The sequence below is a fragment of the Macrotis lagotis genome, chromosome 3 (genome assembly GCF_037893015.1).
Source record: "Macrotis lagotis isolate mMagLag1 chromosome 3, bilby.v1.9.chrom.fasta, whole genome shotgun sequence".
In the NCBI taxonomy this organism is placed as follows: Eukaryota; Metazoa; Chordata; class Mammalia; order Peramelemorphia; family Peramelidae; genus Macrotis; species Macrotis lagotis.
This window is the reverse complement of record NC_133660.1, coordinates 147641549-147785727: the sequence shown is the minus strand read 5'-3', so window position 1 is coordinate 147785727 and position 144179 is coordinate 147641549. Positions and strand designations below refer to the sequence as shown.

The 144179-nt window shown below is 33.8% G+C and overlaps 1 long non-coding RNA gene across 1 annotated transcript; it reads right to left on the bottom strand.

Moving 5' to 3' along the window:
• Positions 1-34778: 34778 nt before the first annotated feature.
• On the bottom strand, positions 34779-124113 carry LOC141516278 (uncharacterized). The gene is made up of 4 exons (XR_012476656.1): positions 123987-124113; positions 96424-96489; positions 35371-35556; positions 34779-35118 (listed from the first exon to the last, which is right to left on the bottom strand). It is a non-coding gene; the product is annotated as an uncharacterized LOC141516278 (long non-coding RNA).
• Between the last annotated feature and the right edge of the window lie 20066 nt (positions 124114-144179).

Genomic DNA, 144179 nt, shown 5'->3' with positions numbered 1-144179 from the left:
ACAACTCATTTACCCTGTTTGTCTTAGTTTCTTCTCTGCAAAATGAGCTAGAAAAATGGCAGTATCTAGCATATGAATATTTCTCCCAATGTAATAGACAGATATGAAAAATTTGTTCTAGAGTCTATGAGAATGGTTGAAGCAGATACAATGGATAATTCAGAGTTTGGTCAAACGTCAGAGATGCCAAAGTCATCCACTGAATCCTAAGCCTTCAACAGTCATCTTGATTTTTATCTTGCCAATGGAATTGGATGACTGGAAGAGAGAATGAAGCTAACTTTGCTCAACTCTGCCTCAATTAAATTCAATTCACATGTGAGTCAAGACATTACTTGTGAGTCAAGACATTACTTCATGATGTCTTTGCTCCTCTTTGAAAATGATGGATAAATAAAATAAAAAACAACATCAATAGCAAAAGCATACAATTACTCCTGAAAGAAGTTTGCAAATGGATTATCAGTTGATACTTATCCTAGTCACAGGGAAACATGCCTTAGTTACTTTTCAGTTTTTTTAACCCTATCCAACAGAATTAAAAATCTCCCTTCAGATGCTTAGTAGCTGTGGGAGCCTGGGGAAGTCACTTAATTCTCTTTGTTTCATTTTCCTTATCTATAAAATGATCTGGTAAAAAAATGAAAATCACTTCAATATCTGCCAAAAAAAATCCCTAAAGGGGTCATGAAGAGTCAGATATAACTGAAAAAAATAACAGAACAACTAAAAAAAGTTCCTCATCTACAAAATGGATATAATAGCACCTACCTCACAAAAATTTTTGAAAGATGTATCTATATTTTATCTATAGCTATAGTCATAGTCATATATGGATACATGCATGTATTTATGTTTGCAAGTACATTTATGTAGAATTCTAGTCACATACAACATATAAATATATATATGTTATGCATGTATATGAATATGTTAAGGTTATATACATATGTTTGTCTATGTAAATAGACATACACATTTATCATATAAATGTTATAATACATAGTTTTATATTATGTACATATATGGTTTTATGTTATAGACATCTAAATTGCACTTCTCTATCAGCTATATAACCAACTTGAGTATCTCCCCTGACTTTTAATCCCAAATCATAGACTGCCTATTGAATATTGTAATGGGAGAAGGGGTCTAATGAGAGCTTGTTCAACATGTCAGAAACAAAAGGTTCTTTTATTTTTGGGGGGGTTTTGTTTCTAAATCCTACTCATCTCTCAAACATTCATATTTCTAAGGGGAAAAACATTCTCCTATTCTTATAGGACTCTAAACTTGACTTTATCCTGAATTCCCTTTTCTCTCACTGCAAATATCCAATTAGTTGCCAAAGCTTACTTTTTCTTCATTCACATCTCTCATATTTTGCATATTCTTCCTATTCCTACTAGATTATTGCAAAAGCCTCCTAATGGACCCCCTGCCTCAAATCTCTCAACACTCTGGTTTATGCTCTGTTGTTCTGCCAAAATAAGTTTTCTCAAACACAGATTTGACCATGTAACTACCCTAATCAATCATTCCCAGGGCTTCCTGTTGCTTCTAAGATTAAAAATAAAGTTCCCTATTTAGCTTTCAAAACCATTCACAAACTTTCCCCAGCCAATCTTCCCAGCCTCTTTTTACATTATTTCCTCTCTCGGCCTCTGCATTTCAACTTTCTATATCACACATAGCACTGCTTCTCCCATTTTTGTGGTTTTGCATTGAGTATTCCCCATGCCTAGAATTCCTTTCCCCTTCCCCTTAGCTGCTGAAAATATTTCTTTCAAGGTATAATGAAAGTATCACCTTTTACATGAGACCATTCCTGTTACTTCCAATTACTAAAGTCTCCTTCCTAAACAATTTTGTATGTAACTCTTTTATATTCTTGGAGTCAGGAAGTCTTGAGTTTAAATCTAGCCTCAGACATCAACTGTGTAATCCTAGACAAGTCACTTAACCCTGTTTATCTCAGTTTCCTCATCTGTAAAATGAGCTGAATAAGAAAATAGCAAACCCCTCCAATATCTTTGTCAAACCCACAAATGAGGTCATGAAGAAATGTTCAAACTGAAACAGCTGAATAATAACTTTATTTTTCTTTTTTAATATTTATTTTCTTTATATTTCTATATACTAATATTTTCCATTAGAAAATGCTTCTTGAAGCTTGGAATTATTTCACTATTTCCATTTGAATCCATGTACAGGGTTTAGTACAAAATAGGTGCTTAATAAATGTATGTTGATGGATTGAAGGGTTAATTGAATCTGGTACTTGTGATAATTAGACCTTTTTTGTCCTTTTCTTCTAGTCCATTCCCAAACACAATAGTATTATCAGTATAAAACAACCCCTCCGAGAACATGTCTCCAATATCTTTTTTTCCCCTCTATGAACTGCTTTAAAATGGTAAAGGTTCCATAAATCCATTGGGGATATGCACTCAAATTCATAAAAATCCAACAGAGAAATGAAAGTCATATTTTCCTTATCTTCCTCTGCCATGCTATCTCATGGTGCCTGCTGTGTACGTCTAATAATGAAAGCTACTGGCTGCCCTGCAAATAGTACAGACCATTCTGAACTAGTGTCATGATGTGCTAATCTTCCTTATTTTTTTCAGCAACCACACTTTTAGATGCAAAAAGGAAGAAATAATCCATCCTACTAGACTTTTATGGGACAAAGATCATCCTAAAACCTGAGACATGGAATGAGATAAGCTCAAAAAAGAAAATTGTAGATCAATATCTCTAAGGAATAATAATGTAAAAATATCTAGTAAAATATTAACAAGGAGATTATAAAACATACTAACTACTTATAGATTATATAGTATGATAAGTTAGATTTATTTGGGAAATATAATATTGGCTTGATATCAATAAAAACAAAACCAAAAAATCACATGTTTACATAGATTTAGAAAAAAAACTTGTCAAAATGAATTACTTTTTAATGTTTAAACAAACTCTAAAGTCATAGGAATAAAGGGACTTTTCTTAATACAGTAAATATGACTATAAAGAAAAGCAAGTATCACCTATAATGGAAAACACCAGAAACAATTTTAATTAAATTTTATTTTATTTTTCATCACAAAACAGACTTCTCTCCCTTTGAGAAAGCGTGAAAAACAAAACCTTTTTTTATAAAGTCAGACAACACAAAATTTTTCATTGACATTTTAAAATGTGTGTGTCTGTGTTTAGCCTGTCATCTGAGTCCTGTCACTTCTCTAATAAGAGGTAGGCAACAAATTCATTATAAGTTCCCAGGAATTGGGATTGGGTTGGCCATTTTGTGGACAGAGTTCCAAAGTTTTCTTTTTTCTTTTTAATATTTTGATTTAATCATCCCAAGATCAGGCTTCTTACCCTTCCACTCTAAAAGCATCACCCAACTGAGACCACACACACACACACACACACACACACACACACACAAACACAGACACATATTCATGCATACATACACATACACACCCACACTCCTATTGAAACATTTATAGTCAACCAATACAAATTTCCACTTTGGACATATCCTAAAAGTTTGCTTCACTCTTCATCTCTCCATTAGGAAGTGGATAGTATTTTTCCTCACAAATTCAATGGAATTCTGATTTGTTATAACACGTAGGAGAGTTCAGTACAGTAGTATTCCATCTCGTTCATTATAAGGCAAATTCTACTGCAAGCACATGTGATCCCATTCACCATTTTCCAGTTTAAGGGTACTTGTTATGATTTCCACTGTTGGACACCTCAAAAAAAGAGATATGTGATATTTTTTAGAATTTATTTTACTTGGGACTAGTCCCTCCCTTAATTTATCTCCCTTCTAGTCCCCCCCCCATATTCTTGTTTTTACCAGTTCAGATGACAGCAGCTTCAAGATGGTGAATCTCTGATTTTTGCCAGATCAAACTTATCTCTACTTAGTTTTCATATGCCTTCTATAGGTGTGTGTCTTCTATAGGAAACCAGTAATATAACATATCTTACTATTTTTTCTCAGATATATGCTATTTAATCATATTTAATATCTATGAACAATATTAGTACCTATATATAACACCTATGAATAAGTTTAATTCCCTTAAAGGTACCCCAGTGGTTCAAATGGTATATCCTTAGGATTATACTTTCTCTGAAAAGAGAGCAATTTGTTCTGTTCCTAAGAAATAAACTTGACAATATTTTCTCAAGAGTTTGTTTCCTAGATTTAAAAAAAAATTTCAAATCATAACATCATACATTGGAATCTATAAGGCATCTTAGAGGTTCTTTAGTCTGGAGTCCTTATACAAAAAGAAACTGAAGAACAGAAAAAAAACAGTAGCTTACACAAAATTGCAGAGATAGGGTATGGCATATCTAGGTTTCAAGCCTCTATCTTTTGATTTCAAATCACACATACTTTAATTTATGCCCTGAAATTCTTCTTTTGTACTTTTTTTATTATCTATAATATTATCTTTATTTTATAAAATATATATTATTTGACAAAATAGTTTGAACAATGAATTAGAGCTAGGTGTTAGGCAAAGCATGAGAGGAGAGAAATAGAAGATATATATATATGTATATGTATATATATATATATATATATATATATATTGAAGATGATCTTCTCAAGGAGTATAGTAATAAAAGTGAAAAGAGATATAGTGAAATAGCTGGCTGAGAAAGAAAGATCAGATAGCAGGCATTTAGAGTTCATTTTGTTGCTGCTTTTGCTTTGGTATGTGTGTGTTTTCTTTTATAATTTCACAGACATGGGCAGGAATGTAGGCAATAGGGAAGTAGCTAGTAGACAGAGAGTGATTGAAGACTGGTGAGAGAGTAGGAATGATAGAAGAGGCAATTTCTGGATAGGATGGGTTGGAATGGTATCACTTGTGCACGCAGCTGAATTTGTCTGATAAGTGGAAGGGGACTCTTCCTTATGTGGAACAAGGACAATGGAGGAAATGTGGCAGAGGCAACTGAATGATATGAGATGAGAAACATGGAAGCAGAGGGACCTCTCAGATTATGGTTTTAATTTTTTCAGTAAAATATAAAGCAAGATTTTTGGCTGTAACAGTGAAAGTGAAGGAACCATGGGAGGTTTGAGGTAGTACAAAAATGTTTGGAAAAGCTCTTATGTTTAGTGGAATAACGGGTCACTTAGAGAAGTATAAAAGAATTGCCTTGTTGCAATGCAGGTAAAGTTGACTTCTAGTTGTTACTGTCTCTTTGAGTAGTACTGGTGAGGTGAAGGAGTAGATTATGGGAATGAGTGAGATGAGGTGATTGAGGGAGCATCAATAGAAATGTTGAAGACCCTTACTATGAGGGCTGGAATTAAGGAGGGGAGAAAGATTGTGAGCCATGCTCTGAACCCATTAAAGTAGGAAAAAGGATGTCCTATAAGAATGTAGACAACAGCTACCAGAATTTTGATTGACTTTTTGATATAGATTAAATGACCCTCAAATGAGATCCTGCTGAGTGATAGTAATAGAAGAAGAACCTGAAAGTAGCTATGGGAAGCAATAGGTATTCCAAATTCCCCAAGTTGGGTGATGATGGGGGAAGGTATAAGTGAATATGTGATAAGTACTGGAAATGGATTCCAGGAAAGTGTGTGTCATCAACTTGGGGGGTAATTCTTAGTAAGTACAAGAAGGTGGAGAGCTCAAGTAAGAATTTTTTTTTTTTTTTAGTTTTTGCAAGACAATGAGGTTAAGTGGCTTGCCCAAGGCCACACAGCTAGGTAATTATTAAGTATCTGAGACCGGATTTGAACTCAGGTACTCCTGACTCCAGGGCCAGTGCTCTATCCACTACACCACCTAGCTGCACCTCAAGTAAGAATATTTTTAAGATGAAATCCAGATTGTTGCCTATAAGAGCAAGTATTCTGGAGGACACAGTAAAAGTACTTGATAGGAGGAATTTGGAATGTAGGAATTTGGAAAGATTGGGGTAGATGGGAAATGTATGACAAGACTAAAACATTGCAAAGATTTGAGGAGCAGTTTGGTGGAGAATAGATTAGAGAGAAAAAAGAGATCAGAGTAAGGGAAGCCCTATAGAAATCTATTATAATAGTTCAGTAAATAGATGAGAAAATTTTGAGCTAGAATGATGGGTTGGAATGGAAAGGATGAGAGAGATAAAAGAGATATTTTGGAAGTAGAGGTGATAAAAGCCCTGATAGTTGATTGAATGTGAAGGATAAGAAATACATAAAAGACAAACAGAACTTCGTTTATAAACATGGGAGAATTATGACACCAACAGCAGAATCATGAATGTTAAAAGTCAGGTCAGATGTCAGAAGAAAAATTAAGAATCCAATTTAGGACTTGTGCAACCTGAAGTATAATAAAGTATCCAAATGGAGATGTTCAGTGAACATTGAAAATACCAAAATAGAGTTTGGGAAGAGATTGCGATAAGAGACACAATTTCAGGAGTCATCCTCTCAGAAGTGAAACTGAAGTTCTAGAATATAATTAGCAAGAGAAGACTGCAGAACTACAAAGAATAAGCTTATCTTTAAAGAAAAAAAATAAAAAACACATATCCCCTTATTCCTTTTCAGGGGTAAGGGAGTTCATTGGTGAGTAATATGCATATATTATCAGATTTTTTTTCAAAATTAATTGATCAGTTGATTTTTACCTTCTCCCTCCTTTTCTATTTTCTTTTTTTTTTTTTAATATTTTGTTACATGGGAGGGTTTCCTAGAAAGTGGGCAAGGAACAGGATACAGTGAGAATTTTAGGCAATGTAAAAACATGAGATAGCAATAAAATATATTATTGAAATCTATTATATTAGGATATAACATGTGATATATTTCTACCAAACTATAGTTTGACTCTTCTACTTTTCTTGCCTCCTTCTTCCTATTTCTTGTTTTATTATGGTTGAATTTCCCATATAGCCGCTCCACCCCATCTACCCTTTCAAGACCTCAAAATACATATTCAATCACAACTCCTCCCTCCAAATGAAAAGATAAATATTTTAGCACAAAAAGAGATAGGACTATGGAATATTACTCAAAACCAATTTAAAATGTACCAATACCACTGGGAAGAAAAAAAACCACATTCTCTCAGCAGAACTGGGCATAAGGACAAGTTTCTACTTCAGTAAAGAAGCTTTGTGGTGCCATACATACCCAAAGGGAATATCAGGTTTTATTTTGTGATTTTTTTTAAACCTTGCTTTTATTTCAAAACTCTCCTTTGTGTAGAAACCACATAATTTTGACCACAATTTAATGAACAACTAAAAAGAAACAAAATGCCCAAGGAACAGAAAAGTAAAATGCCAAGGGGTAGAAGTTGAATAAATTTATACTAATTTTGTTTTAATAATGGAGATGCCTGCACTGAGCAGAGCAAATAAATCCAGTCAAATGAGTGTCTATTCTGCCCTTTTGGATCAGAGACTCTCATAAGTCTGTAAAATGCTGACATCGTTTTTTAAATCACACAAACAAATCCTGAGCAAAAGTAATTAGAAGGGCAATGATAACACTCAAGTCAAGAGATATGATGAAGAGAAAGAAAGATAAAGATGAAGTGCTTTTAAAAAGGCATCATTAAAAAATATCAGAATGTACATTTACTATGTTTACATATTGAATCTAAAGTAATCATTAATGATATAAAACTCTTGATGTAATTATTATTCCGCATGTGGTTTATTTAAATTGTCATAATAGGATGATATAAATTTCCTCCCATATAATTATTTCATGAATATATTAACTTGACCTTGAAAATGAAAGATTCATTTTACTAATGATGACTTTTAGAACTAAATAAAATATACCAACAACACAGAATAAATGACAATTTGAATCCCCAAGAAACCCTTGTTGTAGTAGTAGTAAGTTTGAAAAACTAAAGGGCAGATTCCAGAAGATAGACACAAAAACTTTCATACAAATTAAAGCTTGAGAGGTCACTTGAAAAAAACATTGGGCAAATTATATCTATCCATAGGAATGAAACAAAGGTAGTGCACCAATGATTTAAAAGCTCATTTGTCCAGATTAAGTTTGAAAATATCATTATATTTTTTTTAAAGTACTTACAATATGAAAACACTGTCCTGGGTTATGGGGAAATGAAGAAAAATATTTTTGATGAGGACACATAGAAATTAATTTTAAAAGTCTTATTTTCCCCCTTGGTCTTTGGGAAGTATACTTAACTAGTCTGATTAGGTGAAAATTCCTTAAAGAGATTATGTCTTTTTAGATTACATTTTATTGTTGTTCAAATTTTTTTAGATACTTTAAACTCTTTGTGAAACCCTTGGAATTTTCTTGGCAGTACTGGATTCCAGTTCATTTTACAGATGAGGAAACCTAGGCAAACAGGATTAAGTAATTTACCCAGTATCATACAGTTACTAAATTTCTGGGGCCAGACTTGAAGAAAGGAAGATGAGAGTTCCTGACTTCGCACCAGGCACGCTACCTACTGTACCACCTAACTGCATATTTGTACTTTAAGAAGTTACTTTTAATCCTTAAAAGGAAAGATGTAGGTACTATGGGAATTTTAGTTACACTAGAAGAGATATTTAGCAGAAAAAATTTTTCCAAATAGCCTACAAGGCTACAAGTGTTATATAGAGATTATAGTACTGTGGCAAATTTTATAGAGTTGGAGTCAGATGATAATAGGAGGAGAATTCAACTCCTAAATTCAAATGTAGACTCTGTTCTAGTAGACATTTCATGTCTTGAGATTCTTCCTGAGAATATTAGACTAGATAGCTTATGAGACCCTTTTGAACTATAAATCAATGATCTTTAAATTTGTCCATATTTAGATTTTTTTCTATCAAACTTTTTTAAATAACCTATTTTTTTTTTCAATAATACTGTCTCTGAAATTAGACAATCTGGATCCAAATACTGTTTCTGACATTCCTACTTGTGTGACCCTAAGTAAATCATTTATTCTTTGTTTATCTCCTTTTCCTCATTAGGAATTTCAATTACCTGACCTCTGGGATCCTTTCTAGCCCTAGTTCTATGATCCTATGAATCTATAATTTCTGAATTTTTTATACTTAATATGGAATTTAAGGATTAGTTTCCTTCCTGATTAAGGAAGAGAGATGATTGAAAGGCATGTTTCATTAAGAGAAAGAAAGAAGAATATTTAAAATTGTTTTGACACTGATAGGAACTCTGATTCATAGAGTGAAAATTATTAGATTTCTAGAAATACCTAAGAATATTCAATAAATAATTGAAAAACTTTGTCTACTGTTTGTCTTATTCCTTAGCAGGATTTATATGTTACAAAGTAGGTTTTGTTCACAAATAGGTTAACCACTAGTATATCAGAAAAATTTATTAATGTTTGCATATCCCAATCACCAACCATATTAGACAAGTAAAGTGTTACCACAAACATACAAAAATGTATTCTTTCAAAGCCAAAGGTCAATACTTGCCTTTGTCTAACCATCTCTGTTGAATAACGTTAAGATTACATACCTAGGGATGGAAGAGACTTTATAAAATTTATTTTTTTAAAATGCTCACATAAAAAAAAAAACATCTTTTCTACCTCCTATTTTTTTCAGACAAGGGAAATAAAATTTAAGGGCAAGAATGGGAGTGGTGGAGTGGGTAAGGGTGGGACAAAGAAGGGCAAATATAATATATCTACCTAGATCTACTGTATTCAGAATCAGTATTCACTCTTTTCTATCATGCTGGCAATAGGAGAAATAACTAGCTTTCTGTTGAATTCAATTGTTTAATTTCACTGTATTTATTAAATTGAAATGTGTAACTGATATTGTTTGTCCTTCATTCTCAAAGAAGACCACAACATCAGCAAGATGATGACATGACAAGGACATGAATTGGATTTGAGTGAGGGGCTGCTGGGCTCAGTCACCAGTCTCACCTTCTCCTCTGGAACCATCTGGGTCCAGTAACCAGATATGAATCAGGAAGAACTGGAGATGGTCCTGCATGTGAGGCAATCAGGTTTAAGTGACTTGCCTAGATCATACAGCTAATAATTCAAACTCCAGTCCTCCTGCTTCCAAGGCCAGTGCTCTATCCACTGCACCATCATCTAGCTCCCTGATGTAAATAACCGCATTACCTAAATCAATCATGGTCTCTGTTATTAGAGTACCTCTTGACCTGGTAAGTTGTCTGGTATAGATCAAATAAGCCTGGATTTTGAGGAAAAATGGTTTGAATCTTGATTCAGAAACTTAACTGTTGTCTGACTTGAGTAAGTCATTTAATTTTGTTATACTTTTGCCCAAGATACATTTTTTTGTGGTAATGATTTACAAATGTTAGGTATCTTTATTCTAATTCAAAAAGTTATTTCAAATTCCCTATTATGTGTATTGTGTTAAGGAATAATGTTAAAAGGCCCTGCCCCCAACTCGTTTATATAGGCCTGCAAAGGAAGAAGTGGAAGATATAATATGCAAACAAGTGTATACATATAATTCAAATATGCACAATTTGTGATTTTGAATCTATAGTTTCTAAGTATTTTCTAGAATAGTTGAAACTATTTAAAATAGTACCAACCATATATGATGACCCAATTTTCCAATAACCCCTCTAACAGTTATCATTTTCTTTTTTGTTGTCATCTTTGACAATCTGACAGGTATGACATGAAAACTCAGAGCTGTTCTATTTTGATTTCCCTAACAATCAGAAATTCAAAGCATTTTTTCCTATATGGCTAATGATAATATGAATTTCTTATTTATGCAGGAAGATGCATATTGCTACACATCAACTGGGAAATTGCTTTTATTTTTATAGATTTGAATCAGTTTTATAAATATATCTTAGGAATTAGAGTAATAACAGCTTGTCATTTCTTTCATAATTTAATCAGCATTGATTTTATTTATACATTTTTGCATTTATAGGTTTCAAAATTATCCACTTCGTTTATTGTGAATAATATCTTATATAGAATTTCTTCCTTCTATTTCTACGTTCTTAAAGGCATCCTCCTTTATGTCTGTAAACTTATCTTGTCATGACATCAGGGATGTAATACCATGACATACAAGTAAATTTGATTTAAAGGAGGGGGGTTAGGGAGATCTGCAAAGTCACCTGTCTCACTTTCTTTCAGGAGCCACTGGGTTCAGAGGCCAGGTGTGGATCAGGATGATTGTCGATGGCTCTGGGAGACATTGGCCTAGGAACTTTAACAGGACTCAGTTGGAGACAATGCCCATTCAGTAATTAAGGTTAGGTAAGAAAGAAATGAAGCCGAGAGTTGTCTCTTTAACTTAGTCAAAAAAATAAATAACTAAATCTAGGAGGGGGTGTCACTGAGTATTTCAGGTCAAAAACAGAAGCAATTGCTATTTACATTCACTCTTACCCAGTCTGGACTGTTGAAAAGTGACAAGATATCTTATTGTTTATAAGGCTCAAATATTCTGGCTCTAAAGACTGAACAATAATAGGACCCAGGGCAAGCCCCATTTGGTCATTGTTTGGTTCCTGGTTGGCTAAGAATGAATTTAAATGAAATTGTTTCTGTTTTGTCCAGAAACCCTGAGAATCTTTCCCTCCCAGACTATTTTTTTTTTTGACTAGGTTAAAGAGGTCACTCTCTACTTCATTTCTTTCTTACTTAACCATAATCATTGAATGGGCATTGCTTCAGTCAAACTAAACCCTATTAAAGACCCTAACTTGAAAAGGCCAATATCTCCCACTGCATTCAGGGCCATCTCCAGTTGTCTTGATCCATATCTGTCCACTGGACCCAGATGGCTCCAGAAAAGAAAGTAGACTCACTGAAATCAATTCATTTACTTGTCATGGCTCTGCTTTCCTGATGTCATAGAACTCTTCAAGAAAAAGGACAAACAATAGAATGAGAAGCTGCCCTTTACTTAGTTTTTGTGAGACCACATTCTAGTTTTTCCAATAGTTTTTAAACAAATATCAAGATCTTGCTTTCGTAGGCCAGAGTCTTTGGATTTATCACATCCTAGACTGCTGTTTTGTTTTTTTTTGCATCTGTATGGCATGTAAATATTCTATTCCAAAGATTGATTTCTCTACATCTTAACCAGTTCCCAATTATTTTGTCATTATTGTAAATTTTGTGATCTGGTACCACTAGGTTTCCTTTCTCACTTTTTTAAATTATTTCCCTTTTAGATTCTTGATCTTTTATTCCACCAAAAGTATTTTGCTGTTACTTTTCTAACCCTGTAAAGTAGTCTTTTGGTACTTTGGTGTGTGGAACTAAATCAATTAATTAATTAATTAATTTAGATAGCATTTTAATTTCTGTTCTATTTGCTTAATTTTACCATGAACAATAAATAGTTCTCCAATTATTTAGGTCAACATTTCTGCAAAGAAAGAATAGTCCTCACCTGAGAGAATGCAAATGATACCACTCACATGTCAAGGAGAAAAATATGCCTTATTCTGCTAGAAAGACTATTTAACAGTAAAATTTCAAAGGAGATGTGAAGATAATGTACCCAAATGTTTCTATCATTTAGTAATTAATGGGAGGAACTTTTTCCCAGGTTCCTTTTTTTCTCCAATCTTTAATGACTTCCATGGAGAAGGTAAAGTTTTTAAAATTTTACATTGCTAAACATTTTAAATGAAATTTTTGACCATCACTTTTATACCACGATTAACAATGATAAGGTACAATGAGTAGGACACTGGTTCTGGAGTCAAAGGACTTGTCCAAAAATACTACCTTTGTCTCTCATTCCTTCTGTAACATTTAGTTAAATCCTGAGTTCTCTGGACCTTGCATTCTTCATCTGTAAAAAAGATCAGATTTGGACTGGAAGGCCTATAATGTCTCTTCTTTTTTCTATATAAAAGAATTTAAAAACTCTCTTTGACAAGCCCCAATATCCCACTAATCAGGAAAAAGATTCAAATGAAAATATGGTTTAAATTCCTCAGGGGGAATTAAGGGGGTGAGAGACATATTTGCACATCTAATTTCTTCCAGCAACTGGTTATTTATACAATCTTCAATGTAAAATAGAATATGAGTAATTTTCAAATTATGAAAAAATATTTTTTTTTATATTTTCTTAGATAAAGCAGTTTATTTTAAATTCTTGCCATATGTAATACCTCTGAAGCTTTGGGATCATGAGACCTCCAAAGATCATACTCTAGGTTCCTTGACATAAAATGTCAAACTATTTTTCTAGGGTTCATAAAATTCTGATTGGTGAGTATGTGAGCAAAAATTCTCAGATCTAGAGGTCATCTAGCTAGCCCTAGTCATTTTCCATATTCTATCCTAGTCTTGCCATCTATCATCTCCTTCACCTTCAGCCCTTTTCTATATCTTTCTTGGATAATTGTAATCAAATTGATGCTAGCATTATACTGGAAAAAGCTTGCAAATCAACTCCCTTATGATTTCACTCACTATTCTGTGATTTTTTTCATAAAAATTCCCTTCTTTGGCCTCTACTCCTAAATATGTGCTACTTTCTCCTTAGAATATAAACTCCTTGGCACAGCTAGGTGGTGCAGTGGATAGAGCTCTGGCCCTGGAATCAGGAGTACCTGAGTTCAAATCCAGCTTCAGACACTTAATTATTACCTAGCTATGTGGCCTTGGGCAAGCCACTTAACCCCATTTGCCTTGCAAAACCCTAAAAAAAAAAGAATATAAACTCCTTGAGGGCAGAGATAATGTCTTCTTTGTACTTTACCTTTAATACTTATCACATAGTAACAGCCTTAAAATGCTGATTATTCATCCATCCATTAATTCATTTAATAATTAGTTTGACAAAGTCATTAATCTTTTGTTCCCTATTTTCACATTCCCTATTGTTCATTTTTATTATTTTCATTAAGAGCAAAAGAAAATGTAAAATGATAAAAAAAATCAAGTCTCATATCTTATTTTGAGTGTATCTCGTCTGATATTGTCAATTGAGAATGATTTTTGCATTAAACATTTTTTTAAAATTTTGATTAACTATTTCTACAGGGAAATCTGTTCTCATAAACTATGCAGTAAGAAATAAGACTTGATATTGGTGTTAATTTCCAATTTACTTATATGTGCTAGGAATTTATCAATCTCAAACATATGAGAGAAAAGGCCTGCTGAAACAAGACTAGTATATTCTAAGGAAGAAATTGGATGAAACAGAATAAAACTATATTAAATGCAAAAGTTTATCCTTTTTTTTAATTTCCCTAATTATTCACCAATATGAAATTAACAGAAGGCCCTGTTTCCCCTATAAGAAGACAGAGTAAAGGGTAGATATTGTCATTATTAGTCCAGATCAGATAGAAGAGTTGAAGTTGAAATATAATTGAAAGTAAAATCTGGTCTTATTCATAAACAATACAGAGAATGAATCAGTTTTGCCTTGTGATTGTTGCACAGAATGTTGCACTTCATTTCTCAGAGATATCCATTCTAAAATCAACAGAAGTTTTCAGGCATGATCTATTTATGGAACATTTTGCATTTTAAACTGTATAAAAACTGGGTTAAAAACCCTAAGACTTAGCCATTCACAGTTTTCTTAATAGCACATACAAGTGTGTTGTATGATTTTTTAAAAGCTTAAATGACTTGATTTGATCTGATGTTTGAGTAGTTCGATGGATGATCTTTGATTTCTCCTTCTAACTTTAGCCAGAATAAACCCTGTTTTCAATGCCTTCTTGTCCATTAAGATGTCGCTGAGATAGTTGTTTAAGAAATAGTTTATGTTGCCCTCTAGTGATTCAAATGAACACAGGACAAGTCACATAGTTTTTCTCTGCTACTCAGCATTCTGTGTAAATCGTCCCTCATCATACACAATCTGGAAATATGATTTTCGTTTTCTATATTTATTCTATTTCCTTCTCTCATCTTCTCAGTCTTTTTATTTCTTTGTTTTTAATTACATGGTTTCATTTGAATTCTACTTGCTCACTTTTGTAAAGAAAAACACTCTTTTGTGGAAATCAACTTCCCCATTTTTATGTCCTTTTGCCACAATATTTATTAATCTCAATTCATTCTCTATTAGAAGATTATTTATTCTCTTCAATTTTTCTTACATTGATACAATGACAAGTAAAATGTAATATCTCATGGGAACTGCTGGGATTACAATAAAAGCACTTTTCATTTATTTCTGATTTATATCCCTGATTACAATTGTAAACCCTTTGTTGACAAGGGATTAGATCTTATATCCTTTAGTATCTATCATATTGCCTTCCATGGTACCTTACACATCATTTGCGCAAAATGAAATATTGATATTTGTCGTTTTCCTCTTTGATCATTCTGCAACATTTGACATTAATGATAGTACCTTCTCTCCTTCCCCTTATTTTTCCTGATACTATACTCCTATTTTTAATCTTCCTCTTTTTGTTCTCTCAGTCTGGGTGATTTTCAAAAACTCTATCTTTTTTCCATCCTCTTCATTCTCTCCCCCTGGGAATTTCATCGACATTCACGATTAGCTTCTGTGAACAGATGAGCCTCAGATCTCTCCGTCAATGCACAATTACTTCCCTGAACTCCACTCCTCCATTTACAATTGTCTCCCAAATCTCTCCACCTGTATGTACTCTACCTGCTGGCCCCTTAAGTTCAATATGGTCAAAATGAAACTATCATTTTTTTCACTTCAAAATTTATTATTTTCTCCTATCACACATGTATTTTATGATACCAAAATCCTTCCAGTCACCAGGGCTTAAAACTTTAGTATTAATTTCCTATTTCCCCCACTCTGATTCAATTAGTTGCCATGTATGATCTATTCTAAATTAACATTATTTCTTACATTAGTCGTCTGCCCTCTTCTCACTCTACCACCCTACAATAGAGAGACAATGGAGTGTATAGAAAGAAGTTCCAATTTTGTCACCCAGAGAAACTTCTGATTGAATCTCATTTGAAACTTATCTGGGTGACAATAGGCAAGCCACTTAATCTTTTGGAGCTTCAATTTCCTAATATGTATTGTAGAGTGACTTTGATCAGGAAAACTAATTTCCCTGAATTCAAATCTAACCTTAGACTCTTTCTAGATATGTAACCTTGGGCAAATCATTTAACCCTGTTTGCCTCAGTTTACTTATCTTTAAATGAGCAGGAGAAGGAAATAGTGAACTGCTCCTGTATCTTTGCCAAAAAAAAATGGTGTCAAGAAAAGTGAGACACAATTGAAAAAAGACTGAACATGCACACATGCACACACACACACACACACACACACACACACACACACAGACAAACACCTACACAGGCAACAGTATTTGATAGTTGTAATACTCCACAGTATACATTCTACATTTTCAGTCTTATTTTATGTACTTCCCATTATATATTCTGGGTAAACTATTCCCTAAGTTCCATATTTTCTTGCCACTAAACATTTCTATGAAAAACTATCAAATATGGAATGTACTCCTTCCCCTTCTCTTACATTTCCTCTTAGGAAAAATTCACTCATCTGCCCCAATGAAGTCTTTTGGATTCCTTAGTCAATGATACATTTCTCCTCACATTTTCTTACAGAATTTTGTATCCATAGACTTATAACTTTTTAACTTATGCTCTATCATAACTATATCTATATGTATAGTAGCCTTCTTTTCTATCTTTCCTCATTTTCTATCTTTTTCATATATGGTAGGTATATAATAAATATCTGTGAAAGCAATTGTAAAAACTTGATAAGTATCTTACCTTACAAAAATAATCTTTAATTAAATAAATGTGCACTCTTTTATTCTTACTATGCCACTGTATCTTTGCTTTTAGTCACAAATACTAAAAGTTTCTCAATAAATGAATTAATTTGTACAACAAAAAAGTGCCTACTAGGTGTCTGGGATTCTGTTAAGTTCTGGAAATACAAATATAAATATGAAACTGTTCTTTGCTTCAAGAAGCTGATATTCTACTAGGGAAAACTAACTTTTCTGTTATAATCTGTGCCAGGATTTCCTAAGCCACATTTCTTAAAATGAAGAGATCTAACAAGCCTCTCCAAGAGTTCCATGAAGGTAATTGTAATTACAAGAAATAAATTTAGTTTTCATTTGTTTCAGCTTCACAAATTGCCAGGCTATATATAAACTATTTCTTTGGGGTATTAAAAAATGCAGAAGGTTTATACCAACTCAAAATGTTTAAAGAGTAGCATTCTTCTCCAATCCCTAGTCATGACATTTCCACAAAAGATTTCACTCTTTAGAATATCTTTTCTTTGCCTATCAGAGTTTCCCATATAAAACCTGTAAGGATAAATACCATAGATCAGCAAATCTGATCTCCTTTTGAGATTTTTCCTGAGGAAAAAAAGCTGTAGCTTTTGGCCGCATCTTAAGACTGAATAAGTAAATGTCTTGGGTCTGAAAAAAAATCTTTCTTAGCACAACATGGGGAAAAGTGGATAGAATTCTTTACCTCACCAGAATATCTCAGTTGATTATCATCATTTCAATTTGGGTATAAGGAGATGGTAACAAACACATTTTAAATGTTTTTTTTATTGGTAAGGAAATCATCTTTGTATACATTTATTTAAGCTAAGACCTTTTCAACAAGAATAGTTGAGATAATGGCTTTCAAAACTTGAAGAGAAAAGTTGAAAATAATTTTAGCTTTACTTGCAAAAAGACCAGTTATTTGCAAAAAAACCCCTCAAAATATCTGTTTTTATTGACAAATAAGTTGGAAATTTATTATAAATATATACAAAGAATGGAGATCTTAACTGGAAAATATCTTAGAATTCAATGAAAGGTTTGTTTACCATTTGAATTACTTCAAACCTATAAAACTTTTGTGTAACTAAGTATATGTTTAAAAAACAAAACAATATTTAAGTAATTTCATATTCAAGAGTGTCTAAATTAAAAGTTAGGGGAAACTAACTAAACATTCTTTTGCTTTTTGTCAATACATTACCATTGACATTATTAAATTAGCTTTGATTTTTAAAGAAATGTCAAAGTCTGAGATAAAATGAGTATGTCTAATAAAAAGGATAAGGAAAATTTTTTAAGATTAGGTTCTGAAGCTATCTTGAAATGACTGAATATAGTAGAATTCTTTGAAACTCAAATAAGCAAAAGGAAAATAAATTTGATATTTCTCACTGAAGGTATATCAAAAATAATGACATAATAAAGGGTGAATATTATTCATTCGATAAAAATAACCAATTCATAGTGGGAGAAATTGGAATAATAAACCAATACAAAAGACTCTTCTTAAAAGTTTTAAGCCAATTAAATAGGAATCCTAGATATTATCCATTTAATACCAACAATGCTGTTGAGTAGGAGGGGAAAAGATCATTCATTATTTTGCTTCAGTTTCAATAAATCAAGAGACCAATCGGATAAATTCCTCCTTATCTTCCTTCCTCTATCCACTAATTATGGGCATATCCTCTTCAATCAAGTTTCTGATTCTATGATGAATTTCTTGCAAAGTTCGCATACATATACATATATAGAGACATACACACAATATAAATATATATTATATATATATATTTATATTGTATGTATATATGCTTATAAAATTTGTCCCTAGCATAGTTCTAATAGGCTGCCTTAGATTTTAGTTACCTCCAATGACAGAAGAGCAAATTTCCATTTTAGGTCCACATATAAGCCTGGGGAGGGAAGGGGGAAGATATCAAAAGCTTTTTACACTCTTATATATTAAACCATTTTGTTATCCAGAAAGAAAAGAAGGAAGCAGTGGCCAAAAAAGATTAATTTTGCAATGGATATTTATATTCCTATGTGTTTTAGGAAAGTTCTTTGTGATTTGTATATTTTGTTTGTGTGTGTGTGTGTTTGTGTGTGTGTGTATGTGTGTGTGTGTTTATTCATTTTGGAAAGGAGGAGAGCCATTAATGTACTCTAGGAAGTATTGTAAATGTTGATGATGTCATCTCTACTGTGAATAATGAAATAAGTACTCTGAGCAACTAAACTCCATTGATTTAGAGCATGCTCATTAATCCCCTCCAGAGCAGAGATATTTGGACTGTGGTTTATCTATCTATATGGTAGTTGCCCTCTTATCTTCTGGGCTATTTACTTCAAGATTCTTTCCATATGATTCAACAGCAAGCCAAGGCAAATTTCAGTCTAGAAAGCTTCCCTTCTTTCCCCCTGAAGATTCTAAGAGACATATTCAGAGCAGATAATGATGAGGATGAGGACGATGATGATGATAATAATAATAATAATAATAATAATAATAATAATAATAATAATAATAATAACAAAAATAAATTTATATAGTGCCTGAAGGTTTAGAAACTGGCTTTTTCCCACTGGAGGCCAATATGTAGGTGGGTCAGGCACTATTTCTGTTTCTCAGAGGAAGATATGATTCTCCCACTCACATATAAATTCTCCACAGGGTTTCAATTCCATGATCTTAATTCTCAGCAGAAATTCTGAAAACTACTAGAACTATTCCAAATTTTAGTTAAAACACTAGTTTCCTACAGAAAGAGAATAAAGGATATTTAGGATGGCATCAGGATATTAGTATAGCACATGCCAGAGTGAGTATCAAAATATATGGAATTAATTTTTTTCCTGACTAACTGGATTATAATATGAGACAAATGACTTAGAGGCTGGAAGGAACAGTTGAAGGATATTTAGTCCAGTCTTTCCATTTTATGAATATAGCCCAAAGACCAAGCACCAATGGAAGACAGGTTGAGGCTCCTCTTGCCTAGTTCAGTGGTTTTTCTATGGAACCAAATCATTTAACTTCTGACTAACAAATTCTTTTCTTAAAATAATAATAATTGTTATTTTGTTAATTATGTCTATGGAATATAAGAATATGAGCCAGTCAATAGCCATTCCTTTAGTTCCTACTATGTTTTCAAGGTTAAGTGTTACAAAAAGAGTCCCTGAACTCAAAAAATTCACAACTTTGTCTCATTTTTGTCTTCTTCCTTTGTCTTCCCTACTTCAGTTCATAATAATGATAATATTTAATATCTATAGAGATGTTACTTATAATATAGTATGCATTACCAAATAGGCACTGCACTGAACACTTTATGATTATTATCTCATTTGATCCTGACAACAATCCTGAGAGGTAGGTGCTAATTATAATAAATATAATTGTGTAACTCACACCTCCAATCATTTAGTTGGTTGGTATGGTCCTCTAAGACATCGAAGGATTATCAATAACAGTGGTAGTAGTAGTAGTAGTAGTAGTAGTAGTAGTAGTAGTAGTAGTATCCCCATTTTAGAGATGAGGAAATTGATGCAAACAGAAGTGACTTATTTAGAGTCACACAGGTGGTAAGTATCTGAAACTGAATTTGAACTCAAGTCATCCTGACTCCCAGTCTAGCACTATATCCATAATGCTCCATCAGTTTCATTAAATCGAATTCAAGGTAAAGAGTTATATTGTTGATTTGCCAATTAACTATTTAATAAGTATCTATTATGGGTACAATATTACTGGGGACACAGAGATAGACAAGACAAGAGTTCTAACTCTCCAGAAGCTTATATGCTAGAAGGAGAGGAGGACAAAAATGTATAAAAATGCCTATAATTCAAGTTGATATACAAAAAAAGAAAGATTAAAACAAAGTATTATTGGGTAATACTTTAATATATTAACAAACCCTGTGATTTTTTGTGTTGTTGCTACTGTTTTGTTTTTGCAAAGCTATGAGGTTAAGTGACTTGCACAAGGTCACACAGCTAGGTAACTATTATGTGTCTGAAGTCAGATCTGAACTCAGGTCCTCCTGATTGCAGGGCTATTCTTCTTTCCACTACACCACTGTTATTCCTCCTGTGATTATTTTTTGAAATAAATGCTCTAGAAATAAATTATATTAATCTGATTTATCATAATTTATAAAATGAATGCATTTTTATGAATATTCTTTTAAAAATGTATTGTTTATACTTTGTGACAATATATATATAAAACTTAAAACTCATTAAAATTAAAATACTTGTTAAAATTCAACTTGGATTTTAATAACATTTGCATTATATTCCTTAACCTCTAATTTAATCTTATGTTTCCTATCTATAGTAGCATGTTTTAAAATTATATTTTACAATTGTTTATTTTGAATGACTGCTATGAAGTAAAAAAAAATCTCCTTGGAAGAAATGATTTATTAAATATGCATTAAAAGCAAGATGCTGACACTTTCATTAAAAAAGAAAAAATCCATTGGAGGCTATGCATTTCTCAAACTTCACTTTAAACTTCACATGTATGAAGATAGTAAAGTACCAAAGAAAATGTTCAGGTTTTACAGTTGGAGAAGTTAGGTTTAAATCCTGGACTTCTAGGTGCCAGGTCAATGGGACAAAGGTGACAACTTAGTGATATGTTAGTTGGAATTTTGGTCTTAGAGCCAAGAAAACCTGATTTCAAACCCTGACCCAGAAAATGTTTAACTCTGTGACCCTGGGGAGGTTTCTTAATCAATTTCTACCTTAGTTTTCTTATCTGTAAAATGGTATAATTATAGAATTTACTTTGTTGTGGTATTTAAAGGGAAAAATCATGTAAAATGGTTTGTAAACATTAAAATGTTACATAAATTCTAGATAATTAATAATACTAATAATAAATACTGGACTCTGCTATTAATTTTTGTGGCTTATGAAGTTTTCATTTTTTCATGTCTATAAAATTTTAAAATGAGTAATTTTCCTAGCTGACCACCAGGACAATAAACATATTCATCTGGTAAAATAAAGTCCCAGGTAGCATATATCATGAAATGTTATTTGTAAGAATTACAAGAATTTTATTGTTCAAAATAGAAACCCCAATCTTGTCACTCATAACATTAATTACAAGGAAGAAAAGGAAGAGAGTATCCATATATTTGTTAGGTGAATTGACTATTATTCAAATCTTGCTTCCTTCTTAAAATAGGGAAAGATAGGGAAGAGACTGCAAATGGAGTCACCAAGATGCTACAAAACATTGTTTAAAAGGAGGAGAAATTTATTTGTCACATTCAGGACTAGTGATATCAATGATGGAAGAGAATATATATTTATGTGGTGCCAGTAGACATTAGACTAAGTGATATTTTATAAATATCTTATTTTATCCTCACAACAACTCTCAACATAGGTACTCTTATTGTCCCTATTTTACAGTTGTGAAAATTGAGATAGAGCAATTATGTGACTTGCCAAGTATCACACAACTAGTAAGTCACATTTGAATTCAGGTTTTCCTTGTTCTAGGTCCAGTTCTCTAACCACTCTCTCAATCCCTCCTTAGCCCTATGCTGTCTAACATTTTTATCAATGACTTGGATAAAGGCATAGATGAAATGCTTTTTAAATATATAGATGGCACTGATCTGGAAGAGAGACAGGTATCATGTTGGACATACAGTCTGAATTTTTAAATTATTAAGATCTCAAACTAAAGGAGTAGGTCATATGATATAAACTAAATCAATCAAAAATATTTTTAAATATCTACTATGTACTAAAAGCTAGGCACTAAAAATCAAAACCAGAAACAGTCCCTACTATGCATTGATTTTAGCTGAGAAGACAATGTAAATATAAAAAAATGCAATATATATATATAAAGTGATTTAAGGAGAAAGACATTGGTTGCTATGTGAAAAATCTGATTGACTGAATATGAGAAACAGTAAGATAAGCTGTTTGGTTAGATTATCTGCATGGAAGAGAATAATGTAAAACAAGAGAGGAGAGTAGAATGGATCCAGATTGTGAACGGCTTTAAATGGCAAGCAGAACTGGTATTTAAGCCTGGAAATAATAGGGAGCAACTGGAATTTACTGAGTAGGGGTCATTGCACTATTGGAAAATCAGTTTGGCAGCTGTGTGAAGGATTAGATTAGAGAGACTTGAGGCAGAAAAGCCAATTAGGAGAGCTGATGAGGGGCTGAAAATGAGTGGTGGTTATAGGAATAGCGAGAGGGGGATGAATAAAAGAGCCCTTGTGGAGGTAGAAATGACAAGGTTTGGCAATCAAGAGGATTTCTGGAGAGTGATAATGGTAAAGTCTTACTCTTGGGTACAATAAGTGAACTTCACAAGTACAAAATGGGAGAGGCATGGCTAGACAGCAATTTATGTCAAAATGATCTGTGGATTTTTGTGGCCTGGGAGATCAATATGAGTCAGCAATGTGATACAGCAGTCAAGAAAGTGAATTTGATCTTAGGATACATTAAGAGATATATTCTCCAGGAAAAAGGAGAGAGAAATACTCTATTCAGCCCTGATCAACCCATATTTGGGGGTTCTCATATTTTAGGAAAGATGTAGAAAAATTGATAATAACTATGATCTTGTATGGCAGAGTTACCAAAGATACTCCCCAGGGCCAGAATAGTCATGAACCATATTAAATAGTAATTGAGAAATATTTTATAAATTAAATAAAATGCATCAAAACAGGTAACACATTTTAAAACTAAGTCAGAATACTGCCCACAGGTTTTTTATATGTAGATTAATGGTTCCATCTCTATTTTTTGATATCACTGTTGGCAGGAGGATATGCACCCTAGGATCAGATGAAATAACTCACAGATGTGAAAGCAGAGTCTTTAAAGAGAATTGTTTAAGACATGATAGTGAAGCAACAAACCCTTTGGATTGTCAGACTTGGATGATATTCCTGTATGCAAGAACTCTTAAGTCTCCTAGTTAGGCTCTATAGAGCCAGGTATTTCTCAGGTGGAGCACAAACCATGTTCAGTCTTATGTGCTGGCATGTCCCATCTATATAAGATAACTAACTCTCTTTAACTCTTAAATAAATAACCTCTCCATAAGTTTATAGACTTAATCTCAGGTCCCTATTTGATAGTCACCTGAGACACACCTTTATGTTATTACATGTATGACAGAGATTTAGGTATATGTTGTTTTAGTTAGATGGTGCCCCAGAGAATATGCCTAACCACTCTAGGCTTTCTGAGCTAGGTGAAATATACTGTAAAGAAAACTGGGTTTTTCGTAAATAACTTGACTAAAGGCTACACAAGTGACAAAAGAGAGAGTGCAGATTAGAAAACTACATAATCTATACCAAAATAATAGAATCCAATTTTCAAGGTTGAAAGGGATCTCAATCCAACCTATACTTGAACAGGAATCCCCTGTACAATATTTCTGTTAAGTGGTCATCTACCATATGCCTGAAGACCTTCAAAGTAGGGGAGTTCACTGCCTCCAGAGTCATTTTATATCAGTGAGACAGTTAGGTGGTTCATTGAATAGAATATTGAATTTGGATTCAGCAATACCTGAATTCAAATGCTGCTTCAGATATGTACTAGTGATGAGACCCTGAGCAAATCATTTAAATTCTCTTAACTACCACATCTTCATCTGCGCAAAAGGAATAATAATATCTACTTCATAAATTTACTTTAAGGATAAAATAAGACTATTCACACACACATATACATAGATGTATACACACACACACACACACACACACACACATATATAGATATTTATATATACATATATTTATAAAATGCTTTGTAAATTTAAAGTGTTAGCTCCTCACTTATGTTATATATAAAATTGGTTGTTAACATCTTTTTTCATGCAAAAGATTAAATCTCATTTTTGCTTCTGCCATTGATTTTATGGGACTGTAGAGATTCCCCAACAAAGAACAGAGTTTTACATAATAGGCTGTAACATAATACCACCAAAGTTCACTCAATATACATATATATCAACACTCAAGCACCGTTCAAGTTATGAGAGGGAAATGGCTGTACCAGGTCCCTTGTTCACAGAAAATAGTGAAGTAAATTTATACTAGGTTTTTTAATCCCAAATCTGAGAAGATCCAAAGGCAAAAAACTGCCCCCATATACTCTAACAAAGAAGTCAGTAAAAGTGGAGTAGAATGATCTAAGAGCAAAGGTAGAACATACAAAGTCCAAAGCAAGGGATCAAAAAAAATTGACATTTGGAAAATTTAAAGTAAAGGTCTGAACTTGAGCAATGACCTTGCTTTGATATGTTAAGATTAAAAGCCCCAATTCTTTTAAACAAGATTATATTGTATAACTGATGTAACAAATACTTCATTACTATGGAAAACCACCTGTCACTTCTTTTCTCTAAAATAGAAGACAATAAGTTTGAGAATAGTGATAGACACTTTTCATGGAAAAGCCCAGTCAAGAATTCTGTACTTTTATGTTTTAAGGCAAATGATTCTCTCTAATTTATGAAAACAAGCTGATTACAATAAAATTATAAATGAAGACTTGAGAGAATATTCTGGAAAAAGGATGTGAACAAGAAAGGTTATTCTCTGTGTTGTTCAGTAACCAAGGCTGATAGATGTATCCTGAGAGGTGACAAAGACCTCCAAGTGCAAAAGAATATTTGCTACATATTATAGACATCACATAGACAAAGCAGCTCTAACCATCACTGTTTCATAACACAACTGATTTAATCAAAGTCAACCGTAAAATTGAGTCTCCACTTATTCCAGAAAAATCTTTTTACAAAAGAATACATATTGCCTGAAAACAATAATATATTAATTCATCAGTAGTCCTTATGACAGTAGCATGATTAGTTTATAGGATTGTAACTATGTCTGGAAATATAAGCATGAAAGTACTGAAACTAGAGGCTCTCTAAAAGGGAGGATATGGGAAGGATAGTAAATCTGAGGAGTCTACCATATTTTCCCTACCTTTCAATTTTATTTGAATCCTGGGACTGGAATTCTTTCAAAGTCAACTACCTTCAGGTGAATTATCTTCATTCTAAGTAAGAGATAATATTTTACTATTTGCAATATCAGAGAATTCAATCTTGCAACAGTCTGGAAAGTATATCATTTGCATCTTCTCAAGATCAAAATTGATAATCAAGTTCAGTATATTATTTTTTAAAATTTTATTTATTTAAGGCAATGGGGTTAAGGGACTTGCCCAAAGTCACACAGCTAGGTAGTTATTAAGTGTCTGAGGCTGGATTTAAACTCAGGTCCTCCTGACTCCAGGACTGATGTTCTATCCACTCCACCACCTAGCTGCCCCCAGTAAATTATTTTAAGTAAATGTTATGTAGAACATTTAAGCTTTTAATTATAACACATACTTAATAATTGGCTGAATAATAAATATTTCAATAAAAACAAATTTAGTTGTTATTATTAAAAGAATACAATTAACTAAGAACAAATACTATTCCCCTATGCTTTAGCCTTTCCCAGGGCAGCAAAATTTTGTCATAAAGATATCCCATAGGGCAGTGGGAATTCTGCCAAACCTCATAGTCAGAAACCCATAGTCTGAGCTTTTTGTGTCTCAAATGACAAGGAAACCATACCAATATAACAAGCCCAGTCCTCTGGATCAGCTGCATCTTTACAATTACCTTTCTTTTTTGTGAAATTTATTTATTCATTTCCTTCATGAAGATAACTGGGACAACTACAAAATACTATTTTAAAAAAACCCCTGCCATGCAATATAAAAGATGGTAGAGAAGTTGTTGTCATCATAATTCCTATGCCATAACAAACTGTAAACATGAAGAAATATAACAAATATGAAATTATGTTGTTCAAACACCAGAGAAGACAGAAACATTTTCAAGTAATATAAATACTTCTGCATAAACAGTGCAAATTAAGGTAACTAAAACTTCCATTCACCTTAATTTTCCCCAATACAACAGACATAGCCAATGTAAACAACATATTAGCTCTGTGTTCTGAGTTTTTGATTTGGTGGCCTCTACACAGGCCATTAGAAGCTATGGCTCAATACTAACCCTTCACTTCCCACAAGAGTTGAAAAATACTGGTCTTGAACATGCCAGAAATTGGATGCAACTGGAGCAGAAATGAGGCAGGGACAAAAAGTGACAATATAGAGCTCTTTAGAAAGGAAAAGTCTTCTATGCCTAGGGGGCAATTCACTTGTTCATGAACTCTTCTTTCTCTACTCTTTTGAGTAGAATTTATAGATAATAGAGATCTGATGTGGCCCACACATTTACATTTTTAATAAGACTTTAGAGTCTGTGCAAGAAAACAATAACAAAAACAACAAGTTTATGTCCCATGTTAGGAGAATGAGGAATAATAAGAGAGGAGAAAAATTATTGTAAATAGAAAAAAAAGATAAAAGATAAAATGACTAAGATTCTTATTATAAGACTAATTCCAAAACAGATAAAGTCAATAACAAGATTCAATATTCTTTTAAAATCCAAAATACAATGATTTTATTTGTTTATTCTGAAGAAAGCAAACAGAAAAAAACCCAAAGAAAATGAGTAGGAGAAAAATTATAAATTCCATGAAGATTTTGGAAAAACAGCAAGGTACTCCAGGAAAAAAAGACGAAAGGAACTTTTATTTTTCCCACTTAATAGTATTTTTTTTCAATTACATCAAAATATAGTTTTCAACATTCATTTTTATAAGATTTTATAAAAATATCTTTTAAGCTTTATTATTAAAATCCATCATAAAATTGTATATCCCTGCCATTCTATCAACCAGCTGAATATTTATTTATAACATATTTATAACATATATATGGATATATACCACTTAATAGTTTTTATTATTTTCAATTATATGTAAAAATAGTTTTCAACATTTTTTTTGAAAGTCTTTGCTATCCAAATTTTCTCTCTCCTTCCCCTCTCCAAAACATCAAGTAATTGGTAACACATATACCCTATTTATTTTATTATTTCCTTTAAATTCTTGCTTTTGCAAGTAAAAATTTAAAGTAATAATCTACAATAACAGTAAACACTCATATTGTGTTTATGATATCAGCAACAACCCAATATCAAAAAAGGGGAAATTTGAAAATCAAAAATGAACAATAAAAAAACACTGATCCACTTGTATTTATTAATATTATACATAATATAACTATAAATATATCTATACCACAAAAAACTATTCTCCATAGTTGAGAAAATATAACCCCATTTTCATATAAGCTTGGGATGATTTCTTAAAGTATATTCTATGGTGGAAAGTATTGAATATGAGAGGGTAGATGCTATTCCTGAGAATCTGTGAGAGGTAGAAAGACCTCTGAGCCTACAATGTTGTATACCTAAGACTTCTTTGGCTTTCCTAAGACATGCATAGAGTTTTAAAGATAATAAAGGACTTTTGAATAGCAGTTAGAAGATCCCTCTGAACCAATTGACATGTGAAAATCAACCACCTTGACTTCCAGCTGTTGCATCCTTAGACACAAATAGCAGTGACACTCTAAACCCCATGAGATAAAACTCTATCCTTATTTGATATAAGACCTTATATATTTATTTGTCTACTCTAATCTGTATAATTTCAATGCTTTCTCTTTATTGCATTTTTAAAGTGATTTGCAATTGTCCTTTATATTACCAGTACAGGATTGGTAATGATGAATTATTTTGTCTTTCTCTTTAAAGAGATGAGGGAAAAAGATATTTATTCCAGGTCCTTAAGGGACTCTATCTCTATGTTTTCAATATTTGATAGAAAGATATAATTCTAGTCCATTACCCCTCTTGAAAGGGTGAGACAACATTCATTACCCTCTTCATCCCTCACAAAAGGAAAGAAATATATAGTTTCCCTTGGAAGCAGTATCAATCAGATTCCAAATTAGATCTATGGAAAATATAAATATAACAGTTATCTGTCTTGTCTATCTCCATGCCACATGAGGATCAGCCATATAAATGAATATATGGATAATACATCTATTGTATTTGTATAGTTATACACACATCAATACAAAAGTGTCCATATATTATATATGCACAAAAGAACACTCTACCAAACTCCTTTCATGAGACATATGTATTCCTAATTGACATTGAAATAAAGGAAGGCTAAGAGAGAAAAAAATATCATTAATATTGATGTGAATTTAAAATAAAATTCTAGCAAATATATTATAAAAATATTTTCTGAAAGATGTCTTTTTATCTTATATAATGATATTTAATACCATATTGTTATATCCGTTGTGTATAAATTCACAAGTTTAAAACTATTATCCTTTATTACTCATAACAAAAAATTGCTCATAAAATAATTTAAATAAATCATATAAAGATTGGGAAAATATTCTAGTTTCAGTGAAAGTCTATTTTTGTTAGGAAGATATTTGGTTAAAAATGCCATTGTAACTTTTAAGAATAATTCAGTCCAGGCCGGTTAGGTGGCGTAGTGGATAAAGCACCGGCCTTGGAGTCAGAAGTACCTGGGTTCAAATGCGGTCTCAGACACTTAATAATTACCTAGCTGTGTGGCCTTGGGCAAGCCACTTAACCCCATTTGCCTAGCAAAAACCTAAAAAAAAAAATAATTGAGTCCCCCTAACAGCAACATGGGGTTGATGATCAACCTTGATGGACTTGCTCATTCCATCAGTGCAACAACCAGGGACAACTTTGGGCTATTTGCAATGGAGAATACCATAGTATCCAGAGAAAGAATTATGGACTTTGAACAAAGACCAAAGACTATTAACTTCAATGAAGAAAAAAAACCATTATCTCATTATGTAATTTTGCTACCTCTTATACTTTATTTTTCTTCCTTAAGGATATAATTTCTGGATATAATTTCTCTCTCATCTCATTCAACTGAGATCAATGTATACCATGGAAATAATGTGAAGACTAATAGAATGCATTCTGTTGGGGGGGGAGGGAAGAAAGAATGGGGGGAATATTGTAAAACTCAAAATAAAAAAAAAATCTTTCTTAAAAAAGTATAATTCAGTCCAAAGACCTATATTACTTTCAGTAAGTCTTTTAAACTCTATGATCTTCAGTTTCCTCATCTATAAAATGAATGAGTTGAATTTGATGATTTCTAAGTATTATATTACATAACTATCACTAAGGTGCTAATTTGAAAATTTGTATATTATGAACTGAGCTGGAAAAAGATTTTCCTATTTCTCCTGAAATTTATTCAAGTAAAAGCGGGTTAAAAAAAAAACAAGCAAAAACACCATTCTAAATTTAGCAGAGAGGAATAGAAATTTAATTTTAAATTTCATGGTCAAAGTACACTTACCCTTAGGAGATCTATTTTAAGGAGACCCTACTCAATTTTCCACAATTTATCAAGATTCATTTGATACCTATTGCTAACCTTTTACTATTTTTTTTTCTGTAAGGACTGCTTTTCCCATAGATTAGAAGTAAAAGGATCAAATGGACAAAACAACAGACCAGTAAAGTGCTCACTTCGGGTTGCAGCCAATCTAATTAATTTTTCATTCAGTTCTGATGTATTAGAGGACTATCAATTTGGGATTATGTTTACAGAGTTGTATAAGGAGAGGAGACCAGGTCCTTATTTGTCGTCTAGGCTGTCCAAATTAGTCAGTTAAATGATCCCATGGGATATCATAAAGGATATGGAAGGGACCTTGTAAGTATCTTTTCTTTTAATTACAGACCAAACTGTCAACACTTCCTCCAGATCTTGACCTCAATGATTGAAGGACAAAGTCCTGAATTTACAAATGAAGGATTCTTTTACATTATGGACCTCTTTAGCTTAGGGTTCTTTTAGTCAATGTCTTTAGTAAACCATTTTAGTATGTTTGTATGTATACACACACACACACACGCATGCACACACACACACACACACACACATATATATATATATATATATTCTTTTAGAGTTTATGGTCTCAGATTCTTAGTTTGATGAGATTTTAACATGTCCTCTAATTAAATCTTTGTCTGAAATACTTTTATATAATATTTTTCCCCAACTCCCAAAAGGGCATTGTAGCCTCTGACTGCATACTACCAATGATGAGAAATTTATCATTATGGAATGGATAAAATTTTATATTTTATACAGATCTTACTCTTAAGAAGTTATGTTGAAGCAAAATATATTCAGCCCTGTAATTTTTACCCATTGGTGGTTGTACCCCAATAACCAAGTTAAATAAATCAAATCCACTATTTAAAGAAAGCAATATGCCCTCACTAAATCTTTTAGTCTCCATGATGAATGTACCCAAATCTTTCAGCCTAGTAAAAGAGACCATAAATTCTGTATATTAAGTTTCCTGAACAGAGAAGAAAATGCAAATTTTTGTCAGGAAAAGATGATAAAATCCACTCATGAAAAAGCACAATCTTTAAGATCAAAACTGAAAGACACAAACCACTCTGAGGATCATATAGAGAACTGTAAAAGTATTGAAATGACCTATTTTCAGATGAAACAATGACTGCAGTACTGATGGCTACAAGCAGCTAGGTGGTGAAGTGGCTAGACCTATGAGCCTGGAGAAGGAAGAACTGAGTTCATATCCAAATTCAGATTTTTTTAAGTTGTTTTTTTTTGCAAGGCAATGGGGTTAAGTGACTTGCCCAAGGCCACACAGCTAGGTAATTATTAAGTAGCTGAGGCTGGATTTGAACTCAGGTACTCCTGACTCCAGGGCTAGTGCTCTATCCACTGCACCATCTAGCTGTCCCTTGAATTTTTTTTTAAAAGTCACTTATTCTCTGTCTGCCTCAGTTTATTCAACTGTAAAATGAGACCTATGGTATGTAAACAATGTAAATAACAGCCTGCCTTCTGTGGGGGGTAGGGTGAGGGAAGAGAGGTTAGGACAAAAATTGTAAAATTTAAAATAAGTTAATTAAATTTTTTAAAATGAGACCTATGGGACCACCTACCTCCCAGAGTTATTTTGAAGTTCACATGAGATGATATTTGTAACATGCCAGACACAGAGAGAACAATTAGTAAATGTTTGTTTCCTTTCTTCTTCTGTAACTTCTATTGATTGGAAGTTCTCTCATATATAAGCAACCCCTCCTGCCCCCCAAAAAGTTAACTTTCAGTTTCTCTTCATAGCTCTTCAATATTTAAAGAAAGGAACAGTGTTCCAACTTCACCTTCAACTCTCTCTACTAAATGTGAAAAGTTTCTTCAGAGCAGTATCAAAGATCTACATCTGAAAGACATCATAAATACCATCTCATTCAACCATCTCACTTTGCAAATGAAGATTCTGAGATTCAGAATCATAAAGTTTTTGGACAACATTATACAATACATAGCAAAATCATGCTCTGTGAATCCAAGTTCGACCTTCTTCCCACTGTACCATACTATTCCTCAAATAACCATTGTATTTATCGTTATTACCATTGATAGTAAGTAGAAACAAAAAAATAATAGCACTGATTCAAAAAATGCTTAAAGATTTAGAAAGTACTTTCCTCAAAAAATGCCAAGAAATATATTATCCCCATTCTATTGATAAACTAGCAGTCAGAGAAATTCAATTACTAAATTAATGTAAAATAGCTAAATTCCTTGAGCCAGGACTTGAATTCAATACTCTTTCCATATCATCTACCATATTGCCTACCCTCCTCTGCCATGGAAAAGATTGTCATAAACTGTGGCATCTAGAAGGATGCAGTGAAAAAAATGGATTTGAAATCAAAGAAATTATGTGACTTTATTTCCCCATGTAACATTGAGATAATAATTTCACAGCTTATTATCTTTATTTATAAAATAGAACTAGATATGATAAAGATGAGAATAAGGATATTAATGATATAGTAGTGATATAAAAATAATAATAACTATAAGGAAGGTAGATACAATTATTAAGTTCATTCTACAGTTGAGAAAATTGAGACAAAGAGAAATTGCGTGACTTTCACAGTGCTAGTGTCTGGATTTAAACTCAAATCTTCCTGATTCCATGCTTCCATCCTCTATGCTCCCAACTGCCTCTCAAACTTCTTTCAATTTAAAATTTAAAATTTAATTAATTAATTAATTCGATAAATTAATTAATTAATTTAATAAAAATTTAATTAATTAAAATTAAAATTTAAAATTTCTTAAAACCTGAGAAATTTATTGCTAGCTATATTTTGTATGAGAAATGCATGAACTTAAAAAAATTTAAAAAAAGGATTTAAACTGAAGGGTAATACCATCACCCTTGTTTTACCTTGCCTATTTTCCATTGCTTATTTATTAACCTGCATGAGACCCAGAGTATTTTGGCAAGCTTAGGGAATCTCTGGTGTCTCATTCCCAAACACTTATGATGGGAGTTCATGGCTTTACTGAAGATTGCAGATTGACTTTTTTTTTTTTTTTAGGTTTTTGCAAGGCAAACAGAGTTAAGTAGCTTGCCCAAGGCCACACAGCTAGGTAATTCCACCTAGCCCCCCCGCAGATTGACTTTTAAGAATTGCTTATGGGGGCAGCTAGGTGGCACAGTGGATTCAGGAGGACATGAGTTGATAATAATTGCCTAGCTGTGTGACCTTGGCCATGTCACTTAAACCCACTGCCTTAAATAAATAAAAATAAAGATAAAGAATTACTTAAAAGTAAAGAGCACTCCTTAACAATAACTACTAGAAGGATGGAACAGATACTTCTACTAGATATCAATCAGTGATTTCAAAATGCAGAATAAATACCTGAGTTCCAAATTGCTGGTCTTGAAAATAAGACCATCGCCAGAAATTAGACTAGATGTACAATGACTCAGGCAAGTAACATATGAGGTAGTTGAATCAGCTTAAGGGAAAAAATAAAATGTGATATAATTCACATTTATAATTAGTTCATAAAATTCTCTGGGAGGGGAGAGTTTGAGAAGAAGGGCAAAGAGAAAGAATAAGTATCTATTAAATATCTACTGTGGGCTAGTCAATATGCTAAGTACTTCACACACATCTGACCCTCACAGCAACCCTAAGAGGTAGGGGCCATCATTATCTCCAGTTTACTGTTGAAGAAACCGGAGCATAAAGAGATTACTTAACTTGACCAAGGTTACAGGATTAGCAAGTATATGAGGTTAGATTTGAGTTCAGGTCCTTTTGACTCCCAGACTCAGTACTTTATTCACGGCTCCATGCAGCTGCCTCTAGGCATAGCAGTGGATTGTCCTTCACATGTACCTCAAACTTTACTTCTTGTGCATCTTTTAACCTTTAAGTTAAATATAGAAATGGCCTCTTGCTGATACTGAAGTTATAGAACTTTGAAGTGTAGAGGAAAAAGCCATTGATGGAGTAGTTATGGACAGATGACCTCTTGGCCATTGTAATAATAAAAAAAAAATCCAACTGTGTATGTATTTTTTTTCTTTTTTCAGAAACTATATAAACAAATTCTCTTACCCTTTAACAGGAAACAGAATCAGTAGCCTTGCAGGGATGGAGGACTAACAATTTTATCTTTTATATAAATGAAAAATCTATTTAAACTATCTATAAAAGAAGGGGAATGTTTCTGAAATTATGAAAGTGGCCATTTAATCAAATGCTCTACATTAGGAGGGGACATAATACAAAAACATATATTGAATGTGAAAATAATATTTTGACAAGCTGAAACATTTTATTCCTGCCAATACATACATACCTACAAATATAAGTACATATATGAGTGAGTATGTATATGTATTGATATTATATAAATATATATAGATATGTGTATATAGAAAGGGTATGTCTATTAACATACATATAAAGCATTATATGCATCCCATACATGTATTAATGTTTATCTCTATGAATATATGCATATAGATATACATATGTATGTTTATGTGTTTGTATTGTATATTTTACTATTCAAGAAAATAAACATGGTCTAGTGAATTGAGATGTAGAGTGAGGATTTAAGAATTTGAACTAAAACACTAAGAATTCAATGTTCTCCAAGATATCCAATATTGTATTTACTTTTTCAACAGAGAGAGTGAAGTTGAGAGACAAAAGAACAGGGAAACCACTTGTACCCATCTTCATTGAGGAACAGATACTGAGTGCCTCTATAGGCACACCAATGACAGAAGGAGATTTGTCTTTATGCAATGATCCTAAAAATGCAGCATTTCTGCTTCTTCAAAGAAATTTCAGGATTCTTTTCCTTTTCACTGATTCACCTCCAGAAATTGAGCAAGTAACACATAACTTCTATGTGTTTCAGTTTCTCCAGCTGCAAAAACAGAGATAATAACAGGTGTTTTCAGTTCTCCTTGAAATCCACAGACAGAAGATGTTGCATAAGTACAGGGTAGGAACTGAAAATTTGTGAGTAAATATAGTGTTTGTGTACATGTGTGTGGTGCTTATAGTCAAGAGGCCACAGCAATTATAAGACCTGAAAAGCTTGCTTTGTATTTCATATTTTATTCTCTCAAACAATTTTTATTCTCTCAAAGGAAAGAGAGACAAATTATCTACTGACCTGGTACAAGATCAAGCAATCAGTAGGAAATAAGCACCTGGCACCATTGTCCCAGTACTATGGGGTATTTGTTCCCATAGAGAACATTTCAAAAGAAGCTCAGCCTAAGAAACAGAAATCAAATATGAGGTCTTTCTTTAATCTTAGCCAGGTTATTGGGCTGTGTCTCCATGGTGCTTCAACAACCTGTTGAAAAATGAAAAAAAAGAAAAGGAAAATGAGCAATGTATTCATAATTATGATGACATCAAATAATCCTGCTCTTGAGGACTTTGGGGAAAAAAGCAAATTTATTGAACCATTCTCAAAGATGACAGATTGAAGATCAATAAATTGGAAAATAATGATAATCAGTGGGAAAAGACCAGGCAAAGAACTTGAAAGGTAAAGTTTGGCAATAAATGAAACTATTTTGAAAGAATAAATGAAAGATAAAGGTATTGGAAAAGTAGAGGATATGCTAATAACTATTTTGAAATTAAATTATATTTGATAATTTTCAAAGCATTTTTAAATTTAGTCCTCATGACATCACTTTGATATATCAAGAAGCATATAATTATATCCATTTTTACAAGAGGGAGCTGAAATTATCTAGGTTATATTGCTAGTTCTGGACGTGATTTGTAAGATGTACTTCTGACTTAGCAACTGACACATAGGAGGGACTTAATAAATATTTCATAAATGGGTATTGATTGTTTGATTGAGCTAACTAGTTAATAACTCATCTTATGCAGAATTCAATCATGTCAGCTCACTCTTAGATTAGGGGGTTTGCATGCCAAAATAACAGTGAGAAAACAGTGTTATCCCTCCTATTCTGATCCTTAAAGAGATCAAAAGTGGGAGGGGGGAGTTATCAAAGTTGTGGATCAAAATAAAATACTTCTTCTACCTTTGAGATTAAAGAATAGAACACAGTGAATAACTTGAATGGATTAAAGACCTACACTTGTCTGGATTAGTGGAAAGGATCTTATGTATTATGGAACTGTCCTGAAAGAGATAACTAACAAAATGTTCCTGATCATTCTATGTAACATTTGTCTTTGCTCTGCCATAATTACATCACAAGAATTCAAAACAATGTGATGGCAAACTTCTTAATTACTTTTGATAAAATAAAGGTGCAAATGGCACACTGATGGTAGTCTAATGGTATGTTGTCTCTCCTCAACTTCTCATAGTTCTCACATTTCATCTTTTCCGGTTAAACATTTCCTTGATAATACCATTATATTCTTCTTAATATTTCATCTATATGTTATAGTCTTATTAATTCTTTGGAGATTTTAAAGTTCATGTCTTATTTACATACTGCAACATTGGTACACTGTTGATATTATACCCCTTGAGGAGTAATAACTAAAGATAGATTCATAAACCAGCAGTTTCCATTGGTTCTGTGACAAGAGGCAAATGTAATCTCAATGTGGATAGAGCTAGGGCTATTTGAGAATAAGCTAGGAACAAGGCAACTGAAGTACTAGAATTTAGACTCTGGATAAAATTGACCTGAATTAAATTCCTTCCTTAGATAGTAGTTTACAACAGGATATTAATTTGACCTTCCTCCTCCTCCTTTTTCTACTATTATTCTTCCAGTTCATTCTTTTTTTGCTTAAGGCTCTGGGGTTAACTGACTTGCTTAAGATCACAAAGCTAAGTAAATATTAAGAGTTTGAGGCTGTCTGAGGTACCACCTCACACCTCTCAGACTGGCCAATATGACCAGAAAAGATTAATGATCATTGTTGGAAGGGTTGTGGGAAATCTGGGACACTATTACACTGTTGGTGGAGCTGTGAACTCATCCAACCTTTCTGGAGAGCAATTTGGAACTACTTCCAAAGGGCAACAAAAATGTGCATACCCTTTGATCCAGCAACACTCTACTTGGTCTACACCCTGAAGAGATGATGAAAAGGGTAAAAACATCACTTGGACAAAAAAATATTCAAAGCAACCCTATTTGTGGTGGCAAAGAATTGGAAATTAATAAATGTCCTTCAATAGGGGAATGGCTTAGTAAACTGTGGTATATGTATGTCATGGAACACTATTGTTCTATTAGAAACCAGGAGGGATGGAAATTCAGGGAAGCCTGGAGGGATTTGCATGAACTGTTGCTGAGTGAGATGAGCAGAAGCAGAAAACCACTGTAAACCCCAAAAGCAACGTGGGGGTGATGATCAACCTTGATGAACTCACTTATTCCATCAGTGTAACAATCAGGGACAATTTGGGGCTGTCTGCAATGGAGAATACCATCTGTATCCAGAGAAAGAACCGTGGAGTTTGGACAAAGACCAAGGACTATTAACTTTAATTTAGGGGGTTAAAACTGATATCTTATTGTCTGATCTTGCTATCTCTTATACTTTATGTTTCTTCCTTAAGGTTATGATTTCTCTCTCATCCCATTCAATTTGGATCAGTGTATACCATGGAAACAATGTAAAGGCTAGCAAATTGCCTTCTGTGGAGCGTGAGGGGGGGAAGTAAGATTAGGGGAAAAATTGTAAAACTCAAAATAAATAAAATCTTCAAGTACATGTAAAAAATAAATAAATAAGAAACTCCCAGCACCAAAGCAAAATGTCAGCTCTTCCACAATTCATAATTTTGGATAGCTGTCTGGAGTCACTGAGCAGTTAAGCCACTTTGGTCCACATCTAGTTGGTGGTTCACAGTTGATATTCTATTTGTTGGCATCTGGTGCTCTATCCAATGTACCACCTAGCTGCCCTCCAGTTCACTCTTGTTCTTAGATCTTGGTAGCCTATCAGAGTCCATTTTTCTTATTCCTTGCCCTTGGAATGATAAGCTACAGAATTATTTTGCTTTTTCTTCTTTGACTTTTTTTTTTGGTAAGGTTTATTTGTCTTTGGATGATTATTCAAATTACAATTCATTTAGTTTTAGCAGCATTTCCAACACATCAGTTTGGTTAATGACATTGCTCTAGGGATGATGTTGAGCACAGAAGAGAAAGAGGGTCATTTGGGGGCATTAAGATCGTTTTCTTTCCTTTCTGGTCACAGGTTAATCATTTATCCTTTGAAAGGCTCATCTTTTTCCTCTCATTTTTATATGTGCTTCAGTACACTTTAACAGAGATTTCCACAGGGTTATTGAGAGGAAAACACTCTGTAATAAATCCTAAAGGTCTTTGTAATTGGGATATTTTTTCCTTTCAGTGTGACACTATTCAGTAAAGTGATAGGTGTACCAGAGTCACTATGCATGCATATATAACACAGATGCTTGCCTATATATGTAAATATTCACACATAGATGTATATTCTGTGTCTGTATTCAGCAGGAACTTATCAATGCAGGATTTCTAGACTTATGCAATCAAATAGAAAGAAAAGCTGTTCACTAGTATGACCAATATAAAAGTGAAGATTCAAAGAAATGTTGACTTTTTAGCTGTCACATTAGATTTTACACTAGACAGTAAAAATCAGGAAATTTGAATAAGTCTGTTAAAAGGTTGAAACTATAGATTCTTCATTGTAGGAGTTCAACTGTTTTAGAAGCAAAAGTTTTTTTTTCTAAAGAAAAAGAATCATGCACATATGTAAAGTCAAAGTTTGTTTTATATAAATGTATGTGTACATGACATAGTATAGTGGGGAAAAGACTACACTGAGAGTTTTAAGAATGATGTCTAAACACTAAACTTCACTATCTTTACTTTTTAGGTTTTTGCAAGGCAAATGGGGTTAAGTGGTTTGCCCAAGGCCAAACAGCTAGGTAGTTATTAAGTGTCTGAGACTGCATTTGAACCCAGGTACTCCTGACTCCAGGGCTGGTGCTTTATCCACTGCGCCACCTAGCTGCCCCCACTATCTTTTTTTTAAAGATTTTATTTATTTTGAGTTTTAAAATTTTTACCCTAATTTTCCAGTCTTTACATTGTTTCCATGGTATACATTGATCCAAATTGAATGGGATGAGAGAGAAATCATATCTTAAGGAAGAAACATAAAGTATAAGAGATAGCAAGATCAGACAATAAGATACCAGTTTCTTTTTTCTACATTAAAGGTTATAGTCCATAGTCTTTGCTCAAACTCCACAGTTCCTCTGTGATACAGAAGGTATTCTCCATAGCAGACAGCCCCAAATTGTTCCTGATTGTTGCAATGATGGAATGAGCGAGTCCATCAAAATTGATCATCACCCCCAAGTTGCTGTTAGGGTTTACAGTGTTTTTCTGGTTCTGCTTATCTCACTCAGCATCAGTTCATGCAAATCCCTCCAGGCTTCCCTGAATTCCCATTCCCTCCTGGTTTCTAATAGAACAATAGTGTTCTATGACATACACATACCACAGTTTGCTAAGCCATTCCCCAATTGAAGGACATTTACTTAATTTTCAATTCTTTGCTACCACAAATAGGGATGCTATGAATATTTTTGGTCCAAGTGATGTTTTTAACCCTTTTCCATCATCTCTTCAGGGTATAAACCCAGTAGTAGTATTGTACATTTTTGTTGCCCTTTGGGTGTACTTCCAAATATCTCTCCAGTAAGGTTGGATGAGTTCACAGCTCCACCAACAATATAATAGTGTCCCTCATTTCCCACATCCCTTCCAACAATGATCATTATCCTTTCTGGTCATATTGGCCAGTCTGAGAGGTGTAAGGTGGTACCTCAGAGAAGCCTTAATTGGCATTTCTCTAATGTGTAATGATTTAGAGCAATGTGTCATATGACTATGGATTGCTTTGATCTCCTCATCTGTAAATTGTATTTTGACCTTTTGACCTTTGACCATTTATCAATTGGGAAACAGTTTTTTTTAATGTGACTCAGTTCCCTGTATATTTGAGAAATGAGTCCTTTGTCAGAAATATTAATTGTAAAGATTGTTTCCCAGTTTACTACATTTCTTTTGATCTTGGTTACAGTGGTTTTGTCTGTGCAAAAGCTTTATAATTTAATGTAATCAAAATCATCTGGTTTGTTTTCAATGATGTTCTCCATCTCTTCCTTAGTAATAAACTGCTTCCCTTTCCATAGATCTGACAGGTGAACTAGTCCTTGATCTTCTAATTTGTTCATAGTATTGTTTTTGTTTCTAAATCCTATATCCATTTGGATCTTATCTTGGCTTGGGGTGTGATGTGTTGGTCGAATCTAAGTTTCTTCCATACTAACTTCCAAATTTCCCAGCATTTTTTATCAAAGAGAGAGTTTTTATCCCAATAGCTGGATTCTTTGGGTTTATCAAGCAGCAGATTACTATAATCGTTTTCTCTATTTCATCTAGTCTATTCCACTGATCCACCACTGTATTTCTTAGCCAATACCAGACAGTTTTGATGACTGATGCTTTATAATATAATTTTAGATCAGGTAGGGCTAAGCCACCTTCTTCTGTACTTTTTTTCATTAAATCCCTAGAAATTCTTGACTTTTTATTTCTCCATATGAATTTACTTACAACTTTTTCTAACTCATTAAAAGTAATTTTTTGGAATTTTGATTGGTAGGGCACTAAACAGATAGTTTAGTTTTGGTAGAATTGTCATTTTTATTATATTAGCTCTACCTATCCATGAGCAGTTGATATTTGCCCAGTTAAGTAAATCTGATTTAATTTGTGTGAGAAGTGTTTTATAATTGTTTTCGAAAAGATTTTGAGTCTGTCTTGGCAAATAGACTCCCAAATATTTTATATTGTCTGAGCTTACTTTGAATGGGATTTTTCTTTCTAGCTCTTCCTGCTGTATCTTGTTAGACATATATAGAAAAGTTGAGGATTTATGAGGGTTTATATTATAACCTGCAACTTTGCTAAAATTGCTAATTGTTTCCAATAGGTTATAGATGATTTCTGGGGTTTCCCTAGGTATACCATCATGTCACCTGCAAAGAGTGAGAGTCTTAGTCTCTTACTTCTCAATTCTAATTCCTTCATTTTCTTTATCTTCTCTAACTGCTGAAGCTAATATTTCTAATACAATATTGAATAGCAATATCATAATGGGCATCCTTGTTTTACCCCTGATCTTATTGGGAATACCTCTAGCCTCTCCCCTTTGAATATAATGCTTTTTGATGTTTTCAGATAGATAATGCTTATTAGGAACAGTCTATTTATTCCTACACTCTCTAGTGTTTTTGGTAGGAATGGAGGCTGGATTTTGTCAAAAACTTTTTCAGCACCTATTGATATAATCATACGATTTCTGATAGGGTTGTTGTTGATATAATTAATTATACTAATAGTTTTCCTAATATTCAATCAACCCTGCATTCCTGAGATGAATCCTATTTGGTCAAAATGTAGTATCCTAGAGATAACTTTATCATCGTTTTGCTAAGATTTTTGCATCTATATTCATCAGGGAGATAGGTCTATAATTTTCTTTCTCTGTTTTAACTCTTCCTGGTTTAGGCATCAGCACCATTTTGGTTTCATAGAAAGAGTTAGGCAGAGTTCTGTCTTCCTCTATTTTTTTAAGGTGTTTGCAAGGCAAATGGGGTTAAGTGGCTTGCCCAAGACCACACAGCTAGGTACTTATTAAGTGTCTGAGGCTGGATTTGAACTCAGGTACTCCTTACTCCAGGGCTAGTGCTCTATCCACTGCACCACCTAGCTGCCCCTTCCTCTGTTTTTCCAAAGACTTTATAGAATTGGAACCATTTTTTCCTTAAATGTTTTGTAGAATTCACTTGTGAATCCATCATGCCCTGGAGATTTGGGGGGGTGGGGTTCAATGATGGCTTGTTGAATTTCTTTTTTCTGAGTTAGGGTTGTTTAGATATTTAATCTCCTTTTCATTTAACCTGGGCAACTTATATTTTTGTGAATATTCATCCATTTCACTTAGACTGTCAAATTTATTGGCATAGAGTTGGGCAAAATAATTCTGAATTATTACCCTTATTTCCTCCTCTTTGGTGGTGAGCTCACCTTTGTCATTTATGATACTAGCAATTTGCTTTTCCTCTTTCTTTTTTTTAATCAAATTGACCAAGGGTTTAACAATTTCATTGGTTTTTGTCAATAAAATCAACTCTTGGTTTTATTTATTAATTCAATATTTTTTGCTTTTGATACTATTAATTTCTCCTTTAATTTTTAGAATTTCTAAATTGATTTCCTCTTTCTTTAATTTAGTCATGTAAGCATTTAAAGATATAATATATTCCCTGGTAGTCACTTTGAGTGAATCCCATAGGTTTTGGAATGTAGTTTCATTATTGTCATTATCTAGGATAAAATAATTAATTCTTTCTGTAATTTGTTGTTTGATCCACTCATTCTTTAAAATGAGGTTATTCAGTTTCCAACTAGTTCTGAGGCTATATCTCCCTTGCCCCAATATCAATATATGATTTTTATTGCATTGTGATCTGAGAAAGATATATTCACTATTTCTACCTTTTTGTAGTTGATCATTAGGTGTTTATGCCCTAGTAAATGGTCAATTTTTGTATAAGTGCCAGGTATATTCCTTTCCTTCCCCATTCATTTTCCTCCATAAGTCTATCATATCTAGTTTTTCTAACCATATATTCACCTCCATAAATTCTTTCTTGTTTATTTTATGACTCAATTTTTCTAGATCTGAGAGATGGAGGTTGAGGTCTCCCACTAGTAGAGTTTTGCTCTCTGTGTCTTCCTGTAGCTCTTTCAGCTTTTCCTCTAAGAATTTGGATGCTATCCCCCATTGGGTGCATATATACATACATACATACATACATACATATATATATATATATATATATATATATATATATATATATATATATATATATATTCAGTTTGGAAATCACTTTATTGTCTATGGTACTTTTTAGGAAGATATATTTTCCTCCCTTATCTCTTTTAATGCTATCTATTTTTGCAGCTTCTTTGTCTGAGATAAGGTTTTCTACGCCTGTTTTTTTCACTTAAGCTGAAGCAAAATATATTTTGCTACAACCTTTTACCTTTACTCTATATGTATCTCTCTGCTTCAAATGAGTTTCTTTAAGCAGCATATTGTAGGATTCTGGTTTTTAATCTGCTGTGCTATTAGTTTATGTTTTAAGGGAGAGTTCATCCCATTCACATTCAAAGTTATAATTACTAACTCTTTATTGCCCTCCATGCTATCTTCCCTCTTTTAGTATTTTTCCCTTTCTCCCCTTTTATCCGTATTACCCAATATTTTGTTTCTGAATACCACCCCCTTCAGTTTGTATGCCCTCCTATATCCACCCTCCCCTTTCTTCCCACTTTCCCCTTTTACCTTTTACCTTCACTTCCTTATATTGGTTCCCCTTTTTTCTCTTCCCCTCCCTTTCTCTTTCTCCCCCCTCCCCTTTCCCCCTTTTAATACTTGAAAGGTAAGATGTTTTTTAAGTTAATTGGGCATGTGTGTAAGTTAACTTTAAGCCAAGTCTGATGAGAGGAAGATTCAGGTGTTTCTCATCTCTTCCCTTCTTGCCCTCTATTACCATAGATCTTTTGTACCTCTTAATGTAATGAGATTTACCCCCATTCAATCCTCTCCCTCCTCCTGTCTCCTTCCTATCCCCTTTTAAGGAAGAGGTGTTTTTAAATCATTCTATCCGAGTCATCAAAAATTCTGAGTATCCATCATTTCTAGCTAAGTATATTATATTTAATAGAGTTAGAATTCTTGAGAGTTATTAGAGTCTTTCTCCCAAGTAGTTTTATAGCCAGTTTCATCCCATTGGATAGCAGTCTCATGGATAATTCATGAATGTCCATCACTTCTGGCTAGTTATATTCTCTCTGTTAGAGTTACAATTCTCCAGAGTTATGAGAATCTTTTGCCCATGCTGGGATATAACCAGGTTCATCTTATTGGATAGCAGGGTTTTTTTTTTCTTTACCCCCCCCTTTTTTTAACCTTTTCATGTGTCTCTTGAACCTCCTGTTTGATGTCCAAATTTTCTATCTAGCACTTGTCTTTTCATCAGGAATTTTTGGAATTCTTCCATTTCATTAAATATCCATCTTTTCCCTTGAAAAAAAAGGGTCAGCTTTGTGGGATAGTGGATTCTTGGCTTCATTCCAAGCTCCCTTGCTCTTTGGAATATCTCTTCCAGGCCCTTCAATCCCTTAATGTTGATGCAGCCAGGTCCTGAGTAATACATATTGTGGCTCCTTGGTATTTAAATTGGTTCTTTCTGGCTTCTTGCAGGATTTTCTCTTTTATCTGATAGTTCTGGAATTTGGCCACAAAAATTCCTTAGTGTTTTCCTTTTAGGATCTCTTTCCAGAGGGGATTGATGCATTCTTCCAATAACTATTTTGCCCTCTGGTTCCTTGATATCAAGGTAATTTTCCATCACTAGATCCTGTAATATTAATATCCTTTTTTTCTCTTCACTGTTTTCAAGAAGACCAATAATTCTCAGGTTGCCCCTCCTCAATCTATTTCCAAGGCCAGTGGTTTTGCTAATGAAGTATTTTACACTTTCTTCTATTTTTCTGTATTTTGGTTTTAACAGGCTCTTGCTGTCTCATGAAGTCATTTTTTTCTGGAGACTCCTTTCTTTTCTTTTAGAGAGGAGTTTTCTTCATTTACCTTTTGCTATTTCATTTTCCAATTGGTCAATTCTGTTTTTGAAAGAGCTTGCCATTTGACCAATTGAGATTTTGAGAGAATTATTTTCTTTTTGCATTTACCTTATTGAGGATCTGAGAGAATTATTCTCATATTGCATTTTTCCAAGTTGTATTTTCCAATGATTTGTATTCTTGTTGCAAGTTGTTAGTCATCTTTGGGGTTTCTTTTCCCAAATTTTCCAATTGATTCTTAAACTCCTTCCTTATTTCTTCAAGGAAGTCTTTCTGTGTTGGAGACCAGATCATATTCTCATCAGAGGTTCTAGGTCTGTCTGAGTTTGGGGTCTTTTTCTTCCAAGAATTTTTCTATGGATCTATCTATCAGCTGACTTTTCTTCATTTTGCCAAGACCTTGAGTTGGGGAGGGGCTGGTTGACAGAGGTTTGGTGTTGGGATCCTTAGAGGCTGTACCTACTGAATGTAATATCTCTAGCTGACCAGTGGGGGTGCTAAAGGATTTGCTCACCAAGTGCAATTTCTCTGGTTGGCCAGTAGGAGGTGCTGGTTGCTTTCTCTGGAGTGTCTGTGACCTTGACTGAAGACTTCTCCCTTGGCCTGTAGGGAGTGATTGAAGCTATTAAATACTTTTGTCTTCAATCAATGGTGGGCTCTACCCTGGGGTGAATCACCACTCTCCCTATTGTCAGCTGGTCTGGTTCTTCTGCTCACACACCTGTGCCTGGGGCAGAAGGTCTGCAATGCTATTTGTTCTGGGAAGAGGCTTCAGCTGAAATGGAGGCTTGGACTCATAGTTCCTCCCAACCAGAGGAGCCCAGGGATGACATCTGCAGCTCTCCTACACCAGAACTCTCTCTCTAGCCCTGTTGGCAATCTCTGGGCAGTCAGCACCAACACTAATGCCTCTGCTCCCTAGTTGTCCAGTCAACCAGGTTCTAGCCCCACATCTGATCAAGCAGGTCAGCTTCTCGGGCCCTCAGGCTAAGAGGCCTCCACCCCTGCCTCTAATCAGACTGTTAAGTGGCTGATCTGCCCTCTGCGTCTGGGACTCTCCCACTACTGCAGAAGACAAATCCTGAGGTAAATATTCTTTCTTCTGGCTTTTCTTTCTGGGTCTTGTTGATCAGAGTTCTGTTAAGAGGTTTGTTTCATATCATAAATGGGGAAAGATCAGGAGATTTTAGAACTGTGCCTGTCTTCTCTCCACCATCTTGGCCAGAAGTCTCTATCCACTATCCTTTTTTGAAAACATTTCTACTTGCAGGATGTTGATAAAGCCTTGGGGCCCCCAGGATCTAGGTCTATCTTTGCTATAGGATCAGGTCCCCCAGAAGAACCTTTTTTGTCCACCAGAAATCTAAAGACAAGAGGTTCATGTTGTCTGGGTCCTAGATGGGAACAGCTTCTTATAAACAAACCCCTGTGCTTGTGAGCCTCCTTTTCTCCTCTTTGAAAATGGTGATGAATAATGCAATCAGAGGTTGCAAAACTGATGACCAGGTCATACTTTCATTCTTTGACCCAGTATCTGGGGAGGTTTTGAGAACAAATAGACTGCTAGCTGGGTCTTGGCTATTGCTTAAACTGGGAGAAAGTGAATTCAATCAATTATTAATTTTTTTAAATTTTTCATTAGTATTATTTTTATTTCCATTATCACAGATTTATTTAAGAAAAAACACTATATATTTTTTAAAGATTAGACTACTGACAGAAATTTTTAAAGATCATATAAACATGAATCAATTGATAAAAACTGTTTCTAGGCTGTGTTCAAAAACTACTGTGCTATAAAAATGAAGAGTTTTGATGATCTTAGAAAAACATGGATAGACCTGAATGTAATAATGGATTGTAAAATGAACAAAATATTAGATGAAATAATAGCAGTATTGTTTTACGAACAATTTTAAGTGAATAAGTCAAATTTTGACTATAATAAATATTCAAATTAGCTACAAAGGACATATGAAGATGTTATTTTTATCCAGGAAAAAGAATTGATGAATAGAAGAATGTAAGGAATGTTTTTACATACACAAATATATTTGTGTCTAATGGTAACCATCTCTAGAGCAGGAAGGGGAGGAAAGAAATAAAAATAAATTCAGAAAATATTTTATATTTGAAGGGATTAGGAAGTTGTACACAATAGATTTGTAGCTTCATAAGCAGTCAATTCTTATAATATGTTATGAAAATGCTTATTTTATTTTATAAATTAAAATAAAATTAATAAATAAAATTTAAAAATGAAGTCATCAGACTAGACAAAAGATTGGATATAGGGAGGGGTAAAAGTGAGGAATCAAAAATTATACCTAGATTAAAAGCCTCAGGGACTGGGTAGATAGTATTGCTCGCTATAATAATAATAATATTAATATTAATAATGAGGATGTTTTGAAAGTTAGACTTTAGAGGAAAGAAGACAAATCTGATTTTGATCATGTTGAGTTTAAATTGTCTACTGAGCATCCTGTTCAATATTGAAGAGAAGCATTTGTTAATGTGAAACTGGAAATCAGCAAAGAGGTTAGGACAAGATAGATAAATTCAAGAATTATCAGCATAGCTATGTTAATTACATCAATGGGAACTAAAGTAAAAAATTATGGAAGAAGAAAAAGAAAGAGCTCAGACAGAACTGTATGGGTCACAGATGGTTAGATGATATAATCTGGATAAAGATCCAGCAATGGATCTGAGGTGTGATCTGATGAGTAGAAGGAAAAATCAGGAGAGAGAGTGGTACTCTTAAAACCTTGATAGAAAATATTATCAAGAAGAGTGTGACAAATATGTCAAAGATTTCAGAGAGATCAAGATGAACAAGTATTGAAAAGAACTATTGGTTTTGGTAATTTCAAGATCATTAGTAAATTTAGAAAGAACATTTTTGAGAAGAGAGGAGAGAAACTGGAGACATATAGTAGATGACTTTTTCAAGGAGTTTAGTTACAAAGGACAAAAGGGATATAGAAATTAAGTGAGGAGGAAGGATCAAGAGATTTTGGGAGAATGGGAGATGGACATGTTTATGTACAGAAGACAGTGAGAATTGAAGATAAGTGATAGAGTTACATTGGAACATTGGACAATCTAATGAAGGAGACATGATGGAATGGGATCATTTGAATAGATAGAAGGGTTAGTCTTTGTAAGAAAAAGGGAATAATGAGGGAGGAAAAAAGCAAGGAAAGGCAAGAAACTTTCATTTGCCTAGAACTGTGTTAAATTGCTTTACAATTTCATTCTCATTTTATTCTCACAACAATCCTGAGAAATAAGTGTTTTTATTATTGTCATTCTACTGTTGAGAAAATTGTGACAAAGAGAGACTAAGTAAATTTGCTAGCTTCTCATAACTAATAAATGCCTGAAGCTAGATTAGAACTCAGATTTTCCTAACTGGAGTTTAGTAGAGTTCTGTTCTTTGACTCCTCACTTTTACTCCTCCCCATATCCAATCTATTGCCTAGTCTACTGACTTCATCTTTTAATTTTATTTATTTATTTTATTTTAATTTATAGAATAAAAATAAAGTCACAAATTTATGTGAGAAAGGAGTGGAGGAGAGAGTAGCAGAAGACCTATGAGTAATATGAAATGAGGAAGATGGAAGAAAAGGGAACTCAGATCAAAAAGCCTCATTTTTTTTTCTGATTCCCACAATGACTGATCCAGGTTTATTGACCCTAAAGAATAGCCTCTGCATAAAATGCCTTTAGACTGACCTCTGAGAATGGTTGGGAAGTCACTAACAGTAGACCAATGAGAAATGGCTTATAAATTACTCGGTCCTTTAACCTTGCCAGTTAAAATACTGGGGCCCCATAAATATGATCCGTCTGTTATACCTCCTGCTCCTTATCTAACACCCAGAGGGATCTCATTAAAGTCCCTGCTTTCTAATTATGCTTAGTTAGCAGTAACCTTTGAGGTTTCAGGCATGAAACTCATGAGCAGCACCATAAAAAAAAGGGATATACAGCCCAGCATGACCACTCAAAGCGAGTTGAGGCTTAATCCTGCCCCATATAACCAGGACTATTTTAAATATCAAGTAAAGTAACTATATAAGATCATAAATTTCTGCTAGAAAGGATCTTAGAGATTGAGTCCAACTACCTAATTTTATATATGAGGAAACTGAAGCTCAGAGAAGTTATGACTTGGTTAGGTAATGAGTGATAGAATCAAGATTCAAAACCAGGATCTCTGGTGCTAAATTAAATGCCCATGATTTATTTGAATCCTAGATAAAGTAAGTGAAAACTTGAAAGTTTTACCAAAAATTATACTCTCTTCTCCCTTGCCTTGCCCCACAAGATGCTAGTCAGTTTTCCTTTTTTTTTGAAATGTGAACTTTGGTTTATGACTTTTTCCCCAGACTCATAATTAAATGAGGGCACCTCATATAAACCATTACCTGCTAGACACAATTGGAAAAGGATTAGTCATTTAAGCTAGCAGAGATTGCTATAATGGTTTCCAAGGCCTATAACTACCCTACCTCCTTAGGAATCCTATTACAATCTAACATTTGTGTTATTGGTATTGCACCTCAATTGACATATATCAAGCTGTAAGCTCCATTTCCAGCCAATCCATATTTCCAGGTTTCCCCTAATAATTTATTTATTTGTACATTTCACTTTGGGGGAGGTTATTAGCTTTGAAATGTCTGTACCTATTGCCAGTGGCTGTAGATTGTCTTTTAACAGTAATATAGAGCACCTTCTTACTGACTGAAGTAAAGGTCTCTAGGGTTTAATCTTTGGTTTTACTTAGAACCTTTCAAAGCTCTTATCATGAGGATCCATGTGCTTACATAGATTCAATTTCAGATCAAATGAGCACACTCATAGGACAAGGTATTGTTTTCCTGCTGAAGAATGTTGATTAGGATTGATTCAGTAAATCAAACTAAATTCTTCTCATGTGCCAGTGCTTTCCACTTGCACTGTCCTTTTCTAATAAAAATGATATTGATAACTTTTGTCCAGTCCCTTAAATCCAGCCTCAGAGAAACAAAGGACTGAACTGAGAGAACTCACACATTAAACAGCTGACCACACAGCAACCTGTCAACAGCTTTGATTGATTAACCATAAAATGCATTTCTTTGACAGAATTGCTTGAAAGGTTTGGTGAGCCTGCATTTTCTTCTCTTCAATCACCTTTATCTAAGTGAAGGATTTCTCCCTTTTACGTGTTTAAACTCATTCCATTGACAACAGACATTGAAAACTCCTCAATGATTTCTGTGTACCAAATGAATTCCTGTCAGATAGCTCTGATGAAACCCGTCCACTACTGGTGGCCAAATTGATCATGCTGAGGCTCTTGATGAAGCAGATAATTCATCCAACACTGGTGGTGCCAGCATAATGTTTTCTCATGCATGTTTAAACATCATAAGGAGAAATGTGCAAATATTGTGAGGTTGACCTCATAGAAGTATTAACACTACTTGTCCTTAGACAGCAAAGTATTAGAGACATAATCAGCCCAAAAAGCCATCATAATTTTAATGAGACTTTCCAGTTTCTACTGTAGATAAAATGTACAAGAAAGATGTGTTTTCTCATTATTTCATAAGCTCACAGAAAGTAGAGATGGAAAAAAAACATAAGAAAGAAGATGCATTCCACAGTTTCTTTTGCCTTTGCTCTCATTTTTCAATTTGGCAAAGACAGGGTAATGGGATATTGATGTTCCACCATTCTATGAATTTGAAAATTACAGAATCTTATTATTGATACTAATTTCTAAAGTTTTTGATCAGTACCTGTTAACCCCAATCATAAAAGGAGGGGGAGAAAAACCAACTAGGAAAGCAGATAAGCCTAATTCATAAGAAGGGAACTGAGTGATCCTTGTGGTAATCCTTCTTATCCACTGATGCTAGCTAGCCTTTATGACACTGCTGGAAAAAAAACCCAAAAGATCACCTTTCCTTGGAAAACTGAAGGAAGGGAAGTCTTTTTTTGCTTTGTAGATATTATAGATACACAATTTCCAAATACTGAATTGGTTCTGGTTTTAGATCAGAGAAAAAAGGCCTCACTGAAAACTTATTGTGACTAGCTGGTAATTAATCCCAGCACCAGAAACTGCTCAAAATTCTGGCCTTTTATGCCTGAGGAAGTGAGCTTTGGTTCAGCTATTCTTTGTGGTTTGATGGGAAAATTAGCAGGCCATTTACCGAGGCATTTTCTTTTACCCCAGAGCATCAGAATTCTCTTGGTGTGAAGTGATTCTGGGGAGAACAGTCATTGATTCTCAGCAAGACTCTGAAATGTTACACTAGACCCTGAGTGTCTTGTTTTCACTTTCCAACAGTGTGCCTTGCATTAAAGCAGAAGGATGTAGCTGCTGTAGTTTAAAGAATATTGAGAATTTTTGACTTACACACTCTCTCTCTTACCTTGCCAAATATTGGGGCATGTTAGCTGAGAGAAATACTTCTTGAGTTTTACTTTTAATCATATCTTTGAAAACACATCCTTAGATTAAAAAAATTCATAAGTTATCCCTATTCTTAAGGTCATATGACCTCATGCCATATCTTCCACATAGAAAGCAATGTAAAGTTGGAGGGGAACTTAAGAAATCATATTTACTCATCTCTCTTCATTTTGCTGATGAGGAAATTGAAGTATAAAAATGATGCCTTAACCAAGGTTACATTCTTAGTTAACAAAATCACAAATATATAAAATTAGGTAGTTCAAATCAAGGCTCTTTCTATACTATGCTTCTTCCAACCCTATCACCCCCATTAAATCCCATCACCACCAAGTCTAAAACTCTCCCTTGGTCTTCTTTGTCTGCTTTTTGTTGTTCTCTGTATCTCCCTGAAGCTATTTCACTTCTATTTTTTTCTCTCTCAGGTTTTTGCAAAGCAATGGATTTAAGTGACTTGCCCAAGGTCACACAGCTAGGTAATTATTAAGTTTCTGAGACCAGATTTGAACTCAGGTCTTCCTGATACCAGGGCCAGTTCTCTATTCACTGTGCTACCTGGCTGCCCTGCTATTTCACTTCTAACAAACCCTTTCCTTACATAAAATCTGACCATTCTGATAAGGACATAGTAATGATGGGTAATCATGGGTAGGTTGAAAAAATGTTTATGTCTTGATGATATATGCCTGATTCATGAATAAACTTTTGTCTTTCCCAGATTCTTCAATCAACCAGGGTTTATGGCTGTTTTTCCCTTATCTCCAATCCTATCATTTTGAACTTGACTCATAATGGAGCAAAAATAGGAGGAAAAACAAACAAGATTTCTCCCCAGAGTACTGAAGACAAAATACTATTCCAAGAATGTTTAAGGAATTTTATTCAGTCAGAGGTATGTATAGGGAAATGATAACTTGTATTTCTCTAAAGTCTTTTCTAAGCATACATTCTCAAAAACACGATAATATAAAAGAAAGTGCTTTAGAAAAATAAAAGTTATTGTAACTCCATTCTACTTCAACAGAAAAATGTGGAACTTTTCCTTAGTAACAGGGCTTTTTAAAGTTCAGTTTCCAGGTTTCAAGACAGATTATAAATATTTACCTCTGTCCTGGGTTATGGGGGGCTGCATTGCTTATTTCCTTTACTTCTGATCATGTGCCTTAGGGAGCGACCAACATCAATCACAATGCCTCAACAACCCTATCTTGAACTGCTCAATGAGCCCCGACTGAAATTCTTTCCTGCCACTGTGCTATTCCTGATGATACCACAAGGGACTCTGTACATGAAGAACCTTCAGGGACTATCAAAATGAGTGCTAATCACTAGCCACCTTCCAGAGTTCTTGTTGTTCTCATTTGCCCCAGATTCTCTGCTTGTTATTTGTGTAATTGAAGAAAATGACATTGCCAAAGGGAGACAATTCATCTTGTGTGTGTCCCTGGAGAAGAGCAAGGTAGGGAAGTGGCATAATAAAAATTCATAGGGCGGGAATGATTGATCAATTGGGAATGGGCAGGGGGGATGGTTTCCTTTTCTCCTACAGGTGCTAAAATTTAGGTTAATATTAAAATATGCTTTAAAATTCAGAATCATTCTAGAAAAGTAAATAATCTATACATTGATATTCAACAATACTATTCCTAGGCATATAACACAAAGTGATAAAAGACAGAATGAAAGGTCATATGAACAAAATTATTTCTAGCAGCATATTTTTGTATATATGTCATAGCAAGGAACTAGAAAAAAAGATGAAATCCAACAAGTGAGGACTGGTCGATTAAAAATTATATAAAAATGTGATATTGTGCCATGAAAATTACAACTATGAAGAATTCAAAGAAACTTTGAAAGATTTTATGAAATTAGCCAGAGTAATAGCACTGGGCCTAGTATAATATTTAATACAGTGACATCAATAATGAAAAGGAAGATAACACTAATATCAGATAGCTGAGCTCTAATCAGTATAACATATGTTTCACATCTCATGAAAGAAGCAGAATAAAGGAATGACAGGAAGTCTTTGTGTGTTTTCATAAATTTCCAATGTTTGGGGTTTTTTTTAATGTTCTAGCTGTTATATAGAAATCAGTAAAAAACCAATGTAAAAAAGCATCAATTAAATATTTTTTTTAAAGTAGGGTTCAATAGATATGAGAGTACTTCAGATCTTGATCCCATCCACACTTATTCCTTATTAATGAAAGATGTTGGAGGTCTCAGAATGAAATGCAGGAATCTAGACAATTATAACTTAGTGAAAGATGAGTAATAAAATCTGCTATTCTTCACCTTTAATTTTTATAATATCAGAATATGATGTCTTCTATTCCTATTGTTCTTTCTTTTGGCTTATTGCCACAACCTCCCAATTTACTGATATTGAGAGAAATATCTTATTAGACAAAAAGAACCACTTGAGTGAACATGATCTCTTTTCCAATATTGCCACCTATATCTACTAGCTATATGATAATTCTGGGAAATAATTTTCTCTTTATATTTTTCTCTCTTCCTTCCTTCCTTCCTTCCTTCCTTCCTCCTTCCCTTCCTCCCTCCTTCTCTCTCTCTCTCTCTCTCTCTCTCTCTCTCTCTTTCTTTCTTTCATTCTCTAAAATTCCAAGTGGCAAAGTTGTACATGATTGTGCTTTAAGAGCTCTTGAGATTGACCAGTGTTATGGAACAATAAACATCCCCCCACCAATTCCACAATATTTTTCTTATGATGATACTGATCCTTGTCTGTTCCACATAGTCCTCATATTCTTCCTTGTTTATAAGAAAGGGAGTTCTCTTCTAAGATAAATCTGTATTTATTTCATTGTTTTCCCTTTTAGATAGTAATATATGAAGCTGTATCTACCTGTTCTTCATTTGATAAAAACCAATCTTTCTTTGGTCTTACCTCTAGCAATCCTCCCAATACTGCTTCCTCATCCTTTTATTAAGGACTGATAGAAAAGACTGAGCCCTCTTGATGAGGCTCCATCAAGACAATTAGGGTAATTATGTTAGACTGATTAAATGACTGGAGAGAAAGCTAAGCAAGAGTAGTTTGTTAATATGGTCCAAAAAAAACAAATTTGCTAGTAGGCCATAAAAGCTCTAAATTCATTATCTCTGTATACAATAAACATTAGCCAAATAAAGAGATCATGACACTTAAAAACAGTAGGAAATTTTCAAATGTCAAATCTATTTTCAACCAATCTTCATTAGCACCCATATCAATATATATGTAATCCCAGAGAACTAATGTATAACCACTAATAATAGGTATTTAGGGAATGTTAACATTCCCCTTCTGGTGAGAGAAATCTAGTTTTAAATTCTCCTAAAGTGGCCAAAGAAATCCAAATAAGACCAAGACTCTCTAAAGAAAAAAAAAAATGAATTGAGTGGTAATTTCATGAACACCATAAAATAGTAGACCATTTTATCTTCTTATTCCTGAAGAGTGAAAAAGGTTAAGTCCCTACTCTGTAGAGTCACACAATCTAATTCCTCTGGGAATTCAGCATATACATTTACAGATCTCACCAAAGTCTTATTGTACCTGCTGGCTTCTTGGGTTTGGTTCTGCCTATGAGGAATCATCATTCAGATTGCAAAAGCATGGGTGGAAATAAAACAAAAGTTTATTTTAAAAGGTTACAAGACATAGGAAAGGCTAGACAAAGAGAGAGAGAGAGAGAGAAATAAAAGAACTGCCAAGGACATCAGGATACAAATTTTACATTAAAAAAATGGTACTTTAAGAATGGGGAGGTTCTCCACGCAAGACTACAATTATTTCTGTTACAATCATAATTCTCTACTTCAAGTCAATTTACATCTCGAGTCAATTTACATCTCCACACAAATTCTTTCCAGTTACATTCAAATTCTCTTCATCTTCCCCTGTATCATTATCAATTCAAAAAATTTTTATTCTATAATAATAATCTCTGGTTAATTTATTATCAGGTGTAAAAAAAATAGAACACTGTGCCTATGGTAATGAAGCAGGGGAAAGATGAAGAGAATTGTGAATGTAACAAAGAAAATTGGGTGGAGATGTAAATTGACTAGAAAAGAGAATTATGATTGTAACAGAAACAATTGTAATCTTAAAAAGCTGCTTGAGTGGAGACCACCCATTCTTGATGAACCATTGATTCATTGTTTAATGTAAAATTTGTATCCTGATCTCCTTAGGCTTTACCTTCTCTCTCTCTCTCTCTCTCTCTCTCTCTCTCTCTCTCTCTCTCTCTCTCTCTCTCTCTCTCTCTCTCTCTCTCTCTCTCTCCCTTCCTATGTCTTGTAACCTTTTAAAATAATTTTTGTTTTATTTCCACCATTGCTTTCCCGAGTCTAAATAATGATTCCTCATAGGCAGAACCAAACTCAAGTAGCCAGCAGCCACAGTAACACAAAAGGAATGACAAGGCTTGGAAAATTCAAAATTTCAGAAGAACAAAATAACAGGAAGAAAGTTAAATATATTACTGAAAACTTGAATGTTTTAATGTTTGGAAAAGTTTAAACATTTGTGTAATAAACAGTCAACTTGATTTTTTAAAAATATTGATGTCCTTGTAGTTAAAGGGATATGATGGTATGGCACTTATAATTGGAATATGAGAATGGAAGGATATGCATTTTTAGAAAGAATAGATCTTAAAAGAGTCTAGTATTAATCTAAATATGTATGTAATTCCACAAACTTCATTATTAAAAACAGTTGATCTTTTTGAATGAGAACAAGAAAAATGATAAAACACTTTAAAAAAAAACCACGAAGTTTTACAATTCACTTCTCTTCAAAAATCCTATATAGGAAGTAAGACAAGTGGAGATGGGAACAGAACCAATGCTGCTGTAACAATAAAATAGAGATTATCTAAGATGATGCTTGGTATTGATAATGTATTCTTAAAAAAACTGAACAGGCCTAATCTTATTAATCTTGGGAGACCTTTGATCTGCTAGAAAACTCATTTACCAAAATCTGAACTGTTAATTATTGAATTGAATTGCTGACAATTTAATTTGTCCAAAATTAAAGTATATGTTGTAAGGTCCAAAGACACAAAAAGAAAATTCTATAGGATCTACCTTCAAGGAGGTTATATTTAGTAATAAGATGAAGAGGGGAGAAATAAAATAAGTACATAGATAAATATAAGGAAAAAGGCATCATCCAAAAATATGATATAATAAATTTGACAGAGAGAGAGAGAGACAGAGACAGAGACAGAGAGACAGAGACAGAGACACAGAGACAGAGACAGAGATTAAGAGAGACTGAGAGAAAAACAGAGAAAGGATGGAAGGAAAGGAAATAAGGAAGAACTTCAGATAAAATTCTGGGAATAATGAGAAAGGTGAGGACATTTACACATCCAGGAGCAGGAAGAAGACTAGATGGCCCCTAGATGACTTTGGAGATAGAAAGAAAATTGAAACTGTTCGTGACCTCGAAGAGCATATATTCTAAAAAGGAATGTGCTATATAAACATGTTGCAATTAAGTATATTGGCAATAAAAGATAGTGTTAGGGGCCAAGAAGAGCTCCAGATAAAGAAGGAAGGGAAAGAAGAAGGAAGGAAAAAAAATAAACAAGGAAGGAAGGAAGGATGGGAAAATTCTGAAAAAAAAATTATTTAGCTTTTTACTATCTCTTTGATTACAGATAATGTTTCTACAAGTCCAAGTTCATATTAAATTACTAAAATATATATATATATATATATATATATATCAGTATCCACAACAGTTGTCCATTTAATGGAATAGTTTGCAAAACTATATTTTCTTTTGCTCAAACCACCCACTTCTTTTTTCTCCTTTATTTATTTTTCCTAATTACATGCAAAGATAGTTTTTCAATATTCATCCTTTTGCAAAATTTTGAGTTCCCAATTTTTCTATTGAACAATTTGATATAGGTTGTGCATGTACAATTGAAACCAGACATTTCTCTCCTAGACTCCTGATAGTAACAGTTGGGGTTTCAGTTTTCTTTAATTGTGTGATAATGGACTATCTTGGTGATGTTTTGCAAGAGATTTTCTGAGTGAGTTTGTGCAAATTTCTCACCTTTGACCTCATAAATTCATATTTATAGAGAGATTATACTTATTTGTATAGTTAGTGAAGTATGTGTGAATCACATTGAATTTTTTTTCTTTGATTACATTATCACATTTTAGAATTCATCAACTCTGGGTCAGTTAATTAATTAATTAATTTCACATTTATTTAGCACTTACTACCTGAAGGCACTGTGCTAGGTTTGGGGGACAGAAAGAGAAATTGAGACTATTCATGACCTTGAGGAGCATATATTATAAAGAGAAGTGTATGATACAAGCATGACACAATTAAGTATAATTGCAATAAATGATAGGAAGTGGTAGGGGCCAAGAAGAGCTCCAGATAAAGAATTCTGGGAATAATGAGAAAGGTGAGAACATTTTACACATTCAGGAACAGGAGAAAGGCTAGATGTCCCTTGAGCAGGGACTTGACAAAACCTAAGAATTCTTTTTTTAAGATTTATTTTTATTAAAATATTATTTGAGTTTTACAATTTCCCCCCAGTCTTACTTCCCTTCCCCCACCCCACCCCCACAGAAAGCAATCCATCAGTCTTTACTTTGTTTCCATTTTGTACCTTGATCTAAATTGGATGTGATGACAGAGAAATCATATCCTTAAAGAAGAGACGAAGAAGTCTTTTTTTTTTAGGTTTTTGTAAGGCAAATGGGGTTAAGTGGCTTGCCCAAGTTCACACAGCTAGGTAATTATTAAATGTCTGAGACTGGATTTGAACCCAGGTTCTCCTGACTCCAAGGCCTGTGCTTTATCCACTACACCACCTAGCTGCCCCCAAAGAAGTCTAAGAGGTAACAAGATCAGACAATAAGATATCTGTTTTTTTTCCTAAATTAAAGGGAGTAGTCCTTGAACTTTGTTCAAACTCCACAGCTGCTTATCTGGATACAGATGGAATGAGCAAGTCCTTCAAGGTTGATCATCACTCCCCTGTTGCTGTTAGGGTGTACAGTGTTTTTCTGGTTCTGCTTATCTCAGCATCAGTTCATGCAAATCCCTCCAGGCTTCCCTGAATTCCCATCCCTCCTGGTTTTCTAATAGAAGAATAGTATTCCATGACATACATATACCACAGTTTGCTAAGCCATTCCCCAATTGAAGGACATTTATTTTGATTTCCAATTCTTTGCCACCACAAACAGGGCTGCTATAAATAATTTTGTACAAGTGATGTTTTTACCCTTTTTCATCATCTCTTCAGGATATAGACCCAGTAGTGGTATTGCTAGGTCAAAGGGTATGCACATTTTTGTTGCCCTTTGGGCATAGTTCCAAATTGCTCTCCAGAAAGGTTGGATGAGTTCACAGCTCCACCAACAGTGTAATAGTGTCCCAGATTTCCCACAACCCTTAAAACAATGATCATTATCCATTCTGGTCATATTGGTCAGTTTGAGAGGTGTGAGGTGGTACCTCAGAGAAGTTTTAATTTGCATTTCTCTAATAATTAATGATTTAGAGCATTTTTTCATATGGCTATGGATTGCTTTGATCTTCTCATCTGTAAATTGCCTTTGCATATCCTTTGACCATTTGTCAACTGGGGAAATGGCTTTTTGTTTTAAAAATATGACTCAGTTCTCTGTATATTTTAGAAATGAGTCCTTTGTCAGAATCATTAGTTGTAAAGATTGTTTCCCAATTTACTACCTTTCTTTTGATCTTGGTTACATTGGTTTTATCTGTGCAAAAGCTTTTTAATTTAATGTAATCGAAATCATCTAATTGGTTTTTGGTGATGTTCTCCAACTCTTCCTTAGTCATAAACTGCTCCCCTTTCCATAGATCTGACAGGTAAACTACTCCTTGATCTTCTAATTTGCTTATAGTATTGGTTTTTATGTCTATGTCCTGTAACCATTTGGATCTTATCTTGGTAAAGGGTGTGAGGTGTTGGTCTAATCTAAGTTTCTTCCATACTAACTTCCAATTATCCCGGCAGTTTTTATTAAAGAGGGAGTTTTTATCCCAATGGCTGGACTCTTTTGGTTTATCAAACAGCAGATTACTATAATCATCTCCTGCTTTTATACCTAGTCTATTCCACTGGTCCACCACTCTATTTCTTAGCCAATACCAAACAGTTTTGATGACTGATGCTTTATAATATAATTTTAGATCAGGTAGGGCCAAGCCACTTTCTTTTGCACTTTTTTTCATTAAGCTCCTGGCAATTCTTGACTTTTTATTTCTCCATGTGAATTTACTTACAATTTTTTCTAACTCATTAAAAGTAATTTTTTGGAATTTTGATTGGTAGGGCACTAAACAGATAGTTTAGTTTTGGTAGAATTGTCATTTTTATTATATCAGCTCTACCTATCCATGAGCAGTTGATATTTGCCCAGTTAAGTAAATCTGATTTAATTTGTGTGAGAAGTATTTTATAATTGTTTTCAAAAAGATTTTGAGTCTGTCTTGGCAAATAGACTCCCAAGTATTTTATATTGTCTGAGCTTACTTTGAATGGGATTTCTCTTTCTAGCTCTTCCTGCTGTATCTTCTTAGACATATATAGAAAAGTTGAGGATTTATGAGGGTTTATATTATAACCTGCAACTTTGCTAAAATGGCTAATTGTTTCCAATAGTTTCCTTTGGATGATTTCTTGGCATTCTCTAGGTAGACCATCACGTCATCTGCAAAGACTGAGAGGTTTGTCTCTTCCTTCCCAATTCTAATTCCTTCGATTTCTTTTTCTTCTCTAATTGCTTACGCTAACATTTCTAACAAAACCCTAAGAATTCTTAAAAGAGAGACACTAGACCTATGATTAAATTAGCTTAGGAAACTCCTTGGTGAAGAAACAATTTCTACCGGTACAAGACAACACTTTATCTGAAACTCAGTCTTAGAGTCATCTAGCTCAGTCACCTAGAGCACTGAAAAGTTAGGAGATTTCTCTAGGGTCACAAAATCAATGTGTGTCAGAGGTGGGACTGGAATTAAGGTTTTTCTAGTTCCAAAGGCAGCTTTCTATGAATAATAGTTGGATAATAATCATATCCTTCATTTAAATAGTGTTTTAAGAATTGTGAAGCACTTTTCGTGTGATCTTCACAAACACTGATAGGTAGATATTGCAATTATACCTCTTTTATAAATGAGGAAACTGAGACAGATGACCAAATGATCTATTCACTGCAGAACCTAGCAATTAATTCACTATACTGTGCTATCTTTTATTTGTTGCTGTTTGTTCTTCATTCTTTTTTTTAATTGTTATAGCAATATTGTTTCCCTGGTGCAAAATCATGATACTTGTGTAAAGCCTTTTCCCCTAAATTTACAATAATGAAGGTTATACATAAACTATATAGATCACAATTTCTCCATTTTTGTGTGATTTAGAACAAAATTTCCTTGATAAATATGCCCAGTGATGAGTACAGGCCCCTAGTGGATGTCCAAAAATGCAAAATATAAACTTCTGGTTTTAACCATGGTAATTTTAAACTCTCAAATATGCTCTAATATACTCTAGTTTTAGGGGACATATTACACAAAGCCTTGTCTTGCATTTAAAGAAAAGCTCAAGCTGAATTCAACATACAATATCCCTCCCACCCCTAAAACAAATCTCTTTTAAAAATCAAGATGAACTATAGAATACAAAGTCAGACAGTGCTATCCACTTGTTCCTCATTGTTGAAGAGGACCATGACATCAGTAAGTTTCTGTCCTTTCTATCCTTGCATCATGATTTCTGAATGAATTGGATTTAAGAGAGGTAGGACTGTACAAAACCACCAGCTTCACTCTTTCCCAGAGCCCTCTAGGTCCAGAGACAAGATTAAGTTCAGGATGAATAGAGATAGCCCCAGATAGGCTATTTCTTAGTAATTCATAAAAGAGAAATAAAGATTGAAAGCACTGTAAACATGATCAACAATCTATTCTACTCTCAGTGCTACAGATAGCTACTTCAATTCTTTTGCCTCAAAGTACAACTGAGGTAGATTGGTTTTAATTCTGAGGCTACTTAGGGCAGCTAAATGATACAGTGGATAGTCACTGGGACCTTGGAGTCAGAGGGCTTGAGTTCAAATCAAGCCTCAGACACATAAGAAGTTTATGACCAGATAAGTCAGTTTTCTTAAATGGAAAAACTGGGAAAATAAAAGTACCTACTTTACAGGGTTGCTGTGAGAATCAAATAAGGTAATATTGTTGCATCTCAGACCAGTGCCCAAAACATAGTGGACACCAATGCTTTTTCTCCCCTGTTTTCTATCTCTATATTTAGTCTTTAATCATATTCAATAACAATTTGAAGGTTAAAGTGGAGAAGGGTTCCAAGTGAACAGCAGTTGAACATGGGTTAGTTGATCCTGAGAGATAGGTGAGCACTGTTCTGAAGGGGTGGGCTGCAACCTCTGTTGCTCTTAGCCATTGAAAGGGAGTCAGGTTCAGAGTCCTGAATCTAGAGAGATGGAAATGGAGGAGACCTCTAGTGTGATAAGGCAACAGATCCTGGAGGAGCCCTTGGAAGTCCCAGAAGAATTCTCTTTTGTTTGTGAAAGGCAAGGTTACTCTGAAATGGGTTTCACTCCAAGAGAGTGAACAGTGCCTAGAAAAGCACTGCAGTTCTGGCAGCATCCATTGAATGGATGATCAGATACAGTCATAGTTCCAACCATTACAACTCAAAGATGGAAGGTTTAAAGGAAGATAGTATTAACAATTAGCCCATTGAGTGACAGGTTAGGATGTACCACATTGTCTCATATTCTCATCACATAGCACAGTCTAATGCTTGCCTGACATTGTTGAAGTACCATGATTGCCTCACAGATACAGGAGAAATTGAAACCATTTTAGGCCAAGGGACTCCTGTAACAGCCAGACCGTCTCCAATACTCCTGTTGTTGTTTTTTTTAAATCAGACCCTGGAATGGAATGATTCTGGTAAAGGCAAGTGAGAAGGATGCCTTGAATCACATACCCCTCACTATAATAAGCAACTCGCATCTCCAATCAATTGTTTGGTTATGTGTGTCATCAGTGATAGGAAGGCCTAGTAGTAGTGGAACAAAGGATGTAGGAAAATACTTTGGAGACTCAAAGTCTTCTTCTATCTTTTCTTACATAACTGTCATTCTCAAAGAGTAAAATGCTAAGCAAAATCTCAGTCCACTACATAGGTACTCCTGAAAAATATGGCAATTACCAAGAATGTAGAAGATACACTAGACTTAAATAAAAGATAGATAGATAGATGGATGATAGATAGATGATAGACAGACAGAAAGAGGATAGATAGATAGATAGATAGATAGATAGATAGATAGATAGATAGATAGATAGAATAGATAGAAGAGGAATGTAAATATATGATAGATGAATGGATGAATGAATGGATGGATGGATGGGTAGGTGGGTGAGTGGGTAGATGGATGGATGGATGGATGATAAATATTTGATAGATCAGTAGGTAAAATCATAGATATTATGTATATGTATGTAAATATTTATAGTGGATATACTAAATGACAACAGATGGTTACAGGATAAATTCTGCTTGAAACCATATTTGAGGACTTTTATGATACAAAAAAGTGCTTGCTGTTTGCATAGGATTTGAGATGTTAGCAGCACCCTTGAAGCAAGTGACATATTTTTCATCTCAGGATTAGACAGGGCTAGCACACCTGTATTTTAAACTGGGAATGGTAAACTATTTTTCAGTGCTAATAACTCACATATGAAATGAAACATTTTTTTCCTTACATGAAGGAGGAAGGTAGTAGGATTATGAACTTCTTACAAAACTAGTCCTGACTTCAAATATGTCAGAGTAGATGGCTCTTCCAGGAATAATGCAAAGAAGTTCCATGATTTCCCCTTATAGTGTGTGTGTTTGTGTGTGGGGGTCTGATGTGAAACTGTCAGTCCTAATGAGAATAGCAGATGGTGAGTACCCACAAACTCTTTTAATACACACTACTCCTTTCTACAACCAATTGTATAGGGACTCAGTATATGCCAGAGCTCTCAAACCTAATTGCCTTTGTATCTACTGCAATAACTATGTTAGTCCAAGGGGAAAGGTGCGGGTGAGGGACAGAAGATAATATAAACATGGCCTTTCAGGCACTCTCCTTAATTATTCAACTGTCTATTAATTATGTGATTTCACAGTTCATAGATTTCAGAAGGTGCAGCCAGAAACAGATCGAATACCCTCTGGGAGCAGGGGAGGGGTTGATGGTGGAAGGCAGAGAGCATAGGTTGGAAAGGCTTTCAGGAGAAAGCTAGGGAATCGAACTTGGTGTTGAAGGGAATCATCTTTCCAGATTAAAAAAAGGAGAATGTGTTTGAAAAGATGACTAACTGTAGAATAGAGGGATTCTTTTATGGCACACTCAGTATTTATGAGGAGATGAGCTTACTGCATTATATTCATGGAAAATAGCCTCCATGTGTCTGTTTTAATATCCTTATGGCCAATTACCTCTGTACTCAAGTCAAGCTTTGATGCCTCATTTTGACATGGAGGTTATCTTACATCCCTATATTGCATTGCTCCTGTGTAAGGGAAACACAACCATTGACAGATCCTGTCAGATTTTAAATATACCCACCAAGTGATAGATTAAACTAAGTGTGGAAAGGTTTTTAATTAACCAAAGGGTAGCCAATGAATGATATTTTCTTTTCATTCAGAGAAATTCAGAAAAAGAGTTGTGATCTTCCTGAGGAAGGAGTATTCTAGCAAATCAGTCAAGCACATATATTGAGGCTCCATTGTATGCACTGAAAAGAAACAAAGGATAAAAGAGATATAGTTTCTGTCCTAAATAATGGTTTCCTTTGTAGATTTTCCTCAAGGATTAATCTTCTATTGTATTACATTAAAAATGCCTCTCCTAAGTAATTGCTAAGGGAAGACTAATTCTAAAAATCAAGATATTCTCAAGATATTCTAAGATTTCTGATAAAATCATAAGTGGATAAATGAATGAATACAAAATAAATGAATGAATGAATGAAGAATGCATGAATGAATGAATAAATGAAAAGCAGCTATAATTACTATGTCCCTTTGTGCTGTTCTAGGTGCTAAGTATACAAATAAAAAAAGCAAATAAGTCCTTGGCTTAAAAATATTTACTTAGTCCTTAATCTTTTCATATTTATTTTGTACATAATTATATTTCATGTAGCATCTTCCTTATTACATTTTAATAGGTGGAGGCAGCATAAATAGCAATGTGTTCATCAGAGATGTTCATTTGGGATGAAAAGTTATGGGCATGATGAATGGAGTCCAGTATTGACATCCCTTTCCAGGAGCAACATTGGGTAGAATAATCAACAAAACGTTCTCTTTCTCACTTCACATGTCTTCAGTAACAAAGCAATTCAAGGTGTATTCTAATTTCCTTTGGCATGTGAGGCTACTAAGTTGAAATAAAATGGAAATCAATTATTCTTAATCCTTCATTATATTTGGAGGTTTTACAAAACATTATCTATCTGAGATTTAATAGTTTAGATGTAAGACCATCCAAAACAGGGGATCGAATATGGAAGCTATGCTCTCCCACTTTTGAGACATTTACTTTGGAGGGACATTATTAGGTTTCTCCAATAATGTGATTGACATAGCAAATATAATGTTCCTAAGGGAAGCTGGAAGATGAAAGTGAAATAATTATAATGGTTAAGATGGGAGAAGGAACACAGTGTAATGGAAAATGGATTTAAAGTGAGAGGAACTGGATTTGAATCTTTATTTTTTGACTTACTACCTAATGTCAAATAATCACTCTGTTTCCTGGTTTGTAAAATGAGTGAGTTGAAGAAGACCTAGGAAAATGTTAAGGCACAATTATAACCCCATCGTATCAAATGGCACGAAATCATTATCAACTACAGCAAATACAAAATTGGCAGGAAACATAAAAAAAAAAGCTATGGTAATATACTTTTTTTTCTTTTGCAGGAAATAATATTTTATTTATTTTCCCAACTACATACAATGGTAGTTTTCAGCAGTCATGTTTTTTAGGGCCTGAGTTTTACATTTTTCTCACTACCTCCTTCTGGCAGAAAACAATCTAATATAGGCTATACATGTATGACCTTGCTGAACATAGATCCATATTAATCATGTTGGGAAAGAATCAAATAGAAAAGAAAAAAAAAAAACTAAGGCAACTTTTAAAATAGAAGATAGTAAACTTTGATCTGCATTTAAACTTCATCATTCCTTCTCTGAATATGGATGAAATTTTCTATCACATCTTAGAATTGTCTTTGATTATTGTGCTGCTGAAATGAACAAATCCATCATAGCTGATCATCACCTAATGTTGCTGTTATTGTGTTTAATGTTCTTCCCTCGATATAATTTTTTTTGCTTTTTTCATGTCAGTGGGATTAAATGACTTGTCCAAGGTCACACAGCTGAGGAAGGAGTATTCTAGCAAATCAGTCAAGCACATATATCAAGTATATGAAGCTGGATTTGAACTCTAAAGGGCTGGTGCACTATCTACTATGCCACCTAGCTGCCCCTATCCCATTACAATTCTTTCAGAAACAATAGAAAAAAGGAAAAGAAAGGAAAGGAAAGGAAACTTACTTATCAGTCTTCAATTTCTAGCATTCCAGGATCTAGTCACACACCCCTGCAATTCTCTCTTGACCTCAATGGCTCAGGGAATCATGATGTTTTCTCATGCTGTTTGTAATAATATGTAATGGATATTACTTCCCCCTTTGCAACTGTGATCCAGTCAAACTAGTCTTCTCTTTGATCAGCACCTCTGACACTACATCTCTGGTCTTTATACCTTTGCATGGGCTATCACTGTCACCTGGTATATCATCTCTTCTCAAAAAATCCCTTTCTTTATTCAAAGTAGTGCTCAATTACCCACTTTTTACTTGAAACTTTTCTGATTCCCTCAATATCAAATTCACTTAAATTTTGTTATTTCATACTTACTCTCCTATTTATTTTGTACATATTTTCATGTATTATCTTCCTCATTATTTTGTAAACCCATTGCCAGAAGAGATTTTTTTTCATTCATTGTATTTGTATCTCTAGTACTTGGTACAATCTCTGACAATGGAGGTGCTTAATAAACATATATTGATCATGAAAATATATTAAACACTAATACATATGTATAACTTTTACCAGGCTGTTCACTGCCATGGGGAGTGGGGAGAGAAGGGATAGTGGTAAGAAAATGTAAAATAATAAATTTGTGAATGTATGTATGTATGAATATTGAAAAACTGCCATTGCATCTAATTGTAAAAATAAAATGAAATTTCAATTAAAAATATGTGTTGATCGAGTCTTGCTTGTCCTAGGAACAAAACAAAAATTAAAAAAACAACAGCAGCAGCAAATAAATAAAAGCTGATCTCAGAATTTTTCAAGAAATTTGCTATCTCAGGTTGAAATTAATGCTAACAAAAGTCTCAAGTTACTTGAATTTACTTCTAGACAGGTAACTCAAACTCTGATACTCTGAAATATGAAGAATAATTGGTTTTAATACCCTCAAAATTGGACAGAGGAATTGAAAACGACAAAGAGAATCCTATATTTACTCAGGCCTAACTATCCTAACATGCCCATTAAATATATTATTGTTATCTGAATATGTAATCTTCCTATATTGATATTAAAAACAATATATGATCTCTAAACAATTTTTCCAGGGCTAAGAAATCAGAGTCAAATTCAATTGATACAATTAGCAGTAATAGCAGTGGACTGGATTTCATTTCATAACTTAATCAAATCTTTCTTTTCCTTACTGGTGCAGGTTGTTTAGAAATAGTTAGAAAAGTCAAGCCAACAATTTAGACCAAAATTATACTTATTGAAACTGAGAAATATGGAATTAATTGAATCTCTCTTGTTCATATAAATCAAAGTCAAATCCAGAATAAGACCAAAGCAATTCTTTTATTTATTTTGACTTAATACTCGAACAACAAAATGACTCTCTTCACATTTCACTAGAACAATAAATCTCCCTAAATTTCCTTCTCAAAGTCTGGAGAATATATTCAATTGTCTAAAATGAAAGAAGCGCTTTAGATTAAAATACTAATATTGTACTCTTCAAAGGAATAAGACATAAATATTAAGTCCAAAAGAAGGCTATTTCTGTTGCCAGTGGTAGTAAAAAGAAAAAAGGTAACAAAATCATTTTCTCTGAGCAATAAAACAACAGAGATCAAATTACCAGACTCCAATTGTTATACTGACAATGCCTATTATCATGATCCTAAACAAGCATTAATGAGGATGGGCAATAAATGTCCTATTTGTAATTCATGGACATAATATTCTATTTTTTCGCTCCCTTTTTTATGGATCTGTCAACAGTGACACATAATGAAGAAAAAAGATTCTTAAAAACAATAATTTATTGTGGGGGTTTTTTTTGTTGTTGTTTTTCCCAAAGTCTCTCAGATTCAAATGACTCACTCTTTGGCACTCCTGTCTTTTTTTCAGGTGACACATTAAACTTTGGTGATTCGTGGAAATAGGAAATAGGAGGAGAAATTATTTTTTTCTCTTTTTACCAATCACATGACCAAGGAAATTAGTCCAAGATAAAAAACTGTAACATGATCAATATTCTTTGATCTTCTGATTAACACCTATCCCCTAGACAAGGTATAAACAAACAAACACTGGTTTTGTCTCTTTCTGTATATATATGTTCTGAGCTAAGAATGTTTTTTTAAAGGTAAAATCAAAAGCAGAAAGCTGTAGATTTGGCCCTCAGACTATTGTTTATGACTCCTGCAGAGAAGGCTGCTTTTGAATACACATTCATTTATTTTTTTGTTTCTTAGAATGTTTTCCTTTAAAATGGGTATAGTTCACTGTACTTACTCTTACTTATTGAACATGGAACTGATTATTGCCACAAAATCTTCCCATGCTATTTTCCTTTAAATGATGGTGATCATCATATAAATTGTTCTGTTTCTTCTTACTTTGTTCCATATCAGTTCATATGTTCTGCCAAACTTCTTAAATTACTAGTATTTACTAATTCTTAAGACACAGAAATATTTCAATATATTCATGTACCACCATTTGTTCACTCATTCTCCAATCAATGGGGAATCTGCCATGTTTGCAGTTGTTTGCTATCACACATATGTGTGTGTGTGTGTATGTGTGTTTGTGTGTGTGTAGATAGATAGATAGATTATATATAAATTTGGCACTTTCTTTCTTAGATTCTCATGAGCTACATATCTAGAAGTAGCATCACTGAATACGAAGGTTAAGTACAGTTCAGTGACTTTTCTAGAACCATTTCTATGAACCAATTCACACTTCTACCAAAGAGCTTTAGTGATTACTGATTTTGTAGCATCCTATATTATTCTCCCTTTTATTTCCTTCATTTGATTAAAATTTATCCTACCTAGAATTGTGAGGAATATCTCCTTCCATTTGCCTACAACTTAAAAAATAGAAATTTCATCTATTAGGAACAATATACCATAGAAGATGCTTGTGAAAACATACATTTTTTAATAAAATTGCTTTTTAGTTTTCCTACCAATTCGCGATGATTTGAGAAGTCTTCTTAAAATCATTTATTTTCTTATATTATTAGACATTGGACAAAAGAGTACATCAATTTCATATATAATATGTTCAAATGGTCCACTTTTCTACTTTTGGGGGGGTGGGAGTTTGTAAGGCAATGGGGCTAAGTGACTTGCCCAAAGTTATACAACTAAGTAATTATAGGTGTATGAAGCCAAATTGAACTCAGATCCTCCTGACTTCAGGGCCAGTGTGCCATCTAGCTGCCCCACTTTTCTACATTTTAAGCAGCATCAAATAATTTTCCCAATCACCATTTTGAATTATATAAAACCACAATTTACAGATTGAAATTTCTTTCCTATTTTTCTTCCCTTAAGTGAATTTTCTGCTACTTAAGTAGCTTGATTCATACAGAATTAAATCTATAACTTGTGCCATATACTCATTTTTTGCTATATTGGTACAATTCAACCATGAGTTATTGACATCTTCCTGGGATAAACTACTTTGAACCCACAAAACTACTTTGAAACTTTCCATATAGCTTGTTTATTTTCACTTTCTGAGATTGGGTTATTTCAAACTACTCTATTTCTTTTTCTGAATCTTGCCATATAATTTGCTGAAGGTAAGGAAAAGAATTACCTTCTTCTACCTTTCTTCCCTTTCCTACTTTTTCCTTCCTACCTTTATCCTTTCAGTGACTAGATAGTTACAGTGTTTTCTGCCTTTTTTTAAGTGGGAGTTATCTGAATCCTTGATGTGAGTGAACCAGATCTTCCAGAGATAGATTAGCTGAAGCACAAGCCTATAAAGCTGCCAAACATATGGCCAATCCATTCTTTTTCCACCCTTTCCTTGACCTAGTGTAAGCTAGCCAGTAAGTCTTGTTGATAATAGCTTCTGGGTTTTTCTCTCTTTGAGCAGTCCTAGATGAGACGGTTGAGGGACACAGTCATAAATGGAGACAGCACAAATCTGGGAGACTATTCTTTTCTCCTGACTCCTAAGAGTGATGCCCCACCTATGTGCTTTGGTTGTTTTCACCCATCCTGAGTACTATTATAATTACAAATGTTTAATTAAACAGAAATCATCAGAAAATTTAAGGAATATTTTCTTCTTACTTTGGAAAATTATCCCTTTGAGAAATCAGTGAGCTGGAAATTGAATTAATTTCTCCCTAAAGTGCATACAATTATCAAATTTACAAATAGCATTCAGAAGAAAGAAAGTTTAGTATATTATCAGATGGAAACTTAAAAGTAGCCATGTAGAAATAAGCTGGTCAACCAAAATAGAAATGAATGAAGGTATAGCTACTATATATTGTAATGGGGGAAAAAGGAATGGAATAAGATTTGTAAATACCAAAAGCTGTGACTGAAAGAGATAAATAGATAATAATAATGGTGATGATGGATAATAATGATGATGACAGATTTATAGATAGATAGATGATGATAGACACAGAAACAGACAGATCGATAGATAGACAATATTTATATAGTGCATCCCATTTTATATTGTGATAAGTGCTTTTACAAATTTTACATATTTAGTTATTCTATTTGTTCTTTACAACAACAACCCTGTGAGTTAGGGGTTGTTATTATTTCTATTCTAAAGTTAAAGAAGCTGAGACAAAGGTTAAGACACATAACTGGTGATTATACAAGATTGCTTTTGAATTTAGGACTTTTTGACTCCAGACCCAGGCATTTTATCCCACTTTGCCACTTATTTGCCCCAAAATAGGAGATCATGAGTACTCTAACTGATGGAATTTTGCTAATTTATTCAACAAGTATTTGTTGAGTATGTGCTAAAAGCACATTATTGTCTTAAGGGTTCTGACAGCTCCATGAAAGCAACATAAAGAGTCCCTGAATTTATAGAGTTTGTGTTTTGGTTGATGAGTAAAACGATAGACAGGATAGGGACTGCATGGGTGATTTCATTGCTCCAGGGAGCTTTCACTGAGGGACTTTCTCTATTAATGGAGTTCAGCACCTTTCTCTCAAGTGAGAGTTTTAGAGAGTTGCCCAGAGCACTGAGAAGTTATATAATCTTCTGGGGGCTGCAAAGTTAGTATTGATTGGATCAGAGGAAGAACATGAAATCAGGTCTTCTTGCTTCCAGTCAATTCTCTTTCTACAATAGCATTTAATGTAAATTAAATAGCATCCTTTTAAAATATGTTAAAGGAAGGATTAATTTCCAGATATATAGAGAATAAATCCTAATGGTGCAAAAATTCTGGGTGATCAGGGAAGACCTCTTCAAAGAAGTATGAGGCAGCTAAGCATGGGTTAATAGAAAACACATTGTTTAGGAAGTCAAGAGGCTTGTTTTTGAATCCAGAGTGGCACATTTTCCAAATGGGTAACTTTGGTAAATTATAGAATTTGGGGGTAGATTAAAGCAACTACATATTGTGTGTCTGTGTTTGCAATTATTTGTACTACAGATCCTAATCTGTTTGTAACCCCTCACTCTTCACATTGAAATAACATGCAAATTAGAACAATCTTGCTTCATTGAAATAGAAGATGTCTATGAGATATAACTGACCCAAAGAGAAGCTGTTATAGAATTTAATCAGCAACAATCCCCAAACCACAAATTGACTATCTCTTACCTAACTGAAGCCTATGGTAAGCCTTGTCCTTTTAAGCCTTATGAGTCTTTGCTTACAGATGGAACTCCTTTTCTAGTAAATTTATGAAATCATCTTTGGTTCTGGCACTGACAATTATCCACGAGCCTCACTTTTCACATCAATAAAATGATGATGGTGATGTGAAGGAGAGAGAGAGAGAGAGAGAGAGAGAGGATAGATAGTTGATGATGTCTTGATTGATCTTACAATTTTCTGAAGCTATTTGTAAAACAGGGTAACATAGAAACCTACTATTATTAATTAGGGATAGATAAGATTTAATAGGTAAAAAAGGAGTAGAAAGAATATTCTAGTGTTCACCATGTAAGAAAAAGCACATAAAGAAATATATATATATAGAAAAGTCAAGAGATGATGAAAGAATATGCTAAGAACACTTAAAGAATCTTTCCTTTTCATGTCCTAATATGAATGTGCAGAGTATTTTAATTACATTTTTAATGTCTGAATAAAATTTTCCCAATCAGTAGCCTACCAACCAAAACCTTTGTTTAATGAACTTATTACAAGAAGGCTAGATACATGTAAAAATGTCAAAATGTAGCAAAATTTATTAATAAATCATTAAAGGGAATTTCTATTTTTTCAATAATAAGATTAACTAAATATCACATGGCTATATTTTTAGCAGTTATCATTTTTAAATCTAAAAAAGCTTCTCCTTTAAATCACAAAGAAAGCTAAAATGACAGCAGATGGAATAGCATTGGCTTCAACAAGGGTTTTGTTTCTTCCACCATCTGTTGTGCTTAGTCAATAAAGGAGTAGGTGAGTGAACAGTCTCTCTAGTATAGATTTCTGTGGAGAAGTCTGAGCATATTTCCATAATGCCTGACCATCAGAAAGTGTTCTTAGGAAAGAAAATAAACTGATTTTCCCTAGAAGTTTAAACTTGCTCTTTTCCTAAATGGCAAACCCCCAAATACAGGTACAACTTGCTCTTGTCTAAGCTTTATTTTTCACTCAGTACTTCACATTGTGCAATACACATAGTCAGTACCTGACAGATATTTGCTAAATTAGGGGGGGAAACCCACAAAATAATGACTGTTTTCTGCTAAGAAAAAAATATATTTAAAATATTATAATTAGTCTTTGGGTCAAGAAACTCTGGTTTCTATTTCCTCATCTGATAGATATTGACTATATTACTCTGGAGAAGTCATTTAACTTGTATGTGCTCCCATTGCAAAAGGCTTAAAATAAATTAATTATGTACTCTTAAGAAAGGTATGGTAATATGTTGGTAAGGCACCATCTCAAAGGCCATTCAACTTGTGCCTTTTGGCCACATGGGATTAACAAATTCCCTAGGAGCAGGAAAAGGGAATCCTTTAACAGTTTAAAAGTAATATAATCAAATGCATTGAAATATAGTGCATAGTAGCTAGAAAGCTAAACACTGTGTTAGAAAAATTCTGAATTTAAGTCCATCAATTGGGTGGACTTAAGGGTTGTGCCACCAGTTGGGTGTCTCAGGAAAGTTTAATCTATCAGTTTCAGTTTTCTTTTCTGTAAAACAGGGATAATAGTAGGACATAATAGGAAAAATACCACTTTGTAGGCAGGGAACATGAATCTGAATCTGGGTTCATTCATCTTCTATATCTATGGTCTTGGGCAGATAATATCACCACTCTGGACCTCAATTTGCTATCATGAGGGATCTAGATTAAGTTACTTTCTAGGGTCTTTTCTATCTCTAATTCTATAATCTTAGGGTTAGGGTCCAACCTCAGTGCTACTAGGTTTACATTTCAAATAAGCTATTAATTACAAAGTACTTAGCATAGTACTGTCACATAGTGCTATATAATGTAAACTATCATTTTGTTATTGTTATTTTCAGTTCTTTACTATCCCTCACCCTCTATAGCCAACCTTTGCAAAATCTCTTGAATATGCCCTTCTCACATCTGATGCCATCATCTCCAGTATTGATTGCAATTTCCCCCATCTTGAACTTTTGCCCTAGACTTCTAGTGGATTTTGTCTACAAAAGTCATTTCCCATTTCAATCCATCCATTAAGCCACTAGAGTTATTTTTCTAACGTGCAGATCTGACCATAACATTCCCCTACTCAACAAAAGCCATTGGTTTCTCACCACTTGCAGGATCAATTATAAACTCATTCAAAACTCTTGATAAAACTCTCAACAACAGCCCTCACCTTTTGAGTTTCTTCACATATGAAACTTCACTATATCATCTTCAGTCTAGTGACATTGGCATCCTTGATGTTCAAGATAAAAGGTATTCTATCTTCTTGGTTCAGGTTCAATTCCCCCAAACCTTGAATGTTCTCCCTCCTCATCTCTGCCTTCTATATTCTTTCAAGTTCTATTTAATATTTGAACTTCTTCAGGCATCTTTTTCTAATTGATTTTAAGTCTAATACTTTTCCTCTGTCATCTACTTCTTATTTATCCCATATGCAACTTTTTTCTACATAGGTATTTGAGTATATTACCCATTAGATTGTGAACTACACATGACCAAGAACTATCTGTTTCCATTCTTTGTACTTTTAGAGCCCAGGATGGTGTCTGGTACAGAGTAGTGTTTAATATATGCTTATGACTGGCTGATTGACTCATGGAATAAATATGCAAAACATTTCTCAAACTTCACATTTAATATTTTTAGTCAATAAACTTTAAAGAATTATGTAAATATTAACTATTAAAGTCAGTATGCTGCTGTTGATAGTTGTCCTTCATTCTAGAAGACGACCACAACATCAGAGAGATGATGCCATGGCAAGTATATGAATAGGATTTCAGGTGAGCAGGGACTGGGCAAAGATACCAGCCTCACTTTCTCCTTCATAACCATTTGGGTCCAGTGACCAGATATGAATCAGAACAACTGGAGATGGTCCTGGTTGTGGGACAATCAGGGTTAAGTGATTTGTCCAAGGTCACACAGCTAGTTAGTATCAAGTAAATGAGGCCAGATTTGAACTCCCGTTCTCCTGATTCCAGGGCTAGTACTCTATCCACTGCACCACCTAGTTGCCCAATAATAATTAGTTATATGGTCTACAGACATATAGTTGTGGTTTCATAGTGAGAATCAATAGAAAATATGATTTAATATAGGAAACTGTGTTTTTTAAACTTTATATGAATATATTTATGCAATATGGTAAAAGACAACTATAAATCTTTTATATTTGAAGTAAAACATGATTTAAGGGGATGTTTTTAAAGGAAATTCTCCAATATTATCATTAAGTCCAATTAATAAAACAGGAAATCACTGGAATTTTTTTAAACATATGATGAATTCCCTGTCTCATGCAACAAACAGTCTCAACAAGATATTTGTTCAGTAAAAGAGATTAAATATCTTATCCCCACATACCAATGTTTCAGGAGCATACAATAAAAAAAGGGGAAAATAAACATTCTCATAATATTTGTCTATTCTCCACAAATCTAATAAAGATAATTTTTCTAAAGTAGCACTCTGACCATATCACTCCCTTCTTAATAAACTCCAGTGGCTTCTTCTTTCCTCTGTAATAAACTATAAAATCTTCTGCTTAGTATTTAAAATTCTTCTAACCTTGATATCTATCTACTTTTCAAGCCTCATTAAAAACTATTCTTCTTCATGCTCCCTTAGTCCAATCAAACTGACCCATTTTCTGTTCCTCTAATTAATGACATTCCATTATTAACATAAAATCATTTTGTTCATAGTACTTGCTAGGATAAAATGCAAATATGAATTAGTCTCTATTCTCAAAAACTTTACATTTGCATACTTTAGAGCTTTCAAAAAATAGAATAGGAAGCTTCAAAAAGTAAGATTCCCCTCCCAAACCAAATCAAAGGAAAAATTTAAATTCAGAGTTGAAGACCATTAATTGTTTTATGTTGGAAAGGTACATTTTGGTCATGTTTGGGGAGGAATTAATGGTGTCTCTGAGGTCCCTTTCATCCTTGCTAGTCTAATTCTGGTAGACTTCATATGCATTAGAAAAAAGGAGGGAAAGAGGGCAATGTTTATTTCAAGTCTGTAAACTTGAATGTCTGTAGACCTTCCAAAATACTAGAATGTGATGGAAACAAGCTGCAACAAGCCTCTTCAAAAAGAATACATATCAACAAGTTAGTGAGGGATTTTCTCCATAGAATGGAAGAAGTTAAATAGTTGAGACCCAAGAATATCAAATTTGCTTGTTTCTAAAGAATAAAATCTTTCCATGCTGATTTCAGAATTTTCACATTCCACCCATGTTTTCTGTCAATAAAGGATAGAAGTTAGGAAGAAGAAAGCTGTAGCAGTTGATGATAATAAACCAACTTGAACTATACTGATTGTCATGCATTCAATTACTATAACATTCTTAAAAGGATCATTATTAAAAGTGAGACCACATGAATTGAAAAAGAATGAATTTCAATTGGGTTGATATAAAGCTTTAAAGATCACCAGAACCTCAAAACTGTAAGTGCTGTAAGATTAAAGACTAAGTGTAAGTGTTTTAGTGTCACTGTAAATTATGTCTTTTTTTAAAAAAAAGCACTACTATACAATTGGCTTAATGGTTCCTTGTAAAAGAGATCAACTACTAGTTAAAAACTGTAAATTGAGAGGCAGCATTATTCACTTTCCATGCAATCACAGAGAAATCTGAATTGCCCTGCTATTTTAAAGGTATGGTTCCACAGAGATAATATATTCTTTCCAAATAAAAGCACTTTTTTCAGTGATAATAAGATATATTATCTAATGATTTCAAGGAACAATAAATTACATATGGTAATATATGCATAAATCTGACAATATTCATGTAATAATAATAATAATATGCAATGATTTTTTCCCTTAAAGAAGAAAAACAGTAAAAGAATGAACTGGTCACAAGAATATTCTAGAACATAGCATTTGTATGTCCATTGATACTCATATATTTTTAATTATATAAATGACCTTGGTTCAACAATGACCCAAAAGAAAAACAATACATATACTAAAACAAGATGAAATTTTTCAATGGAGTAAGAAAAACATATCTCCCCTTTAGGGGAGATAGTAAAAAGGGTTTTTTTTCCCAGCATATCTCTTTATACTGATCCATAAAAGTAGGAAGAGAATATATTATACTTCTATCTTTTGAAAATGTAATTCTACTTCATTCTTAAAAGAGCTTTCATTCCTCATTCTATTGTGTTGTAGCTGTCTCAAATCTAAGCCTCCTATATCTGTTTGATGTTGGGAAGATAATTACTCACAGTAACACCACCCCAGTAGGAAGCTAACCAAATATTCAGAGATATGGAAGACATCATTGAAGTTGCAGATGGATTGAGCAAAAACCCCTACCAAAATGACAGGTGCTTAGAGCAAATGGTACTTTATGCAGCCTCATGTAATTATGTTTCCTCTTGTCCTCCCACTTATCCACACTTCCTGGCATAGTCAGCTGGAAGAGGGAGGGAAAATCTTTTTAAAAAGAAAGATAGGAATTGTTATAGTCCACAAACTGTCATTGCTGTGTGAAAGCAACTAGAAGTAATGGAAAGATCTAAAGATAAGTAGCCAATAAAATATAGATCAAACTATATAAATAGTATGAAATTCATAGATAGAACCACAAGAACTTCAGGTGAAATATAATTAGAAATTGCAAGATATGTGAAAATAACACAAATTTGTCAATTTTGAGGTGTGCCATGTAAATCTTGCTTTCCTACATTTGCTTACCATAATCTTTGAGACTTGAATGGGGATTTCCCACGGCTAGTCAAATAGGATTAGGTTATGTTCATAGACTAAAAGTTGAGAAAGAGAAATTATTAGCTCAAAATCATAGTTTCAGACAGAGAAGCAAAATGCTTCAGAGACCAATCCATACCTGTTATTTAGAACTCTTTCCAAAACATCCTCAACAAATATGGTAGTCTCAGTTTACAGTCTTTCTATAAGGAGTATCCTTACTGTATTCCTCCCAAAACAATCCATTCCACTTTGGATAGACTAAATGTTAGGAAACTTTCTTTACACCATATCCATCTCATGACTGATGGCTCTGTCCTGTGGAGCAAAAGGAAACAGGTTCCTCTTCCAAACAATAGCTATAAATATTATTTTTTCTTTTTTTTCCTTCTCCATTCCAGTTCTCACAAGAAATCTTCATTTGGAATCTTTCTTAGCCGTCTCAGTGTCTTAATTACCCTCAAACACCAGCTTATTTGCCTTTTTCCCTAAAATATGGAACCCTATACTGAACAATAATTCATATGCAGTCTTCCAAAGGGGAGAGACTAGTGGAGCTATTGCCTCTAAAATTAATGTTGCTAATGATGGTACTGATGTGGTTTTTTAGATAATTATATGAAAAATTAAATTGTGAAAGTTTACTTCCAAGAAATGCTCATCACAAAAAATAATTGCAAAGATGTTTGGGAAAATATGATTTAATTATTTAGTAAAATGTGATATATGATTAGATTATTCTTCCATTTACATAGAATTAGCATCATCCCTAGGACTGGAGGAAGAAAAAAATTGGAAAGAACTGAAAAATCAAAATGGCATAACTTTATGCAGACTCTTACTGCTATAGCATCATTTAATCAGTAAAATAAAAAAAAAAAACTTCCTTTTTCCTCCATCCAACATTGAGATCCTCAAAGGCATGGATTTTGTCAATTTTCATCTATGTATCTACAATATCTAATATAGCATCTTGCACATTGTATAAACAATAAATGTTTCTTAAAAGCTTTTTAAAATTAATTTTTCACATGAAATAGTCTGATATTAAGGAACCACTTTTTTTTGCAAGGCAAATGGGGTTAAGTGGCTTGCCCAAGGCCACACAGCAAGGTAATTATTGTCTGAGACCGGATTTGAACCCAGGTACTCCTGACTCCAGGGCACCTAGCCACCCCAAGAAACCATTTTTTAAAAGAAGTGTAATTGACTTAATTATCTATATTCCAGTTTCTTACATTGCAAAATGAAACAAGAAATGCTGAGTTAAATGCTTATATGTTGCCACCAATAATATTAACAATATACAAACCAAATGAATATAACCTTAGAGAAATCAAATGTAAAGGTCATGCAATGAATCTTTCCTGTCCATACACAGAGCTATTTCAAAAATAAATAAACAAGATTCAAAATGTATCTAACTTTGTATAGTGCAGTAGGGCATATATATATACTGATCAAGGCAAAGGAATTAATCAAACCAGAATTTTATGGTCTGGTTGATTTTATATTGTTCACAAGGAAAGGATCTTACTCCAAAAACATTAAAAGGGTTGGATAAATGAATAAACAGTACAAATTTATAAAACACTTTGAAATTCTCTAAAGAAAATAACTGAGGGGTGGCTATGTGGCATAGTGGATAAAGCACCGGCCCTGGAGTCAGGAGTACCTGGGTTCAAATCCAGTCTCAGACACGTAATAATTACCTAGCTGTGTGGACTTGGGCAAGCCACTTAACCCCATTTGCCTTTCAAAAACCTAAAAAAAATTAATATGAAACAAAGTAATGTTGGTAAGATTTGTAGTAGATGCTATAAGTTGTCACTGGAAGACATAAGAGCCTATTTAATATGAACTCTTAATTTTCAAATAAGAAAATTGAGGCAGAGAGAAATTAAGTATTTTACACAAAATACATCATGGCAGATTCATACTAAGAATCAAAGTTTCTGTTTTTTCATTTCAACATCCTTTCATTACAATACATTTGTTCAATGAATGTAATATTGGTGGAGGAGGAACAAAGAACAAGGAAGCCAAATTATGTTTATGTTTTCACCAGATTGCAAATACTTTTATTCTTTTTGAGGGGGAAAAAAAAACACGTCTACTACATTTGGTTATTGCAATTTCAATTAAAAATAGCAAAAGTTCTTATAGTACTTTAAGGATTGAAGAGCACGGCATAAATGTTGTCTCATTTTACCCTTGCAACACCCATATTATTATTATGTTAATTTTACAGATGAGAAAAAATTAGACAAATAGAGTTTAAGTGATTTGTTAAGAGTCATACTGTTTTTATATGTCTGAGACCAAATTCGTTGAATTGGTTAATATCACAGAATTTGATTAATTAATTAATGTGGTTTTAATTAAACAATCATTCATTAAGCAATTATTTTAATTCACTAAGTAAAATTCACCAGACCTTCCTCTCAGGCCATGACTGGATGATTGCCTTGGTCACTATAAATATACATAAAGACTATCTGTGCCAGCCAAATACAAACATTGAGGGAATCATAGATTATTGAATTATATTTATGTGTACACATAAATGAATATATGCATGCATGCATGAATATATGTGCAATATACCTAAGGAATCACAAAACTCAAAGTAAAGATCTTAATTAGTTCCTTTGACTTGACCTGTATGAATTAGATAAATTAACAAAATAGTCTATTTTAACCACATATGTAGAGTGATTGATAATTACAGGTAACTGATACAGGATGATTTGCATATATATTTTCTAGAAAAATAGATTCAGATCTGGAAAGGCTCCTAGTGGTCTCTTATCATTCAATCTCATTTTGCATATGAGAAAACTAAGGCACAGGACACTGATTAGCTGAAGGACATATATGTAATAATTATCAAAAGCAAGACTCAATCATATTTGTTTTCTCATGGAAAACTGCTAAGTAATTCTAAATCCTAGATATAGAAGAATATTCTTTTTTTTCAATTAGTTGTCTATTGACTTTTTGTCAAGAAATGTTAAATTTTTAAGGTGAGAAACTTATCTACCTTTAGGTTGGTTTTTAAATTCTTAGACAAGATCCTAAAATTTTGTTTACATATGAATTCCAGTCATCTTCATGGAACTAAGCATTCCTCGGAAGTCATAAGTGAGGTCCTGGGAACCATAGTTCTTTTGGACTATGCCCATTTGTGCATTCATTTAATTTCTCTGAAATCAATTCATCTTCAAACATTTCTTGACTCTTCAAGAACAATTACAAAACCAAACCTTCAAACTACAATAGAGCAAAAGTTCTTCCTTCTGGGAATACCAAATTTTAATTTGTGCTTCTAATGTAAGCATATTGAGTTTGTTAAAGATATATAGTAACTAAAAGAAATGCCATTGCCTAGAAGATTCTACAGGTTACATTGTCTCAACAAGGATGAGGCTATGCATTCCAGTTAGGCCTTTAAATAGATATGAGAGAGGTAGACTTTTCAAATTCACCATTTTTTACAAATAGTAAAGTCTTATTAAATGTATTTCACAGCACTCTACTCTTACTTTAACAAAGGGGGAAAATATATATACATGTATATGTGTACATACATGTATATTATATATATACACACAAACATACATACATGTGTATATACATATTTGTGTGTATATACATATATATGTGTGTATATACATATATATGTGTATATATATATGTATATATATATATATATATATATATATGTATATAAAATTTCATTTCACCCACAGTCACTTCCCATGGGCATGTTCCTTTGTCTAGCAGTAGCTATGCAATAATCAAAAAAGGACAAAGTAATTTGGCTCCATAACAGATGCTCTCTAATTTTATTCAGAATATACATTCATCATCTCAGACTCCAAATGAGGGAAAATTCAAACTGAGCTAAAATACCTGCATGAGCAAATTATTCTCATCTTTTGTTACCAAAGTTAAGTCACAGAAACAATTTTACTTTTCTTCTATGCTTCAATTTTGACATGATTCCAACACCTACAATAATCTTTTTTTTTTTATTTCTAGTTTCAATTTTTCATGTCTAAATATTCAACTTCATTTTAATTCTAGATTGGTATAAAAACATATGTGTCATTTTAGTAATTTATACTCAAGGTAGAAGCATCTTTTTTCAGAGCTTGCAGTCTTCTCTGTTTGAGTGCTTTCTGCCTGCCTCACAGTATACAAAAAAAAATGATAGTTCTTTATAAATAGTGTCCTGAGCCATTTGATCTTTTGGTACTATTTTTTTTATATCAACATATATTGCCACATTGAAAGTACCTCCTTGTGTTAGAGAACATCAAATTTTACTTCTGCATAGGCTTGTTTTCAGCATAACCAAAATTATTTGACAGGGAAAAGACAGAGGAGAATATCAAAATAATTGTTTTAAGGAGTACTATGTGAGAAAAAAAGGTTATCAAAGCCAGTTAATTTCCTTTTGCTATGTTTTTCAAGTCTACTCTATTTTCAAGAAAATACAAGAATTTAATATTTACTCTTAGATCAAAAAGTCTCTTATACAGTCATTATGTCTATGTGCATATTTATGAGTATTTATATGTGTGTGTGTGTGCGTGTGTGTGTGTGTGTGTGTGTGTGTGTGTGTGTGCATGAATGGCATCTGAGGGGCAGCTAGGAGCCACAGTGGATAGAGCACTGGACCTGGAGTCAGGAGGACCTGAGTTCAAATCTGATCTCAGAAACTTAACAATTACCTAGCTGTGTGACCTTGGGCAAGTCACTTAACCCCATTTGCCTTGAAGAAACTAAAAAAAAAAAGGAATGACATCTGAAAAATCTACATTGTTAGAAACTCAAAGAATTCTATTTCAAGAAGAAAAAACAAGGCAAAATGCATTTCCCTATAAGGATTACAATTCTAGTCAAACTGTGTTATATGTCAACTTCATGTATTCTATACATTATCTAGAATGGCATTTTGAGATAATGCTTATGAAAGCAGGTTCTTACCTAATGCAAGTTGTCATTTTAGTAGATTTCCAAATTCAAAGTCAAATTCAAAACTGTATAAAACACAAATGTACAAATATTCTTTTCTTGTTTGTTGAAAAGTAAGGGGGGAAAGGCCATAAGGGGACTGAGTTTGAGAAAAGTTATTGTTTATTTTAAAACAAAAAGAATTTGCTAAAAACAGAATTACAAGGTCCTGGTGAAATTTCAGAGAATCATTAGAAGGGAACTTGCAAGTTATCTAGCCTAACTCCATTACTGATAGATACTATTCGGCTACCACTAGAACAACATCATAAAATCGTTATTACCAGGCAATCCATTCCATTTTTACTAGCTATATTTGTTGCAAAATTCTTTCTTACATAGAGTAGAAATAGGTATCACTATGAGTCTACTTTTTATTAGTTCTACTCTCTAGACCTACAGAGAAGCAATCAGCTAATTTTTCCACATAATAGCCTTCTAAATACTAGACAATTATCCCAACACATTTCTGATGATACGATAGTTTAGTTAGAAACTCCTCATGAATTAACAAGTAATTAATAAAATAATTTCAGGAAAGTAACAGGGTATTATATATATATATATATATATATATATATATATTATATATATATATTCAACTTTTATCTATCTATCTATACATATATATATATATATATATGTATGTATGTGTGTATATGTATAGCAAGAAACCAAAGCCAGAGGAGAATATAAAGGGAATTCATGTTTAACAATTCATAGAATATCTGCTAATCAATTTACTTATTTTTTCATTTTTCTTTATTTTTTAAAAATTTTATTCATTTTATTCTGATCTTAAGAAATAAAAATTACTTTACATAACAATAAAATAAAAAAGATTGTAATGAAATTGCACATCTATTATTTTCAATTTGTTATTTCTTTCAAATATATAATAAAGTCAAAATGCAGCTTTCTTTTTTCCTTTTTTCTTACCTCCCTTCCCCCGTCCTAGGGATAGCTATCATTAGATTCAAAAATGAGTGTAAACAAACACACACACACACACACACACACACACACACACACACACACACACACACATATATATATATATATATATATATATATATACTTAGATATAACATGTGGGTTTATACAAAATATGTATAAGTATACATATATAGTTAAGTATATACATATATGGAAATAAGTACATGCTTGTAAATTTATCTGTAAACCAATTCTATTTATCTTTTTATCAATTTTTTTCTCTGAATTCAGATAATGTCTTCTTTCATATATCCATTGGAATTAATTTGGATATTTATATTAGTCACTCAAAGCTGTTAGTCTGCAACATTCTCTTGGTTTTGTATATTATGCACTTTATTATTTCATGCAAGTCTATCAATATTACCTAAAGATCATTAATAAATTAAAAATCAATTTATCAAAGCTCATTAAATACCTTTTTTGAATAATTTGGGGATGGGATTCATGTTTAGTGATTTCATCAGTTTAGAAAAATGATAGATAAGTTTTCTTTATTATTATGGTTGTAACTTACTTATGACTTTAGACTTTCCTATAGAAAATGGTTCCAAGATAAACTCTATATTCACTATGCTAAATGAAGGGGGAAAAATTGAAAATATAGTGTCCATGGTTAGGCTATGCTAATATAAGAAAATTTCAAGACTGCTTAAATTAATTTGTAAAAGTAGTGTTATGTTAATCAGATTACCAAAAGGATACTTTACATAACTAGACAAAACAATGAAAAAAATGTATGCATTAAGACAAATTCTGACCATGAAGGAAAACAAGGTGGGGAGGGGTGGGGTTAGCAATGAAAAAGGAATGCCACTTCTGGGTTTTAAACTATTTAACAAAATTATCATCAAAACTATTTAGTTCTTGCCAAAAATATAAATAATTAAATCAGTAGAATACACTAATCAGAGAAGAATCAAACTGAATCAAGGGAAATAACCAAATATTTTTTAAGCATTTATCAGCATTATAAGTACTTATGAGACTATGCTAAGAGTCAGAAAAATAAAATCTAACTGAACTGAATAACCCAGTATTCAATAACTCTCAAGGATAAATTATCCATGAAAGAACTTCCTATTTTGTGGAATTCCTGGGTAAGTAAGTAAGCATTCATGTAAAAAATGAAGTTTGGACAACAATTTTGCATTATATATCACAATAAACTCCAAATGATTATGAACTAAAAACTAAAAGTTTTAGAAATACCAAAAATCATATTTTTAAAATGTGAAGAGAATTAGATGAGTTACCTTTTACAGATGTAGTGAGGTATTGTGATCTCAACTAAACAAAGAGTAACTTATTAGAAAGAATAAAAGAAAATTTAAATAATGTAAAAATGAAAAAAAATTTAGTTTGAGCAATCTTAATATAAATCTTAATATAAATATATATATAATATAAATATTAATATAAAATCCAATGTTATTCTATATAATATCCAAGAGAGGTAGATAAGAGATATTTTACATAAACATACACACACACATACACATAAGTGTGTGTACATATATACTATATATGATGAACTTGTAATAAAGAATAAGAATAAACAGTTTTCAAAAGAATTACAAAATATTAGTAATCATATGAAAGAATATTCTTCATCACTATTAAGAGAACAAAATACAAAGTAAAACTACCCTGAGGATTTCCCTTATACCTAATCAGTAGTCAAAAATGCCAAAACATAAAATGCTGAGTTTTTGAGAGGCTGTCAAAAGACAGGCATATTGCTGTAAAGTGTTAGGAATGCCATAAATTGGTCTAGTCATTATGGGAAAAGATTACTTAAATACCTATTTTTTTTTACCCTCAGATTTAAATGCTAAGAATATATCTAAATGTACCAAAATATTTGTAGTCATACTTCTTATATTACCAAGAATTGGAAAAAATTCATTGATTAGGAAATGTCTAAATAAATTGCAGTGTATGAATTGATTATGATAGTACATTAAGAAATGGCTATTATGATAAATACAGAGATACATGCAAAGACTTATGACATAAAGCAGAAATAAGATAGTATACATGACTACTACAATGTATGTGGAAAGGGGAAAAGTGAGACAAAATTCTGTCAAATTATAATGTTCAATCTTTACCCCAATAAAGTGATGTGATAAGGTACTTTCATTTTTTTTTATTTTTTTGCAAGTGTATTAAACTAAATTTGAACGACTACAGATGATGTTAGATTTTCCTTATATGTTAAAGCTTTGCTGAAATAGTTTCTTTCCCCTATTTCTTTTTATGTTATTATGAAATAGCTTTCTTGTATTGGAGAATGGCTTTAGTAGGAAAATATAAGAATCTAAAAGCAAAACATGTTTTTCTTTAAGAAGACAGCTATGATGTTCACCTTAAGTCTTCTGTTACCCAACGTAAACATTTTGCTGGTCCTAAAACCATTTCACCTATAATTTTAAATTATTTTTAAGTCAGCATTACTGAGTCCCAGAAAGGACTTAAATCCAGAGGGACTTGAAAAATATCTAGTCCAGTTCTTTCTAGTCACAAAGAGGTTCATTATTAGGTTGGCTACATGGTAATTTTATTTCAACTACTGTAGTCAAGGAAGTAATGAATCTACCTAATGACAAACAACAGTTTTCTCTCTTATTCAACAGAATATTTTAAGATTCTTCATCAAATATTTTACTAAAAAGGATATACTTTTATATTATAATTATAGGATCACTCTATATTAATAGTTGAAGATGGCCGGAGCTAAGGATAGGGACCTTAATTTCAATGAAACAGAGAATTGGTGGAGGAGGAAACTCCCTCTACCAGTTCAGGTCAGCACCTTCCCTTTAATTTATAGTTATAGAGACTATACAGAATTGTCATAGATGGCAATGGTGTTAAATTCAAATAGAAATAGATTCCTTCTGGCCACATATTGACTTAGAAAAACAAAAATTGACATACTCTATGTTGAATTGTATTTTTATTTCTTTTGGTAAGCATTTCTCAATTACATTTTAATGTTTCAAGTTGCCCTCGAGAGTTTTATGGCAATGAGCTTGACACTTCTAAAACACTGAAGGGTTATGTAATTTGTTCAGAATCACAGCAGTAGAATATATCAAAGGCTGACTTGCACCCAGGTCTCCCAGGCTCTTAGAATAAAGGACCATAGCTGTCTCTATAATAGTCTAATATCTATATTAAAAAAAGAAAATATTGGTTTACTATGACTTCAGATAACCTAATTAATTATATATTATATATGAATTAATCAGTTAATTATATTTTAAAAACTACTTTAGGTGAAATAATATCTTGTGTTTAGTTATTTCATATTGCTATCATTTACATAACATTAGAGCAATGTGCTAAATGAGTGACTGGGCAATCACTATACTAGCAATCGCAGTATTAGGATATTTAATAATAAAATACATTGATGATACCATTACACAATATTGTCTACCAGGTAATTATGATGTGGGGTATAAGGTGTAAAGGTAACTTAACTCTCATTTTTCCCTAACTTCTTCCTAATTAGTTTTCCTTTTGAATTCCTGGATATCTTATCTTCTGTGATTTTACCCCTATGTCATATCAGTTTTTCTTCATGTTAAAGATGAACACCAATCACTCCTTTATCTATCTATCTATCTATCTATCTATCTATCTATCTATCTATCTATACACATACAAATATAAAGTTAAACAATGGATGGCAGATAATATTTGATTAATTACTAAATAAGTACCATAGACAGTTACAGTAAAGAACTGCAGTTTTCTCATGCTTTTCTCATAATCTACGATATTTTAAATATTTTGAGTAACATTTTCCTAGGTTTTTAAAAAATTCAAACACCTCTAACATTGCACAGGATATTAAAAATAAATGTTAAATTCCTCCAAGTTATAGGTCACAAAAGCACTGGACAAAGAGACAAGTTTCATTTGTATGCCTCAGTTACTTATGAAAATACTAAACTTGAGCCAATATTGAACTCAGATAAACCAGAGTAACACAGAAGAGAATCATGCTTATGAGAAATCTGTTTGCCATTTATATCTATCATTCTCACACATATTAAAAAATATCTGCAAGGATCACTATTCATGGCATTCTATTCTGCCTATTTAAATGCAAATCACATCTAATAAATGTATTCGTCGAACTAATCTTACCTTTGGAAAACTGAGTATAATAAACAATGAAAGTAGAAGCAGCACCTTCTCAGACTCTATTTGGCAGCCAGGTATGGGACTCAAGGACATGATTTGATACCACACAGTCACCTCTAAAGAATTCACTTCAGCAAACTCCAAGAAGATATAATTGTTTCAGTTTTTACCTTTGTCATATTGGAATATCCATAAAAATCAATCTGGCAGCTCAACAGAATGAAAACTTTCAAGAAATTGTTTTTTCAAGCACTCTCGCTGAAATAATGACAGACACAAAAATTATATAGAAACATGTACATTGTAATCAGAAACATTGCAATTGGAGGCTACATTTTCAGCAAATTATCTTCCATGAAGAAAGGTTAAAATTATCCTCAGACAGGATGAATATATCATTGTTCCCAAAAGATGAAATAAAATGTATTGTGTTTTGTGTGTGTATGTATGTGTACTTCATGCTTTAACTTCGCTTTTAAAAAAAGTAAACAGTTTCATACAAAATGGAATACTTAGGAAATGGAGCAGATACTGCATTTTGAGAGTCGATTTTCCATGGATAGAGAAATAAGTGTAGGAGATAAAAATTATTTCCTTTTTGCTCCATTTATATCTAGTCTGTTGTAAGAATAATCAGCAATTCCCAACTACACCATATACAAAAATCCTAAGATATAGGTGACAGCAAGAGGATAACAAACGTTATTACTTTAATGAATTAATCTTATTCTTTTTTTATGTTTTTATTTGTAAAAATATGACCACTAAGTAGAAAGTATGTTATCTAAAAATAAGGAAAATCTTTAGGGACTAAATAAATAGATGAAAAAAATTCTACTGATGGAATCATTAACTGAAGAGAGGGGACAGACATGGGTTTGATGATAGGTTTAAAAAAGGATTAGGATATGATCAAATGAAAACTAAAAATTTAGCCATCAGGTCAAAATTATGCACACAGAACTATACAATTTTCTGGAAATACTCTTTCCCTGATGAATACTTGTATCTTCTCTCTTTAAATTTAAAGCACTCTCACTTCAATGAAAATCTTTGTTTTCCTTGGGTAAAAGAGCTTTCTTTCAATAAGTGATGATAAAACATCTTTGGTTCTGGATATATTTCTTTCTTCTTTTTTTTTTTTAACTTTTTGCAAGGCTATGGGATTAAGTAGCTTGCCCAAGGCCACACAGCTAGGTAATTATTAAGTGTCTGAGGCCAGATTTGAACTCAAGGTACTCCTGACTCCAGGGCCGGTGCTCCATCCACTGCACCACCTAACCACCCCACTGGATGTATTTCTTACAATTTCTGCAGTGCCTTTTGAGGCTGGGTCCATGTGGAACAGAAAATGAAATATGTCCTTTGAGCACAAATGGAAATATAGAGATGAGATAGAGAGACTATATAGACACATCTGTTTCTATCTTCCTCTTTAACTTTATCTTTTCCTGCTTGATTTTTCCTCCTAAAATAGATTATTCACCCAAAATAGCTCATGTTTAGCAGTTTAATTCAATTAAATTGTTTCATTTGGATGATAATTTGAGATAGAGATTCTTTTTTCTTGGGAATGCTTATGATTTAGTGTACAAATGCTGCCTCATTGTCTCTTTTGACAGTGGCTATGTCATACCATTCCCATCATGGCACCCGAAGTAGGTTCCTTCAGTCAATAGCAATGACACTGTGGTACATCTTCTACATTAACAAGCATGGCCAGGATCATCAAGAAGGGTGAAGTAGAAATAGTGGCAGGAGGAGGAAGAAATAATTGCAACAGTAACAACTCTGCTCTTTCCTCTCTTCCAATACATACAAACACAGATACAGACATACAAAATGCTATACACAGTCACAGATACGAAATAAGGTTACTACTTATATTCTTCCTCTGCTTCTCTCAGGTAACCAAGGAAGGATTGCTGTAATGTATGAAATGTTTATACACCCCAACACTGGCTGGTCATTTCTTTTTTTCTATTAGATTGGATAACTATTTAAGAGACATAAATAAGTGGGGTTCACTGAATACAATGTTAAGGAAGAGTGAGAGTTGCTTAAAAACATTACAAATATTCAAATGATTTGAAATAGTAATTCTAAAGTAATCTTTTCTTCAATAATAACTGAAATTCACAATAAAATTCTTTTTTTAGGTTTTTTTTTTTGAAAGGCAAATGGGGTTAAGTGGCTTGTCCAAGGCCACACAGCTAGGTAATTATTAAGTGTCTGAGACCAGATTTGAACCCAGGTACTCCTGACTCCAGGGACAGTGCTTTATCTACTGCACCACCTAGCTGCCCCTTAAAACTCTTTTTTTTAAAAAAAAGTATGTGCTACTTTTGAAAAGAACATTGAGCAAAAGAAACCAAACTATATAGAACCCCACTTAGTTTCTATAGCAAGTTGGGTAATAGGAACTATCTCTGAATACAGGGGGAGGCACAATTTTATGCATTAAAAACAATTAACCTGAGATGAACCAGAATACATGATGAAGGAGTCTTATTTCTAATTGGAGAAAAGACTTTTGGCTTTCTGATTCAGGAGGGGAAGAGTGAACAGATACAGTTTCTTGAAATCAGAAAAAGAGGTGTCATACCCAAGTTTCTTCATTCAGTCCATGTAACTAGATTAACTTGATTAATACATACAGGATCAATTTTCAAATTAAATATATGGGTTGCTTGAGATGTATAGTTATAAGAAAACTCCTTGTAGCAATCTTGAGGTCTGACTGGGTTTCTGACCAGTATTACCTAGTTCTTTAAGGGTGACATCTCTAAGCAACAGGAAAAGAGGTTCCAGCTAACTAATCATGCAGGCCTGGCTTCATGCAATGAGATTATTTTCCCAATTCCCACAATTGAATAAAGTTATTTCTTTGTTTTTTTTTTTTTCCTTTCAGAAGACATAAATTGGACTGGACACATAATTGAATAGGAAGTGACTGAGCTAGATCCAAAATTGAGTCACAAGATGAAGTAAGTTTGGTTCACTCAGTACCCATAATTCTTTCCATTTATCTAGAGGATGATTGAAAATGTTAACTTTGAACTTACATCTATTAAGGTCTCTCATGTTATACTAACTTTTAGTAAAAGAAAATAACTTGACATAACCTAATAAAAAATTTCTGGTTTGCTATATTAGTCATTATTAAACTGCCTCCATAAAGTAAAATAATATTAATAAGAAAAGAAAATTAGCATAGAAGAGTTTTGTATTTTCTACATCTTTTTATACCCTTCTGGTTTCATCAATGAAAGTCTTCACATGTGCATTAAGCATATTCTCAAGTTAGAGGAAGGGAAAATCCTCTAAAATTATCTTTTGTGTCTTTGAAGACATAACTAAAATTTCTTGTGGAAAATGTTTGATTCTTTTGTTGTATTGGTTTAAATGGAAGAAATAGCAAATCCACTATAAGATTGAATAAAACAGAACACATCTCAACTAACTGAAAAACTTGTATGTAAACATTTTGGGTGTGTGGCTATATGCATTGGTATGAATTTACTATCTAATTCAAAGATAAATGTTAAAAACAGTCTGTTTTGACACTGTGAAGAAGAGATATATTATGGAAAGCCCAAAAATAATTTAAAAAATATCATTTCTTGGCTTGCATACACAACTGCTTTTGAGATGTTTCAAGAGAACTGATAGAAAAAGTACGTTTTTTTTTGCTACATAGCAAAATTATTATTATCCCATTAAGCCTGTACTTTTGCTTAATATATTTAAGTGCTTTGTAATTATTTTTATTCTGGCAATTAATAAAAATAATAGGGAAATTTAGCATGGATTATCAAATGTTGCATATTAATGACTAGGCAAAGTCATGATGAAAATAACCAGTATACTATATTAGTAAATAAACTCTGAGTATTAATGTAGATGGTGTGATTTAACAAGTGGATATTCTTTCCCTCCAAAGAGTTATCAATTAAGAATTAGCCTGAAATCACATCGATATAACTTATATGCAACTGACATTTTCTGATGCAGTCAATGTAATCTGAAACAAGTACTAGAAGGTCTTTACATGCTGGAAAGGCTTTGTTTATATAAGGTGATGGACTAAATCTGACATCTGAGGACCAATATAAGTTAATTCCAAGGGACTCATCATCTGGTTTTCCAGGAGTGGGTACATTTTTAGCTTTAGGAACTCAATTCCTAAATAAGGAATAGCAGCCTTAAAGAATCCCTTTGCTAGTTTGAAATATCACAATTGTTAAAAATCATTTCACATGTAAGGATGTCCAACAGAAATTACTGACTTTGTACAGTCTGAACATTTTACTCCTCAGCTCTTCTTGAAATCTAGAAACAAAATGATAAATTTTCCATTCAATGTTGTGAGAAATCTGAAAGACTTTGTCATTACTTAATTAACAATAGTGTCACCTTTAAAGTGAAAAAGCAAATTTGGAATCAAGCCCAGAATGAAACATACAGTCTGACCATTAGAAAGATGTCACCCATAGATAGTAAAACTCCACTGGTAGGAGACATCAACCTCCCTCTCTTCAGAATTAGATAAATCTAACCATATTATAAGTAAGAAGGAAGTTAAGGAGTTTAATAGAATGTTACAAAACTTAGACCTAATAGACCTTAGGAGAAAATTAAACAGGGATAGAAATAAATATACCATTTTTCTACAGTACATGGCACCTACACAAAAATTGACCATGGACTAGGGCATAAAAACTTCATAATTAATTGCAAAAAAGCAGAAATAATGAATGCATCATTTTCAGTGCAATAAAAATCACTCACAATAAGGGGCCATGGAGAGATAGACCTAAAACTAATTTGAAACTAAATAATTTAATTTTAAAGAGGTGTGGATCAAACATCAAATCATAGAAAGAATTGATGATTTCATTTGAGACAAAGACAATAATGAGACATTATACCAAAACTTATGGGATACAACCAAAGCAATTACTAGGGGATACAGTCTATCTCAAATGCTTACATGAATAAAATAGAGAAAGAAAAAATCAATGAACTGACTATGCAACTAAAACATTAGAGGAAAGAACAAATTTAACCCCTCAATTAAATATCAAATTAAAAATTCTAAAAATTAAAAGAGAAATTAATAAAATTGAAACCAAGAAAATTATTGAACTAATAAATAAAACCAAGAGTTGGGTTTTTTCAAAAAACAATAAAATAGATAAACCTTTGGTTAATTTTATTAAATAAAAATAAAGAAGAAAACCAAATTACTAGTATCAAAAATGAAAAAAAGGTGAATTCACCACCAAAGAGGAGGAAATTAAAGTAATAATTCAGAACTATTTTTGCCCAATTGTATGCCAATAAATTTGATAATCTAAGTGAAATGAATGAATATATACAAAAATAAAATTTGCCCAGGTTAAATGAAGAGGAAATTAAATACCAAAATCACCCTATCTCAGAAAAAGAAATTCAACAAGCCATCAATGAACCACCTAAGAAAAACATCTACATCGCCAGATGGATTCATAAGTGAATTTTATCAAACATTTAAGGAACAATTGGAAATATAGGTAAAGATGGAACTCTGCCTAATTCCTTCTATGACATCAATATAGTGCTGATATGTAAACCAGGAAGAGTCAAAACAGAGAAAGAAAATCACAGACCAATTTCCCTAATGAATATACATGCTAAATATTAAATAAAATTTTAGCAAAGTGATTATAGCAAGTTAATTACAGCACTATAACTAAGCAGGATTTATTCCAGGAATGCAAGGTTGGTTCAATATTAGGAAAATTGTCACTATAATTGACTACATCAATAAAAAACCTAACAAAAATCATATAATTATCTCAATAGATGCTGAAAAAGCCTTTGACAAAACACAGCACCTATTCCTATGAAAACACTATAGAGTGTAGGAATAAATCAATTGTTCCTTAAAATGATAAGCAGTAGAAACCTTCAACAAGCATATGCAATAGGGATAAGGTAGAATCATTCCCAGTAAGATCAACACTACTATTGAATATTGTATTAGAAATGTAAGCTTCAGCAATAAGAGAAGGAAAAAAATGAAGGAATTAGAATCGGGAAGGAAGGAAAAATAACTTTCACTCTTTGCAGATGATAAGATGGCATATCTAGAGATCCCTAAAATATCATCTAAAAAATCTACTGGAAGCAATTAGCAACTTTAACAAAGATGCAAGATATAAAATTAAAAACTACATAAACTATCACCATTTCTATATTTATTACCAACAAGACACAGCAGGAAGAGGTAGAAAGAAAAATTCCATTTAAAGTAACTGTAGGCAACATAAAATACTCGGAGTCTACCTTCCAGAGCAATCCTAGAAACTATATGAAAACAATTATAAAGCACTTTCCACACTAAGAAAATCAGATCTAAATTACTGGGAAAATGGCAATTGCTCATGGGTAGGCTGAGCTAATATAATAAAAATGACAATTCTACCTAAATTAAATTACTTTTTCAATTGCATGCCTATAAAACTAGCAAAAATTACTTTATTAATCTGGAAAAGAATAGTAACTAAATTCCTTTGGAAGAATAAAAAATCAAGAATATCAAGGAAATCATTAAAAATGCAAAGAAAGGTAGCCTAACCACACCAGATCTGAAATAAAACTACAGTCATGAAAACTATTTGATCCTGGTTAAGAAAAAAACTGATGGATCAGTGGAATAGATTAGGCACAAAAGAAAGAGTAGTAAATGACCACAGTAATACGCTATTTGATGAACCCAAAGATTCCTGGTATAAGAACTCACTTTTTAAATAAAAACTGCTAGGAAGATATTATCTCAGAAATTGGATATAGACCATCATCTCATGCCCTGTCCCACGATAAGATCAAAATGGTAACAGTATTTAGACATAAAAGGTGATATCATAAGATAGGAGAACAAGAAATATTATTCCTGTCAGATATATGTAAAGTAAAGCAGTTTATGACCAAAGAGGGATTGAAAACATTATAAAATACAAAATGGATAATTTTGATTACATTAAATTGAAAAGTATTATAGCCAATATCTTCAAAATTAAAAGGAATGTCATAATTTGGAAACAATTTTTATAATTAATGTTATTATAAAGGACTCATTTCTAAAACATGTAGACATCTGTGTCAAATTTATAAAAATAAAATCAGCTGATAGTCAAAAGATATGCAAAGGCAATTCTCAGATGAAGAAATTATCCATAGTCATAAGAAAAGTGATCTAAATTATTATTGTTTAGGGAAATGCAAATTAAAACAACTCTGAGATATCACTCACATCTTTCACTTTGGATAATATTAAAAAAAGGAACATGATCAATGTTGAGGGAATATGGGAAAACTGACATATTTATGTATTGCTGGTGAAGTTGTGAACTGCTTCAGCTTTTCTGGAAAGTAATTTGGAATTACATCCAACAGGCACTAAAACTGTGCATACCCTTTGATCCAGCAATACCCCCTTCTAGATCTGTATCCCAAAGCTATCACAAAAGAAAATAGAAAACCCACATGTGCCAAAATATTTATAGCAGCTCTTTTCATAGTGGCAAAGAATTGGAAATTGAGGGGATGCCCATCAACTGGGGAATGGATGACCAAATTGTGGAATATGAATGTGACAGAACACTATTGTTCTATACAAAATAATGAGAGATAGTTCTTCAGAATAGCCTGGAAAGACTTGCATGAACTGATAATGAGTGAAGTAAGCAGACTTGGAAGAACACTCTATACATTTAACAGCAACATTGAATGGTCATCAACTGTGATGGACTTGTTTATTTAAGCAGTACAATAATCAAAGACAATTCTAAAACATTTGTGATGGAAAATACAATCCATGTGCAGAGAAGGAACTATATTTAAAAGATATCTTTTCAACATTTTTTTCTCTATAATGTTATTTTTTTCTGTTTTGATTTGATTCTTCTTTCACAACATGTTAATATGGATTTATGCTTAGCATAATTATAAAAGTAGAGGCTATATTAGGCTATGTTATAGATTGTATGGTATGTTCAAGCAAGGCTAATCTTCAATAAGTCTGTATGCCTACCAAAAGGAGTGAACAACAGGCTTATGATACTGAGATTGCCACTTACAGAGTAGATAATGCTCTCAATATTTCCTGGTCTCCAGTGAAATAAAGTTGTGTCCTTGTTCCCATGCATTTTAGCAGAATGTTTTCAGCCATGTCATCAAATGCCTTCAATGAGGAGGAACATGGACTCAAGGTCGGCTAGCACACTGATGACAAATTCTTCGACTTTGAAAAGGCTACCAGCCAAGACCAAAGTGAAGGGAGTGTTGGTGTATGATCTTCTGTTTGCATATGATTGTGCACTCAATGTAGCCTCTAAAGCTGTGATGCAACAAAGGATGAATTGATTCTATGTTATTTTCTAATTTGGTTCTAACAATTAACACCAAGAAAACACAGGTACTCCATCAGCCAGTACCACACCATCCATATGTGGAACAATTGATTACAGCAAATAGAGAAGTTTTGAGTACTTTGGGGGTTTTTTAGGTTTTTTGCATGGCAATGGGGTTAAGTGACTTGCCAAAGACTACACAGCTAGGTAATTATTAAGTGTCTGAGGCCAGATTTGAACTCAGGTACTACTGATTCCAGGGCCAGTACTCTATCCACTGCACTACCTAGTTGCCACTGGTTTTTTGTTTTTTTGTTTTTTAGAGTTTTGAGTACTGTGAACAAGTTCACTTACCTTGTTCCAGGGAGGTACACATTGACAATGAGGATGACACTTGCATAGCTCAGCATTTGGGAGACTCTGAAAAAAGAGTGGGAGAGAAGAGGTATTAGAATAATTATCAAACTAAAGGTCTACAGAGCTGTTGTGCTGACCTCATTGCTATATGGCTATGAAATCTGCATAATCCACCAGCTCCATGTCAGTAAACTGATTTGTTTCCATTTAAATTGTCTAAGGAAGATTCTGAAGTTCACCTGGCAAGATAAGATACCAGACACTGAGGTCCTTTCTAGATCTAAACTGCCAAGCATTTAAATGCTGCTACAGAGAGTGCAACTATGATGGGTTGGGCACATTGTTACAAATGTAAGCTTGTCCCCCAAAAACTATTTTATGGAGAACTCACCCAGGGCAAGTACTCACAAGAGGTTAGAAGAAACGATACCAGATACCCTGAACATCTCTCTTAAGAGCTTTAGAATGGATTGTGCATGATGGAAGGCACAGGCACAGGACCGCCTATGGTGTGCCTTCATCAGTGAGGGGGCTGTGCTCTATGAACAAAGCTGAATGGAAGTAGCTCAAAGTTAATGTGACATACATAAGTCTAGAGTAAGCACCCCAGGTGTTCAGATGGACTATTTGTGCCTGACCTGTGGTAGAGCATTCTGAGCTCATACTAGTCTGATCAGCCATGTCAAACACATGGCAATTTGTCTCAACCATAATGATATCATTTTGGTCCTCTTTGATGGAAAAGAACAAGAACCAACCACATGTATAGCCTGTATTAGATTGCTTTGGGGTGGGGTGGAGGCAAGGAAAAAAATGTAAAACTCAAAACCTTGCAAAAAAATTGGTTGCTGAAAACTACTGTTGCATGTAAGTAAATAAAATGTCAAGAAAAATACTTAAAATATTTTTTTAGGAGGGGCAGTAATTTGGTACATGAATAGAGCTCTGGGACTGAAGATGGGAAGATCATTGTTCAAATTCAGCCTCAGACATTTGCCAGTTGTGTGAACCTAGGAAAGTCACTCTACCCCTATTTACCTTAGTTCTGCTTCTGTAAAAGAGGAACAAAGTAGCACAGGAAATGATAACTAATCCAATATCTATGCTAATTTGATCAGATTGGAGGACTGAGAAAAAAAGCAATTTTAAAATTAAAAGAAAATATTTGAATATTTCCTTAAACTCAATTTTAATAAAGTACTCTATGATCCATACCTATAAGACAATGTGTATTGCAAACATTTAACTACTGGCTTTCTGGGAATAGAAAAATGTCATTTACATTATTAATATTTTCTGCAAAATTTAGTAAGTATAAACAATAAACAAACTTTTATTCAAAACCTGATATGTAGTGTTTGCCCATTTCCACAGTATAAATACTCACACTGAAAATTTAATAATTGTCTCATGTAAGTTTGTTTGAGCTAGCTCCAGTGCATCCTTCTGTATAAGGTCATTGGAGAGCTCAAGCTACTAATATAGAACGTTTATAATAGATAACATGTTAGAAAAATCTCAAGTAATAGTCTATTATCTCAACTCCAAAATATCTTTTCTCAAGATACTCAAATAGCTTTGTGATTTAATCAATGTGGATTTTCTCTCTAACTATATATATATATGTGTGTGTGTGTGTGTGTGTGTATGTGTGGGTGTGTGTATGTGTATGTGTGTGTGTGTATTCATCCCATATCACCCATTCCTTTCCACTGAATGAGAATCTTTTTCATTTCCCACCATAAATTCATCACAGTTGATTCATGAAATATAGCACTGGTTTATTTTGCTCTTTCTTCTCATTACAGGGACACCAGGATAGCACAGACTTTTAAAAGTGATTGTTCACTCTAGTCCATCATACACTTGAATTTTCATGTAGGAATGACTACATTGAATGCTTGGTTATTTATGTGTTAATTTAAGAAGTCCAAGAAGTTCTGTAATATTCCAGGCATATAACAAGTTCAATGCCATCCACAAGAACATATGGAAGACCTCCCAGTCAAGTAGCACTTCTCAATTTTAACTATGTGAAGAATTACTTGGATGGCAAAAATAAACACTATTGAGTAACATATTTTCCCCATCTTTTATGTTTATCTTATATTAATTATCAAAGAAGGAAATAAAGTTGACTCTATTCTTATATCTTTTAAGAAATCTTGTGCATGATGGCAATTTTTGGAATCCATTTTTGAGGTGATATTTTGCTTCACCAAATGAAATGAATTTTTAACAAAAATAATAAGTACAATAGGACCCATGTAGTATCTATATCTTTCAATTAATAATATGATTGTGAAAATGTAGAATGTTGTGGAATATTATTTACAAGTCTGTTTGTTCTCTAGCAATACCCTAATCAATGATGTCCCTCAAGAAGAGGACTATTATTCCAGGCATGGAGGAAGCCAGGAAGAAAAATGTTCAGAACTGTAAGACAGAGTGTTGTAATCATGGAATAACAATGAGGCCAGCATCATTAGATTGAAGAATATGTTGCAGGGAGTTAGATATAGGAAGACTGAAAAGGTAGAAGCAGGTTAGGTTGTAAAGGTCTTTGAATGCCAATCATAAAATTATGTATTTGATCCTGGAGGCATTAAGAAGTGATTGGTATATTTTAAACCTGGTGGTAATAGTTTCAGACCTGCACTTTAGAAAAATAACTTCCTGCAAAGATGTCCTCCAATGTATACTTGATTTTATCCAAATACTTCCCTCATCCAATCTTTCTTTTCCTTAAGAACATTCCTATTTCTTCTGCAAAAAAATCAGGAACCTTAGTTGGATATCATGGTAGACTGGAAAAAGTAATGGTGATTAATTTAAAAATTACCAATGTTTTTGATTATCCCCATTTATCATTATTCTATTTGCATCATTAAAAATGCTTGAAAAGGGTGGCTAGGTGGTGTGGTGGATGGGGCAGCTAGGTGGCACAGTGGATAGAGCATTAGCCCTGGAGTCAGGAGTACCTGAATTCAAATCCGACCTCAGACACTTAATAATTACCTAGCTGTGTGGCCTTGGGAAAGCCACTTAACTCTATTGCCATGTAAAAAATAATACTTGGAATGTGACAAGTCAGGGATCAGTGTATAAAAAGCTTGGATCTATACTCCAGGAGCAGAGCTAGAACAACAAAGATGAGTAAAATATAGCACTCAGTAAAGAAAACTACTTTGCAAATGAAGATGATAACAATGCCAAGTCAGCAGAAGAAATCAGTGAATAATCTGTCACAGGGAAGCCTCAAAAGATTCTATGAACTGGACTCAAATCAAAAAAATTAATGTAAGAGATTTAAAAAGAATTTAAAAATAAAAGAAGAGAGGAAAAAGAAAAATGGTAAAAAGAAGTGAGAGTCAATCAGGAAAATTATGAAAAATTGACCAGAGAATTCAACACCTTTAAAAAGGAAACACAAAAGATAATTGAAAAAAAAACTGTAAAAATTAGAATTGAACAAATAGAAATCAATAAATCTACAAGATTATAAAATTCCATCAAAAAATAAAAGGGTTGAAAAATATTGAAGAAAACATAAAGTACCTTTTAGGAAAAAGAAACAACTTGGAAAATAGATCCAGGAGAGGTAATCTACAAATCATCAAACTACTAGAAATCCTAGATAAAAAAAAAAAAAGATCTAGAAAATATCATACAGGAAATTATCAGGGAAAAATGTTCAAATCTGCTAGAACAATAAGACAATATAGCCATTGAAAGACTACAAAGAACCCCTACATAAAGAGACCCCCAGGATAAAAATGCCAAGGGCTGTTATAGCCAAATTCCAGATATCCCAAATAAAGGAGAAAATATTGCAAGCAGTAAAAATAAAACAATTGAAATACAAAGGAAACACAATCAGACTCACATAGTCTCACTGTTGAAGGACCAGAGGATCTGTAATACCATATATCAGATGGCAAAGTACCTGGGATTACAAGCAAGAATTTACTACCCAACAAATTCATCATATGCTATCAGGGAAACTTTGGATGCTCAACTAAGTAGAGCATTTCCAGAATTTCCTAACTTGAAGACCAGAACTGAACAGAGAATTCAATTGTCAAATACAACACTCAAGAAATGCATAAAAAGATAAATGAAAGGGTGAAGGAAAAACAAAACAAACCAAAACAAATGTTAGTCAAGACTATAAAATTGTATACAACCACAAAAGGGAAGATATTACACTTCTAACTCCTGATAATTTTGCTTCTCTTAGGATAATTAAAAGGTCAAATATAATTGAAGAGATTGAAATTAGAGGACATGGGTAGAGTTGAGTCTTGTCTCTCCAATAGGAATGCCCAAGATGATATCAATGTGTTTGAGACAAAAAGCCCTGATGAAAAGCAGGGGTGTTACCTAAAAATTCAAGTGTCTAAATATCCTTTGACATACTTTAATTCTGCTCTACTGACAAATATTAGCACTTTCTCTGATGAGGGCATCATAAAATAGAAGGTCCTGAGTCAGTGTCTCCCCTAACTCACAATCTTTTGTAAAGTTCTCAAGTGAGACCTTCAGAGCCTTCCAGTATTTAGACTTTTGGGATTCTTATGGTTAATTAATTCAGGGTTGGAATTAATCCTTAATTTATTTAACAAAGGGATAAGTACTCTCAGTAGGGGAGAGTAAAATGTAGGTTGGGGGGGGAGGTTCAAATAGTTCATAAAATGATTTGGTTTTAGATGATTCTTTGCCTACTTAAAAGGTGGTAAGGCAAAAAATGATTATAATTTGATGCAATTCAAGATTCATTGAGTCTATGAATTGGACTCAAATCAAAAAAGTCCATACAAGAGATTTAAAGACATTGAAAATTGTACTTCTAATGAGACAGAAGAGGAGAGTGTACTTAGTGACTCTGAGACAATTTTGCTTATCAAACAATGAAGCAATCAAGTAATCAATCTGTGATGGTACTTTGGCAACATTTTGAGCTTCTCAGACAATCAAATTATCAAGTCATGATTGATGATGCCTGATTAATAGCATTTGAGTGATAAATAAAACCAGATGAAAAGCCAAAATGATTTATACTTTTTAGAGGGAAAGAAGGGAGGGTGTGAACATTGAATAAATTCTATTCAATGAATTTGGCCAAGAGAGGCAATAATATACATTTCCACTTGGATTTAAAAATCTATCTGACTCCACAGGGAAAAGGAGCGGGGGTAGAAGGTATAAGTGAAAATAAACTGAAAGTTAAATTTTAAAAGAAAAGTTAAAGGGGAAAGGCAGTAAAATTTTGATGAGGAGGAATAAAGGAAAAGGAAAGAGAAAATCATAAATGGAAAAAATAGTATGAAGAGAAATACAGAATTAGTCATCTTAACTGTAAATGGGAATGGGATGAACTGTCCCATAAAATGGAAGTGGATAGCACAGTGGATTAAAAACCAAAATCCTACAAGAAACAACAAAATCCTACAAGAAACACATTTGAAGTAGAGAGATATTTGGAGTATAAAAGTAAAAGTATGGATCAAAATATATTATTCTTCAGTTAAATTAAAAAATCCGTGAAAGCGATCTAGATCTCAGATAAAGTAAAAGCAAAAATCGATCTCATTAAAAAAGTATAAGGAAGGAAACTACATCTTCTTAAAAGGCACAATTGGTAATGAAGCTATATCATTACTATGCATGTATGAACCTAGTGGCATAGCATCCAAATACCTAGAGAAACAAATCAGTGAATGAAAAGGAGTCATAGACAGCAAAACTTTAATAATGGGGGACCTCAATCTCTCTCTCTCAGAACTAGATTAAATCTAACCGAAAAAAAAAATCCCAAGAAGGAAGTTAAGGTGAATTAAATCTTAGATAACTTAGATATGATAGATTTCTGGAGAAAATTTAATCAGGATAGAAAAGAATATGCCTTTATCTCAATAGTACATGACAGCTATACCAAAATTGACTACATACTAGTGCATAAAATCCTTATAATCAAATGCAGAAAGACTGAAATAATAAATTCACACTTCTCAAACCATGATGTAATAAAATTGCATATAATAGTGGTTCATGGAAAGATAAATTAAAAACTAAATAACTTGATTTTAAATAATGGATGGATCAAACAATAAATAATAGACAATAAATAATAGACAATAATTATATGCAAAGATACTAATTAGACACCATACCAAAATTTATGGGAAGCAGCCATGACAGTTTTGAGGGGGAAACTATATCTTTCAATGTCTATATGAATAAAATAGAGAAAGAGAAGAGCAATGAATTAGGTATGCAACCAAAAAAACTAGAAAAAGAACAATTGAAGCACCCCAATTAAATAACAAATTAGAAATACTGAAAATCAAGGGAGAGATTAATAAAATTGAAAGCAAGAAAAGCATTGATCTCATAAATAAAACTAAGAGTTGGCTTTTATACAGATCCAACCTCTCTGGAGAACAATATGGAACTATGCCCAAAGAGTAATAAAACTGTTCTTAGCCTTTGACCCAGCAATTCCAATTATAAGTATATATTCAGAAGAAATTATAAAAAGAGGAAAAAGTTCAACATGTTCCAAAATATTCATAACAGCTCTTTTTGTATAGGCAAAGAACTGTAAATCAAGGGGATGCCATCAATTGGGGAAAAACTAAACAAGTTATTGTACATGAATACTATGGAATGCTATTGTTCTTTCCATAAATGGTGGGACTCTTGAGAACCATGGAATAACTTATGGAATCTGATGCTGAGTGAAGGGAGTAGAGCCAAGAGAACAATGGATTATCAACAAGAATATTATGAGATGAACAATCTTGATGGAAGCAGCTCCTCTCAGCAGTCCAGAGAGCTAAGACAAATGTATTAGACTGGCTATGGACTATGTTATCCCCATCCAGAAGAAGAAAAACAAAACACACACACACACACACACACACACACACACACACAAACACACAAACAACCCTTCAGAATTTGATTAACACTTTATAAAAATTATCTCTTATATATATATACATATATATACATATATATCTTTCCCTTTATCATAATTCCTCATCCAAAAATTACTAATCTGTAAATGTGCTTATCAAAATATGTATGTATAAAGCTAACCTGACTGTTCATCACTAATGGGAGGGGGGTAGAAAGGGAGGGTGGAAGGAAATTTTTAACTTAAAAATATACAGGTGTATTTGGATGAAAATAAATTTTAAAAAAAGAATAGATTTTATGGAAAAAAGAATAAAATAGACAAATCTGGTTAATCTGATTTTTAAAAAGAAGATAAATCACCTGTGTTGAAGAAATTAAAGAGATAATTCAGAGCTACTTTGCCAAACTGTATGCTAATAAACTGGATAAACTGAATGAAATGGATGAATATTTACAAAAATACAAACTGTCCAGATTAACAGAAGAGGAAATAAAATACTTAAATAACACCATTTCAGGAAAAAAAAATTGAAGAAACCATCAACAAACTCTCTTAGAAAAGTCTCCAGTCCAGATGGATTTACAAGTGAATTCTGTCAAACATTTAAAGAAAAATTAATTCCTATTATATATAAACTACTTTAAAAAATAGAAGGTATTCTGCCAAATTCCTTTTATGACACCCATATGGTGCTGATACCTAAACCAAAGAGAACCAAAACAGACTAAGAAAATTGTAGACCAATCTCCTTAATGAATATTGATGCAAAAAATCGTAAATAAAATTTTAGCAATGACACTACAGCAAATTATTACTAGGATTATATACCATGATTACATAGGAGTTGTACCAGCTATGTAGGCAGGGATGGTTCAATATTAGAAAGACACTCAATATAATTGATCATATCAATAGCAAAACCAACAGAAATTACATGATTATTTCAATAGATGCTGAATAAATCTTTAATAAAATACAACATCCTTCCTAGTAAAAAACACTAGAAAGTTTAGCAATAAATATAATTTTCCTTAAAATAATAAACACTATCTAAAAACCATCAGGAAATATTATATATAAAGGGGATAAATTGGGGGGGGGCATTCCCAATAAAATCAGAAATGAAACAAGGATGTCCATTATTATCATTACTATTCAATATAGTATTAGAAATGCTTTAGTGTTGGGGGCGGGGGGAAGAGGCTTGGCGGTCGCTTAGAGGGGGAAACATAATCACCTTATAAGGGAATGTTACAGAACTCGGCCCCTCATTGAGTAAGAGTTCATGGGAGGGAGGACAGAGGGGATAAAAGTGTCTGCTGAGAGGTGGGGGGAAGCGGGAATGTGATCACAGAAGAATAAAGACTCATTACCCACCTCAGGCGCTCTGTCTGGTTCTTCCCCCATCAAAGAGTGGGGGCCGGAGGTACCCCGAAGACTCATCACGCGTTGGACTGGTGAGTAAGAGGACGGACTAGCATAAAGAAGCCGGCGTTGTAAATAAAAACCCGGCAAGTGGTGCCGAAACCCGGGACCTGATTTTGCTAGGGAACGTCTGAATCCGCTGGTCGGATTCTCCAGACAGCCTCGGTCGTTTCTGACCGGGAGGAAGGAGAGGGCGTTTACTCTCAGATATTGCCTGAGGGACATATCCCTATTGTGTTGACTATGCTTTCTTTCTCTCCCCTTTCTCCTTCTGCTCTAATCACGCTCCTTGCCGTGCTGGCCTGTCTGATTGTGCCCTGCTGCCTCCTTCTCTTTTGCCGAACGGGAACTTTCCAGTTCTGCCACCTGTTAGGATTGCAGCCTCGGCTAGTAGACAGCATGGGGGGCCGGAATAGTATTCCCGCCTTTGAGCCGGAGGAAAAAGAGGCCGTTGCAGCGCAGCTTTATAAACTCTGCGCTAAGCATGGCCGTAAATTACCTATCAAGACGTGCCGTGCTTTTGTTGAGAATATCTGGAACATCTGCCCTTGGGTGCAACATAGTGGGATCCAACCAGATAAATGGAAGGTGGTAGGGCAGCAGATGGCCTCCTATAATGACACCTGCCCGGGAAAACTGACCCCCAAGGATTTTACAGTGTATAAGATAGTGGATGCAGCCCTGCATCCCCAGAAGGTGACTTTGGCACGAACAATCAGCACTCAGGTGGGTAGCTCGTTGGCGGGATCGGATTCAGAGGGCTCAGAGGAAGAGGGAAGGCCACCCCCTCCCCTGTATCCGTGGGAGGAACTTAGAAGAAACAATGGGGGAACAAGGGGCCCCCAGGGAGAAGAAAATGCCGCATGCCCCTCCTTACCGAGACAGAATGAAAAGGGGGAGGGCGATGAATGTGGCACACTTAGAGATTCAGGGCCGGAAGTTTCCGAGCGCGGGAAGGGAGGGGTGCAAACAGCCCTCAGGGGTGGCAGGAAGAGGAGCGTGAGTAGGTGGGACCGGGAGGCTGCTGACGAGGAGGGAGAAGTCCGCGCTGATTGGACAGCTGCCGCGCCCCAGGCTTGGCGGCCCAGCCAGGAAACAGAGGCAAAAAATCCCCCATGTTCCTTGTCCGCCCTTCAGAGATCCCCTCAAGGGCTCCGCCCATCCGGCCTACTTGCCACCAGTGCCTCCATAGCAATAGAGAAAGGGGAGGAGGTGGACTGGGATGACTGGGGCCTCTACCCGGTATTTACGGACCCCCTTACCGGAGCCCGAGACTACCGCCCTGTCCCTTTTAAGATGCTTAAGGAACTTAAGGAGGCCGTGACTAAATACGGCCCAAGCTCCCCTTATGTAAAAAGACTGATGCAAAACCTCTTTGCTACGCACCCTTGGACCCCTGCTGACTTTGACGAAATTGCAGCCGCGTGCCTAGATGCCTCCTTATATTTAGCTTTTAAGGCTCAGGCCCGCAGAGAGGCCTCTAAGCTGGCAAAATCCCGGGGTTATACTCCCCTGGATTTAGCCATTGACCTCCTGTGTGGAACTGGAGCCTATACTGACCCTGCTGTTCAGGCCCAGTATGGCCAGTTTGAGCTAGAGACTGTTAAAGAAACACATGTTGCAGCTTGGGATAAGATTGGAGCCATGAAAGGGGGGAGAGCCACACAGAAGTTGGTTGGGCTGAAGCAGAGAGCAGATCAGACACCCCTCTCATTTGTGAACGAGGTTAAAGAGACAGTGACTCGTATAATGGGAGACACCCCGGGATCTGATCTACTTATGAGACAATTGATTAAAGAGGGTCTTCGCCCCAAAGGGATCGCAGCCATTAGCAGCCTTCCCCCCGACGCTTCATTAGAAGGAATTGTTGACAAATTGCTGGACATGCCCAGCGAGGATTCAATTCAAGCCTTAGTGACTGCCATGGAGAACCGGGAGGATAGCCTCCTGACCGCCCTTCACGGTATGCAGGTGAGACCCACCTGTTTTGGGTGCGGAAAGCCAGGGCACCTCAAAGCACAGTGCAGGCAGCGGCCCCCCTCCACTTCAGTTCCGACCTGTTATTCCTGTGGAAAGCCAGGTCACATAGCCAGGTTCTGCCGATCCAAAGGGAAGTCGGGAAAAGGGAAAGGGAGGGGCCCGGCCGCGGGCCCCCCCCCCCCCCCCCCCCCCCCCCGTGCTCGAAGACAGCGGCCCCATTACTGTGACTATCCCCGTGAGGGTTGACTATAGAGAAGGGACACAGCAGAGAGAGATCGGGCCTTGGGAAACCTCGATGATTCCCATTGAGCTAAATATTTTCCCAGCGCTCATCACAGGGGCTGAGAGATGTGTGGACTTAGTCACCCATACCCAGGTCATTTTTGGTCCCGGAAGTCCCACATCCGTAAGGGTCACAAACCCCCACCCCTTTCCCACCTTGGTAAAACAGGGCCAAGAGGTAGGAAAGGCGCTGCCCTTGCGGACCCCTCCCGCTCATGTGAACTGGGTCCACCCGGTCAGCTCTGGGCGACCACTGTTAACCGTCACGGTGGAAAATCAGAAGCTCGAAGGGATAATTGACACTGGAGCCGATTGCTCTGTCATAAATAGGGGACAGTGGAGGCGCGAGTGGCCACTCCTACAGAGCCCTCAAGCAGTGACGGGGGTGGGGGGCAATAGATCTGCCATGAAAGCAGCACACGCCTTACAGTGGTCAGCTTTGGAAGAATCTGGACTCTTCACCCCACTGTGCCTACCCGACCTCCCTTATGCATTATGGGGTAGAGATATCTTGAGCCAGCTTAACCTGACACTTGCCACCCCTGATAGCCTGCGGGGAAATTAATTGGGGCCACTCTAGAGATGAGCTTTTCCCCCAGAATAACATGGATTAATAAGAAACCTATTTGGGTTGAGCAGTGGCCCCTGACAAAAGAAAAGCTCATCGCCCTCACAGACATAGTAATGACCCTCCTGCACGAGAACAAAGTGGAACCGTCCCTTAGCCCGTATAACTCCCCCGTCTTTGTCATAAAAAAGAAAGGGGGGAGTTGGAGAATGTTGATTGATCTTCGGGCAGTAAATGCCAACATGGTACCCATGGGGACCCTCCAACCTGGTCTCCCTATGCCCACTGCAGTCCCGCAAGGGTGGACTATTATAGTGATTGATGTTAAAGACTGCTTCTATAGCATTCCCCTCCACCCGGAGGACAAAGAAAAATTTGCCTTTTCCCTCCCCGCGATCAATTTCCAAGCCCCCAGTAAACGTTATCAGTTCACCGTCCTACCTCAGGGAATGGCCAATAGCCCCACCCTGTGCCAGCTTTACATGGATACTCTGCTACATCCTATCTTTTTAAACAGAAAGGGGGAGTTGGCAGGTCACTGACCCATTCAGACCTGTCTCAGGTACTGTTTACCATGAATTTCCTACAAGTCAGGGATGACGGCACTACAGCCGCCCAGAGATTTTTCTCCCCAAAAGGACATGCTAAGAAAGAACCAACGCTCCTGCCCTCTCCCACCAAGGCCCTACCAGGCTCTAAAGTCATGTGGAGAGATGAAGAGGGAGGTTGGCATGGCCCTGTAACGGTAAAGAACAGAAGACAGGGCCACCTGTCATTTCATCCCGAGGATAAGATAGAAGAGCCAGAAAGATGGCTCCCTGTTTACAAGATAAGAGACCTTGATTAATGCCCAACCCTACGGGGGGTGAGAGGAATTTCTTTCTTTTTCAGGCCTTCTGATCATCGTAGGGATCCTTGGAGGTGCTCCATCTGAAGGAAATCCGACATGGGGAATACTCCGAGTTATTCCCTCTCCCCTTCCGGTAGCACGGAACTCCCCGATCTACCCTCGCCTGCTAGTGACCAATACATCGATGGGGCTCCCTTCTGCCTCGGTGGGGCCCCTCATGTGTGGCCACAGGGGAAGACATCGAGGATCCCATACCATGGAGGGATTGCCAGATGGCGGGAGGATACCCCCTTGAGGGTGAACAAGGACGCTGATTCTGGGAATCACCCTACTTGTTGTCTGTTTCTGCCGCCTAGCTAGGCGACAGAGGGGCTATATGCTTCTTACTCAGAAAGCCTTCATGGCCATGGAGACGGGGGAGGATCCCCAAGTCTGGCTAGCCGCCATGCATGACATGTGACACCTAGGGGTAAGACGAGGTAAACCCCAAGACGGGCAACTTCTCCTGACCCAGCCACCTAAGACGGGCAAGGTCCTGGGTTGAAGGAGATGACCTAAGACAGGGTTCCTCGCCCCCGGCGGATCCCCAAGTCTGGCTAGCCGCCATGCATGACATGTGACACCTAGGGGTAAGACGAGGTAAACCCCAAGACGGGCAACTTCTCCTGACCCAGCCACCTAAGACAGGCCCTGAGGGTGTCGGGCGCCTAGGACGGGCAAGGTCCTGGGTTGAAGGAGATGACCTAAGACAGGGTTCCTCGCCCCCGGCTATCAGAGGCCAGTAGAAATGACACCGCTTAAGGCTAACCTCAGCACCGCTTAAGGTCACACCAAGTGATAACCTTGTAAAACAGAAAGGGGGAGATGTTGGGGGCGGGGGGAAGAGGCTTGGCGGTCGCTTAGAGGGGGAAACATAATCACCTTATAAGGGAATGTTACAGAACTCGGCCCCTCATTGAGTAAGAGTTCATGGGAGGGAGGACAGAGGGGATAAAAGTGTCTGCTGAGAGGTGGGGGGAAAAAAGAGCGGGAATGTGGTCACAGAAGAATAAAGACTCATTACCCACCTCAGGCGCTCTGTCTGGTTCTTCCCCCATCAAAGAGTGGGGGCCGGAGGTACCCCGAAGACTCATCACGCGTTGGACTGGTGAGTAAGAGGACGGACTAGCATAAAGAAGCCGGCGTTGTAAATAAAAACCCGGCACTTTAGCAAAAAGTGAAGAAAAAGAAATTGAAGGAATAAGAATTGACAATGAGGAAGCAAAGCATTCACTGTTTGCAGATAATATGATGGTATACTTAGAGAACCTGAGAAAATCACCTAAAAAACTCCTTGAAGCAATTAATAAATTCAGCAAATTAGCAAGATATAAAATAAACCCACACAAATCATCAGCATTTATATATATATATATATATATATATATATATATATATATATAATATATACATATATTATATATATGTGTGTGTGTGTGTGTGTGTGTGTGCGTGTGTGCGTATGTGTGTGTGTATGTGTGTGTGTGTGTGAACAAAGCCCAAGATCAAGAGATAGAAGGAAAATTTAAATATTTGGGAATCTACCTCCCAAGACAAACCAGAAACTGTGTGAACACTTCTCACCAAATAAAGTCATATCCAAATAATTGGAAAAGTGTCAATTGCTCATGGCTAGGTTGAACTAACAAAATAAAAATGACAATTCTACCTAAAGTAAATTACTTATTCAGTGACAAACCAATCAAACTACCAAATAACTGTTTTAGCAAGTTAGAAAAAATAGCAACAAAATGCATCTGGATCATCAAAAGGTCAAGAATAGCAAGGGAACTGATGGGGAAAAAAATCTAAAGAAAGGTGGCCTAGGTCTACCAATTCTAAAAACTATACTATGAACAGCAGTCATCAAAAATGTCTTTTACTGGTTAAGAAATAGAGTAATAGAGCAATGAATTAGGATAAGTGCAAAAGAAGTAGTATCAAATGACATTAGTTTTTATAATAAGAACTCATTTTTTGACAAAAATTGTTGGGAAAACTGGAAAATAGTATGGCAAAAACTAGGCATAGACCCACATCTCATACCCTATACCAAAATAAGGTCAAAAGGGTACAAGATTTAGACACAAAGGATGAAATCATAGATAAATTAATAGAACAAGAAATACTTTATCTATCAGATCTATGGAAAGGGAACAAATTTATGACCAAACAAGAAATATAGTACATTATAAACTGCAAAATGAATGATTTTGACTATATTAAATTAAAAAAGGTTTAGAACTAATAAATTTAATGCTACCAAAATTGGAAGGAAAGCAGAAAACTGGGAAACAATCTTCATAATTAGAAGTTCTGATACAAGTCTCATTTCTGGAATATATAGAAATCTGTATCAAATTTATAAGGTTACAAGTCATTCCCCAATTGATAAATGGTCAAAGGATATGAATAGACATTTTTCAAATTAAGAAATTAAAATAATATATAATCATATGAACAAAATGCTCCAAATCATTATTGGTTGGAAAAATAAAAATTAAAATAGTTCTGAGGATCACCTCATACCTATCAGTTTGGCTAAGATGAGAAAAAGGGAAAATGATCAGTGTTGGAGAGATTATGGGAGGATTGGGACATTATTGCTTGGTTGATGGACCTGCCTACGGATCCAACCATTCTGGAGAGCAATATGGAACTATGCCCAAGCACCAACAAAAATTTTCATTCTCTTTGACATAGCAATTCTAATCTAGGCCTATATTCAGAAGAAATCATAAAAATCAGGAAAAGACCCACATGTTCCAAAATATTCATAGCAACTCTTTCTGTAGTGTCAAAGAGCTGGAAATTGAGTGAATGCCCATCAATTGGGAAATGGTTAAGCAAGTTATGGTACATGAATACTATGGAATACTATTGTTCTATAAGAAACCATATATGGGGGTGGCTAGGTGGCTTCGTGGATAAAGCACTGGACCTAGAATCAGGAGTACCTGGGTTCAAATTCGGTCTCAGACACTTAATAATTACCTAGCTGTGTTGCCTTGGGCAAGCCACTTAACCCCGATTGCCTTACACAAGCCAAAAAAAAAAACAAAAAAAACCATATATGGTAGGACTCTAGAGAAGCATGGAAGGACTTACAAGATCTGATGCTGAGTGAAGGGAGCAGAACCAAGAGAATAATGTATACATCAACATCATTGTGAAATGATCAGTCTTGATGGAAGCAGCTCCTCTCGGCAGTTCAGACAGTTAGGACAACCATATTAGATCGGCTAAGGACAACACTATCACCATTCAGAGGTAGAAAAACATCAAAACCAAAAGATATTTTGTTTTAAAGTTGAAAAAATAATAAACTTTCAGAATCTGATGAACATTATCAAAAAAAATCTATGTATCTATTTTCCTTAATCCTAATTCCTCATAGCAAAAATAACTAATCTATGTTTATCACAAATATATTTGTACACTGTTTATGTGGCTATTCACTCCTGAGGGGAGGGAGGGAGGAAGGAGGGTGACAGGAAATTTTGTGACATAAAGATATATGTATGCAAAACTTTCACAACACATATTTGTAAAAATAAAAGATCATTAAAAAAAATATTTGCAATGATCTGATTCATTGGGACTCTTACTAAAGTATCTTTGTTAGTTTTAACCTATATTGCTTTTCTGTTATATAGTTTATTTTTCCATTATCCTTCAAATGAGTTTATATTCTAAATTTGTTATCTCTCCACTTTGCATGCTAGTGTTAGCCAACTGAGATACTTTTAAGTCACTTATATCTTCTCACTATCAAAATTTCTTTATATTAGTTAAAAATATGAAATTATTTTAATCAATTTCTGTCCTTCCCTCCATATATATCTCAATTTAGTTACACAAAATATAATTTTCTCATTTTTGTTCTTCCTTCTAATTTGAATCCTTTCCCTAAAAAATTGATGGTATAAGTGTACAAAGACAGCTAATTTCTAAATAACTCTCATCATCAGTCCAGTGTCATTCCCAGGTTGTTAAAAGATAATGAATCTCTTTGAGGAAGAATGTAATTCAGGTTTTGGTAGGATCAACACCTCCTAATTCTTTTCTCAATAAAAATATTCATGTTATGTTGATGAGATTTTGTAAATTCTATAAACCTTTGACCTCTATTATTCTCTATTCTTTTTCAATATTGTCCAATTTATTTTTCTGTCTTCAATTATTCTCACCTTATTCTCACTCAACAATCCAAATATGCATTGATTTAATTTGCAAAGGCTTACAAAATTCTTAAAATAATTTCTTTACGTTTTCTTCTTCTGCAAGAGGTATTTATCCTCAAACTGTAAAAATTTCCATACTTTTCTTGCAAACACATATGGTCTCTTTATAAGAAAGTAGCCAAATATCCCCAAACCAGATTTCTTGTTATTTTTTTTGATGAATGATAAGACCATTTGGATGCTTAAATTGGGACATTTTCTTAATATTTACTGTAGCCCTTTTAAAAAACTGATTCTATTGAAGTGTAACCTCTAGAAAATCGTATCAACTTAGAAAAAGTTTAGACTCAATATGCCTTTTATCTTAGGATTAAGTTATATTTATAGAATTCCAGAATGGTAAATTTTTCTGTCATATCAAGTCATGGAAAGAAATATGGAACATTGGGGAAAGCAATGGTTTTGGGAACAGAGAACTTAGATTCAAAACCTGCCTTGATTACTATGTAACCTTGAACAAATTTCACTGCTGATGGTTTCATTTTTCTCAAATGCAAAAAAGTGGATAAATTAGATGTACTCTGAAAATGTCTCTAAATCCATGAATTTAAAAAAAATTTCTAAATGGGTGAGGTTATGAAGCCATCCACTGTAATACTAAGGGGTTGTAATAACAAATCCTTGAATTTTTAATAAAATATTGGTATAACATTTAAAAAATAAATATAGAGTTTAAACAAAGCTAAATCTATATTGGTCCCTTGAGAAAATAGTCTGACTCATCAATCCACTTCCCTAGCTCAATTTCTCTGATAACTTCTTTCTATTGGTTCTTTTTCAATCCTTATAGCTCTTTATCTGCACTTTTGCTATCTATTCTGTTTATTAATAAATTGCATTTCTATTACTTGCATTTCCCCATGTATTACCTTAACTATTCCCAGAGAACCACCACTTACAACAAAGAGTAAAGGAAAAAGAAACAGATCAGCAGAAAACAATCAACATATCAAAAATGACTGATTTTATATACACTATTCCATACTCATAATACCCCAACTATGTAAACTAGTGAGTGGGTAGGTTGAAAGAAATAATATTTAGCTAAGTCAATACTTATTATCCAGTTGATTTATTTTAATATATAACATAGGTTCAGGTAGCCGTAGAGTGAGAGATAAACACCATAGTATGATAGAGCTGAGTAGTTGAACTAAGCTTAGTTGAACTAAGCTCCTGACAAACTGAGCTAGAATGAACATTTCCCCATTTCACAGAAATCCAAATTTCTTTTCACAGTTGACTAAGCACTCTCAGCAGTGCTTATGGCAAGTAACATCACTTTCCAGTTATCACAATAATTCCATGACATCAAGACTGACTGATGTAAAACTGGAACAAGATAAACAGATCAATAATTATCATTCCTTGAAATACTCCTGACATGCCTACACCCCTATTTTTGGCAATAGTGCCTGGTTTACCTCAGAATGTTCCAGAATATTCCTAGGTTAACCTCAAGTCTAGTGTCAGGAATCATCCTATTCAACCAAAACAAATTTCACCAAAATCTGTAATTTTATCATCCCTCTTTTATGATTATAAAATAAGCTCTGTAAACTCCAAATTTATCTATGGCTGCTGAGGATCTAATTTTTTAGCATTTTATTAGATTTTTCTAATATTGTATGTGGTGCAAGTTCTCTTTATCTCAGATTTCCACTGTGACAGTGTATGAGAGTATAAAAAACTCTCAGATCTCTTCTTTGGACCTTGCTATTTCTTCTTCCTTCAGCGTTAGCTCCTTAAGTGTGAGTAGTACTCAAGTCTTCCACCCACTCCAGTCCATCCCCAATTCTCTCAGAGTACTTCATCCCATCATACAAAGTCATATACTGTATTTTCTGATATTCTTTATTCATTTTCCTCTGGTCAATTCCAAACTAATCTCATCTTCCTCCTACTTCTCCATTTCTTTTGCTATCCAAGCAATTTCTCCAATCACTTGAAATCTGAGTCACTCTTTACCTCTTCTCCTCTCCATCTAATTACCAAGTTTTATTTTTTCTACCTGTGAAATACATATTGCATCCATCCACCTGCAATTCCAACATACTGATAGATGTGTGCTAAAATATTTTAATGGATTCCTAATTAATATTACTGCTTTTCATCTTTCACTTCATCAATATCTTTCAAACATTGCTGCTAAAGTACTTCCTAAAAGGCAGTTAAGAAATCCCTCTCCTGAGAACTTATGGGGGTGGAGCCAAGATGGCAATGCAAAGCTGGCATGCTCAGGAAGCTTTAAATGAAGCTTCTACATAGACATTAAAGCTACAGATCCTACCAAAAAAAGAGCAAAATAAATTCTCAATTTAAAGAGGGTATAGAGGTTCTTTATTAAAGGTCTGTCTCTTCAAGAGTAAAGGGAAAGTATAGTCCAGAATAAACTGGAGAGTCAAAAAGACAATGAGAGGCTGAGTCACAGCACAGTCCAGGTCCTGGCTTGACTAGATAGCAGCCCAGATTCCAATTAAACTAAATAGTAACATGGGTCCTGCCTCAGCTAAATAATAGGTCAGCACGGAAGTTCCTAACCCCAAACAAAATCAGGGCTAGTAATCCTGACCTCAGAAAAAAGCAAAAGCAAAAATAGATATTATTAAAAGGAATAAGGAAGGAAATTTCATCTTCTTAAAATGTACCATAGGCAATAAAGTTCAATAATTAGTAAACATATATGTGCCAAGTGGTATAGCATCCAAATTCTAAGAGTAGCTAAATTAATTTCAAGGAGGTATAGGCAATAAAACTATAATAGTGGAGACCTCAATCTCCCTCTCTCAGAATTAGATAAATCTAAGGACAAGAAAAACAAAGTTAAGAAAGTGAATAGAATTTTAGAAAGCATAGATATGATAGATCTTTGGAGAAAACTGAATGGGGATAGAAAAAAATATCTAATTTTTCTGCAGTACATGGTATCTATACCAAAATTGACCATGGACTATGACATTAGAAACCTTTCAATAATATGCAGAAAGGCAGAAATAATAAATGTTTTTTCAGATCATAATGAAATAAAAATTGCATTTAATAATGGGCAAAAGATAAACCAAAACATAATTGTAGACTAAACAAACTAATTTTAAATAATGAGTGAATCAAATCAAAAAAATTATAGAAATAATCAACAATTTCATCCATGAAAATGACTGCAATCAGACACCATACCAAAATTTATGGGATGGATTTGAAGCAGTTTTTAAGGGAAATTTTATACATCTAAGTGTTCATATGAATAGAATAGAGAAATTGGAGATCCATGAATTAGGAATACCACTAAAAAACTAGAAAAAGGACATATTAAAAATAATCAATTTAATACTAAATTATAATCTCTGAAAATCAAAGAAGAAATTAATAAAATTGAAATCAAGAAAACCTTTGCTCTAATAAATAAAACTAAGAGTTGGTTTCATGAAAAAAATCAGTAAAATAGGTAAAACATTGGATTATCTGATTTTAAAAAAACAAAGGAGAAAACCAAATCGCCAGTATCAAAACTGATAAACAGGTGAACTCACTACTAATGAGGAGACAATTCGGAGCTATTTTGCCCCACTGTATGTCAATACATTCAACAATTTGAGTGAAATAGATAAATATCTACCAAGATATACACTGCTCAGATTAACAGAAGATGAAACAAAATACTTAAAAGAAATCACTCTCCTGCTCAAAAGTCTTCAATGGCATCATTGCCTAAATTCAGCCTAACCTTTTATTAAAGGCTTTCCACAATCAGCCTCAACTTACATCTCAAATCTTATTCTCCTTCCAGAATTCTCTCTTTTTTTTTGCAAGGCAATGGGGTTAAGTGGCTTGCCCAAGGTCACACAGCTAGGTAATTATTAAGTGCCTGAGGCCGGATTTGAACTCAGATACTCCTGACTCCAGGGTCAGTGCTCTATCCACTGCCCCCCAGAATTCTCTTTTAAACATATGATCATTTTCTACTATATTATAGATATTTGTCTGAGTTAACTAGAGAGGTGCTAAAGTACTTCCTTCACTTTATGGTGAAATTGATATTGATATTGAGAATTTATATTGATATTGATATTGAGAAATAAATTCTGGTTATGAGTAGACTTTTCAAATCTGTGATTTCATTAGGGTAGTGGACTCTTGATGGGTAAACTCCCTCAAGTAATACAGATGGCAACTTCTTTGCCAATTTTGCAATTTTAGAGAGTGAAGCTAGATGACTTATCAATGTGTGTGTGTGGGGGCAGTTAAGGGGACCAGAATGAGTGTAACAGTAATTAGGAAAAATCTAAAGACATATTGGACTTTCAGCACTGACAATAAAGGCAGGAACTTTATTTAAGCAATTCTTACATGATAAAACAGATGACAATGAATATAACTCAGATTTCCAATTCAAACACAAGTGCTAATCTTTATTAAAATAGCTACAATGACCTTTTTCAACTCTACCTAATACAAAGTGTGATTAGCAAGGAGACTAATATGCATCTTACTCTATAAAACTAAATGAAAGGCATTTCTTAAAGTTAAGTTTATCAAAATTTTGTTATTTCTTATAATTGATTTTTCTCAGTATCATTTTTGATTTTATGCATATGGGAAATTGAAATATTTTAGTTAGCTTAATGAAAACCTAATTAGCAGTTCAGGATGCAATTAATAATTTCATATTCAGCCATTCACTTCATGCTTATGGTCAATACTAGAGATGGCTATCTGTCTGTTGTGAAGTGAAGTGAAGTGAAGTGAAGCAAAAAAACTACCCCGCTACTATAATAATCCCCACTGGTCCATTCACATGTTTAAAATGCCATATCACTCATAATTTTGAATAACAACAAAAATCTTATTTCAAAGTTGCATTGTTATGTGAAATAGATCTTTAACCTTTAAAGGCTATGTCAAATGAATATAAGCATTCATATACAGTACTGAGTTAGATGCACCAGTATATTCAAATAATGCACTAGTAATGAACTATCTGTTATCTGAGGACTATTTTTAAGGCAGAGAGATTCATCACCACTTTGAATTTTTTAGGACACAGCAATTCTCTAGAACAAGGTATTAAATTATACAGGATTTGCAATTTTTTGTCAATATATAGAGTATCATACCAATAAAATCTCATATCCTTGAGGAGTTTGGTTAAGGCATTGAAGACATTTATTAAAATTAAGTGCTATCTTAGAGGGTTGCATACTGTATGGAATCATCAATTATTAAGACTTCTTTTCAAATTAGTATAATTTATTTAGTTACTCTTAGAGAATAGTATCCTATGAGAATGAGAAACAGGGAAATAAATTTTGAGTGGGAAGGGGTAAAAATCTGGAAACATAGTATATTGCTCAGTCCCTAAAAATCTAGGACAAAAGACAGATACATGGGGAAGTAAAAAACTTTGAAAGAGAAAAGGAGGTTCACAAAAGGTTCACTTCACAGATTTGTGGTAAAAGAAAATTGGAGACAAAAAAATTTACAAATATTTTGGGGAAAGAATCAATGTTTATTATTGGAATTTATTGTTTGAATTACCTGCCACCCATCCTTGTTGTTTTTTAATAATATCAAATTGTTCATAACCTCATTTGAGGTTTTCTTGGCAAAGTAAAAAGAGAGCAACAAAGACCAACTTTGTTTATTATTATATGTTTGATTTTTTTAATAAAAAATTTCTATGAGAAAATATATTATAAGCAATCATTCTAAAATATCTTCCAATTGAAATTGGATTTTGCATTTGTTGAGGTGTCAAGTTTCAACTCCAAGAAAGAAGGTTCATCTCCTAAGAGAAGGTTAACCTTCTCAACTCATCACCTTGCAACTAACTCAAACTTTGATTGACTTCAGTCCCCTCATCCTCCTCTCTTCTCAGTTTGGAGGGTGACAACTGCTCCCCTACTAGGTTTAAACTTTTCCTCTTTAGAGTTTAAAATCCTTGAAGGCAAAAAAGTTTTTTCTTTATTCATTCTAACCCCAGTGCATAGTGCCTGGCATATTGCTGTTCAATTATCTTTCAGTTGTGAGTCTGATTTTTTGTAAGTTTTCTACCAAAGAAGCTGCAGTGATTTGCCAATTCCTTCTCTTGTCTTTTTTTTTTTCTGTTTCTGCAAAGCAATAAAACTAAGTGACTTGCCCAGGGTCACAGAACTAAAGAAATATTAAGTGTCTGAGGCTGGATTTGAACACAGGTCCCCCTGGCTCAAGAGTTGGTGATTAATTCTCTGTGCTACCTACCTACCCCTCCCATCTATTTTTTACAAATAAGAAAACTGAAGCAGTGACTTGGTCAAGATCACACAGCTAGTAAATTGAACTCAGAAAGATGAGTTTTCCAGACTCCAAGTTTAGTACTTCCTACCCTGAGACCTAATACATGCTTAATAAATGTTTATTGGATTTATTGAATATTGGACTAGACTAACCTTTGTATTTTGTACTCATGGTCAAAAATTGGTGCTTATGATAAGTCACTTAAATTTGGTTTGCCTCAGTTTCCTCAACTTTTAAATGAGAATAAAATAGTATCTTTCCTGTAGGTTTATTGTGAGAATAAAATGAGATATTTGTAAAAGCATAGTAAATATTGACACATAGTTATTACTGGAAAAAAATGCTATCCTTCTAGTCCTGTGTTTTCCCATATGTCCCAAAGCACAGAGACGATTTGAAAAAGCAAAGAGAACATCCCAATAATGTGAAATGGTATAAGCAAAAGTGTGGTGGTAGGAAAGTGCAAAGCCTATTTTATGGCTAGGAAATAAATTTTCTTTGGAGGATAAGGCCTTTAGGGAGATTGGGTTGAAGTGATAATTTTAATTCTTCTATGTCAGGCTAAGGCATTGGGCCTTCATTTACACTGCATATGATTAGAAAAGTGTCCTACTAAAGGTGAACTTGGGGGGAACCTTTTTATATAATGATTTTTTTCCAATATTATTTCCTGTAACACCTCCACAATGAATCCCCAGTCAAATATAATAAATAGACATCTTTATGTTATAACTTCATAGATCATTCTAATCCTTGTACATGCATGCTGAATTTTTTAGTTGCCTTCAAGAGAACACTATATTTTACTTTGACTTTAGCCATATCAAATTAAATTCACTATTGTCTCTCACCTATGAGTGTTACATCTGATTCATTATTTTTGCTGTTGGAGAGTAATTATTAAGTGATTATTACTGCCTATACTGTCCTGAAGGAAGAGATGGGTTCTGACCCTAATTTGGGGGTGGTTGGAGCATCTTCTCCTTCCAATCCATTTTAGTTCTGCTCCCTTCCCTCGCCCCGATTTTCTTTCTCTTTGTTGATCCTATCCAGAGCTTTATATATACCAGGATGCTCTAGATGAACTGGATTGGCCCCTTTAAGCAGGCAAGGGTTTTTTTTTTGAGTGTCCTTTAAAGTATATAGAGGCTTAGCCTGAGGGAAGGTGAGGGTTGAAGGATGAGTCAGAAAATTCTTCAAACTAATTTTTAACCTTCTTCACTGTTTTTCCAATTGAATATCAGTCTAAGAGGAACTAATGATTGCTTTTTTATCTATTATATTTAAAAAGTGCATTATCATTCTTTAATAGGAAAGTTGTTTTTAAACAAATTTTATGGTCCACCATTGCTTAATACATTTTTCACTTTGAATATATTTTGGACTTGGTTTTTATTTGTAAATGAATGCATAAATAGTGTGTATAAATGATTGAACATGATGAAAAATGGTATACAGATAAAACAAGAAATCTAAAACTCATGCATGTCTATTACTGGATGCAATAAATTCAGAGAAACCTATCTAGTATTGTAGTCAAGCTCAGTCTACACAGGTTGGTTTGTCTATTTAAAAGTAAGTGGTCTGTTCCTTGTCTACCTTTGTGGCACTGTTTCTTCACCTCTCCAGTAGTGATTCTCTACAAATAGATTGATTGGCTTATTTGGTTGGTGTAGTCCACCTAAGGGTCACCTTTCATTTATTGTCACTATCACTCTGTGATTTTTTTTTCAGTATTGCAATCATTGGATATTTCTGAGAAGTCATTTCCTCCCAATGCCCAGGTTGTGATTACATTTCCTCAGAAATGCATTAACTTGAATATATTGTTTTCTCAAGTATAATATTATGCCCTATTGCTTGTTATTTCTGTATCAACTGTTATGCTGACAGTTTTCACTATGTACTGGTTGTCTATTTCTCCTACTGTTTTCTTTCTATGAGATAGATTTCTTTTTGGTGCTTCAATGCAACAACAATTTTTTAATCAATTCTCTCTTTTCCTGCCCCTTTCCTCTCACTTAATCAGCCTGTTTTCCTTTTACTAAGAGTCTTTGTTAGCCTTTCTTAACACATTGACTCATTTAATTTTTTTCCTTTATTGAAAACTATTATTGACTTTGTACATCCTTATCTCATTTTTCCTCCTCCATTTCCTTTAGTCATTTAACAAATTATAGCGAAAGCTGATGATATCATTGCTACACTCTTCTTTAAAAGTTCTAGTCTGACTAGGATAAGGGTTCACACTGAATAGATGCATTTCCTTTGGGTTGCTTTGTCTCCTACTCCTGAGACTAGGTGGAAGAAAGTAGATAACAGGAGATAGTTAAGTATTCCCATCCCAGGACTATTCCTGGCCAGAACAATGTTTACTTTCAATAAAATATTTCACTAAGGACAAAATGGCCAGGAGATGCATGCTGTATAGCCTGGTCAATCTGCATTAATGTGGAAAAAATGTAGAATGTACATCTTTTTTGATCAATTTTTCCTTGCAAACAAAAGTTTGATTTGATAAATCCTATTATTTCAGAGTTCACATTCAGAACAAGAAATAGTCAAAATAGTCAGCTGCCAATGAAGTACTAAGCAAAGGAGGGTGTAAAGGACATTTTTCATTTCATATTAATCTTAATGAGTGCACATTGTTAATTCCAGAAATATGTGCTTTTCATTGCATATAGTTATTTGCCAATCACAAGGACAGAATAATTGGTCTGGAGTCTAAAATATTTGAGAGAAGATCTATATTTGTGATTCAGGGAAAGTCATTTGAACTCAGTTTGTCTAAGTTTTCTCTTTCATAAAATGGTAGTAACAATAGACTACCTCACAATTTTGTTTCCAGAATCAAAAGAAATAACAATTGTAAAATTCTTCACAGAATGTTTAGTATATAGTATAAAGTACATAAACGATATTATTAGTATTATTATTTTCAAATATCATTTGTTTAAGGTCCTTTTCTGTGTTCTCTATTCTTAGATTTAGTCTACATTTAGAAAACTGTATTCTCTTCAATAAAAACTATTTAAAACAGGATGCTGATAAAGTACTAGTGTACATTGAGCAGCAGGTATCTAGGATCATGAGAGAACTAGAAACTATGCTAATGAAGGCCTGTGAAGGTTTTGTTTGTTTTACTGAAAAGGAGTGCATGTGTGTATGGGTAGAGAGAGGGTCATGATAACTTGTCTTTAAGTATAGGGAAAGGTGCCTTGTGATAGAAGTATTAAATGTTCTATTTGGACCAAAAGGGAAGAACTAGGAGCAGTGTAGAAGTTGCAGAAAAATACATTTCAGTTCCAGGTAAGGTTGTTTTCTAATAATTAGAATTTTCCAAAAGTGGAATGGGTTTCTCTAGCAGGTAATGGGTTGAGCTTCACTGGATATCTTCAAGCAAAACCTGTATGAACACTTAGTTGATGTAATACAGAGACAATTCTTCACCAGGTAAGACCAGATCACCTCTGAGGTCCTTTTCAAATCTTAAATTTTGTGATTTTCTACTTACAATCCCTTCTCTGTTGTCAATTGGAATAATTAAAAACTCAAACACAGGCAAATGTAATAAGCAGTTATTTAGTGTCATATGGACCATTTATTGTATGGTTCTTTACTCCATTTTCTGCCACATTAATATTATATATATAAATGAGCTATAGGTGCCCTCAGTTATTTGGAGAAATGCCTTATGGTTTAATAAATATATTTTAATCAATATTGACAGATTTCAATGGTTTCAGCAGTACACTAATAGGATAATATTATGATTACCTCAATACTGTCTGGTCTGTAATCTAAAGTAAGATATTTATGGGACTATATATTCTACCTTAAATACTTAGATTACTCTAAATTCTTACTTTTTTCAAATTGAGTTTCATTGTGAGGCTAATAACTGAAACAAAGTTTGTAAATTTGTTTTCATTTTTTTCTCTCTCCTCTTCCTTGGAATCATTCACTTTTAAAAAATAATCATCAATTCCTATTATCCTTGATTCTTGCAGTCACCAAAATTGAAGGAATATATTCTATTATTTTTGAGAGAGTTGATTGATGAATACAAAATAGGTTCTGAAACTGAAGTCTGGCCAGAAAGATCATTGGTAATGTCAAGGCATTAATATGATGCATAGCTCAGTACTATAAGTTCATTTAAAATAGCACTTTCCAGAAGACAAGTTAGAGTAAAAGAAGAAAAATTCTTTGTGAACTCCATCATTATAATTTATCATGTTGCCCAGGACAATTAAGGTACACTTCTGTTATTCTTGCCTTGTAAATTAAGGATGAACTCAACTAAATTGTTTCTATGCTTTCTTTAGTTATAAATCTTCCCATATAAAGATGATTTACCTCTTCCTAGGTGGCCAGACAAATTCTCTTAGGAACAAGGAATTTGAAGGACTGGATGGAGACAAAGTAATCTGAGAGGTTTCAGGGAGAGTGATTTTAGGGAAGAAAACTAATAGTATTTATTTCCTCCACAAATGTATAGGGATTTGAAATCTGGGTAAATGGAGAGAATTGGCAGTCAATTCTTATAAATTCCCTAAACCTTTTCTCTTTGTTTTCTCCACACAATAAAAATATTGACTTGACCTTACAAATCAGCAAAGGACTACTCTATGCTAAAATTCACTTTAAAAGTAGCATTAAAAAATTCTCCCCCCCCCATGTCTACAGGGCTATTGGAGAACTAATTGTTTTCTTCCTTGAAATCAATGGAGTATTTACAAGTATTTCTATAATTCCTTAAATATCGATAATTCTCAGATAGATGACACATTCTATCTTTCAGACATCACACAAAAAATAGCCATATAATGATTCTAGTGTTGAAAATCTCATCATGGAAATACAAAGAAAGTTGTTCTGTCTACCTACTTTCATTAAAATGAAAGGCAGAAGGAAGCAGCTAACAACCCTTTTATAATAATAAGAATAAGAATAATAATAATAACTTACACAGGTAGCTGAAACTCAGGTAGAATAAGTCACTTGTCCCTTTTCACAGAGTAGGCAATGTCAGATCTTCCTGACATTTGAAAAGTCCAAACATTTGATCCATTATATGTGATGTTTCCTTTCTGGAAAAAAAAATATGAAGTGAAGAAAGTGAAATGAGAAATCTAGAAATCACAGTGAGTTTTGTTATCTTGTAAACAATCAAATTAAAAAATTCAGCATTTAACTTCATCTACTTGTGACCCATTCAGTTAACTTGTGTATCTAGTGCCAAAACAAATACCTCTGAGTTATTTTTTACACTATAAAATTCACTATTTAGAACCAATTAAAATTTACAAAAGTATTCCCTTTACCTATGAGCACAATTTTCTCTGCAAAGCAAAAGTCTGTTCTCAGTTTCACCAAAGGTTTCCAACTTTCATTGTTTCCCAAAATAAGACAAGTAGTGACAAGAAATGCACTCTGAATTCTAATATCCCCAAAAATATTAAAAACATTATTCCAGGTTAATATTGCACTCCAATGATTACATGATACTTCATAATTGTATGAAGTAGAGAGCTAAAGAATTATTATCCCTATTTAACAGATGAGGAAAATAAGTTTAGAAAATTAAATAATTTGCCCCAGACCATATAACAAGGGTTAAAGACAGGATTTGAACTTTGGTTCCCTTTTTCTAAATATAATAGACTGACTCTGGGAAATCCTTATTTACCAGTTAAAAGTCAAGATAAAATATATTTTCCAAAATATTCATAGCAGCTCTTTTTGTAGTGGCAAAGAACTAGAAATTGAGAGGATGACCAAATGGGGAATGACTAAACAAGTTATGGCATGGAAAATAAATTTTTTTTAAAAAAAAACTTAAAAAATGAGTCAAGATAATAAAACTTAGAAATGATGATAATGTTAGCTGACATTTATAAAAAATTTTAGATTTTTAAAAATATTTTATTTTACCCTCACAATAAGTCTACGGACATAGGATCTATAGATATCATTCTTATCTATACAGATGACAAAACTCATGCTCAGAGAGGTAAAGTGCTTTCACTATGATCAAAAGTTAATATGCATCAGAGGCAGGATTTAAAGTGAACTTCAGTTTTTTTTGGGATCCAGATTCAGCATTCTACCTTTTCACTATTCCACAATGTCTTTTATATAGAGAGTGTCATAGTATTAGAAGGAAGAAGGATAACTTTTAGAAGATAAAACTCTTAACCTTCTACTTTCTTGTTTAATTCTTATGAGGAATATTCCATTTTCTTTTCAGACTTTAGAAGACCATCATTCAGGTCACAAAAGGCTATGTGGATGGAATTCATTTTGGATGTAGACAATAAAAAGTTTTGATTGGACTTACTTTAAAACCACACAGTAATTAAATACTAAATATTTTTAAATTACTTTTTAAAAGTCTTTAGTGACAGATCCAGAATCTTTCCTAATTCAATTTTCAGTGTAACTTAACAGTGAAATTATCATAGTGGCTATTAGGAAAGATAGAAATTACATTAGAATCATTTTTGATGTATTTTTTTAGAATTATGATTTCATCAATGCAAATAAATTCCAACCAAGCTATACAAATGCAGAGCAGCAATTCTTCTGCCAATATACTCTTAATTGTCTCTGAACCAAGTGACTTGTCTATGTTAATACACCTTTTATGGAACAGAGAAAGGAATTGAAAGTAGGTCTTCCTTATACTCTATCTTTTCCTATTTCTTCCAAATCATGTTGTCTATCCTTTATAATCTCTTGTTGGAATATCTTGCTTGACCAAATGAATGCTTTTCTTTTTTTTAAATCATTGAAAACTGTTGATTCAATGATAAGATTTTACATGGAGCTTCTTTTTTAAGTAAGCTCTCAAACATAAATGGACTTTATCATTGAATAGACCTGTCAGTCATTGTAAGGAAGAAGAAAAAAAGAATGGAAGATATATCTGGAATGTATTCTTTTATAGACAATCATGGGTGAGCTTCAGACAAAGTATGCATCAAATCTATTTGAAGAGATTATAGTATGTTGCAATTCTAGGTGTGCCATTAATTCATTGCTAGGAGTTGCTGGCTGCATTGCATTGCATTGTTTCCTGGCACTAATCCTAAATTTAAATAGATATACCATTTAGCAAAGGGCTAACTGGACATCTATAATACACTTGAATGCTGTCATGAGCAGTTTATATCCTTTGGCTTTGATACTGAAAGAATTTAAGTCAACAGAGATAGAGAAGCTAAAAAACTCAACTGAGCAGTTATAGTTCTGCTCTCTAAGAGAATTACTCCAGGGGCGGCTAGGTGGTGCAGTGGATAGAGCACCGGCCCTGGAGTCAGGAATACCTCAATTCAAATCCAGTCTCAGATACTTATACATCACTAGAATCAGACACTTAGTTGTGTGGCCTTGGACAAGCCACTTAACCCCATTGCCTTGCAAAAAAAACCCTAAAAAATGAAAAAAAAATAAATAAAAAAAAGAATTACTCCAATAGTGAAAGCAAGAAGCAACAATAAATACTTCAAAAAAGAACACAATTCTCTTCTTAGCAGAAAGGCAGGGGACCACAGGAGTAGAATGCTATATACACTCAAATATGGTAAATGGTATCTATTGGTCTTTATGGTTATTTTTGCTGCTATTGCTATTTAGCTGCTTTTCTTTTTTTCCTTTTATCCTATTCTTTCCTTTGTTTTTTTTTTTCCCTTCTCTTCTGAAAAGGAGAATTTAATAGTGAGAGTAGAGAGGGAATATTTGGGGAAAATGTTTTAAAAAAGTATTTCTAACATTTATTTTTAAAAGAAAGCTTACAGACTCCTATAATGGAGGGAACAGGAAAAGCTCAAGTGTTTAGTATCATGAAGATAAGTAACTCCCTCCACAAATCAATTCTTTGTCTGTAAACTTAAGTTGCTCAAAAATCCTGTTAAGTGATATTATGTGCTACAGGTCAGGTGAAGGATCTCAAGCAGATCTAGCTTATTCCTACCTTGTCCTACCCATCATACCAAAATGTCTGATTTATTTAATAGTAGAATTTAATTTGAGGGTTTTTTTTAAGTTTTTGCGAGGCAATTGGGGTTAAGTGACTTGCCCAAGTCCACACAGTTGGGTAATTATTAAGTGTCTGAGGTCGGATTTGAAATCAGGTACTCCTGACTCCAGGGCCGGTGCTGTATCCACTGCACCACCTAGCTGCCCTTTAATTTGAGGTTTTAAGGCATATCTTTGAATATCATGAGTTTTTGAACTAATCTTATATTATTAAACCATCTAAAATACATATACACAAAGATAAAAACATTAATATTTAAAAGTTGAGCATTTGCAATTTCTTCAAAACAATGCAGCCTATTTTCCTCTGCTGTTCAACTCTGAGTCCAGTTCTCTAAAGTTATCATCCTAATGATGCTTCATCCATTTGGTCTTATTTCTTTGGATGATCAAGTCAGACATTTGACTCATTTTGTTTCTCTTCTAGAAGACTGGGCTATTTCTTGAAGTTTTATACAATTAACACAATTTTCTGCAAACAAGAGCAGAATGGACTTCACCATTCCCAGAGGCATCCTCTCTCTTCACAGTAGCAAATACTTTAGGTAAGCATGTGATCTCTTTTAGTTTCACTGCTGTATATTACCAAAAGATCACTGAAATTCTTTTTTGGGAGAAGTGAAGGGGGGAAAGAATGAAATCACATAAAAAAAATCTTGCTAGGTGAATTTTTGTTATATTAAATTTCATGCTTTCCATAAGTAGCAAGTAGCATTTCCTATCTTTTATATCTTGTAATTCATTATGAAATAGTAAGATGTGATTCAATGTAGAACATAGCTGATATGAACATATTTCTCTTTTCTTACTGATTCCCTAATCAAGGATGCCCTATCTTTACACATAGATGATTTAAAAAAAATAAAATTGGAAAAAGAGAGCATACATATCAGGAGTTACTGAAGTGTTCTTGGTTACCTTTAATCAAAATAAATATGATCTGATTTTCCCCATGACTTTGGCAATTTCCTTCTTTCAGATAGATACCTTCTTCCCTCAGAGGCTTATCATTTCAAGTACAAATGTTCATTTAACTGTATTTGGTATAATCCAGCTACTATTTCCATCTTTCATCTCTTTAGAGTCCTTTAAGATATTATACAATAATTACAACTCATACTTCATTTCAAGTTTATAAAATATTTTCCTCATAACCATTCTAAGGTTAATATGACAAGTATTATCATACTTGATTAATAAATGTTAAAACTGATGTTCCAAGAGTTTATGAGTCTCCAATTGCTTATTTGTAACATAAAGGAGCATTATCAGATGCTAAGTGTTTTCCTATTTCTAAGATTATATGAAGGTGATAGCTTCCCTTTCCCTAGAGTTCTTTGTTGATAAACTAAATTCCTTCTTAGCAAAATTATATAAATAATCAATTGTGAAGGGGACTAGAAGACTAAGAAGTCTTCATGGATTCTTTTTTTGTTTGTTTAGACAAGAGTTGCATAATTTGAACCAGAACCAAAACTTGAACTACATGTGTAGCTCTTCTGGTTCTCAAACCAATTTTCTTGCCATTAGAGAATATTAACTGTCTCTCTACTACTATCTCTGTTGATTAACAAGTAGCTGTGTTCCACATAATCTGGGATCAGGGGAGGGAATTCTCAGATCATCTGACTACATTGGCCAGTGACTTTAGCTAAACCATCAATTGTGACTGCTGCTATGTTTTTGTTTTGTTTTTAATCAAATCAATTGGTTAGTTTTGGTTTTCTGAAGACAGTTAATGAAGTATTTTCAAATGTACATATAAGATAAATCCAAGGATATCTCATCTTAGTAATAGCTGATATATACATTGTCTTATAAAATTTACAAAACAATTTTCCTCACATAAACCTTTGAAGTAAGTAGATTAAGAATTATTATGCTTGTTTTACAGATAAGCAAACTGAGTTTTAGAGGGATAAAGTTACTTATTATTATAGAGCTAAGGTCAGAGACAGGATTAGAATTCAGTTCTCCTGACATCAAGTCCAGTATTTATCCTTTAAAATTACCTTGCCTATCTCTTCAGAGAAACATGTGGATAATTTTTAAAATTAGAAAAATCAGTCATTGATGATTAAAATTCATGAATTATTCACTATCTGTATTTCCAATTAGATGGGCAATACTCCACCTTCATACCATTCTTATATGACAGGGTGACTTGTCACTGCTTCACACCAGGATAGGCTAGCATTCTAGTTTCAATCCTCCCTCCCAGCATCTCAGTATGAATGAGTAGACCTCTTCATGCTTGAATGAAAATATCTCATTTATAAAACAAGGTGATTAAACTGATGAAATAATTCTTCTGTAGGTAATTGGCATTTTGGCTAGGAAAAATGACTTGCCCTGCCAGGTTGAACCAACCTCTCAAGTCTTCCTGCTATGTTAGCATGTCAGTAGCCATGCTAAGGCTTAATAAAAACATATAGCAGGCTATTATTTTCACCTGGAAAATGCCATTTTGTCAAAGAGATAACTGAAACCATAATGTAACTCATTACAATGAAAAAACAATCCAGCATTTTAATGCTTTTCACACAATGCAGGTTCATCATAATTGAATACACAAATTTCCACCTAAAATGCAGGCCAAATACAATTATGGAAAATATATACAACTCCAATTACTCTGCATAAAGCATTTTCAGAGTTTTGATTATTATGAATAACTTATACACTGGATCAGATCTCACTGCCATAATAGCTGAGAGTGACTTTCCATCCACATCCTAGATCCAGACTTTTTTCTATGCACATATGGATATATTTTTGCTTTCCTTTCAACAGATATTAATTAGGTATTTATTATATATTTAACACTATAATATACTTAACACAATGAGAAAGAAAAATAAATTAATTTTAAAAAACCAGTTTGCCCTCAAAAAAACTCTTTAGAATCTTAGTGTCATCAAGAATTAGGGAATAACATAAAACAAGCAACATACTTGGGTTCTAACTCAAAGTGCCATTGGGTTATTAGATGAGTTTCATAAGATAAGTAGTCATTAACTCTCAAAGGATAGGCTTTGTATAAGTGGAAAGAAGTGGAAATAAAGAGCACTCCAGATGAGAATGAGTATACCTTTGCAAAGGACTTCAACTCAATCTCAATATATTATCCATTAACTTCTCTTACTACTTTACTTCATAAAAAAGCAAAGTAATTTTATATTTTATTCATTTTTTGTTCAAACCTGTGATTTCTTTGGTATGTAGAACTTTCAACATGGAAATTCCCACAACACCCTAATTGATAAATGTTCAAAGGATACAAATAGTTTTCAGGAGAAATAAAAACTATCAAGAAAGTCATATAAAATGCTGTAAAAGACTTAGAGAAATGAAGATTAAAATAACTGAGGTACCATCTTACACCTAATGGACTGACTAAGATGATATAAAAGGAAAATGACAAAAGCTGTAGAGAATTTAGGAAAATAAACACACTAATAACATTGTTTGTAGCTCTTTGAACAAGTTCAATCATCCTAAGAAACTATTTGAAAGTATGACCAAAAGAAACTTTAAAAACTATATGCCCTTCAAAGGATCATATAGACGTTACAAAACCCAACTGAGCAAATAAATTCCAATCAACCTATACAAATAAAGAGCAACAATTCTTCTCAATTTATTCTTAAACAAAGGATATATAGTTTTAAAATATTTAGATTATACTTCCCCAATATACCACCACTAGGTCTATAGACCAAAAAAGGGAAGAACTTATTCATATAAAATATTTGTACCAGATCATTTTTTGTGTTGTCAAAGAATTAGAAATTGAAATGATGCCAACCATTTGGGAATGGTTGAGTAAGATGTCATATACAATTGTGATGGAATGTAAGAAACAGTCAGGGGTATTGGTTCAAAAAAAACTTGGGAAGACTTATATGATCTAATTCAAAGTGAAGTGAAAAGAACCTATAGAACACTGTATACAATAATAGAAATACCGTTAGAAGGATCAAATATAAAAGAATTTTCATCAATGCAATGACTTTTCACAATTCAAAAAGAATCATGGTGAAAAATGTTATTCACTTCCAGAAAGATCACTGATAAATTCTGAATGCAGATAGAAGCATATATTTTACTTTTTATTTGTCTAGCATTTTCCCACATTAGTAATATGTAAATGTATTTTGTATGATATCGTTTGAATAAAGCATGACATTTCACATGAATTGTATGTCATTTGATTTATCAGTGGGTGTGGGAAAGGCTAGAAATTGAAGATTAAAAAAGAAAATAAATATACAGAATTATCAGACTTTGAATATCAACAAAAAATCCATTAGATAGAAATGGAAAAGGAAAACAAATAAAATTAAATATAGAATGCAAAAAAAAATCAACCATTTTTAGTGACTTTTCCTTGGTTTCAACTTAAGCAATATGTAGTTAAAATGCTGGTATTGGATTCAGGAAGCCCATCGTTCACATCCAGCTTCAAGCACCAGTATGTGAATTTGGGCAAATATATTATCCACTCTTGCCTCATTTTCTTCATTTGTAAAATGGGAATAATAATAGAATTCCCTCCCTCCCAACTTTGTCATGAGAATAAAATGGAATAATGTTTATAAGTCATTTAGGAACTGAGTTAGAACTATATGAATGCTAGTTTATATTGTTGTGAGGGAGGGAATTTGAACCAGTCACCATAGTTGGCTTTTTCATTTATTACTTCATGAGGTAATTTTCTTCCTTTTTAAAAATTATTTTATTCCTTTTCTAATCATTTTGACTTTAACCTATAGGAGTTCCCAAAGAGAGATAGTATATATCAGTTCAGCTAAGCACTATCTCTTCAATTCTTTAAAAGTTGATTGATTAGGGCATTGAAAGCTAAGTGACTTGCCTAGTAGATTTTAAAGATAGAATTTGAACCAAGGTCTACAGTATATTAAGGTAGTTCTTCATTTTTATCTTTAACTTCAGCAAATCATAATTAGAAAGATTTGTGTTTGCATTCAAAGGCATAAACACTTATTTATATAAACAATTGATTCTAAACTCAAATCTGAGTGATGCAGCATTTATTTCTTATTCCATGTCATCCAATACTGTGAGTTCTTTTCTTTGATAGGGACAAGCAAGGGTTGACTAGTATATTTTTAAAACACACACACACACACACACAAACACACACACACAAACACACAAACACACACACACACACACACACACACACACACACACACACACACACAACTTTCTTCTAAGAGAGTGGTCACCTATTGTACCTTAAAAGCTACGGTCCTATTTAACAGCATCAATGAATCATAAATCCCCAAGTAGACACTAGTCCCCACAGATTAGTTGGTGGGCAAAAGGTTTTAAAAAAGGCTTTTGTGATGTCTGATTTCACAATTACCACTACAATTGCTACTATCCTTTCCATCTCCCAGATTATTGACACCAGAATGTTCCCATAGAAAGAGAATAATCTCCTTTTCCTATCTGCTGAAAGCAACTCTTTGGACATGTATTAGGAAAACATGAGCTCTGTGTGCATGATAAATATGTATGTCGCGTTTCTCCTTTCCCACTGCTTTTCATCCAGAAGCAGCTGGGAACTAAGCAATAAATACTATTTATTTATTTTAATAGTATGCTTAGTGGAAGTATTACCAATATTTCCTAAGCTTAAAAACATCCCCAAATGTATTTTACTGTTAGGCTCAGCATTTTCATAGTAATTTACAACTTAAAAAGGGTAAACTCTATTACTCTCTGTCAAGCCAACAACTGGGTAAGTGCCGAATGTTACCATATGAAGTATGACTAAATTTATTGCTGCAGTCATTAGTACATATTGATTTTGTTTATAACCACCCAAAGGGAATACTAAGCCTATTATGTTTGTGCTGTGCTCTCCCTCTCTGATAGGAACCAGGCTTGGCTTTGCCAAGTTTCAAACAACGTCCTATTAGTTCAGCTTCTCCAGAGATCAATGCTATTTCTTTTCTTTGGGTTGTTATTATCACTGCTAGTCAGTGACATGAATTACAAGATTTCAGGTTAGGTCTTCCAATATTGCAAGAACAATACCTTTCAGAGAAGGCAAAAAAAAAAAAGAAATATGAAAACAAAACAAACCAAAACAAAAGAAATAAGAAAGTTGAAGCTGCCAGAGCAGTTTATTATTTTTTCCTTCTTCTCTTTCATCACTTTTTTTTGGCTTAGGAGTTCTATCTACATGGATTGCTTTACTTGGTGCCTTAGAAACATTGTCCACAAGGACCATAATTACCATTAAACTTTTCATGTGTATACTCTGTGACTTACAGAAAGTCAGGTTGTGCAATTCACTGGCAGAAAAATTGAGTCATAACTAATAAACCTAAAATTTATCATTGATAGTTTTAGCTTTGTACTAGGTCCTTTGACTTGGGAACCATTGCTTATACTTTCAATTAATCAATATTCATCTATTAAATCCTTATGATATTCCAGGCACCATAATAATAATTGGAGATTTTTTTAAATGGCTGTCCCTTGTTCTCAAAGTACTCACCATAATCTCTCTGTGAAAGCTCAACCATTTAAAACCATAAATTGCAGGTGAATTGTTGATCTGTAATGTTTTCTCTAATATGTCATCAAGCAAAACAACTAAAAGATCCTCCCCACAAAAAAAATTATTTAGGTAATAATTTGCATATGCCCATTAAATATATATATGCTTGTGTGTGTGTATATGTCAAACAAAAATGCACAGCAAAAATGGGCAATTCTAAGTCCAAGGTTAAATGCTTCCTTGAAACAATTTTTCAGTTTCATGACAAAAATTGAAAGAGTGGATGTGTAGCAGATGTATCTATCTATTCTCAGTCTGAAGAAGATAACATAAGGTCAGTTAGAGCAGGGGGATCACCTACAGCCTGCACCCTGGGATAGGGCAAAAGTGAAAGTTATCTGATTAACCCAGCTAATAGTGAGGTTCTGTGCATTTTTGTGTTATGAGAAAGGTCATGTCATCACCTGAAAGATCTTTTTGTGTGTTGGAAGGACACATCATGGACTTGATTAATCAAAGAGCTACATTGTGCTGGTTAGTTCAAGGCCTATTGATCCCTGGATGGTCTCATTTTGAAAGATCGAGACCCTTCCCTAGGACGAATCAAGCAACCACAGCAGCAGATGACAGCATCACTAGACAAAAGCAGCTTTTGCAGAGGGGCAGAGAATATTGGTAGAGACTGAGGGTGTCAAAGGATGACAGTTGAATTGGCAATAATAGCAAGGAAATTCTAGACCAGTCCAAGGGAGATTTTTTCACTGAGAAGCAGTTGCCAAGAGACAGAGCCATGAGTATTCACACTGGAGAAGTGTTCCAACCATAACATAATCCTTTCTCACCTTGGAACATAAATTTCTCAGGATGTATTTCCTTCTCTACTAACTCAGGAGTCTGAGATGATTGTGATAGGAAGAAGATCTGAGAATGATTCTGTTGACTGATCTTCTCTATTATTTTCTTGCTTAATATATTATAATTAAATGTTTTGCAATTTGACTTACTTCATAAAGTGTTTATATGATTCTTCACTGTGTCATGAAGGTGACTTAGGATTCTGTTCTCAGGGGCTGGCTATGGTGGGAGCATATAAACTCTGGAAGTTCTACAGAAAAGTTTCTACTTTTTCTTTCTGAAAAAGGTTATAGGCAGAGTCTGGAGATTGTCTGCCTTTGTTTTCTGAGAACCAACCTAGTTGGTGGAACCAAACAAACTGGTAGTTTGATCATGGAAAGCTTTGGAGCAAAAATAAAGCAAATAAATTGTTAATGAATAAATAAGTACAAAATGGCCTTTAGTCCTAAGCAGCCTCTTTCTACTTAAGTAGCATAATGGCAACAAGTGGATGAGGAGGACAAAAGGTTTTTTAGACTACCTTAGCATGAATTTAGCTGTTAATATTCAATATATGAGGTCTTAGCATAAAGACAAAAGTGTGGATAGGCTCCTGGAATAAGTGAACTACATTGATGTTGACATTCCAATGATAAGTGAAATCAGAAGAATGAATAAATGAAAATTTATTTATTAAATTAAATTATCTCATTCCTTTCCATTCTCCAATTCAGACCTCCTTTACTATTCACAGGCTGAATTCCAGGTCTGGAATTCAAACACTGGAAGTGATGTCTTTCCTTTCCCTTTCCCTCTCATTTGATGATTGTCTGGAGCCAGGTCAGCCAATATAATCCTCCTCCATTATAAATTCTTGCACCTAAGCTGGATAGCTTTGTCTTCCCTCCTCCACCTTTTTCTGGTCTCCTTTTTATGTACTTAAGATAGGTATTCAAGGAAGGCTAGAAGACTAGCACCTATGATGCCAGGACTCATGGAGCCTTTCTCATGGATGTTCATCCATCTTTGCTGTTCACTTTACATCCAACTCTTACTTGTGACTTCATAGAGTGGTGGCATGTGTGGCAGCCACACCTTAGTAAAACTAACTTGGCAAATAGCTAAAGCAGTCTGAGGGGAATCAATAGGACTCAACCTATTGATGAATAAGAAGGATGCTTACCCCAAGCAAGACAGGTGGCAGAGTAAATAGTATGCCCATCCTGGAGTAAGAAAGACTCCTCTTCAGATATTCAAATCCAGGCTCATGTGTTGATGATTTGATCCTGTGATAGTCACTTAACCCAATTTGCCACAATTTTCTCATCTGTAAAATGAGCTGAAGGAATAAACCACTCCAGTATCTTTGCCAAGAAAATTCCAAAAGGTGTCACAAAGAGTAGGACACAACTGAAAAAAAAAACTTACCCCAGGGAATTGAAGGATGAGGATAATTTGTTCCAATACCCATTAAAGTGGTTGAAGCAGGTATTGTAGAGCACTTACAGTTTGATCAGACAGCAAAGATGCCAAGGTCATCCACTTAATCTCAGGCTCCTGCAGGTCACCTGGAATTTTTTGGACTGTTTCATTTTGCCACTAGACTTTGATGATAATGAAAGAGAGAATCTCTGCTACACTTGAATCCAGTTCACACACTTCAGAGAACAACACTTTAGAAAGAAAACTCCTTAAGCACAAAGACTACATTTTTTAAACTTATTTTTCTATTTCCAGTGGTTATCACAATGCCTAGTACATATTAATTGCTTAAAACATTTTTGGATTGATTTAATAACTCTGAGCTAGATGCTATGATACATTGGTGATACAAATAAAAACAAAATAGACTCTGTCTTCAAGAAGTTTATATTTTAATAGTGGAAAACCTCATATAAAGGGTTGTAGTGACCTTAGGGGAACATTTGGGATGGGGATGTCAAAATATATGGTTGATTGAAGTAATAGATAAAATGGATGACAGGTCCCTTCCATTAAAGGAGGGTGGTTTTATTCTGTTCTTAGAGCTAGGTTTGGAAAGGACATGAAGAAAGGCTTCTAGTGTAACAATGTGGGATGAAAATGAATATTGTAAGCATTACACTGAATAAAATGAAGGGAAGCCTTTCTCACTTGAGCTTACAATTATAGAAAGGCAGTTTGAGCCCTGGTAAGAGTTGGAGTACTCTTAATAGGCAGCATGGTATGGTGATGGCCAAAACGATCAAACAAAGAGGATGGCAGAGTTGATCACAATATGAGTTCAATAGCAAAAACAGCAACATAAAATTAGTCTTGCATTATTAACTGCTTATTGGATATTGTGAACTGAATGTCCCACAGATATTTCAAACTCAACATGTCTAAAACAAAGATCATTATTTTTCTCTCCAAACTTCCTGTATCCTGTATCACCGTTCTCCAAGGAACTCAAAGCCACAAGCTCAGTGCATGCTTGATCCTACTTCCCTATTTTAAGTTGTACCACAATTCTTTGGCACCTAGGATTGCCACTTCACTATCATCTTCTACTACTTCTTCTCACTTCACATAACTATTCAGTTGTCAGATATTTCCACTGTTGTCTCCACCCTCTCTTTTTCATTCATATAACTACCATCCTAGCTCAGAACCTCATCACTTCTTACCTAGATAATTGCAACTATGATTTCATTGGTTTTTCTTGTCTCAAGCCTTTCCATATTCAAACCTACCTTTCACAAAGCATAGCTCTGAATATGTTATTCCAATGACTCAATAAATTCCAGTGCATGCTTATCAGTTTTAGGATTAAATATAAATGAATCTATCACTCCTTTAAGGAACTTCAAGAACTAACCTTAACCTATCTATCCAGCATTTTCACACAGTAATCCCTTTTACACACTCTACAGTGACTAATATAGCAAACTTGTATTTTTGCTATTTTCCACATAAAATACTATCTCCCCTTTCTTTACATGGCTGTTCCCCTTCTGCCTTCATACCTGGATTTTTTAATAGTCTTTGAAGGATTTGGGGGGACACTGAGGGGATGAGGTTTTTCTAAGGTTACTTTTCTAGTATATGTAAGATGTGAGACTTGGGTCTTCTGTATTCTATTGCCAGCTCATTTGTATGCCATGCTAACTTTCAAAAAATACTTTTATAACTCAGTGACTTCAAAATGATAGGTAGGCATATGGAAGAACGAACAAAAAAATAAAAAGAAGAACTAGAAAATGTCATTTAAGACTAATAAATGAAAGAGTTCAAAGTCTCAATACAGAATCTTGATATCAGTACATCAAGAATAGCATCATAGGAAAAATCATAGGGAGGTATGGTAAATGCAAATTTATAAAAATGACTTCATTCCAATAGACAGGAAAAAATCATAAAGAATGATAATGTGATTCCTGAAAAGTTGTTGATTTATAGATAAATTAACAGAAAATTCCAGACTTAGAGGACTAATTGGATAAAGGCATGAATGTGGGAAGAGTATGCCATTTTCTTCAAATAACTTCCATTGAATTTTGACAGGAATTTGTGCTTGTATGGAACTATTATTACATAGTCTGCAAAGATCAGTGATAGGTAGATTGTGTCTTACATTATATACTAATGATTTTGTATTTTATCCCATAGGAAATAGAAAAGCATTGAAGATATCGGAAAACAGGGTTGACATGGTCAAATATGTGTTTTACAAATATCAACTTGGCAACTGTTGATAAGATAAATTCAAGAGGGAAGAAACCAGAGACAAAGGCACCAATCAAAAGACAATAACCAGAGGAGAGATAATGACAGTCTGAACTATGAGAGAGGCTGTATGAATAGATAGAAGGAGATGTGTACAAGACATAAAAGTAGGAACAAGTCCTGGCATCTTATTGGATATGGTATAGTTACTGAGGGAAAAAGTAGAATCAAGAATGCTCTGAGTGTATGGCTTTGAGTTCCTTGGAGAGTGGTGATACAGGATACAGCAAAATGGGGAATGTTGGAAAGTTCTGAATAAGCATATATTTAGTTCCATTTTAGTGTAAGATACTTCCAAGACTTCCCTCTGCTGATGTGGAGAGAGGAGAGAAATTTGGATACCACCTCTTAGAGCTGATTACTTAATGAATTTGATGAGATCACCAAATACAAAAGTTCCAGTAAAGAGCAACAGAGACTATTCATTCTTTACGAATGATCCAGAAATGACAATTGAGAAGAAATTATCAGACATATAGGAAGAGAAATAAGATTGAACAGTGACACAAAAGCTACCATTTTTTTGAAAAAAGGACTTTAAAAGGGTGGTTAACAGTGTCAATGCTACAGATGGTTAAGGATAAGTGCTAAGAAAAGATAATTGGATTGCAAGTAAAAATTGTTCAGAATCTTGGGAAGAGTGGTTTTCTGTTAATTGGTAGAGTTAGTAGTCAAATTACAGGAATTTGCCTTCCTTTAAAGTAGCATGTTCTGTTAAATGTTATACTGGGAGGACCAAAGGTTGAGCCATCAAGGCAGCTTAGATGGTGGAGAAATTGACCTGAGTTCAGAAAGATCTGAGTTCAAATCCAGCCTCAAATAATTATTAGTTGTATGACCCTGGGAAAATCATTTATACTTTATCTCTTTCAGTAGCCTCATATTTAAAATGAGAATAATCATAATACCTACCTCCTATTTTCTGTGAAGATCAAAAGAGATATGTTGCAAACTGGAAAGTGCTATATAAATACTGGTTTTCATTATTAAGAACTTTTAAAATGTGATATTTGAAGTCTTAAAAATTAGACAAGTCCTTGAATTTTAGAGCTTGTAGGACCCTTTGAGGTCATCTAGTTTCTTTCCCAAGATTTTCAATCATTTGTTGCTTGAATGGAAAGGTAAGTGAAAGTATAGGTTTATGGAATCTTTCCTCATGAAATGGGAAGAAGAGGAAATATGCACCAATAATCTGAAAATCTTGTTTAATCAAGATGTCCAGGATAAAATTACTCCTAATTGAGTAAAAAAAAATGAGAGAATATTAGCTTGTCCAAATCTGGTGTCTTTTTAATCACCTCACCCCATTTTAATGCTATACTCATATGACTTTACACACATTCTTAAGAAATCTCATTGAAGATACATCAGCCATTTACGAACATAGCATTCTACTAGATTCTAAGACAAAAAGAAAAAGAAAAACATCTTCAGAAATCTTGCATTCCATTGCAAATCCTTCACATTCCTAGTTAAAAAATTATTCCAAAAACCTTTGGCCTATGGAGCATGGGTTATTTACCTCTGTGTATACTAAATAATCCTTTAACTGGAATTCCCAGCTCAAGTTATATGCATGAACAAAATCTACTATTTCCATGAAAAGAACTACAAATTTCATTTCTTTTCTGGATTAGATCGGAGTTTTTGCTTTTTATTTTTCTTCTAGAACCAAGATGTAGCTTCAAATTCTCTAAATACAAAATCACCATGGAAAATGTAAATACTTGGTTAGAGAGTGGGATAGAGGAATAGAATAAATTGGGTGAAGTAAATGAAAGTTTCACAGGTCTAATGATTTTGAAAAAACTATTCATAAGTATTTAGAAAAGTAATCTCCAGTCTAGCTAAGCCTTTTTAACAGGTGAAAAATAATTCTGCTTCCAAAATAATGGTTAGTTTGTGATTTATCCTACTAAATAACTTGAATGAATTTATTTTGAACTGTTCTTAGAAGTTCTTATACTATTTAATTTTATAAGAATAACCCAGATGAATTTTCTTTAAACTATAGCTAATTCAAGGAAAAATTAACCTTAACCAGGGAGAATCATAAAAGACAAGCAGAAAAGAGAGTAAATAATAGACCAGATAGTACTAATCATGCAGTTGTCCACAGACATTTGCAGTTATAAAGTATATGTGTAGATGGGGGAGGAGTGTTAATCACAAATTAGTATAGTGGGCCAGCATTCATATTTTATGTCATTTTAATTATTTTCTCTGCCCTGGATCCTTTTTCATTTTATAATTGTATGATGGTAGATGTTCTCTATTTAATATTTCGACCCTTTGTTTTAGAAATTTAGTAAATAAATACTTGTAACTAGAAGGAAATCGATACTATAAGAGCTAAATAAAAATGGTAAAATAATATATAGCTTGGCTCAGTTCTTAAATTATTAAAGAAAATCAGGATATGTTTAAGTGCTAACTATATATAAATATATAAAATTCAAAAACAGATTGTGTGTATATGTGCATTACACATGTAATCAAATATATGGTATAATTTTAAACATTACCTACTATAATTACTACTAATTTTTGGAATCACTCTCAATAACGTTTCTATGACCATACTTATCATTTAACTCACATAGAGAAGATACTATGAATATTTCTTTTCAATTTAGAGGTTTCCTTTCATGAAATACAAACACGCATATGCTCACAAATAAAAAAAAATGGCATCTTTAATTCGTTTTGAAACTATACATAGGAAATATATATAATATTGGAATTCAGTTTTGGGTCCACCTCTACCACAATTTCAATAATGTTTTTGAAATGGATTGAGATAACTATTTTAATAAGAAATAATAGTATGCCTTAGGAGAAAAAATGTTATCTTTCTTCCTACTTTTTCAATCATTTGTCAATTTTAGCTCTAGTAATATGTAGTGGGGATAAAATTAATACATAATAAGATTTATAAATGAGACATTACTTAATGACGTGAAAAAGTAAATGATAGCTTAACAAATAAACTTTAGCGGTCAAAAGTCCAAAATCTCTGAAAGGTTCACAAAAGTTTTATTTAAAAAGTCACTTGTTCAAGTCCTTTAAACACATTTTATCCATCTGTTTCTTCAATATGGCATCCTCTAGGGCTTTTGAATAACATTTTCAGTACTTTAAGAAAGATTTAATTTTTAGGTCTAAATATTTTGAAGGTATCCCTAAAAGGACATTCCACAGACAGTGAAATTTTTGCCTCACATCCTGAATCTTGACAACTCCTTTTCCCATCCCCACCCCTGCCATCCTATACCAGATGCTCCATCTTATCTAAGCTCACACTCCACAATACTGTAAGTTGACTTGATATGCTGGGCAAAAGAAAAACAACAATATTACATTCCTCTTCTCCCTTTCTTCAGTCCCAATGAGTTTGGAGCAGAATACAAACAGAATGTGTCTCCAAATATTTATAGAGCAGTTAGCTACTGTGATAAAATGAGGAAGGTTAGAATAGTTTCCTCTGAACTATTAAAAACTACAACACACTTCTGTCTTCAAATGTTTGGAAACTCTTTCTATCAACCCATTCCAGTAACTTCACTAGAGTTAAAATAGGCTAGAACTGTCCCCTTCACATACTTTTCCTTCCATGTTTGACTATATTCAACTTGGAGTTGTTCATTTCTAATATTGGGTCCTATCCAAATAAGACGTTGCTTATTAGTTTGGAACCATAATTTAGTAACAAGTTAAACAAATCTTGGTTTATCATTAATCATTCAGATTTCCTGTCTACTTGACTATCTAGATTCCTGATTTGCATCTTCATCCTGATTTCTGGTAACTGCATGCTATGTTTCTATGTTGGGTTTCCCTACCTGTACATTCCCATGACCATTAACATATACAAGCTCCTACTTTCCAGTCTAGATTTTTCATAATCTTTTTTTATTTGATCTTTTCATTCCAGTTTTCCTGGGATGATGTCCTCTTTACTGACTATAGAGTCATATTTGTTTTAATCTCTGCTCTCTTGATAACCTAACATCTTTTCCTATTTCACAAGTTAACTGGAAAAATGAAATGATATATTTGCAATTAGTTCTGCCTACTTTACAGCAAAATGAAACAATATACATAAATTAGGATTGTGAATGGGGTCATGATGGCCTGATTACAACTTCAAAGATCATACATCTTAAATAATCTGTTTTGTACTAAAAACATACTCAATTAATACCATTTGGTTCATGATTTTCTTTGAGATGCAATGCCAAGATAGCAGATTTTAGCTGTCTTAATAGGGATGATGATATAATTTCAATGATCAGAATCATAGGATTTTTAAACATATGTTTGCAAGCCCTGTCAATCCTTATATGACATACAGAATTAAGATAACCTATATCAAATTGGGGGAGGGGCAGAATTTGAGTGGAACTCAAAACTTGGAAAAAAGGATATTAATATTGTTTTTACATGTATCAAGAAAAAGAAACAAAAGAAGAGAAAATTAAAGAGGAGAGAAAAAATGAATAATTTGGCCTTAGGATCAGAGTTAATGTAAATGTATTTTCTTTAATAGTGATCTTGTCTGACTCCTCAGACTCTATATTTTACCTATTTTTAGTCTAAAAGTAATCTAACACTTTCTGCTTTGTAATACTCCCTGGACCCACGGAATCATACTGACTAACATTAGCCATCAGGTACTTTCTTTTCTGGAATAAATCTATTCCTTGCTGACTGAACTATGATATTTGCCAGATGCCTCCTACCTAGACAAAATCTAAGATATGGCCCCTTCTGGACAGCCCTGTACTAGTAATGCCCATTTCTCAGCATGGCAGCCACACACATTTGAACTTATTATATAAAATCACATAATTTTTCAATGGATAGAGGAGGCTTATGGTAAATGTTTTAAAACAAATGCAATATTTATGCTAGTTCTTAAATTCCTAACCATCCATAAGTTAGCATCCTATTGAACTGGACTGTAATTATAAGAAAGTCAGCATTCAAAATTATTGCTCTAAGACATGCACAAGACAGTCAATCTGATGGCTTGCCTTGAGAAAATAAGAATTGTGGAGTGTTCCTTGAAGCACACTGACAATTTCTAACAGTTATGACCTGAAGACAAGGACATATACCCTAAACAAGATCGCCATGATTTTTTAATCTGCCAAGCTTCCTGACCAGGTAAAACATAAATCATTTAATCAGCTCCCAACTGGGCATCAGGTACAACTAGTATAAATTTTCCTTCATAAAAGTTTCATCAAAGAATAGGGCTGGCTACATTGCCTTACCTTTTGCTAGAGAAATTACTGCCTAGGAAGATTGGCTACCAATCATATATGATTGATAACCTCTCTAGATTCCCCCCACCCATCCATCCTACTCAACTTCCATGCAGACGAATTCAGGATTAAAATGGTCATGCTGGCCATTTTACTTATATTCCTTAAAACACTTTGTTTCATTTAGCTCAAAGGGAAAGAGAAAGGACAATTATTGTTCTTAAAAATGCTTTAATTCCTCACAGTTTTGGATTTTTTAAAGGCAAAATGAATTCTATGCAATAGTGACGGCTATATTAGTCCAGCCAACTACATGAATAGCAAGTCAGAGATTTATCTGAAATGAAACCTTAGAGGGGTTTGATACTTAGAATTTCAATATCTGTAACATGACTATTAAAAAAATTGGGTGCTCTATGCTTGCATATTTTTAAGATCTATATTTTGGGGGAAATTAGGAGGTCATGCAAAGAGTTTCCTAGAAGAATGAGGGAAAGGTGGTTTAGTCAGTTTTCCCCCTTTGGTTAGCAAATCTTCTAATAATTAATTAAGTGTAATTTACCTTTCTTTACCTGACTCCTATACCTTTTTGAGTTTAAAACTAGAACTATCATAGTAAGATCACAGTGAAACATTTTACTCCTCTCATAAATGAGAGGTGATGAACTTAAAATGCAGGCAGAGGAAAAGCACATTTTTTTGGATATGATTAATTTTGAAGTTTATTTTCCT